This window comes from Anguilla rostrata, chromosome 4 (genome assembly GCF_018555375.3).
Source record: "Anguilla rostrata isolate EN2019 chromosome 4, ASM1855537v3, whole genome shotgun sequence".
NCBI classification, from domain to species: Eukaryota; Metazoa; Chordata; class Actinopteri; order Anguilliformes; family Anguillidae; genus Anguilla; species Anguilla rostrata.
In genome coordinates, this window is record NC_057936.1 from 60426027 (window position 1) to 60547922 (window position 121896).

The window sequence follows — 121896 nt, forward strand, 5'->3', positions numbered from 1 at the left end:
CAGACGCACAAGTTCTGCGGCACGGACTCGCACGTCCCCGACTTCTACAGCTACGGGCGCACCATGCACCTCACCTTCAAATCCGACAGCTTCGCCCCCGGCAACGGCTTCAGCCTGACCTATCAGATCGCAGGTACACTGTGACACACTTCAGCCTGACCTATCAGATCGCAGGTACACTGTGACACGCTTCTGCCTGAACAATCAGATCGCAGGTACACTGTGACACGCTTCTGCCTGAACAATCAGATCGCTGGTACACTGTGGCACGTGTGTGTGTGTTTGTGTGTCTGTGTGTGTGTGTGTGTGTGTGTGTGCGTCTGTGTGTCTGTGTGTGTGTGTGTGTATGTGTGTGTGTGTGCTTGTGTGTCTGTGTGTGTGCGTGCGTCTGTGTGTGCGTGCCAGTAGCCAGAGAAGATCAGAAAAAGAAATGCATTTGGGTCGTGCTTGTTGCAGGCTGCAGCAGGGTGTATGAACAGGCCTATGGGTTCCTGAAGAGCCCGGGATGGCCCGAAGTGTACCCCCACAACATGGACTGCACCACCGTCCTGCGCGCCCCCCAAAACAGCTCCATCTCCCTCTTCTTCCACAGCTTCAGTGTGGAGAACCACCCCTCCTGTAACTACGACTTCCTGGAGGTAGGGTACACCCCCCCCCCAACCCTGCCCTGGATCCTCCCCTCCTCCCCCTTTTTTTCCAAAGCCCCCATTTCTCCCCTCAGCAGACACCCCCATCGACTGAGCCACTCGAGCTTACATTTCTGAACACTGTCGATTTCACTGACGTCTATCGACTGACGTCAGACTGACATCTCTCACTCGTGGGTACCATGGGGTACAGTGCCCTGACCTGGAACCTCAGACCTCCTGATCAAAAATATTAGAGTTTTATTTTTACATTTGTGTTTTCTTACATAATTACTTTTCATGTAGTTGGTTACTCTCGTAAGTGCTTTGTTTTATTAATGGTAAAATGTGGTATGGCGTCCAGACACTAGGCATAAATTACCAGACATGGCCGTCCACATCTCAGGACACACCGTAAAATTTCAGTGTGGGCAGAGTCCATGAATTAATCGGGAGTCCAGAAAACCCCGATCACAGACGCGGTCCGGGAGTGTGCGGAAGTTTCTGGAAATATGCGTGTTGACGCGATAAAACTTTCGCTCAAGACTGTCGCACCGAATCAGATATCTGGATAAAACTGGAACCCTCCAGTTTTTTTTCTGCATTGGGAATGGATGGAAAACACATAAATTCTGTGAATCGGTCTGGATTAAAGGGTCTGTTTATTTCCCAGGTGGAAAATTCCCTTACCTACAGTAACGCGCACCTGCTGTTTGAGTCAGGCAGTTTTGTGGACGGCCTTTTTGCCCAGCGCAGGTCCCCTAACCCTGTGTGTGTGTGTGTGTGGCAGGTGCGGAATGGCAGCACAAGCTCCGCCCCTCTGTTGGGGAAGTTCTGTGGGAGCACGCTGCCCGACCCCATCTTCCCCCGAGCCAATGAGCTCTTCCTGCGCTTCAAGACCGACTACTCTGGCGTCCGCGATGGCTTCGAGATCACCTGGGCCTCCTCTCCGCAGGGTACGAGCAGGCGGGGTTACTGTCAGTCAGGACAGTGCTCCAGGCTGTGGGGGATGCAGTAGTGTGTGTGTGTGTGTGTCTGTGGCCATGTGTGTGTTCATATGTGTGTATGTGTGTGTGTGTGTGTGTGTGTGTGTGTGTGAGTGCATGTGTTCATACCTGTGTCTGTATGTGCTCCAGGCTGTGGGGGAAAACTGTAATGTGTGTGTGTATTCATGTGTGTGTGTGTGTGTGTTTGTGTGTGTGCTCCAGGCTGTGTGGGGATACTGTAATGTGTGTGTGTATTCATGTGTGTGTGTGTGTGTGTGTGTGCGCTCCAGGCTGTGGGGGGATACTGTAATGTGTGTGTGTATTCATGTGTGTGTGTGTGTGTGTGTGTGTGCTCAGGCTGTGGGGATACGTAGCTGTGTGTGGTATTACATGTGTGTGTGTGTGTGTGTTCGTATGTGTGTGTGTGTGCTCCAGGCTATGCAGGATACAGTAATGTGTGTGTGTGTATTCATATGTGTCTGTGTGTGTGCTCCAGGCTGTGGAGGATACTGTAATGTGTGTGTGTGTATTCATATGTGTTTGTGTGTGTGCTCCAGGCTGTGGGGGGATACTGTATGGAGAACACGGTTCCTTCACCAGTCCCAGTTTCCCCGGCACCTACGCTAACGGCTCCCGCTGTGAGTGGAGCATCCGAGCGCCTGTGGGACGTGTGGTGACCGTCACCTTCGCCCAGTTCAGCATCGACGACGCCGGGGACTGCCAGAGCAACTACCTGAAGCTCTACGACGGGCCGGACGCCACTGGCCCACCTGTGGGACCCTACTGTGGTGCTGTACGTACCCCCGACTGCTTTGGTCCTTCCCCCAGAATCACGCCAGTACAATCATTATTATCATTTTTTTTGTTTGATTAAGTTCAGCTGCAGTTTTCAACAGGAATGTATTCACATTCAGGTATACTGCCCCCAAGCTGAATTTAGTACCTTAGTTACTGTAGCTCAGCTGAATTTAGTACCTGGACGCACCTAGTACCTAGAGTTAGCTCTCCAGATTTTTGTCCCTTAGTTCGGATGAATTTAATTCCTGAATTAGCTCTGCTAAATTTAGTACCTGAATTAGCTCAGTTGAATTTAGTACCTGAGTTAGCTTGGCTGAATTTAGCACCTTAGTTAGCTCAGCTGAATTTAGTCCTTGAGTTAGTCCCTTTAACAACTAGAGCCATATTGGTTTGTATTGGAAAGCAGAATTTAATAATTACATTCCCAAACTACACAAGTATACATGGGCCTGGAATGGGTTTGCGTGTTCCCATAGCTTTAATGTTAAAGAAATACTTATGTTTGGAATGTTAAATTTAACTTGAAATTTAACGTTATTTCTAAACTTACCAAATTGCGTTTATGAAAAAATAGCTAAATGCATTGAATTGTAAGTCACACGTAAAGAAAGCAGGTGGCTGAAAGGAGGCCAGAGACTGTGGATAATGTGAGGAGTGGATTTGAGCTGTGCAGGTCCCCAGACACTTCGCAGAGTGTTATTGCTGCGGTTTTACTCTAGGGGGCGCCAGCCTCACTGTTTTCTGAGGTTGTTCTCTCTGCGACTTTCCTACAGGAGACCAACATCGCTCCGTTCACCGCCTCCTCCAACCAAGTCTTTATCCAGTTCCAGGGGCAGTACTCCACCCTGCCCTCTGGATTCAGACTCACCTGGAGCAGCTGAGGAGATCACACACACACATATACACGCATATACACATACACACACACTCACACACATATGCACACACTCATACTCACTCACACACACTCACGCAACACACACTCATTCTCACCAATCAGATTTAAACATGTAAATTGTCAAAAATGTGATTTAAAAATATTTTTGATGAAAGCATTTGTCTATAAATGATTGTTTATAAATTTAAAAATATATTTTACTTATGTTTTTTATTAAAATAAAATGCAGTGTGTTGTGTTGAGTTTGCGTATAATTTGTGAAGCTTTTTTGCCAGTGACATTCTCTTATAATGAAGAAACCAGCAGACTTTATGGAAGAATTTAGAGCTGACTGGCTCTTGTTGTTGAGGCCATGGTTGATCGCCAGTGCAGAATGCATTTAAAAATATATACATTTCCTTAATGTTATCTATTCAAAGCATTCATATTTATTCATATTTATCTGACCTATGGGCACAGTTAACAGAAACTGATGGAAATCCTGCTTAATTCAGATCTGGAATCTGAATCTGAATCTGAAAATAAAGAATTTGGAATAAAAAGAAGTATCCGTCATACAATATTGTTTACCTTGTGCAAATACCTGTTTAAATTAGAGGAACTGCAGGGTCTTTTGAACATTTTTAACAGCATCTTTGTTTAGTCACATGGAGGTTTGAACCAACCTTATTTATTCTAGCATCACAAGACAAGACAATTAACAGTTGAAAAAATAGGAGAGTATTCAATATGCATACCCCACCAAAATATTACCCTAAAATTTATGACGTTTGCCCATTTATTGATTTATTTATTTTTTTGCATGTCATTGTACATGTAACACTATGCAGTCATTATACATGAATTAAAACAAGAGACACTTCCCATTACATTTTCAATAGAAAATTTGAAAATAATTATCACTGTGGTGACCTGGAGCTGGTGGTTTTTTTTTTTTTTCAAAATTTTTCAATGTTCTGGAACTCCATTGCTTTCTGTTCCCAGTAGTAATTGTGACATAAGTATTGGAATGTTTCTTAAATAACATTCTAAACACATAATTGTGATCTTGCCTTAACCCTTTCAAGGGTAGGTTTTTCCATCCATCCATTATCTACACCCGCTTGAGCCTATCCCAGTGTGCATTGGGCGAGAGGCAGGAATACACCCTGGACAGTTTGCCAGTCCATCACAGGGCAAACACACCATTGACTCACACACTCATACCTATGGGAAATTTAGACTCCAGTTAACCAAACCTGCATGTCTTTAGACTGTGGGCGGAAACTGGGCAACCCGGATGAAACCCACGCAGACACGGGGAGAGCATGCAAACTCCTCGCAGTAAGGCCCTGGCCAGGATTCGAACCATGCACCTTCTTGTTGTGAGATAGGTTTTAAGTCAGTTTTCATATTTTAGTGGACTGTTTAAGTAGAATATGATAGAGTTTGAAAAAACATTGAGCCGAATCCAATCTAGTCAATCAGGTGCTGAGTGTTCCATCGTATTTAAAAATTAAAGTGACGAATTTGTGGGTGGCAACAAATTTTCGACTGGATATCTTGATTGACATCTACATGTAGTAGTATCTCCAAAGAGGTACTCAGACATGATTGGGAGTGGAAGGCTTACATTTTTCTAACATTTGAGGGCAGCACCAAGACTTTTTTTTAAACCTATTTTTACAGATTAAAAGATATTATGTCAGAAATACTGAAATAATGGCATGTATTAAAATATTTAATTATGAAGTAGGTGTACAAACATGTTTTTTTAAATGTATTTTACATATAGACTTGCCAATGTGTGGCACAACTTGCCAGGTTATAGAAACTGGTAGTAGCAGCAGAGACCCTCAGATAGTTTAAATCCAGGCTTGACAAAGAGCTGGACACCGTCAGCAAATGAGGAGCCTAGATGTGCCGAATGGCCTGTTCTCCTCATCATATAGTCATATGTTCTTATGTTCTAGATGGAATGCATGGCCTGTTCTGCTCATTATCTGTTATTATGTTCTTGTGTTCTAGATGGAATGCATGGCCTGTTCTGCTCATTATCTGTTATTATGTTCTTATGTTCTAGATGGAATGCATGGCCTGTTCTGCTCATTATCTGTTATTATGTTCTTATGTTCTAGATGGAATGCATGGCCTGTTCTGCTCATTGTGTATTATTATGTTCTTATGTTCCCAGCCAGGCCAGGTCCAGCTCCTCCAGCATCCCAGTCGAGGATTGCTTTCTTTTCCAGTGCTCTAAATGGAACTAAACGAAAATCATAATTGCGCTCTCGGTGTTAGCTCCCGGTCTCGGCCCCGAACTTTGGAGAGCAGCACAGCTTTAAGCACCTGGGCTGATTAGCTAACGCAGCCCAGGTGCGTGCGCTCTCTCCACCAGCCAGGGCGCAACCGAGACTAATCCGCCTCGCCGATGGACCAACTACCACACACCTTCCACGTGAGAATTCAGCCAAAGGCTAATTCGGCTTACGCCAAGACCGCTCCCTCCCTGGTTTCGGCACCAACTGTCGCACGCCAATGTGACACCTTGGGCAGGGAGAATGCGGCAGTGCTGGGAAACACCATTGTATTCACATGTTCTTATGTTCCAAATTAAATGCATGGCCTGTTCTCCTCATTATGTATTCATATGTTCTTATGTTCTAGATGGGCTGAATGGCTTGTACTCATTCTGTATTTGTGGCTGGGGGAAGCAGAGGGAGGGGGAATTGTCATAATCTGGGGCACGCAGCTAAAATAAGATGTGCTTTATTGAACCCTGTGGGGTAATTTGTCCTCTGCATTTGACCCATCCTAGCTACTGGTTAAGTAGGCGTATATACCTGGGTTGCATTTGGCGAGAAGGCTTTGTCGGTTTATTTAGCGAATGAGCTCTCTGTCTGCATGAAAAATGCGGTACATACCATTAAAACCGGAATTACCGCATCTCCCTGTGTCTCGGCATCCCCCCCCCCCCCCCCAAGGTGTGTCACATGCCCTGTGACAAAGTTCATATGTATTCATGTTATAGATGGGCAGAGTGGTAAAGAGTTTTGTCATTTCTGCATGCTGAAACCAAAATGTACGTAAAGGCCTTTCATAAAAGCCATTTGAACTGTATGTGACTAGTTTGAAAAAGAAAAAAAAATTGTGGAGTGCAGAGTCAAATCGAGACAAAATATGTCTTTGTCCCAAAGAATATGGAGGACACTGTACATTCTTATGCTATACGTTCTTAAGCTATAGATGTACTGAATGGACTGTCCTCCTCATTATCATATGTTCTTAAGCTATAGATGTACTGAATGGACTGTCTTCCTCATTATCATATGTTCTTATGCCATAGATGTACTGAATGGACTGTCCTCCTCATTATCATATGTTCTTAAGCTATAGATGTACTGAATGGACTGTCCTCCTCATTATCATATGTTCTTATGCCATAGATGTACTGAATGGACTGTCCTCCTCATTATCATATGTTCTTAAGCTATAGATGTACTGTACTGTACTGTATGTTCTAGATGGGCTGAATGGCCTGTTCTCCTTATGTTCTTGTGTTTCTTTGCATGCCAAAACAGCAAAGAAACATGAATTGGTCTAGATTCCTTTTTTAATAATAGCATACACTTATGATCAGACACAGGTAAAGCTTGTCAGTTCAGTCCTCAGCTCCAGCCATGAAAATTTAATAAATTATTTTTAAAATTCTATAAATTTCTTGGTTTTACATTTTTCACACCTAATAATTGGAAAGTACTGTTCTGGTAAACAAATTTCCATATTCTCATATTCTCTAGATAAGGGAAGGGCAAGAAGTCCTGTATTCATTTTCTGTATTTCCTACTTCTCATCACAATTAAATAATGAGCCCCATGTACAATCTGACACGTTTTAGCACTTTTATAAACTCATGGGGGGAATCGAAAGACTTGTGCTTGTTTCCCAACGAGTGAACAGGCACTGGTGGATACAGCTAATTAGCCAACTGAGCCAAACTCAAATATGCTACCCGGATCCCTACCAGGATCTGGGCCATAGTGCGTACGTAGGATCTGGAGAGGGTAGGAGTGGCTAGTCAGTGAAGCCTAGGAAGTATCGGGAAATGGCCTCTACTTCGCATTTCTGTATGTGCAGCAGTTTCTGAAACAATGGTTGTTTTGGTCCAGAGGTCTTGGGAAAATATTTATCAAAATGTGCATATTTTATTACATAATGCCTATTTTTCAATCTGCTTTTCATATGAAATGTAACGGTCGTCAGTAGAGTTTCAAAATACCGTCGGGGAAGTTTTATGTTACCTTCAAAAGTCTGATATTCCCCATTAACTTTAATGGGGAGCTTAATGTTTTGCCCTCAACAACGAAGACGTGAACAGTACAAGCTTACTACTAGGGTTTCACAGCTTAGGTTGGCTGAGGGCATGCTTTCCTGTCTAGATAAATATGCATGTCTATGGTCTGGGCTGCATCACTGAAAGAAACTTGAAGGTCCCCCAAGGTGATTGGCAGGCACTGTAACCAATAGAGGGCCGGAGGAAAAGTGAATCATCTTGCTGCACGTTGAGTGCATTCAGCTGTAGCCATTGTTGCCTGTGTTTTGTATGTTTGTAGAGAACATTACTTGCACAAATAATAACAAATATAAGGAGGAGTTTGTGAGTGATTGCAGACTCCGTGCTGGTACAGTCGTCATTGATTTTTATACTCTGGCTTGATTCCATCAACCAAGCCTCCCGTCAGAAACAGGTACGACCAAACAGATCACACCTTTCTCTCAACAAGCTCTGCTGTGCTCAGCCTGGCCTCAGTCCACCATCACACCTGCAACTGTGGGCAGAACCAGGAAGTCATTCCCACTCTCTTTGTCACAGTTACAGAGAAACAAAACTTAACTCTGTCAGTGTGTGCAGTAAAATAGCAGAGGCCAGTTTATAGGCGGGTCTACTCAGAAGCTGATTATTTTTCACAGATTCAGGGAAACAACACCCACTCCTGCTCCGTCTGACTCACAGTTTCTGAGAAATTAAACTAAACTCTATCTCTGTCAGTGTGAGCAGCAAAATGGCTGAAGCTGGAGTTTTACTAGATCAGGACCAGTTGCGCTGTGCGATCTGTCTGGATCTGCTGAAGGATCCGGTGACTATTTCCTGTGGACACAGTTACTGTATGGGCTGTATTAAAGGATACTGGGATCATGATGATCATACTGGAGTCTACAGCTGTCCCCAGTGCAGAGAGACCTATGCCCCAAGGCCCATTTTAAGAAAAAACACCATGCTGGCTGAAGTGGTGGAGAAATTGAAGAAGACAGGACTCCAAGCTGCTCCTCCTGCTCACTGTTATGCTGGACCTGGAGACGTGGCGTGTGATGTCTGCACTGGGAGAAAGTGCAAAGCTGTCAGGTCCTGTCTGGTGTGTCTGGCCTCTTATTGTGAAACTCACCTCCAGTCTCATTATGAATCTCCTGCTCTTAAGAAACATAAACTGGTCAAAGCTACTGGAAACCTGCCGGAGAAGATCTGCTCTCATCATGACAAACTGCTGGAGATTTACTGTCAAACTGATCAGCAGTGTATCTGTTATCTGTGTACGATGGATAAACACAGAGGTCATGAATCAGTCTCAGCTGCAACAGAAAGGACTGAGAAACAGGTAAGGACTGAAATTCTTACACATAACACTTATTTTTTCCTGTGATGACAGAGATCATCTTGGCTTAAAGGTGGGAATTCGGCCTTACCTAACCTCCAGGTCAGGCTGTTTGATGAGTCATTTAAAATCACCACTTCTGCTATAGGTCAACTGTCAATTTAAATCTGCTTTTTACATGATCCTGGAAAAGCTGTTCCTATTCTTAGCATAAGGATAACTTCCAAGAAATTGCATAATTTAACACTGGATAAATTATATTTGTGATCAACAGAAGCAGTTGGGGGTGAACAGAGTGAATTCCAGCAGGGAATCCAGGAGAGAGAGGAGGGGCTACAGGATCTGAGACAGGCTGTGCAGTCACTCAAGGTGGGTACTGACCAGAGGAGAAGACAGCAGCTGGCTGCTGGACTAGCCATTTCAGAGCTCAGCCAGAGCTCGCCTCCAGTCAGCCAGTGTGGAGCCCAGTGTTGTGTCACTTTCCAGCCCCGTGGGGCTCAATCCCACTGAGCCACACTGTGGGGAACAGGCTGCCTGGGGTCCCAGTAAGAGCTGAGTGAAAGGCCTAGTTAAAATGTACATCCCTCTTCTCTCTAACAGAGCTCTGCACAGGCAGCAGTGGAGGACAGCAAGAGACTCTTTGCTGAGTTGATCCACTCTATTGAAAGAAGGCGCTCTGAGGTGATAGCTCTGATCAGAGATCAGGAGAAAGCTGCAGTGAGTCGGGCTGAAGGACTCCTGGAGCAACTGGAGCAGGAGATTGCTGAGTTTAGGAGGATATACACTGAGGTGGAGCAGCTTTCACACACAGAGGATCAGATCTATTTCCTACAGGTAACATTACTGGCTGTCTCACGGACTGCACTATGCACATTGTACAGTACATACAAGGTGAGGCGTGTTCCTCATTTACAAAGATCTGCTCCTGGTATCTGGACAGAATCTGATTTGAGACTGTTGTCTGTCTGTTTATCTGTCTGTAGAACTGCCCGTCTCTTTGTGCCCATCCTGGACCTGGAGACATACCCACTATCATTCCTCAAGTTTCCTTTGAAGCTGCAGTCAAATCTGTTTCTGAACTGAAAAAGCAACTGAAGGACGTCTGCAAAAGGGGATTTCTTAAGATCACTGAATCAGGTAGAGGGAAAAGGAATTGCAAAATTTTATTCAGTTAAATATATATGTAAAAGTAAAGTTCAATCAATATGTGAAAATTTCGAAATATGAAGATGTAGTTAATTTATTTTAAATCATTTGGAAATGTAAGGCCATTTTCTGTGACCTGTGTGTCTCAAGTGTTGCTTCTGTCTCTTTCTGTACCACAGTGAAAGAGGCTGATGTTATACAAATTCCAAAACCGACAGTTAGAGATGAGTTCTTACAATGTAAGTCTATTTTCATTCAAGAGCAGAACATTTAAATGAAACACCCATACCCTGTATTTCCCTCTTCCCAGTACCAATAACTTCATCTATAATCTGTTCTATTGCCTCTTAATATAGTGAGCTCACTATCGAACATTAATAAATTAATTATCTAACTGCCTAGTTATCATCTCTGTAGGCATACGAATATATTGTGGATAATTTTGTACAAGTGTGTGTGTGTATGTGTGTATGCGGGTACAGTATATGTAAATAATTCATGTTTATTTTAGTTTTAAATAAATGCCCTGTGTGGAGGTTATTAGTTTAGTGCTTCTTATCTATCAGCTCATCTGGGAGTCTAGTTCACTTGCAGCAGAGGCCATTCAAATAATCAGAATAAGAGCCTCAGCTGTCTTTTAGAAAACAAGGTCCCTTTGTCTTGTAAAATACAATATCTGAATTGGTAATACTGCATATTCTAAGAACATAATTGCTTGTTTAGGTCAACATAACAAGCTTGCTCATAGCCACCTAGCTAACTAGCTGGCAATATTAATTGTCCAGATGGATAAACAACCTGTGATCGCTGAAGTTAGGTTGCAAGCACATTAGCAAGTTTGTTGTAGTTAATGAAAGCTCTATTTTTAAGTTGGAAAAAAAAATAGATTTCTCTATATTTTCTCATTGTCACTTTCAGTTTAGGCCACACCTACTTCCAGTTTATTTCCAAATACGCATACAGACACAGATAATTTTGGCATCTGAATAGATACGGAGAGTGACTTTGTTGCACACACTTAATAGGTATACATACACACACATGAACACAGACACACATTTGTACTTCAAAATATTGAAGGTGGAGCCATATAAATTAAATTAAAATGAATGGGACATTTTTAATATCCATTAAATATAAATGCCTGACATTTTTAATTCCATGAAATTATTGTAAATACTAGAAACACATTGTGTGTGAATCCTTTATTAAATATTTTTGTCAATAATAAAATAAAACATAATTTTGGTGCATTTTGAATTAAAAAAAACAGTTAAATTGTAAATTTAATTGTTATTTAGAGATTTGAACTATCATGTTTAGTACTATCTGGATTGAAATATTTATCTCCACTTCTTTCAGATTACTGTCATCTCACACTGGACCCCAACACAGCCTATTCACAACTGTCCCTGTCCAAGGGGAACAAAGAGGTGACCCGTGTCAAAGAGAGCCAGTCATATCCTGATCACCCAGCCAGATTTGACTACTGGGAGCAAGTGCTGTGCAGAGAGGGTCTGTCTGGACGCCATTACTGGGAGGTTGAGTGGAGTGGGAAAGGGGATGTTTATATAGCAGTGTCATATGAAGGGATAATGAGGAAAGGGTGGGGTCACAATACTCTCCTTGGATATAATGACAAGTCCTGGAGCCTGTGGTGCACTCCTTCCAAATGTTATTTTTATCACAACAAAATATATATAACACTCCCTGTGGCTCCCTCCTCCAGAATAGGAGTGTACCTGGATCACAGGGCAGGAACTCTGTCCTTCTACAGTGTCTCTGACACAATGGCCCTGCTGCACAGAGTCCAGACCACATTCACTCAGCCCCTCTATCCTGGGTTCTATGCTAACACTGCAGGGTCTACCATTAAACTGTGCACAGTGGGATCGCACTGAGATGACATTCATCTTTAACATTAATGACAGGCACACTGCAACCTCTAAAGTGGACACGCAAGAGCAATTGAAGGCAAATCTGAATGCCATGCATGCAATCACATTCTTGACTTTTCTGAGCTTCCCCAAAAGTTTGGGGAAGGCCCTTTCACATTTCAGCATGACAATGCTCCCGGGCACACAGCAAGGTCCATATAGAAATGGACCTTTACAGAGCCCTGACCTCAACCCCATCCAACACCTTTGGGTTCAATTGCAAAGCCAATTGCGAGCCAGGCCTAATGGCCTAATCAGTGCCTGACCTCACTGATGTTCTTCTGGCTGAACAGAAGAAAATTCCTGCAGCAATATTAATGCCCATAATTTGGATGAGATGTTAGATCTCAGGTGTCCTCATACTTCTGGCCATGTAGTGTATGTGTAAGGGATCAATTATGTGCAATGTGTGGGGTTTGCAGAGCACTTTTTTATTTTCTTCCGAGCATTACGTACTTCATACCTCTCTGCAAATGTGATTTCACTGTTCATTTTGGGAAGCATCTACACTTGATTTCCATATGATTTATAAAATGTATACATGCTCTTAAACATATGATAGAGTAACGGTTATAGTACTGATGGTCTTTTCTGTAACCTGCCTTCCAAATGGGAAGATATAAATGCTGGTGCTGAAAGTTAGGGACTCAGTGGAATCCTCTTCACTTCAAGAGCAATCAGAGCGAGAATTTATTTCTAATTATATTATGTTTATTCTATCATAATTTACTTTTAAATATTATGTTAACCTATTCAATTTAACGTTTTTAACTCAATTGATGAGAAATGTCTGTTGATTACAAAAGTGATTACATGACCCTATTTCCCAGTGAGAATAAGTGATATGATTTTTATGTTTATAGAATTAGCTATGTTACCGCTCAATGTATGGGAGAAAATAAATATATAATCTTAAAAGAAAGAAAGACAAGACATTAAAAATACTGGTTTATTTTTTGTTTATATGAATCACTACATCATCTGCATGTAAAACTTTTTTTGTTTGAATGAACTGGGCAACAATTGACTGGGTGCTGATTACTTTATTATTGAAGAGTTCAATAAATCAATAAATAATGCAAATGCTTTATTATGAACTGTGGCCTGTTTTGTGTCTGGTTAGAAACAGAACCTGAGTGGTGAAGGGTATCAGATACTATCCTGGACCTCACCTACCCCAGCCATATAGCCCTGCTTTACCTGGGAAGGCGGGTTCTGGCTGCTTGAGATTCACCTCTGATAGATGCTGACAGAATTTCTCAATGTGAGAGATGATTGGCAGAGTCTCGCTGCAAGTAAAGCATATTATTTAACCCCTTCCCCAGATTACAAAAGGTGAACACCCATTTTTTAGTTAAAAGATTTTTATGACATTACTCTGCAGAAAAAACAGGTGAGATTCCCAGTAGAGCCCAGCAGGGAGGGGCTGTTAGGTCTGTTTCCGGAAGGATTCTGTCTCCCACAGTTTGTAGTTCTTGTGCTGCTGCTCCACACTTCCTGAAATTTCTTCTTCTTTTGACTTTTTCCTCATCAATGTTTGTGAGTGTACCTTCTTCCCATTGAGGAAAAATATTTTTTAACCTAACTTGCTGCTTTTTTTCAAGCTCAGTCTTATATGTTTCTGCATTTGCTGTATATTGCTGCCCTCTGCTGGTGAAAAAAAATGAGTGAAGCACATAAAATGCACAGAGCAAGTTCAGCCTGGAAACTCTTGCTGCAGCCAAACTCTGGTCGGCCTCTGCAACCTCATGTTCTTGTTCTCAACCAATCACATGCTCACATCATTACATGTTCTCATACTCAACCAATCACATGCATACATCAGTAATGGAGTGTTATTCTTTTTCCTGCTGATTACATCACAGATCCTCCAGACCTAAAAAGAATATATCTCCCCATTGGACATTTTGGTACGTCAGCCAATAAAATCATCAGATACTCACACAAAATGGACATATATAGAAGTGCACTCATTTAAAAGAACAAAACTTCTCATTTGACTGTTTGTGGAGTGCATTAGGTGTGTGAAAATAAAATACATAAGTTTACAGTTTGTGAGTGACTGCATGCTCTGTGCTGGTACTGTCCCCACTATTCACCTACTCTGGCTTGACCCCACTAACCAAGCCTCCGGTCAGAAACAGGTACGACCAAACAGATCACAGCTTTCTCTCAACAAGCTCTGCTGTGCTCAGCCTGGCCTCAGTCCACCATCACACCTGCAACTGTGGGCAGAACCAGGAAGTTACTCCCACTCTCTTTATCACAGTTTCAAAGAAACAAATCTTATCTCTGTCAGTGTGTGCTGTAAAATAGCAAAGGTCAGTTAATAGGTGGGTCTACTCAGAAGCAAGGAAATATCTCCTGCTCTTTCTCACGCAGATTAAGAGAAACAACACCCACTCCTGCTCCGTCTGACTCACAGTTTCTGAGAAATTAAACTAAACTCTATCTCTGTCAGTGTGAGCAGCAAAATGGCTGAAGCTGGAGTTTTACTAGATCAGGACCAGTTGCGCTGTGCGATCTGTCTGGATCTGCTGAAGGATCCGGTGACAATTTCCTGTGGACACAGTCACTGTATGGGATGTATTAAGGGCTACTGGGACCAGCATGATCATACTGGAGTCTACAGCTGTCCCCAGTGCAGAGAGACATTCACTCCAAGGCCTGTTTTAAGAAAAAATACCACGCTAGCTGAAGTGGTGGCAAAACTGAAGAAGACAGGACTCCAAGCTGCTCATCCTGCTCACTGTTACGCTGGACCTGGAGACGTGGCGTGTGATGTCTGCACTGGGAGAAAGGGCAAAGCCGTCAAGTTCTGTCTGGTGTGTCTAGCCTCTTATTGTGAAACTCACCTCCAGTCTCACTATGAATCTCCTCCTCTTAAGAAGCATAAGCTGGTCAAAGCTGCTGGAAACCTGCAGGAAAAGATCTGCCCTCATCATGACAAACTGCTGGAGATTTACTGCCGTACCGATCAGCAGTGTATCTGTTATCTGTGTACGATGGATAAACACAAAGGCCATGATACAGTCTCAGCTGCAACAGAAAGGACTGAGAAACAGGTAAGGACTGAAATTATTACGCATAATATTCCATTCTCTTTTTTTTTACTGTGATGACAGATAGTATATTTGCTGGGAATTCAGTCTTACCTAACCTCCAGGTCAGGCTGTTTGATGAGTCATTTAAAATCACCACTTCTGCTATAGGTCAACTGTCAGTTTAAATCTGCTTTTTACATGATCCTGGAAAAGCTGTTCCTATCCTTAGCATAAGGATAACTTCCAAGAAATTGCATAATTTAACACTGGATAAATTATATTTGTGATCAACAGAAGCAGTTGGGGGTGACACAGAGTAAATTTCAGCAGAGAATCCAGGAGAGAGAGAAGGAGCTGCAGGATCTGAGACAGGCTGTACAGTCGCTCAAGGTGGGTACTGACCAGAGGAGAAGACAATAGCTGGCTCCTGGAAGAACCATTTCAGGGCTCAGTCAGAGCTCTCCTCCAGTCAACCAGTGAGGAGCCCAGTGTTAGGCCACTTTCCCCCCCTGTGGAGCGCAATCCCACTGAGGCACACTTTTTGGAACAAGCTGCCTGGGGTCCCTGTAAGAGCTGAGTGAAAAGTCTTGTTAAAATGTCCTCCTCTCTCTGTGTCTCCTAACAGTGTTCTGCACAGACAGCAGTGGAGGACAATGAGAGACTCTTTACTGAGCTGATGTGCTCTATTGAGAGAAGGTGCTCTGAGGTGATAGCGCTGATCAGAGATCAGGAGAAGGCTGCAGTGAGTAGGACTGAAAAACTCCTCAAGCAACTGGAGCATGAGCTTGCTGAGCTGAAGAGGAGAAATGCTGAGCTGGAGCAGCTTTCACACATAGAGGATCACATTAATTTCCTCCAGGTACCATCACTGGCTCTCTGACAGTCTGCACTATGTACATTGTACGTACATGGTGAGGCATGTTCTTCATTTTCAAAGATCTGCTCCAGGCATCTGCACAGGAATATAGATTGAGACCATTCACCTGTCTGTCTGTTTGGCTGTCTGCCTGTCTGTCTGCAGAACTGTCAGCCTCTCTGTGCCCCTGATGTACCTGGAAACTTATCCACTTTCAGTCCACACGTCTCCTTTGAAGCTGCAGTCAAATCGATTTCTGAACTGAAAGAGCAACTGGAGGATTTTTGCAAAAGGGGATTACTGAAGATCACTGAATCAGGTAGAGGAAAAAAGATTTGCTACATTTCATCCAGTTAAACGTACATGTAAAATTGAAGTTTAATTAATATGTGAAAATAAGAAACTATTAAGATGAAGTTTTTTATTAAATCTTTTGGAAATGTAAGGGAATTTTCTGTGTCATGGGCATATCTCAAGTGTTGCTTCTGTCTCTTTGTGTACCGCAGTGAAAGAGGTTGATATTCTGCAAATTCCGCAACCCGCAGTTAGAGAGGAGTTCTTACAGTGTAAGTCCATTTCCATTCAAGAGCAGAACATTTAAATGAAACACCCATACCCTGTAGTTCCCTCTTCCCAGTACCAGTAACTTCATCTATAATCTGTTCTATTGCATCTTTGTAAAGTCAAATGTTACCATATCTATGGGCTTGTGTGGGCACGTGTGTGTGCGCGTGCACGCGTGTGCGTGTATGTGTGTGCATGTGTGTGTGGGGTGTGTGTGTGTGTGTGTGTGTACAGGTATATGTGGGTGGAGTTTATTGGTTTAGTGCTCCTTATCTATCAGCTCATTTGGGAGTCTAGTTCACTTGCAGTAGAGGCCATTCAGATCATCAGAATAAAAGCCTCAGCTGTTTTTTTGAAAACAAGGTCCCTTTTTGTCTTGTAAAATACAGTATCTAAACTGATAACAATAGCACATATTGTAAGAAAAAAAAAGTAAATTTTCAATGTTTAAATTTGACTTTCTTTGGAGACCCTTGTTAGATACATGCACATTTTTTTTCCAGTGGTGGAAAACATGTAGGAATTGAACCGTGTACTATAATTTTGCCACTAGCTGATATGGATTTTGTCCGATAAACAATAGACCAAGTAAATTTTAAAGGGCTTTTTATTTTATAGAAATTAATGTACATTATGTGTGTACCATTTATACTTTCTCACATATTTTCATAGGTTTTCCTACTGGCAAAAATGACCTTTTTAAATGCATAGGAATAGAAGGTCAACATAATAAGCTTTCTCATAGCCACCTAGCTAACTAGCCAGCGATATTAATTGTCCAGATGGCTAAAGCACCTGTGATCACAAATGTTAGGTTGCAAGTACATCATCATTTGTTGTAGTTAATAAATGCTCTATTTTAAGTTGAGAAAATTTCTATATATTTTCTTTTGTCACTTCTGGTGTAGGCCACACCTACTTCCAGTTTATTTCCAAATATACATACAGACAGATAATTTTAGCAGCTAAATAGATACAGAGAGTGACGTTGTTGCACACACTTAATTGGTACACATACACACACAAACACACACAGACACATTTGTACTTCAGTATGTATATTGGAAGTGGAGTCATACAAATGGAATTAATATGAATGGAACATTTTTTTTATCTATTAAATATAAAATAACTGTGAATACTGGAAACATTTTGTAAATGTGTGAATCATTTATTAAATATTTAATCAATAATAAAATAAAACATAATTTAGGTGAATTGTGAATTTAAAAAAATATATTTTAAATTTGTATTTTGTTTGAACTACCATGTTTAGTACTATCTGGATTAAAATATTGATCTCTTCTTTCAGACTACTGTCATCTCACACTGGACCCCAACACAGCATGTTCAAAACTGTCTCTGCCCGAAGGGGACAGAGAGGTGACCCGTGTCAAAGAGAGCCAGTCATATCCTGATCACCCAGCCAGATTTGACTACTGGGAGCAAGTGCTGTGCAGAGAGGGTCTGTCTGGACGCCATTACTGGGAGGTTGAGTGGAGTGGGAAAGGGGATGTTTATATAGCAGTGTCATATGAAGGGATAATGAGGAATGGGTGGGGTCACAATGCTCTCCTTGGATATAATGACAAGTCCTGGAGCCTGTGGTGCACTCCTTCCAAATGTTATTTTTATCACAACAAAATATGTATAACACTCCCTGTGGCTCCCTCCTCCAGAATAGGAGTGTACCTGGAACACAGGGCAGGAACTCTGTCCTTCTACAGCGTCTCTCGCACAATGACCCCCCTGCACAGAGTCCAGACCACATTCACTCAGCCCCTCTATCCTGGGTTCTATGCTAACACTGCAGGGTCTACCATTAAACTGTGCACAGTGGGATCGCACTGAGATGACATTCATCTTTAACATTAATGACAGGCACACTGCAACCTCTAAAGTGGACACGCAAGAGCAATTGAAGGCAGATCTGAATGCCATGCATGCAATCACATTCTTGACTTTTCTGAGCTTCCCCAAAAGTTTGGGGAAGGCCCTTTCACGTTTCAGCATGACAATGCTCCCGGGCACACAGCAAGGTCCATATAGAAATGGACCTTTACAGAGCCCTGACCTCAACCCCATCCAACACCTTTGGGTTCAATTGCACAGCCAATTGCGAGCCAGGCCTAGTCGCCTAATCAGTGCCTGACCTCACTGATGCTCTTCTGGCTGAACAGAAGAAAATTCCTGCAGCAATATTAATGCCCATAATTTGGATGAGATGTTAGATCTCAGGTGTCCTCATACCTTTGGCCATGTAGTGTATGTGTAAGGGATCAATTATGTGCAATGTGTGGGGTTTGCAGAGCACTTTTTTATTTTCTTCCGAGCATTACGTACTTCATACCTCCCTGCAAATGTGATTTCACTGTTCATTTTGGGAAGCATCTACACTTGATTTCCATATGATTTATAAAATGTATACATGCTCTTAAACATATGATAGAGTAACGGTTATAGTACTGATGGTCTTTTCTGTAACCTGCCTTCCAAATGGGAAGATATAAATGCTGGTGCTGAAAGTTAGGGACTCAGTGGAATCCTCTTCACTTCAAGAGCAATCAGAGCGAGAATTTATTTATAATTATATTATGTTTATTCTATCATAATTTACTTTTAAATATTATGTTAACCTATTAAATTTAACGTTTTTAACTCAATTGATGAGAAATGTCTGTTGATTACAAAAGTGATTACATGACCCTATTTCCCAGTGAGAATAAGTGATATGATTTTTATGTTTATAGAATTAGCTATGTTACCGCTCAATGTATAGGAGAAAATAAATATATAATCTTAAAAGAAAGAAAGACAAGACATTAAAAATACTGGTTTATTTTTTGTTTATATGAATCACTACATCATCTGCATGTAAAACTTTTTTTATTTGAATGAACTGGGCAACAATTGTCTGGGTGCTGATTACTTTATTATTGAAGAGTTCAATAAATCAATAAATCATGCAAATGCTTTATTATGAACTGTGGCCTGTTTTTGAGTCTGGTTAGAAAGAGAACCTGATTGGGGAATGATATCCGGTAATTGTGTGTCTGTGTGTGTGTGTGTGTATTCATATGTGTTTGTGTGTGCTCCAGGCTGTGGGGGGATACTGTATGGAGAACAGAGTTCCTTCACCAGTCCCAGTTTCCCCGGCACCTACGCTAACGTCCAAGTGCCTGTGGGACGCGTGGTAACCGTCACCTTCGCCCAGTTCAGCATTGACGACCCCGGGGACTGTCAGAACAAACTCCTGAAGCTCTACGACGGGCCGGACGCCACTGGCCCACCTGTGGGACCCTACTGTGGTGCTGTACGTACCCCCGACTGCTTTGGTCCTTCCCCCAGAATCATGCCAGTACAATCATTATTGTCATTTTTTTTGTTTGATGAAGTTCGGTTGCAGTTTTCAACAGGAATGTATTTGCATTCAGGTATACTGCCCCTAAGCTCAATTTAGTACCTTAGTTACTGTAGCTCAGCTGAATTTAGAACCTGAGTTAGCTCTCCTGATTTTTGTCCCTTAGTTCAGATGAATTTAGTTCCTGAATTAGCTCAGCTGAATTTAGTACCTGAATTGGCTTAGTTGAATTTAGTACCTGAGTTAGCTTGACTGAATTTAGTCCTTGAGTTAGTCCCCTTAACGGCTAGAGCCTTATTGGTTTGTACTGGAAAGCAGAATTTAATAATTACATTCCCACACTGCACAAGTATACATGGGCCTGGAATGTTTGGAATGTTAAATTTAACTTTGGTGATTTTTAAACTTGCCAAACTGCATGTATGAAAAAAGCAAAATGCATTGAATTGTAAGTCACACATAAAGAAAGCAGGTGGCTGAAAGGAGACCAGAGACTGTGGATAATGTGAGGAGTGGATTAGAGCTGTACAGATCACCAGACACTTCGCAGTGTTATTGCTGCGGTTTTACTCTAGGGGGCGCCAGCCTCGCTGTTTTCTGAGGTCGTTCTGTCTGTGACTTTCCTACAGGAGACCAACATCGCTCTGTTCACCGCCTCCTCCTACCAAGTCTTTATCCAGTTCCAGGGACAGTACACCACCATGCCCTCTGGATTCAGACTCACCTGGAGCAGCTGAGGAGATCACACACACACGTACACGCACACACACACTCACACACATATGCACAAACTCACGCACACAAACACATACACACACACGCCCGCTCACACACACTCACGCAACACACATTCATTCTCACCAATCAGATTTAAACATGTAAATTGTCAAAAATGTGATTTAAAAATATTGTTGATGAAAGCATTTGTCTATAAATAATTGTTTATAAATTTAAAAATATGTTTTATTTATGTTTTTATTAAAATAAAATACAGGGTGTTGTGTTGAGTTTGTGTACAATTTGTGAAGATTTTCTGAAAATTACTTTCTCTTATAATGAAGAGAAGAAAGGAATTTATGGAATATTTTCGAGCTGGCTGACTCTTATTGTTGAGGCCATGGTTGATCGCCAGTGCAGAATGCATTTAAAAATATATACATTTCCTTAATGTTATCTATTCAAAGCATTCATATTTATTCATATCTATCTGACCTATGGGCACAGTTAACAGAAACTGTGACGAAAATCCTGCTTAATTCTGATCTGGAATTCTGTAAAGAATCTGAAAATACAGAAAATGGAATAAAAAGAAGCATCAGTCAAACAATATTGTTTACCTTGTACAAATACCTGTTTAACATTTTTTTTAGAAAGACTAATTTGAACAGAATTTTGAAAAGAACAGAGGGTCTTTGCAAAGCAAAATTTGAGAGAAGATATAACTTCAGCTCAGACTTACCTTGCTAGCAACACTTGAGCATTTACTAGTATATGAATGTGTTGTAACCATTTAAAAACCCGCCTGTAACCGTTTCCCTATACGAGACACGATGAAACTTTACAACGTGAGAAATATCTAATAATATGCTCCTTTAAATGTGTTCATGTGCCTCGCGAAGTTGGAATAGCGTTATTGTTCTAACATTTTTTCAAGCCTGTAGGCAACACAGCCAACATTGTGGAAAATAGAGCCTGGAGCGCTGTTTCACTGCGGAGCGCCTTTCAGTTGCAACTTCCTCCCATTCCCAAACAAACGTCGGCCAATCATCTTAAATAGACAATCCTTATTGGTCAGAACAGAATAATTTTAAAGTAATACCCAGAGGAATGCCTTAATTTGATTGGATACAACGGGAGAACTACCCGACTGAATTCCTGACCTGCATAAATCTGAAGGAAGTGTCCTTTTATGGAATGCAGAGAATTTAAGGAACAAACACACCGACTTCCGGTTGACCAGGGTGTGTGCGATTTTTTTTGTACAGCAGTTTTCGGATTGGGAGCCCGTTATCCTTGTGCAAAACAATTTAGCAAATTGGTTCGAGAGAGTTTCAACGGGTTAGAATCGCATTTGGGTTGTTTGTCATTCGTCCAACCAACATGTAAGGAATCTAAACGTGTTATCCGTTTGCAAAGAAAGCTGGTTAACTAGCCACGTTAGCCAGCCGGCTAACTTCCTGACTGCCCAGCGTCTCATAATGTACTATTTACAACTGTGTTGCTAACAGACTGGTCAGCGATTGCTATCTCGCGAGCAACCAAACTTTCTTCGGTTTTTTTCATCTACGAGGCATGCTTATGTCGCTTAGTCTGAGCTGATTGTCTTTTCCCTTTTATGCTTCTGTTGTAGAAAATGTCAAAGTCTTTGAAGAAGATCGTGGAGGAGAGTCGGGAGAAGAACTTGCCCGAAGTGGATATGTGTGACAGAGGCATATCTAACATGCTAGATGTTCCTGGGCTTTGTAAGTAATTATCTTCTTTAATCGTTTCCTATTTTCAGCCCCCAATCCTTTGTGTTATCGGGTCAATATCTCATCTAGTCACAACAGAGATTTAGATCTTATTTGACTAATACCTTTGGGGATTTACGAGGGCTCTAACGGCACCGGGCATTCCAGTTGCTACCTGACCCATAGGGTCACGGCGTGATTTTACGATGTTACTATGTGCAGCAACTCGTAACTTGGATGACAGTTTCTGATGAGACTTAAAAGTAGAATACGTAGTTTCAGTCTGTATACTGTGGAGTTTAGTTCCGACGGCTGGGGGCTGTTATTGTTTTTGCACTTGTTTAAACACTTCGCGACAACTTTTTGCAATTTACTCGGATTTGCCTGTGACTTAATCGATTTCTGGGTCTTGCACCCTTTTAGTCCGTTGGATGCAGTTGGAAAGTCACTCCGCATTAGAGCGACTGCTAGATGTCTATTCGAAAATGTAAGGAATGCAGCTGGTGTGAATATAGCGCTTACTGACTGGTTGTAGACTGTTTGAACGGGAACGAGTTAGTGAAAATCTCATCTTTGTGTTTTTGTTTCAGTCACTCTGTCCAACATCACCCAGTTAGTCCTGAGCCACAACAAACTAACGAGTAAGTTTGACTAATTTTTCTTGTTCTTTCCCTTTCTGATCTGACAGCGTTTGTGCAGTGTAATCACGTGACCAGATTCTCTTTCCACAAGCCGGTGTGAGTTCACTTGTATGCGACTTTGTCCCCGTTATTCATTTCTAATGGGGGAAGGTAGATTATACTTATGCGCCCGCTGTGAATGGTGGCATTTGAGTTTGTGCTTGCTTATTGAACTTGAAGTATGTTAGAATCTAATATGAAACATTTCTACAGCAAACCGTAATTGCAAAACATTTATCACACGTATATAAATGTTCATATGTGTTATTGTAAGTTTGCACCAAGTATGCACGGGTAAACTTGCATGTTTTTTCCCCGTCTGTTCTGACCCCTGACCTGAAGGGGTGTCAATGCTGCATTTGAACACTAGAGGGAGACACTGTCACAGAAAATGAGCTCTACCATGTTGGATGGTGTGGGTCTGTTTTGGAGCGTTTCTGATCATCAAACGAACATAGCAGCACAGTTTATAGACAAACGTACGCCCTTCGGAAGTTAACGTTAACGACGAATACAACTGGGCTTTGCGGGAGGAGGAAGAAAACAGCTTGGGGATTAAAATAGATTTTGTTAAGGAATTACTTTCCCTTAGATATTATGCCACGATACAGATTCAGTTTACAAGACTTGGCCATAGATTCTTTAGTCTCACCAGATGCTCAGATTAAGCATTTCTTCCATCCCCTCTACGGGATGTTTGGGTTGGTAACAATACTGTCTGTTGCTATGTTACAGTACATAATTATCGTTACCGTGGCGTCGTGCCTGGTCTTTGACCGAATTTTCAGCAGATGCCTGCGACATGAGTGTTTGTTTGTGATTCGGCAACAGGGAGATGGAACATCCTGCGTTGAGACTATGCGTTTGAGCGTCTGATATGTCTGCAGAAGCTTGAGATGCGCTGTGGGAACTGATGTCTCCATGACGACTGTCTGGGTCCCTGTCACTCAACCGGTGGTCAGGCTCGGAGGGTTTGCAGCTTTGCTGATTTTTTAGCGTAGCGGTTAGCGTCCTGAGTCGATAGCTTTGAGGTTGCCGGTTTGCTAACCTGGTATTTCCGAAGGCGATGCGCGGTCCAGCCGTTTACACAAATACCGTTAACATTACACCCGTGTGTATGCGATGAGGTCAGGATGAGATTAGTATACCGCGGCTGGCTCTTCGTGCAAAACTCTAGCCGTTTTAATAGCTCGCTTACCAGCACTGTTCACACGTACACTTTCCATTTAAAATTCCCGGCAGAAAATATCCAGATTCCCAATTGACGTTGATAATGTCGACCCACGCTGTTGACGTGTGATCAGCGCATGATTTAGGATCCGGGTTCTCTGCTATGTTGGCTAAATGAAATACTGATGGACGGTAGAACTTGCTTTGTGGTGCACACACTGCTCGCTCTCTGTAACATTACTCGTGATGTTGTCACTAAAACCTCTGTTTTTTCCCCCCATCTTTTTCTTGAGCATTAAATCAGATGTGAGGATTTATTAATATCAATATTTTTTTGGAAGCACAATGTGTTATTTCTGTGGTTTGAGTGAGACTGTTGGCCTGCCTAAAAGTAAAAATGGAAATAATGCTCCCAATCTGTGGAATTTCTGCCATTCTGGCTCTTACTTATAGCATTGGGTGTCGGCCTCTAAACCAGTGGTCTCCAACCCTGGTCCTTGAGAGCTACAGGGTCTGCTGGTTGTCATAGTGACTCTGCACTTCATGAATCAATTAGAGCGGTTGATTACACAGTTATCTCACCTCACCTGGTGTCTTGGGTCTCAATTGGGTGCTGATTTTAAGGTGAAAACAAAAACCAGCAGACCATGTAGCTCTCCAGGACCAGGGTTGGACACCACTGCTCTAAACAATCCCAGTGTTTATTAGTGTCAGTACTCGAGCCAGGGCTTCAGCTATAATTGTATGATGGGACCCCCCCCCCCCTTTTGCTTAATTATGTGCTTTTCATGTTTTAGAGCTGGGGTCCCCAGTCTTATCTAAGAAAGGGCCAGTGCGGGTGCACACACCTGATTTTGCTGTTCACGGTGCTTAGCAAAGACTCTAGTGGTTGATTGCTGCCACACTGGCCCTTTCTGGATGAGACTGGCCCTTCCCGTATGTGGCCCCCTCCCACCGGAGGGAAGAGCGCTCCCTTGTGGAAAATCTTCTGTACCTGCTGAACTGAGGGGGGGAGCCGGGGGGGAGCTGGGGGCGGGGGGGTAATTGAGCAGGCTGTCAGGCTCGTGTCCCTTCATCATGCTGTGAGAAAATAAAAGGATGGGTTTTTCTCTCCGCTCCTGACCCTCTTGGTTATGAGAGTGTTTGAAAGAGTGTTTTGGGCAGGAGCTGGGGGGGGGGGTGTAAGGGGGAGCGGGGGGCAGGTCGGACGCTCTGCGGAGGCTGACCGTTCCAATCACGGGGGGCACAGAGAGGATTTGGGGGTGTGATTACCGAACGCATTCAGGCAGGCTCAGCTCTGATAACTCACTGCACACGCCAGCTCTCTCCTCTCCTGCGGCTTCTCTCTCTCGCTCTCTCTCTCTCTCTCTCCTCCTCCTCTGTTCTTCCCTTCTTCCTTCAGTTTGCTCTCTGCCCTTTTAAAGGAAGCAGAGTCCTCCGCGTGTTTCATTTGTGTGGTTTTCTCGCTGACATAGTGCTGAAACACACAGCGAAGGTGGTTCGATCGTGCTGTTAATTTGTAACTGAGAAAGAAAATGTTTGTGTGGTCCTCCCTGTTGCTTTTTCAAAATTATGAGTCAGTGTTCTAGAACTTCTTTGCTTTCCATTACCAGTAGTGAATGTTACATCAGCGTTAGAATGTTGAGTTAAGAACAATCCAATCACATATTTGTGACCTCACACCTTAAAGGGTTAAACGATCAGGTGTATTCTGTGCAGGATTATTCCCGAAGGGGCGTGGCATAATGACAGGGTCATTGGCCACGCCACTGTCACTGGTGTCATTGTTTCGGGAGTCCCTTCATGTACGATAATACGATTGGGCAAATCTGCGCTGTTTCTGCTTCATCGTTAGCGAGGTGAAGCTCTCCGTATCCGAGCGGATCTGACCGTCTGGTTGTCCTATAGGACAGCGGTTCCCAAACCCCCTCCTCGCTGACCCCCAGCTGTACCCAGGTATTTGACGCGTTTCTCCTCAGGCACACCTGATTGAAGTAATCAAGGCTGGATTAGTGTCAGGTGTGCTTGAGGTGGAACGCGTCTAATACCTGGATACAGCTGGCGGTCAGCGAGGAGAGGCTTGGGAATCACTCTCCTACAGGATCAAGCGCCCTGTCTGGCTGTGAGGTTGAGTTAAAGCCATGAGGAATGTTCATAGTTAACCCTTTAAGGCGTAAGATCACAAATATGTGGTTATAATATTCTTAACTGAACGTTCTAATGCTGATGTCACAATCACCACCGGTGACTGAAAGCAGATGGAGCTCTAGAACACTCACTTGGAACTTTGGGGTGGGGGGGGGAAACATTCTGAAAAACCTGCTCTTCAGAGGGTGAAAATGGCTTCTCTTGCCCCCGCAGCTGTCCCTCCCAACGTCGCCGACATGAAGAACCTGGAGGTGCTGAACGTCTTCAACAACCAGATCGAGGAGCTGCCCACCCAGATCAGCAGCCTGCAGAAACTCAAACACCTGAACCTGGGGTACACCTCCTCCCTCACCCCTTTAATCTCTGTGTCTTCTACCTGTCCCTGTGTATCCTACCTGCCTTTCTCTTTCTGTCCTCAACTCTCTGTCCTTTGCCCCTCTCTCTCTCTCTTTCTTTCTTTCTGTCCTCTGCTCTCTGTGTCCTCTACCTCTCTCTCTCTCTCTCTCTCTCTCTTTCTTTCTTTCTTTCTTTCTGTCCTCTGCTCTGTGTCCTCTACCTCTCTCTCTGTCTCCCTTTCTGTCCTCTACTGACCCCTTGCAGTCAGGATAAGATTTGTCCCCCTCTTTCACCCGCTGCAGTGTGTAAATGAGCTAAGCCTCTTCCCAATCGTCTTCCTGGAATTAAGCCCTGCCCATAAAAGGAACGCAGATCTCACCAATCAGCCGGCTGGAATTCAGCCCTGTCCCTTAAATGGAACACGTAACTCGCCAATCGGCTGGCTGGAATTCAGCCCTGCCCTTAAATGGAACACGTAACTCGCCAATCGGCTGGCTGGAATTCAGCCCTGCCCTTAAATGGAACGCGTAACTCGCCAATCGGCTGGCTGGAATTCAGCCCTGCCCCTGACGGAAGACGTGGCTCACTGGGGAAGCCGCTGGAGTTGAACGCTGCTGCATTGGCCTGCTTCGGTGTGGCTACTGGTGTTTAATAAAGAGAAGCAGCAGACCGTTCGGTCCTCCAGGCCCAGCGCTGGGGTCCTTTGCCCAAAAGGGACACAGTTCTGTGCTTTTCCAGAAGTGCCTGGGCTGAGAGAGAGTGAGGAAGGAGTGAGAGTGGAGGGAGGGAAGGAAGGCTTCTTTCCTTTTTCCCTTTTGGTTTCTCAGTTTTTTTTTTTTTTTGTTTGTCTTTTCCCCCCCCTAAATTAGCATTTACAGTTTGGGAGGAGAAATCCCCCGGAGTTCTGCTTAAGATGGAGAGATCAGCAGAGATAGCGGATTTGACTCAATGTCATGTGGAATTAGGGAGCATTCCAATCTCGCGCGCGTCCGACGTGGCGGGGTGTATTGATTGGCGGGCAGACGTGCGTTGAGGTGGTGTAATCTGAGGCGAGTAAGCCGGCCTGCTGCATTCTGGGACACTCGCCGACGCTCTGATTGGGTTTGCCCCGCCGCGCCCGGCCCTTTGTAATTGCTTTGTACACAAACCTCAAAATCAATTTGAAGCTCCTTCTCCAACCCCCCCCCCCCCCCCCCCACTCCGGGAGAAATAAACACGGTCTGCGTGACTTTGTCCCAGAGTCCTGTCCCTGCTGCAGCGGGACGGAAAGTCATAAGCATTCAAACGCATGCCCAGAGGCATCCGTGCCTGCTCCCGCTCGCATGCACACACACTCGCACACACAACCACACACGCACACACACACACTCGCACACACACATGTGCATACACACACATACTCACTCACATGCACACACACGCATGCACATACACTCTGTCACGCACGCACATGCACTTGCACACACACACACTCGCAAATGCACACACATGCACACACACTCGCGCACACACAATCACACTCACGCACACGAGCACACACAACCACACTCACACGCACACACACTCTCACACGCACACACTCGCACACACAATCACACTCTCGCACACGCACACACACACACGCAATCACACACACACTCACTCGCACACACAATCACATGCACACACACTCGCAGACACACGCACATACACACACACGCTCACATGTACACGTACACACACACACACACGCACTCACTTTGTGGGCATAGGACCTCTGGAGATGGAGGAGTGACATGTAAAATCTCTGTTTGTCTTCCTCTCCCCTCCCTCGGTCTCTCCCCTGCTTCTCTCTCTCTCCCTCCAGGATGAACAGGATGAGTTCTCTCCCCCGTGGTTTTGGCTCCCTTCCCGCTCTGGAGGTTCTGGACCTGACCTACAACAACCTGAACGAGTCGTCCCTGCCCGGAAACTTCTTCTACCTCAGTGAGTCCCTGCCCCGCCCCCCCTCCCTACTTCTGCTGCCTCCCCTACTCCTGCCCCCTACCGCCTCCCCTAGCCCCACCCCCACTGCCTCTCCTAGCCATGCCCTCTACACCGCCCCCTACTCTACCACCTCCCAAAGTCCCCACTCCTACCCCTACCACCTCCCTTAACCTCTCCTCCTACCCTCTACTGCCTCCCCCTAGCCCTCCTCCTACCCCTACTGCCTCCCCCTACCCTGCCTCCTACCCCTACCTAGCCCTCCCCCTGCCCCTATGCCTCCTACCCCCTACTGCCTCCCCCTAGCCCTGCCTCCTACCCCTCTACTGCCTCCCCCTAGCCCTGCCTCCTACCCTCTACTGCCTCCCCTAGCCCTGCCTCCTACCCCTACTGCCTCCCCTAGCCCTGCCTCCTACCCCTACTGCCTCCCCTAGCCCTGCCTCCTACCCCCTACTGCCTCCCCTACCTCCCCTACCCCCACTGCCTCCCAACCCTGCCTCCTGCCCCTACCCCTCCCTACCCCCCACTATCCCACCCCTCCGCCTCCCTAACCTGCCCCTACCCCTCCCTTAGCCCCCCCTCCTACCCCTCCTAGCCTGCCTCACCCTCCACTGCCTCCCCCAAGCCCCGCCCCTACCACCTACTGCCTCCCTAGCTCCGCCCCCTGCCCCTACTGCCTCGCCCACAACTTCCCTGACCGCCCCCTCTCTGTTTGTCTCCCTGATATCTGCTCCTGATTGGTCGACTAGATAAATGATCTGATTGGTAAACAGGGATCCCATGGTGGCAGGGTTATTGTGTGTGTGTTAACCGTGTGTGTGTTCATATTTTGTGTTTGTGTGTTCATAGTGTGCCTGTGTATATACGTGTGTGTTCAGTGTGTGCGCGCGCGCGTGTGTGTGTGTGTGTGTGTGTGTGTTCATAGTGTGTATATGTGTTTGTTCATAGTGTGTGTATGAGTTTGTTTATTGTGTGTGTGTGTGTGTGAAAATCCATAGTGTGTGTCTGTTTGTTTAATGTGTGTTTGTGTGTGTGGTTGTTTGTTCATAGTGTGTATGTATTTGTTTATTGTGTGATTGTGTGTGTGTGTGTGTGTGTGTGTGTGTGTGTGTGTGTGTGTGTTTGTTCATAGTGTGTGTGTTTGTTCATAGTGTGTGTGTGTTTGTTCATTGTGTGTGTGTCTGTGTGTGTGTGTGTGTGTGTGTGTGTGTGTGTGTGTGTGTGTGTGTGTGTTTGTTCATTGTGTATGTGTCTGTGTGTGTGTGTGTGTGTTCGTTCATAGTGTGTGTGCGCTTGCCTATTAGCCGCTGCTCTGTGTGGTTATTAATGGGGTGTGGCTGCTGGTATTGATCAGGCTGTGGCCTGTAGCTCACACCTCGTTCATTTGCAGCCACTCTGCGCGCACTCTATCTCAGCGACAACGACTTCGAGGTCCTCCCGCCTGACATCGGCAAGCTGACCAAGCTGCAGATAGTGAGTCATTTATCTAAATTCCCGCCTAAATCAATCCTCACTTCTGTGTGTTTTTTTTTTTTTTTTTTTGTGTATCTTATTGTTTGCCTGCTGTACGGGTCTGGTGGCCCAGATCTGTTTGAGAATGGATTTAAGGTTTTTAGCTTTGCCCAGATCAGAACTAAGTGTTAGTACTGAAACCTCCTCTACTGCGACGTAAAGAAGGATGGTTAATTGTGTTGGATGAGAAATTGAAATGGTTATTTATTTGTGTTATTTGTACGTATGTCCGTGTCTGCTTCTGTGTTCATGCGTGTATGCCGGTCAGGTTTATTTAACAGGCAGGTTGTTAGGCTGGCTTCTTGCTTCTCGCTGTCTTTTCACAGTTTTACTTTTTGTCTGTTTGTCTTTTCACCCCCCTTTACAGGGGTTTGAACCCTTAGCTGCTAGGTCGTTACCACGTAGTCAAGTGCTAACAGTCAGGTGCTTCCTTCTCTCTCACTCTCCCTCCCCCTTTCCTCTCCCCCTTTCCTCTCCCTCTCTCTCTCATGCTCACTCTCCTCACGCCTCTCTCTCTCATCTCCTCTCATCTCTTTCCTCACTCTCTCTCTCTCAGCTGAGTCTGCCAGCAACTGCATCTGACCCTCTCTCTGCCCACACTGAGTCTGGAGATGGCCACTATGATCTGCACATCCATCTACCCCAATGACTGATTGCAATCCCAGCTAAGTACTACACATCAAAACACAATATAACTATATCCATCTATACACACATATACACAATATAATACATATACACAACACACAATATATACTATATACACTATACACAATATACACAATATATACAACATACACAATATATACTATATCCACTATACACAATATACACAATATATACTATATACACAACATACACACACATATATACACAACATACACAATATATACTATATACACAACATACACAATACATACTATATCCACTATACACAACATACACAATATATACTATATCCACTATACACAATATACACAATATATACTATATACACAACATACACAATATATACTATATCCACTATACACAATATATACTATATACACAACATACACAATATATACTATATCCACTATACAAAATATACACCATATACTATTATATCGCGTGCGCGTGCGTGTGTGTGCTTGCGCGCGTGCGCGTGTGTACGCAGCGACGGTTTTGGGATGGGCCTCGCTTGGTCGAGCGCTGCGATGCAGATTCTCCCGATGTTTCCCTGGTCTTTGCATGGATTATATTTGGAGATGCGGGTGCATCTGGCTTTGACAGCCGTTCTGTCGCCTGAGGGGAGATGCTGTGCATGTAATTGACACCCCAAACTCCCCGCCCCTACCCCTCATTAAACTTTGATTTGAATTTCTACCTTTTTCAGATTCACATCACACTACATAATGGTGTGTTAATTTTCTTTTAGCGGTGAAGAACCAGGCCAGATAGCATGAGGATATAGAACTTAGTAAGGTCTCTCTTCTAGTTCCTTGTAGGTGTAGCATGAGGATATAGAACTTAGTAAGGTCTCTCTTCTGGTTCCTTGTAGGTGTAGCATGAGGATATAGAACTTAGTAAGGTCTCTCTTCTAGTTCCTTGTAGGTGTAATTAGCAACACGCGGTTATTTTGGCTGTTATTACCGTGTTATGTGACTGTTATTGCTGTTTATGTGTACGTATATATGTATTTGTACGCGTATATGTATCTATACACAACTATAACATTATTCTGTTGATGTTCTTTGTTGTCTGAAATTTTGAATGCTCTTTGCCATGCTTCTGGCAATACGAACGGATATTTTGTCATGCCAATAAAGCACTTTCAGTTTGAATTTGCGATAAACGGCTGTGATTGGCCCGCTGGCGCGGTCGCTCTCGGTACGCGGCTCGTGTTAATGGGGATGAAGAGGTCGGTGGGCGTAAGTGAAAGAGGGAAGGGGAGTTCATCGGCAGCTTTGCTGTCGGAGGAGCGCACTGCGGACTGAAGCGGAGGGCTGTGGGCTAAATAGCTTTAATGGAGCTGTCTGCTGGCTGATCCAGGGCTGTGCAGCGTGTCTGCTGGCTGATCCAGGGCTGTGCGGCGTGTCTGCTGGCTGATCCAGGGCCGTGCAGCGTGTCTGCTGGCTGATCCAGGGCCGTGCAGCGTGTCTGCTGGCTGATCCAGGGCCTGGCGGCGTGTCTGCTGGCTGATCCAGGGCCTGGCGGTGTGTCTGCTGGCTGATCCAGGGCCTGGCGGCGTGTCTGCTGGCTGATCCAGGGCCTGGCGGCGTGTCTGCTGGCTGATCCAGGGCCTGGCGGCGTGTCTGCTGGCTGATCCAGGGCTGTGCGGCGTGTCTGCTGGCTAAATCGCAGGGCGTGGGCGTGTCTGCTGGCTGAATCCAGGCTGCTGCGGGGGTCGCATGCGCTGATCGAGGGCTGTGGGCTGTTTTGGTCTGCTTGGCTGATCCAGGGCTGTGCGGCGTGTCTGCTGGCTGATCCAGGGCTGTGCGGCGTGTCTGCTGGCTGATCCAGGGCTGTGCGGCGTGTCTGCTGGCTGATCCAGGGCTGTGCGGCGTGTCTGCTGGCTGATCCAGGGCTGTGCGGCGTGTCTGCTGGCTGATCCAGGGCTGTGCGCGTGTCTGCTGGCTGATCCAGGGCTGTGCAGCGTGTCTGCTGGCTGATCCAGGGCTGTGCAGTGTGTCGGCTGGCTGATCCAGGGCTGTGCGGCGTGTCTGCTGGCTGATCCAGGGCTGTGCGGCGTGTCTGCTGGCTGATCCAGGGCTGTGCGGCGTGTCTGCTGGCTGATCCAGGGCTGTGCGGCGTGTCGGCTGGCTGATCCAGGGCCTGGCGGCGTGTCTCCTGGCTGATCCAGGGCCTGGCGTGCAGCCTGTGCTTAATTGGTCGGCTCTTTGACGGGGATTCTCATTAATGAATTTATTTTGGCCAGACTGGCGCTAATGGCGAGCGCTGTTAATGAGCCCCCCTGTGTGCTCGGACCCGTCACGTTAGCACCCCGACCCGCCCCTGCGTCAGAAACATCGCCAAAAACCCTGTCCTAATTTCACACACCTTCTTTTCTACCTTTCTTTTTTTTTCTGTCCTTTCTGCCTGCACCTCCCACTCCCTCTCCCTCTTTCTCCACCTCTCTCTCTGTCTGTCTCCTTCTCCTTTTTTCTCTGTCTCTCTATTTCAGTTTGCTTTATTGGCAACCAAAAGCAATACACGGGAACACGGGAAGCACATACAACATGTATGACCCACAACACGACAAACATTTAAATAAATGTCTCTCTCTCTCCCTCTTCCCCTGTCCCCCTCTCTCTCTCTCCTCTCTCCCCTCTTCCCCTGTCCCTCTCTCTCTCTCTCCCTCTCCCCTTTCCCCTGTCCCCCTCTCTCTCTCCCTCTCTCTTCTCTCCCCTCTCCCTCTCTCTCTCCTCTCCCCTGTCCTCATCCTCTCTCGCCCTCTTCTCTCACCTTGTCCCCGTCCCTCCCTCTGCCCCTCTCTCTCTCTCTCTCTCTCTCTCTCCCTCTTCCCCTGTCCCCCCTCCTCTCTTCTCTCCCTCTCTGTCTCTCCCCTGTCTCTCTCTCTCTCTCTCTCTCCCCCTCTCCCCCTGTCTCTCTCTCTCTCTCTCTCCCCCTGTCCCCCTGTCTCTCTCTCCCCGTCTCTCTCTCTCTCTCTCCCTCTCTCCCTCCCTCTCCCCCTGTCCTCAGGTAACCTGGACCTTACGGGGCCCAAGCAGGTCTTCAAAGCGGAGAACAACCCTTGGGTGACCCCGATAGCGGACCAGTTCCAGCTGGGCGTGTCCCACGTCTTCGAATACGTCCGCTCCGAGACCTACAAGTAGTAAGTGAGCGCGTCAGCGCATCAGCGGAGCGGATTTATCCATCCGGTGCGTTTCCCAGGACGTCCAAGACTCCCGCACAGAAGCCGCGCGCGACAGCAACTAGTGGGGAAAAGCTTGAGAAGAGAGAGGGGAAAGTGTGTGTGTGAGGCCGGTCGTTCTGTCCGTCGGTACGTTTCCATAAGAATCCTGATTGGACCCGCCGGCTAAAAAAAAAAAAGACTCTCCAGTGGGGGGAGAACCCTCAAACGGTGAAGAAATCTCAAGAGGATCCGGGCTGTAGAGGGAGAGCCCATCCTCCACTGGGGCAGCCTGGTGTAGAGCAGAATGGATGGAATGCAGGAGAAAGGCTACAGGGGGTGTGTCACAGGTCAGGACCAGGTCTCTGGGCCCCTGTCCCGCGTGCATGGATCGTCTCATCTTTCACGTTTCAGATATTTAGCGCTGCGGGTTTACGATGAGGGACCCAGGGCGTATTAGTGTACGTCGAGCCAGCGTGCTGCGCTCCTGTCCGTCGGCTCAGGTTAAGCCGCTCAGAGTGACGCGGCGTCCAGCGCGAAGGAGAGAGAAAGCGATGATGAGTGCCTGTCGATGCGTTTTTTTGCAGCGCGTCATTGAGATGGATCGTGCTCCCGATGCATCCTGTAGCGAGTGACAGGATCAATGCTGGTGTATGAAGGCTAACGTACACACACTCGCACGCCCTTTCACTCGTGCACACACACACACACACACACTCTCATACACACACACACACTCATACACAGACACACACACTCTCATACACACACACACACACACACACTCTCATACACACACACACACACACACGACACACACTCTCCCTACACACACACACACACGCTCTCATACGCACACACACACACACACACACACACACTCTCATACGCACACACACACACACACACACACACACTCTCTCATACCACGCACACACACACACACACACACACACGCTCTCATACGCACACACACGTACATACACGCACACGCACACACACACACTCTCACACACACACACAACACACACACACACTCTCACACACAACACACACACACACCTACCACCACACACACACACACACACACTCTATACACACACACACTCTCATACGCACACACACACACACACACACACCACACACACACACTCATCCACACACACACACACACTCTCACACCAACACACACTCTACACGCACGCGCAACACACTCTCACCACACACACTCCATCAACACGGCGCACACACACACACACTCTCATACGCACACACACACACACACACACACACACTCCGGAAAGTGCTGCTGCCGCCAGGTTTCACGGAGGCTGAAGTGGAAATGAGGAAATGTGAGAGATTGTCTCTTCCCGGCGCGGGAGGACGTGTTCTCCCTGGGGAGGGAGGAGAGATCAGTTCCGGCGAGGGGTTAGCGGTGCGCTACACAAACGCGCTCGGGCGGGCAGCCGAACAATAAAAGAGGGATTTTCTCTCTTCCCTCTGCTCCCTGGGTTCGAGCCGCATGGCTCTGGGTTGTCATTAGCACAGTCTGTGAGAAGTGGGGGGGTGGGGGGGGACATAGATCCATACCCTGAAGCTTGGTTTTTAATATGACCACAGGTCCCAGTGACTCAAGAGTAAGGCTTAGTTTAGCGTACCCAAAACTGAGAATCGTACACACGCGTGGGCCCACATAATCACACACACAAATGCGCACGCATGCACACACACACACACGCACACACGCACACACACACACGCACGCACGCACACACACACGCGCACACACACACACACACTCACACCCTTTCAGGTTTTCCCGTGATTCTCGGCTCTGAGCTCACTTGCGACATGAGCAGAAAAGCGCATTCTCAACGTGAAATGTAGCACCCGCACCCCCCTGCCCCGTCCATCCCCCTGCCCCTCCCTGCCCCCCTGCCCCCCCCGCCCCCCCCGCCCCCCCGCACGTGTTTGACACTCGCTCGCTGATGCAGCGCTGCTCTCTGACGAATGGAAGCTCCTGCGACGGTTTGTCGATGGCGTCTGCGCCTGCGATCGTTCGACGGCGGACGGCCTTCGGAAAAGGCGCGCCGTGTGATGAATCGGGGCGGCGTACGCGGGAGTCTTGGCGGCTCTGACGTCGCCGCTGTTTTTACCGCCGGAGTCATCATCCGTCATCCGGCTGGGGTTCGATGTGTCGCCCATCGCTGCCTATCGCTAGTCCGCCCTGCCGATTGGTGGGTTCCGCCCCTTTGGAACCACGCCTCTTTTGATTGGTTTAGAGATCGTTTTAGCGGAGTTTGTGCCATTGTGACCAGTCCCAACATTTGTCAATCAACTGTTACAAGCCTCCCCCCCCCCCCACCTTTTCCATCAGTGAGCGTGTTTTTCCAGTTTTTCGAAATGAATTTACCAACATATGAGCATAAAAAAGAGCGCCTGATGTTCATGTGCAAAGGTCAACAGCTTCACAGCTGAAATGGTCTGAGTCTGTTGGCGTAAATCTGCTCAGCAACGGGCACCGCCCCCTTCTGGAGCAACTAGGAAGCGTCAACAAGAGCAGGGATTGATGTATTGGCTTCTTTCAGTCCTCAGCGTTTGCTTAAACACAAGAACTGACTTCCACTTCCCAGCTTTCTTTTCCGTGGAGTATGTGAACAGTGAGCACGTCCTAGCCTGAGGATTAGTGCTTTCCTGACAGGGACTGGTCTTCCTCCAAAACGCTACTGTAGTCTTCCTCCAGAAATCTACTCTAGTCTTTCTTCAGAACTCTAGTCTAGTCTTCCTTCAGAACTCTACTCTAGTCTTTCTTCAAAACTGTAGAACTCTCCTTCTCTGCAATGTTTGGACCTGCAGACAGCGGAGGAAGTGCTTCCTAAATCAACCTTCTCCTCTTTTTATCAGTCCCCCCCCCTCCTTCAGAGGGTAGAGGGTCTGTGTGATCCTGCCCCCCCCCACTCCCCCCGATACATATTTAATGTGACAGCTTGTTACGCTGACAGGGGCTCCACAGCTGGGCAAACACAAGGATCCATGGTGCGTTCCACATTAACATACCCTAAACCCTGCTCCTCTCTTCTTCTCTCCCATCTTTTATTCATTTTTTCCTTCTGTCTCCATCTCTCCACGAGCACACATCGACATCATCCTCTTCTGATACTGCATGAGGCTCTCTCTCTCTCTCTCTCTCTCTCTCACTCTCCTTCTCCCTCTCTCCCTCTCCCCCTCTCTTTCCCTCTCTTTCCTTCTCCTTTCTCTCCCTCTCTCTGTCTTTCAACCGTCCCCTTTTCTTCTCTCTACCTTCATCTCTACTTCTGTCTGCGTCTAGCTCTCTTGAGCTCAGCCTCTCCCTCAACATGGCTGCAGTACATTTCCCTGTCCACTAGATGGCAGAAAGAAAAACACAGATTACATTACATTAAAGGCATTTAGCAGACGCTCTTATCCAGAGCGACTTACACAACTTTTACATAGCATTTTACATTGTATCCATTTATACAGCTGGATATATACTGAAGCAATTTCGGTTAAGTACCTTGCTCAAGGGTACAACGGAAGTGTCCTACCCGGGAATCGAACCTGCGACCTTTCGGTTACAAGCCCAGTTCCCTACCCACTGTGCTACACTCCGTCCTCAGATTAGCGAGCACAACAAGGCTACACAGCCCTTTTTACGTGTGTGTATGTATGTATGTGTGTTTTTATTATTTATTTTTATTTTTTGATGGGCCCCTTTCACATGCTGGCTATGCTTCTCTCAGCACAACACCACCACCCCCCCCCCCACCCTTCTCTATCCTCCACATTTAAATAACGAATACAAAGTTTTTACACCTCTGAGCTTTGGGCTCTAAGAGTCAGGAACGATAATTAGCCTGCGATTTGCTTCTGATTATGCTAATTGCCAGAGCGTGCCCTCTCAGCATTTCACTGAGTTTACAGCAGGAGTTGCTTGAAGTTCCCCCGGCTGAGACTGGTGACTGCAGGGTCTCACACGTGTATATCAAGCTGTTATGTATAAGTCAGGTTCTTGTATATATGAAAATAGGCTTAGAGTGCTATATCCACAAACCTGTAATATTCGTTACTGTGAGAGTGCCCTATTCAGGAAGCTGTAATATCCGTTACTGTGAGAGTGCCCTATTCAGGAAGCTGTAATATCCGCTACAGTGAGAGTGCCCTATTCAGGAAGCTGTAATGTCCGTTACTGTGAGAGTGCCCTATTCAGGAAGCTGTAATATCCGTTACAGTGAGAGTGCCCTATTCAGGAAGCTGTAATATCCGTTACTGTGAGAGTGCCCTATGCTGGATCCCCAGCTCCCCACCTCCAACCTCTTAAGCAGAAACCAGCATCACATATCGCTGCATGTTAATTCTTAGGTATTGTTAGGTTAATTCCCATGAATTAAAGATAAGTCCGATATTTATTCCATTGTTTGTGTCTAGCGGTGCAGATTCCGGCTCTTTGGCCCTTGTGTTTGCTGAGTGTGTGGTCGTGGCTGAGCGAGAGAGTCTGTAGTTAATCATGTACTTAATCCCCGTCGTTTGAGGCGCTAATGACTCGCCCAGCCTGGTATTTGGGGGGGTGGGGGGCGGGGGGCAGGGGTGGCTCATCCATTTATGCCCGGCCAGTGCTGGCAGACAGGCTGTGATTGGCTGAACTGGGCATCTGGGTTTCCGTGGCGCTAAGGCAGTGTTTACACCTCTTTAAAAAAATTTTTTTTTTTTAAATCAATAAATAAATAAAAAAAGTCAGGGAGGTGAAATGTGGAGTTTAGCTGCTGACTGAGGTTCACAGCATGTTACATATTCAGTAGTCAGAGCTTAAACAGCAATACAGAGCCACAGCCTGCCTGGGGGGGGAAATGATGGTTTCTGGAGACTGTTCCAGGCTCAGTGTGACGTACCCAAGCCCCTCTACCTCTGGACGGAGTGTAGCACAGTGGGTAAGGAACTGGGCTTGTAACCGAAAGGTCGCAGGTTCGATTCCCGGGTAGGACACTGCCGTTGTACCCTGGAGCAAGGTACTTAACCGAAATTGCTTCAGTATATATCCAGCTGTATAAATGGATACAATGTAAAATGCTATGTGAAAGTTGTGTAAGTCGCTCTGGATAAGAGCGTCTGCTAAATGCCTGTAATGTAAAATGTAATGGTTCTGACATGTAGGGTCTGAAGTTCAAGATAAGCATTGGGCGGGGTTGCTGATTGGAGCAGTTATAAGCATTAGGGCGGGGCTGTAGGCTGTTTCTCAGACAGTCGGCCTATCTGGTGGGATTTGGCGTGGCGTGGGTGGGGTCAAACTGGGATCAGTCAGTCCTCGTTATCTCAGGGTGGTGGACAGCTGGCCGGCTCCTGCATCTGGAACATCGTGACAGGCTTGGGGGCGGGGGGGGTCGGGTCGGGGTGCGGGATAATGAATCAGACCCCCCCCCCCGAAGACACGGGCCGAGGAAGAACAGGAATGAGAGACACACAAAACAATGCGACTCCCTCCTCCTCTATATCCCAGAATGCCATTGGAGAGTAGAACAGGAAATGCTTTATGTACAGGCCAGTAGCGCACTGCACATCCTTTATGACTGTCGAAAAGTTGCAGTTAGCAAACTCTCAGTATTTGCCTGTTTGTGCAGCATTTCTTGATTTTGCTGTATTGTGTCCATTAGGTAATTTTATAGTTGTTTATGGATGTTAAATATATCGTCGTATTGGTTGTGATTTAATTATAAGACATGTCTTGTCCTGTCCACCGCACTGAGCATGGGAATAGTGGTGATCTAATAAAATGTTATGACATATGACTTATTTACACGATACGTTTGTGTAAGCATGTTTATGTGTTATTAGCACTGTTACTGCCCACCGTCTGCCGATGGCTAATGCAAACAGAAAGGAAGGTAGAGCACATCAGTCATCTGATTGGCTGCCTGCTCCGTATGGCCATTTGTCGTGTGTCTTAATTATTGTCGTTCGGTCTCATTGACCTCGCGCTCAAACCCCCTCCTCCCCCCGCCACTATGGATCTAGTTCTGCTCTCTCGGAGGAGCGCAGGTTGTAGGTTTTATGATTTTGTGGAATTCCTCTCCCTGGGGATTGTGGGTAAGTGAGCGGTGGAGCGTGTGGGGCCCGGCCGGGGATCACGGTTGATCAGAATTGTCGTGTGAGCGAAAGAAAGAAAGAAAGAAACACACCATCGGACATTAGAAATAATCAAATTAACACCTATTAGGCTGGTCACAGAATTGGTAGCGGCTGCCTCACACACAGGCATGCATACGCACACACACACACACACACACACACACACACACACACACACACACAGCTGGAGTTAAGGTTAACTGATACAGGCTCACTCAGATTGCCTGGAGCGTGTGCAGTTGGATTCCTAAGTCACTAAGTGCGAGGAAATGGAGAGATTGTTGTTGAGTTTTAATTTGAGTGATAGTTTGAGTGATTGACGGATCGAGTGATGGTTAGAGTGGTAGTTAGTGATAGTTCTAGAGTGGCAGTTTGAGCGGTAGTTAGTGATAGTTCTAGAGTGGCAGTTTTAGAGTGATGGTTAGTGATAGTTCTAGAGTGGCAGTTTGAGCGGTAGTTAGTGATAGTTCTAGAGTGGCGGTTTGAGTGGTAGTTAGTGATAGTTCTAGAGTGGCAGTTTGAGTGGTAGTTAGTGATAGTTCTAGAGTGGCAGTTTGAGCGGTAGTTAGTGATAGTTCTAGAGTGGCAGTTTGAGTGATAGTGATAGTTCTAGAGTGGCGGTTTGTGTGGTAGTTAATGATAGTTCTAGAGTGGCAGTTTTAGAGTGATGGTTAGTGATAGTTCTAGAGTGGCAGTTTGAGCGGTAGTTAGTGATAGTTCTAGAGTGGCGGTTTTAGAGTGATGGTTAGTGATAGTTTTAGAGTGGCAGTTTGAGTGGTAGTTAGTGATAGTTTTAGAGTGGTGGTTCTGCTCTTGTTTAGTTTAAGGCCGAGCGGAGCCTCTGAAGGTACGGTCTCTCAGAAGCAGGTCCCCAGGGTTTGGCTTTCTCTGCTTCAGGAGGTTGTCCTGCTGGAGCCAGTGAGGCACAGCAAACCCCCATCCCCCCCCTCACGGGACAGAGGGGCCCCTGCGCCTCCCACAGGGGCCCCCACAGCACCTGTGTGGGGTGACTGACACTCCCTTCCAAAAATACTGCAGGATTTAACCATAACTGTACCCGGCCCAATCAGATACATTACTGCAGGATTTAGCCTTACCTGTAACTACCTGAGCCTATCAGATACTTGTTTTGTTTTTTGTCAGTGCAGTTATGAAGTAGTTTAATGTTACCTGACAGCTGTTATCACTCAGGCTTCAAGGGGGAGCCCATGTTACCAGGTGCTTTGTTTTTAGATTTCTCTCTTTTTTTGTACTCTCTCTCTCTTTCAGTCTGTCTCATTTGCCCCCTCTCTGTTTTTTACCTTCTTCCTCCTCTTTTCTCTCTCCCTCTGCTCTCCCCCCTCTCTCCCTCTCTCTCTCTCTCTCTCTCTCTGCTCTCCCCTCTCTCTCTCTCTCTCTCTACCCCCCGCGGTGTGCGAGTCTGCCGCTCTCTCCTCCTTTTTTAAGCGGGGAGGTGTGGTGCGCAGGTCCCCCCAGCGTGCGCAGATGCTGCCGTGCTGTCTGCCGCACGCCGGAGGTGTGAGGAGGTCTGCAAGCCGGGGAAGTGCAACATTAACTACATTATTAATGAGGCGTCATTAACACCTGCAGTGGGAGATTGCCACTGTGTCTGTCTGTCTGCTGGCGTGTGTGCGTGTGTGTGTTTGTGTGTGTGTGTGTGTGTGTGTGTGTGTGTGTGTGTTGTGTGTTGTGTGTGTGTGTGTGTGTGTGTGTGTGTGTGTGTGTGTGTGTGGTGTGGTGTGCGCATGTGGTGTGGCGTGGTGTGTGTGTGTTTTGTGTTGTGTGTGTGGTGTGTTGTGTGCGTGTGTGTGTGTGTTAGGGAGATGGAGTCCTGTACACACACAGTACATGGTAGCTTCCTCTTCCTCTTTGGGGTTCTGCTGAATTTTTTTAAATTGCACTGAAAACCAGGGGCCCCTCAGGGCCACGCACTGGACCCCTTTTTCAACTGCTGACATCACTGTATAGAGGTGGATTCTGGGTAATGTGTGTAAATGGCTGATGGGTAATTTACAGAGGTGGATTCTGGGTAAAGTGTACGGGTGGCTGATAGGTAATGTACTGAGGTGTATTCTAGGTTGTGTATGGGTGGCTGATGGGTAATGTGTGCAGGTGGCTGATGGTTAATGTTCACAGGTGGATTCTGGGTAATGTGTGCAGGTGGCTGATGGGTAATGTCCACAGGTGGATTCTGGGTAATGTGTGCAGGTGGCTGATGGGTAATGTGTGCAGGTGGCTAATGCGTAACATGCATTTTGGTCTCTTCCTACAGTCTCTATGGGAGGCACATGCAGGCCAACCCTGACCCTCCCAAGAAGAGCAACGACAAGTCCAAAAAGATCAGCCGCAAGCCACTGGCATCCAAAAACAAGTGAGGAGGAGGATGAGGAAGAGGAGCACCGCCATATCGGGAACCTCGCTGCACGTGCCTTTCCCCACATTTTTCTATTTATTTACTAAGTCTTTTTTTATTTAAATATGCATTTTATACTGCAAAAAAGCCACAGTTACGCTGTGCTGGCGTTGTCAGAGCGGAGTTGGGCGGTGGGGAGGGGTGACACAGAGCACGCCTTTACTGCTACTATTAAAAAAATGTTTATTGCTGAGGTGGGCAACCAGGGCCATGCCTGTTACTGGTTTCCATGCCAACTCCTGGCCTTCGTTATTTAATTAGCCCTACCATTCGACGTTTCAGCTACGTTTCTTTTGTAAGTGCACGAAAGACAGCTGAAGACTGTTCTTATGTCCCCGTGTGAAACGTTTTACTGCGATATACTCCACCAGTGAAACAGTGTTAGTGTCTACGGCCAGTTAGCGCTCTTAGCCACGGTGACTGGTGGAAACGAAAGCCCGCTCACACACACCGGTCCTCCAGGACCGGAAATTGCCCCCCCCCCCCCCCCCGGTTTATTATATCAGGTGGTCCGGTTTCTGAGTCAGCAATGCAGGGGTTGAGAAGGGGAGGTGTTCAGCGTCTGGAGGAGTTTAGTGACAGACTCCTGCTCCATTATCTATTCAGTGCAAGAATTTTATTATTTTTTTGATCAGATGTGCTGGAAGTTCTACAGTTGCTCACCGCGCAGTGCGCCGTTGGTGTCCAGCGTAAGAGTAAATGGTAAATGGACTGCATTTATATAGCGCTTTTATCCAAAGCGCTTTACAATTGTAAAGAGTAGAATTTACAAATTTATAGGAGTAAAGCACCGCCGGTCTGTGCAGTTGTTTAGAGTAACTGCATGGAGTATAAACCAGGGCACAAGGACCCGGCCGGACTGTGGCTGTACTCCCCTCTGCATTTCTACAGGAAGCCAAATGAAAAATCATATTTAAAATAACCTAACCACAGCAGCGGAGAATGGCGCACAACCCTAGCCTGTTGCTGTTTCCTGGCTGGCTTCGCGTGGGGTTTTCCACATGGATGTATTTGACCCGATGGATGCGTGTTTGGCTGAACAGCTTGCCGTTTAATGAGCGGTTGGACTGTTCTGCTGTGTTAATTAAGCAAAGGTCAGTGTGCCAGGTCCGGAACCTTACTGTGTGTTATGGTGCTACTCGCTGAAGGTGTGCACTCTCCCATCCCAAACAGTATTGTCGCCCCCGTGACAGTGCCTGCCCACTGTAGGGAATGGAGCACAGAGAACGTTCCGGAACCCAGCGGACCCAGTTCTTCCCCAGTTGGTATCCTGGGACATTTAAAAAAAAAAAAAAAAAAAAAAAAGACGACACATTTTGAAAGTCATCTTCTCCTGCTGTGGTTGCTGGAGGCTGTGCCCCCGCCCCCTCCCCCAGCCGGTCTCTGAGCCAATCAAAAGGCTTTGTCCAGTTGTGCTGAAGCACCGTGATTGGTGGAAGTTTGTCCAATCAGTCCCCGAATGATTTTGGACTCCATTTTGGCTCTACCTACTGTGGGTCCCTTGCCTTTCAATAAAGTCAAAACCCCAGAAAACAGGTCACCAGTTACAGTTAGCAAAGGCCTTTTAAAAACTCGTAAAAACAGTTACCTCGGTACCTACAAAACGGGAGCGTGGCCTTAAATGTCTGAACAAACCTTCCGCACATTTAATTTCCATCAGCGTCGTGCCAACAGTCCAAAACATTTCATCGAGATGAATGAGTGAATGTCGACTTCATTCAGCCGGTAGCTTTTATAACTATTTTATATCACTGCATTATAGCCGAATGTGTACTGCCTATATTTTAAATAAAGTTATCTCTTTGTTTGAACCACATGGTTTCTGCATTGCCTCGTTGCTGGGTTGTTTGTTTTTGGGGGTTAGTGTGCATCACTGGAAAGTCACGCTGTTGGCTGTGAAGAGATGCAAGGTTGTTGGGTTGAGTTTGTGGTGCTGGAATAATTCACACACACACACACTCACTCACAAGCACACCCTCGCTCACACGCACACACACACACACACACACGCACGCTCTCTTTATCGCGGAGGATAATTGGATCTCGGCGGGCTGACCTTTCTGTGTGCGGAGTTGGTAATGAGCGGTATTGACCTGACGGGCTCCATATCGCCGCCGATCCCGCGCTTCCCTCGCCAGCCTGACCTGCCTCTTTATTAAACCCCGGGGTGATGGGGGGGGCAATGGCCAAACGCGGCGGTGAAAGGGGTGGGGGGGGGCATGGCCAAACACGGCGGTAAAAGGGGTGGGGCATGGCGGTAAATGGGGTGGGGTGGGGGGGGGTTCCTGCTTCCGTTGGTGAGTGCGACAGGTTTGTCTGTCATTCAGTAACCCAAACCCACTGTACATAAGCTACGGCTCTTTAGCCTCCAAATTAGCATCCGACAAAACTAACACCGACCCCCTACCCAACACCCCAGCTCCCCTCCCCTCCAGCAACAGCACCCTTACACTTGCGCGGACACACAGTTTGAAAAGGCTAAAATAAATACACACATATATATGATACATGTCTTATTGGAGCGTAAATTTGTGTTCCTGCCCCCCCAGCCCCCCCCGCCATTTAAAATGTATTTTCTTGACCAGGCCACAGCTTGGCACTGTCAAAACCAGCCCAGAGGACTTCATTCCCCTTTCTGAACCTAGAAAGTACTTTTTTTTTTTTTTTTTTTTAAGATTAAAACATTTCCATCATCTGTATCTTTATTTCCCACCAGCTTTATCTTGTTTAGTCCTAAAAAAAGAAATTGAGTGTGTGTTATTCTTATCGTCATTTAAAAAAAAAAAAAAAAAAAAACTCTCCTTTGTTTGTGTCTGGTTATTTTTAAGGTTCGCGCCTCCACAAAATGTCATCACGCAAACAGCAGAAATTGTGTTTGCTAACCTCTGAGCTCTTCGCTCTTCGTGCCCGCGCACCCGCGCGGCCGACGGCAGTACAGCGGCAGCGAGGCGGGGGAAAACCGAATCGGAGCTCGCGAGAGGGAAATGAAGGTGGTGTAATTTAACGTTTAACGTTGTACCGTGTGATTAGTGATTGGCAGTGACCGGCGGAGGTCTGTGTGCAGGAGTCACAGCCGGGGGTCCAACCCTTTTCCCGGAGATCTACCGTCCCGTGGGTTTTCATTTCAACCCTAACGAAGCACACCTCGTTCTACTAATTAGCAGCTCAAAGAGATCGCTGGTTGTTTAATGAGGAGTGGTTTCTTAGGGTTGGAGTGAAAACCTGCAGGACAGTAGATCTTCAAGAACAGCCCAGCTGTAAAGTTGTTGTATTTAAATGTCCCTCACGTAGTCTGGTCCTGTCCCACCCTTCCTGTAGCTGTCCTCCGTCCTAGTCTCCTCGTAGGGGTCCCGTCCCTATCCTCCCCCTCCGTAGCTGTCCCATCATCCCACCTCCCTCTCTCTATGCTGGTCCGCCGTCCTACCTGCCTCCCTTAGCTGTCCCTCCGTCCTATCCCATCCCTCTCGTAGGCTGATCCCGTCCCGTCCCTATCCTGTCCCGTCCCTCTTGTAGGCTGAAAGCTGAGGCCAAATTCTGACACGCCCATCAGGTAACGTGTCCGAGACACTGAACACAATTAATCTTTGGCCTTTAAAAACGATCGATGTGTTCAAACTTTCCTTCATTCAAATACAACCGGTACACGAGAAGGGCTATCCTGCCCCCCTCTGAATGAATTACCATAAGTTTTGCTTTGCTTTGAATCTCTTTTTTTGTTTTCCCATTGTATTTGTTTGTGTTCTATCTTCTTGTTGTCTGAGGCTCGCAGTTTCAAGGACGCATTGGCTCCAATTGATTTTCACCGCTTTGATTTATGAGGTTTAGGGAGCCACAGAGCACGCTCCCTGGCGCTTAAGGGGGCCTGATTTGGCAGGGCCGCCTCAGGCCACAGTGATGATGTTTGCATGAAGTCTGTGAGTCCTGGTGGCCTTATTTGGCAAGGGGGTCACCAAGCTACGGTGTTTATTTGGTTACTGTACAAGATAAGAGCCATTACATCGGAGAGGACAGCACAGTGGCCGATTGCTAATGTGCAACATATTGTCGACTGTTAGGAGAACATACGTTATTTTTACTCACAGAGGTGGACGGTAGATATGAGCATATGCATAACATATAGGCCAATATGGCCGCCGCAGGCCCCTGTGGATAAGAGCGTCAGCAAAATTTAACAAATGAATAGAAGTGTCAGCTGTGATTCGAGAACAGCCATCTGGAAGGACTGACAGCGGAGGGGACGATTTATTGAAACGGTGAGCTATGGCCCTTGTGCTGCTTTTTAAGTTCGCCGTAGAACGCCGCGATTTTGGGCACGGTGCTGTAGGTAGCTGCGCTGATTGCACCCGCTGCGGCATTGGGTCCTGGCGGCCCAGGTAAGCCAGGACGCCCGGGCTCTCCTTTCTCCTCCGGGGGGGAATTTTGACGTCGCTCCGGAAGACGGTGTTGCTGTGTTTGGGTTCGCGTTCTGAGCCGTGGCGGTTCCTCCCACGATCCTCCTGGTCTCTCGTCGTGCACTGCCCTCCATTTTTTTTGTATCCTCCATCATCCCCTGTTCACTGCTGTACATGCTTTGTACAGAAGGGGTGTCAGACTGAATCCCAAGGGGGGCCGCAGTGTCTGCAGGGTTCTGTGCTTTCCTTTCAATCGGGGGCCTCGGAAACAGGGCGTGTGAATGCCTCGGACGATCAATGACTTCCAGGAACACTTGCGCCGAGAACACGCCAAAAACCAGCAGACACCGTGGCCCTCCAGGACTGCAGTTTGTCACCTGTGTTGTACAGTATGTGTGTTCGTGCGTACGTGTTTTCTTATTTTATCTCTGTTTTTATCAATCTCTAAAGTGCTTTTTTCTGTTTTACTGCATGGTCCTATTATTATTATTATTATTATTTTATTAGTAGTAGTAGTAGTAGTATTAGTATCTGAGCAAGACACCTAACCCCTAACTGCTCTGGCGAATGAGAGGCATCAATTGTAAAGCGCTTTGGATAAAAGCGCTATATAAATGCAGTCCATTAGTATTATTATTATTATTATTATCATCATCATCATCATCATGTACAGAAGCATGGAAAACCGTTAAGAAAAGAATACATATCACCGGTACATTGTAACCCCTGGCGCACGAGGAAATGCCTAGACGGAAAAGAAGCCCTTGACCAGAGTCATGTTGATTCAGATCGTAACAGAGAAGACAGGCGAGGAACAGACGGGCGTGATCAAGGACTCATAAAGGCAGACGCCTATCGGAAGCCGCGGTGCTTTTGGGGGGAGGGGGCACCGTTAGCGCAGGGGGAACCGCTGTCGCCGCTGGCGTCTTCCGTCTCCACGCGGGCTTGCCTGTGACGGATAACAACGGGATTCGAGCAGCCGTGCTTGATAGCGCGCGGGGCGACAAAGCGCGACAGTCAGAGTCAGAGGAGACGCAACTGTTGCGGGATATACACCCCAGGGCAAGCACAACACGCTGTACTGACGCAAGCAAACAGTGCATCCCCCAAAAACACACACAGAGACAGACACACACACACACCTGTTCCATTTCAGAGCAATGCAAAACTGAATGTGTGAAGTCCAAGCCAAAACAACCCTGTGGCTTGTTTAACGGATGACGCTTCGAACGTACGTGATATGGGGCTCTTTGATTGATTGATCGCTGAAGTCATTCGCTTCAGTATTCATGGTTTCTTGTATTTATTTATCGCGGCCGTAAATCTCTTGTCTCAAATAAATGCATTAATTGGCAGAAATGCCATTTTCATGATCGCTCTAGCCTCTATTGTATATCCAAATACGATTTCAAGGCTCGTGCAGCGCCTGGGATTAAATTAGTCAACTCGTTTCAATGCAGTTTTCGCTTCGTGCTGGTTCAGAGCGGAGTACATACGTTAAGTAAACCCACATTTTACCAGAAATATCAGTGGAATTGGCTTAATGTCTTTTGTAATAGTGTCGATATATTAAACAAGTCACAACTTATTTTATTTATTTAATTTTTGTTATTATTATTATCATTATTTTATTTGTTTTGCAACAGTTGGCAATCCCGTATTAACTACATCACGAAGTGCTATTTCTCGCCAAATGATTGCGAGGCTAAGATGAGAAATCACGGGGTGTCCCAAAGAACACAGCCGTTTTCTTTTTGTTTTTTTTTGGGTGCAGCTAGTTCAAATGCCCAGTTTATTTTATTTATTTATTTGGGGGGGGGGGGGGTTGGGGTTCCACTCTTCGCTGAGCAGTGAGCCAGGAGACATGTAAAAACAGCCTTAGAAGTGACAGCGGGTTTGCTCAATTCCATCCTCTATAAGAAGGTGGATCAATCCCTCCACCCCTTCCCCCTACTGCCCCCCCCCCCTTACTCTCGCTCCATCTAGTGCCATGCACACAATTCACAACTCGTGCACAGGCGCGCTCCAGTCCCCGCATTTTAAAGACGTCTACAACCAGCGGCTGGTGGAATTGACGCGCCTCTCTCCGTCATCCCCCCTCCTGATGTCTGATCTCGTTTCGGCACACAACAGGAAAAAAGTGGACGTTAAATCCCGCTGAACCACTGCTGGGTTTAAAAACGCCGCCAGTGGACAGGAGGATAAAGGAAACCGATTTCTCATTCCCCGCCGCGGGACCGCGGTTTTGTGTCGCTTGACCACACGTGGATATCCAGGGGCTTTGAGGCGCAGACTGTGAGATGCTGAAGACAGACTTTTTTTAAAGTGCCCTCGTGCCTCTGTGACCACAGCGTGAGACGCCTGTGGAAAAAAAGGCTGAAGTTTTAGATTTGTGAGACTTCAATAAAGCACGGATCAGCATTAAAAAAGTGAAGAGAAAGAGGAGGAGAAAAGTGAAGGGCTTGGCCCGGAAAGTTAATTAACATTACCTGAGAACCAAAAATAGATACAGGCGGTGGTTTTTTTTTCTGGTTAAAGGTGTTCCATCAACCAGCAAAATTTCGCCCAAAAGCAGACAAGAGGACCGTCCTGCGCTGACGAGACTTGTCGGCAGGAAGCGGCTGATTGCGGCAGGGGTGGTCGGAGTCATCATGGTGTTGGTGCTGGTGGTTCTGATACCGGTTTTGGTAAACTCTGCTGGGACCGCCGCGCACTACGAGATGCTCGGCACCTGCCGGATGGTGTGCGATCCATACGGGACTAAATCGCCCACCAGCACCGCCACGGCGGACACCGTGCGGGATAGCAGCCTCATCCAGTCTTTACCGACTTTCATTCAGGGTCCGAAAGGGGAACCCGGGCGTCCCGGGAAGGCTGGCCCGAGGGGTCCTGCGGGTGAGCCAGGGCCGCCCGGTCCTGCGGGTCCGCCTGGGGAGAAAGGAGAGCCCGGGCGACCTGGATTACCTGGGCCGCCAGGACCCAATGCCGCAGCGGGTGCAATCAGCGCAGCTACCTACAGCACCGTGCCAAAAATCGCGTTCTACGCCGGACTTAAAAAGCAGCACGAGGGCTATGAGCTTTTGAAATTCGACGATGTGGTCACAAACCTGGGCAATCACTACGACCCAACGACGGGGAAATTCACATGCTCCATTCCCGGGATTTACTACTTCACGTACCACGTCCTGATGCGTGGAGGGGACGGCACCAGCATGTGGGCTGACCTTTGTAAAAACAACCAGGTGAGAAAGGTGGGGGGAAAAAGTTGCAGTGCGCTTACAACACCGACGTACTTTCCTGTGTGTCCTGTGTGGATAAAGCGGGGAAAAACGCAATTCCTGATTTACAGTAGTCTTCTCGAATTGTTATTTCAAGCATCCAGGTTGTACGAAGCTATTGGCAATACAAAGATTCATTCCTTTTTAATAAGGCGACCGTTTGAGGAGGGCGTGGACGATGGGTTTAGGTAAAATGAATTGGGAATACAGAAAAGGAGGTGGTTTGTTGGCTCCACTTAATATATCAGTAGGCTATTCTCAGACACAGCTAGTCAGTGAAATGTAGGCACACGGTAGACTGAATTGTCGTGCATTCTCCACGCCGGGTCCACACGTATACATACCGTATACTGGTGGCTGTGGACGGACGAATGATCGAACGTTTTCCCGGCATCTCGGAGTCAGCGATACGCGCTGGCACGTGGTAGGTACAGATAACGCGCTGAACAGTGTCGCGAGTTATTTTATTGGTAATCCTTGTTATTTGTTCTTTCTTTCTCTTAATTTTAAATGTTTTTTTTAAGGGGCAGTGTTTAAGAATGTTCAACATAATATATGTTGTAAATATGTCATATTTTTAATTACGCAGGCTACTAATAATCACCGTGTTAACGGGTTCATCTGTAAAAACTCCGTTAAAGTGAACATAATTTTATTTCAGCTTGTACAATGGCCTAAAGCAGTGGTTCAATGGCCTTCCAGTGGGTTATTTTGGTCGCCCAATGAAGACACAGTTGCCCTTTGTCACCCTGGTCGCTCTACTTTGATGGTATAATTTTAATAGCAGTTTATTACTCTGAGTCCCTAAAAGAAAAAACTGTTGCCTGCAAATAAATAAATACATGAATAAATAAGCGAGGAATAATTTACAATTTTCCGGTAATAACTGAAGCACATAATCATAATTATGCAGCATTAAACAGTATTGGTATTACTACTATTGCTAGTAATATCACTAATTACATGAATAAGTGCGACTGGTTCTTATTGACCCGGAGGAGATAATAAATTATTCATAAATATGACGTGAACATGTTAAACTTAAATTTGAAATATTTCCCTTACGAAAAATATATTCACAATAGCGATTCATCACATGTTTACTGGTTACTATGTCCAGGATTGTCATTGGATATGAACGCAGCAACTGGAACAGACGGGCCACGGTATTTTGGCAAACCCTCAGGTGACCAGTTGTCTGAGTAGTCCGAGACTTGGCTGCTTGATTTAGCGTTTAATTCATGCAAGATACAGTTCATTATAAGATTATTTTAACAATGTGGTCACGACCTGCCCCGTTGCGTCCAAATTGGATTATCGACGGCCGTGTATGGCCTTGTTTCGTTTTGTTAAGAGCAGACCGCCCTCTTATCGGAACATTACAAAAGACACGGTTGCTCTAACAATTTAATAACATAAGAAAATTGGCTATTAAAGCCTAAGGGTGGGTTTTAAAAAAGACTGTCATTTAAGACAATAGCCTACCTTTTTTTTCCAGCTAAGCGCTATTTTAGATTAATTCAAGTTATTTTAATTCGTCGTTCGAAATGAATCCCCACGAATCCGGCACGACAAGTGAGACAGTCACTATCCAATCTCCCGCAGTGTTCTGAAAACGCGCACATCTCAACTGTACCCTGGCTGACCCACTGCTTATCGTTTTGCATGAGTTTTACTGGCCGTATACCTTACGCTAAATCTAAAACTGTATCCCGAACCCATTTGCTTCCTAATAACATTGCATTCTGAAGTTCCCTCTGGCACTCAATATGGCATCTAGCGTTATGTTGTAAGATTGTCGGAATGACTATTGCTATCGATTGCGACCCTGGTGACTTAGGATCAGCACTGGTCGTTGCCTAAAGTCGTATGCGTACGCGTATGTGGGAAGATAACAATGCAATACTTTAAATGTACAAATCAATGAATACAACAGGCCAGTACTCGTTTGTCTAAGTTTGGTCTAAGCTACTGTAAGCTACTCCATCGGAAGCGTTATGCCACGCATCAAAAGAGAGGATCACGTTTGTTCAGATTGTTAAAATTCATGCTCACATTAAAGTTAACGTCGTTATTTTCAAAAGCACTTTTATCTTAATAGATTTATTCGTAATGCTCTGGCAAACAGAATAGCGTAAAAAAAGTAGCCTAAGCACAATTCTATAAACGGTGTGCAATGTAGACAAGGTGTACAAGTGTATAACGTGAATTTAAATTGCGCATTTTTTTTGAAAATTATTTTCTGATGCACGGGCCTACTGTTTATCTGTAAAACGAACAAATACGCAAATTATTTGAACTAATAAAATGATTTGCCACGCATATATATTTAAAGCAATTAAACTTTCAGAGGAAAAAGACAGGACAAAAGTTAATAAAGTTAATCTTCTTGGCTTGGTAAGACGAACATGCGCGCGCTTATGTTAGTAGTCCTGACCTGAGCATAGCCTTTTATTTATTTATTCATTTATTTATTTTCACAGATGGATTAATGCGTGATCCAAGTATTATGCATTTCCATCATGTAAACTAAACAAATTGGTTAAATAATCATTTGTAGCTATTTCTTTAACGAAGGAAGTTCATTCGTTTAATCTTTTTATGTGTGTTACCTCTGTTTCGAAGGAAATGCTCCATAGGCGTTAAATTGTAAAAATAAACAAATAAATAAAATAAAAATAAAAATTCCCTTATGACACGTAGCAATTTCCGGTCCGTAAGGAACTTCGATGGACTCGTCATAAATGAGAATGAGTGAATTATGACATCGAAATTATTAAATTATAACACTGAAATCAATCAGTGGACGCATTTTAGGAATTCAACCACTAAGTATAATTTAGATGTTTGAACAACTGTCTTATTATTCATGTGTCGTGTTATTGTTGGAGAAACGAGGTATGGTTCTTAAAATTGATTTTTTAAAACTGCAAATTGCAGGTTATAAAGATATTCATTTTTAAAAAAGCAATGACGAGATGAAAATGGTAAGTTTGCCAAGCGGAACATTGTGAAACGGCATATGCTACTGTAAGGCAGCCGTTAGAGGCACAAGTGTTAACGACACAAAATGTTTATCATTTATACAAAAATACATAGAATCAAACCTATCCAGTCTGGCCGAAGTTCTTTTTTTGACAGCAATTAATATTATTATTATTATTATTATTGTGTCAGTGTAATTACTATGTTGGTTTAATTCAGAAAATGCAGCTCTACAAACATTGAATTAGGCCCAATTTTATGAGAGACAGGATATAATCATTTCACTATTGACTTCAAATATCACAACTGTGCACTGCATTAATATCCAGATTCAGACCTTTATTTTGTATATGAGTATAACAGAAACTGCGGGAATCAATGTGTGTTTAAACTCCTGAAAAGACTTGAATGTTCATTAAACACAGTCAGGGCATGCTCGCTATCCATAAATGTTTACACACGCCTGTAACATTTATGTTCCAGCAGATAGGGGGCATTTGTAATCGCCTGCTAAACTATTTAACACTGGGAATACTTTAAATGAATTATCGGTGTTAAATGTTAATAAGTGATTTAACACAAAGGCTTGAGCCATGACAACACTTCAAAGATCAGCAACGCTTTCTTTTGTCACTGTTCTGAATTATCCATCTAGAATTCTTCTTCTTCTTCTTTTCTTCTTATTGACCTGTGTACTTCTAAGTTTCTGAGTGACCAGCCACCTCTCTAGGGGCTGGGTATGAACAGAAGAGGCAGTTGGACCGAGGGGGCGGGGTTTCCAGTGATTAACTCCGCCCCTCTCCTTCTCCTCGGCTACGTGGGTTTCAGGTGCGAGCCAGTGCCATCGCGCAGGACGCGGACCAGAACTACGACTACGCCAGCAACAGCGCCGTGCTGCACCTGGAGCCCGGCGACGAGGTCTACATCAAGCTGGACGGGGGCAAGGCCCACGGGGGCAACAACAACAAGTACAGCACCTTCTCCGGCTTCATCATCTACGCCGACTAGGACACACCTCTGACCTTTCACCCCTGACCCCTGACCCCTGATCTGTCCGATCCCCGCACTCCTCACCCTCTCACCCTTCCAGAGGAAACAACAAGTACAGCACCTTCTCCAGGTTCATCATCTACGCCGACGAGGACACACCTCTGACGCCTGACCCCTGGGCCCTGACCTCTCTGATCCCCACACCCCTCACCCTCCCGGAGGAAATGACAACAAGTGCAGCACCTTCTCCGGGTTCATCATCTACGCCGACTAGGACACTCCTCTGACCTCTGACCCCTGGGCCCTGACTGGTCCGATCCCCACACCCCTCACCCAGCCCCTACCTGTCCTGTCCCGGCCCCCTTCCTTGAACGCTTCCCATCGATTTTCGGTTAATTAAATAATAAATTTACTGAATTATTTATTGGCACCATCTTCCTGTGGTATATAGGGTCCTGCCCTAGCGCCCCCTTTCCCACATCCTAATCTGAACGTGAACCCTAATCCCCCCACTCCATGTTTTTGGCAGTGTAGGATGAATAATTGAGCAGGGGGTGGGGCACCAATCGATTGAAAAACAAACAACACGAAAAGGGAACCAAGTGCACCTGGGGGACACCTGTAAGCCCTGTACTCAGACGGCTCCAATGTATGCTGTGTGTCGGGCTGCTGAGTGAGAGAAATCTGAAAGTGTCTCATCAAAGCAGCAAAGTCATTCAACAGGAGCTGAGTGCACGATACAGAGAGAGAGAGAGAGAGAGAGAGAGAGAGAGAGAGGGAGAGAGAGAGCAAAAGGGAGAGAGAGAGAATGTGAGAAAAAGAAAAGAAAAGCAAACAAACAAACAGAAAAAATGAAGAAATGTGAATCAAACAAATAGTGTTGGCCACGAGTACATGTTCGCTGTGCCAAACCGACTATTTATGATATGTAAGACTCCTGTTTTTTATTTCACAAGACCGGGGACGATATGTGCAATAATATTTACTGTTTTTAGAAATCATACCGCCCTCCACCCCATTTCCTTCTGTTTGCTGAATAAACATGCATTCTGTGAGTTGCCTGGCAACCGTGAAGCATGTTTTTCCTGTGTGTGTGTGTGTGCATCCCCCAAGTGCGGTGTTCTTTTGACAGGACCACAGTTCTGTATCAGTGGGGTTCATCGCCCTGGTAAAATTGGCTGAACATAAGACTACATTGCTTTTTCCTTTAGGGGGTTTTGATGTGCACACACACACACACACGCACACAAATCTATATGCACACTCACACACGCACTCAGACACACACAAACTCATATGCATATGAGCACATGCACTCAGACACACACACACACACAGGCACTTAAACACACACACCATACACACATACACTCTCACACACACACACACACCCACACACACACACGCACGCACAGATGCACAAACCCATATGCATACAAGCCGGACGCAGACATACACACATGAGCATGGCCATACACACGTGTGTGTGCACACACAAACACACAAGCAAACACACACGCACGCTTACGCACACACAAACTCATATGCCCATGAGTGGACACATACACACGCACACGCATGCTGACATGGGCGGACACACACAAACAGTTCCTCAGGCCGTGTGTGGATGATACAGTTTGTGAAGCAGGTGTAGGGATATGCATTTTTCTTATCAAATTTGATCACATGTTTGGCACACCTGGGAATTCAGGCAGCTGAATCACAGCTAGCCTTTACAAATTTGGTTTGGACTTTTTCTGGGGGGGGGGTGGGGAGGGAATTATGAGTGGTGCTCACGTAGAGAATCCCAGCTTGCAAACTCAGCACTAGAAAACAAAACAACAACCAAACAAAATGGAAATCATCTAGGGCTCTGAGTGGTTTACCCTTTTTTTTGCCTGTGGTAGATTGTGTTCTCTGAACGTAATTTCATCTCTTGCCTCCTCTAGGAAGAGAGGCCGAGTTATTGTATAAAATGCATTTTCTTTAATCTTTGGAGATTTCAGATTTCATTCTCAGTCCCTTAACTTGGGGGTCATTGATTGGACGGGAAATCAGATTACCGGTTACACCGGTAACCAGGGAAACGGGATTAGGTTCCAGCTTTGCAGAGCTGGCAATCTGTAATGCAGCCATCCCTGAGCAACAATGTAGAGCTCTAATACCATATATAGAACACTATGCAGAAACTTTGGGTTTAATATGCATATGTACCTTTCATAATAATAGTAATAATAGTAATGTAAGGATTAACATTTACACTGGGTATTTATGTACATAGTTTGCTGGTGTGTGTAAATGTTTCACTCCCCTTAATATGCAAACGTCTGAAAAATCAGAGGATGACAGTCATTACTAGAAGCGTGAACTGCTGAATAGTCCGTGTAGCATAAACGGCTGTGGAAATAGTCGTGTTCCATAGTCCTCCAGGCGAGGCACAGCCTTCAGTATCCCAGTGCTGGTATAGTAAATGGCAAATAATCGAGGACTTGGAGATATGCTTTTAAAAATTTCCGTTAGTCTTCCCAGAATGCACTTCTCCTGTACTCCTGTTTACGTACGCTAATTTCCATTAAATGGATACATCTGATTGGTCAGACGAGTCTATTTTTTTTATTTTCGTCTTATTTTTTTTTTAGATATGTGTTGGTTCTACTTTATGCATATTGACATTAAACAGTGGACTTGGCAGGACATTTCCAGTTGTGTTAATGTGCTTTTCTTAATGTGCTTTTCTTCCCATTATCACTTGTTCAGCAGTGATTGAGTGTGTGTTTTGGTTGGGATGGGGGGAGGGGGGTAACCATCCCCTCCACTGATATCACGAGAATGAAAGGTGAGTTTAAACCTTCCTGTTTTCAGCCATGACTTAAAATATTTCTGTTTTCAACCGTGAGTTTAAACATTCTTGCTTTTAAATGTGAGTTTTAACGTTCCTAATTTTAACTGCGAGTTTAAACATTCTTGCTTTTAACTGTGAGTTTTAACGTTGTGTAGTTCTGGACTTTAGGGGACTACCTGCTCGACAGAGAAGAAGCGGATGTATGCGACACACCTGCACTTTATGCTGTTGTATTTCACTTCGGAGTTTGTAGCATTATGAATTAGCGCCTATAACGCGGCAACGCGAACTTGGGGCGATCAGCGCAAAACCATGCTGACAACGACCGTCTGTCTGAGACGAAACCCGCCCCCCCCCCATCTTCCCACCGCTGCCATGAGGCTGATAGCCTAGCACTTCTGCTCAGTGACCTTTAAGTGGGATCAATACTGTGTGATCTCTCCCCGCTCCCCCCCCCCTCCTCAATTTAGTAATCATCTCTAAATGACCCCTTTGAATGGAGGAATGAAGACATCAAAGGTTTTTTCAGGTGGGGGGGGGGGGGGGTTGGTTGTGGAGGTATACTACTGTATTTCAAACCCTGAAATGAAATAAATGTAATAAGTGGTTGGTTGAAAGAGTTAGTTGTTCGAAGGGTGAGGTTAGGATTGGGGGGAAGGGGGGGGGGGGGGTCTCAAGGTTTGGTGACCCAGTGAAGGGCGTTTCTAGCCCCGCCCCTTCCCCTCTCTCCACAGTCCAGACACTCAAGGCTCCTTGTGTATTTGAGACAGAGACAAGAAAACCAAGGACAAAAAGAAACCCTCACACTCGCACACACACACACACGCACACTCACCCTCGCACACTCTTACTCGCACACACACTCACACACACACTCTCACGCGCTCACACACTCGTATTCACACTCGTGCACACACACACACACTCGCACACACACTCTCACGCGCTCACACACTCGTATTCACACTCGTGCACACACACACACACTCGCACACACACTCACACACTTTCACTCACGCACACATGCATGCACACGCACTCAGAGAAAATCACACGCACACACATTTTGAGGATCTTTATCGATAATATCTAATAATAATAATAAAGGCTGTTCTCTGATTGCTCTTGTGGGGCCCCCATTCATCACACAAGAGTTCACTCTGTGAGGCCACCTGTTCACCAACCCCCCCCCCTCCCCCCACCCTCCAATAACACCCCTCCTGTTGCCACAGAAACACACCTTCATTCCACTTTATTGGACTGCAGCCTGCAGGAGCGGCCGCTCTGTCGTCTCCTCACTGAAGGCCAATCAGACAAAACGCGCCGGCGATTTTGGGGAGAACGAGTGACTGCCCCGCTGCTGGCTCTCTGTCTTTTCGACGGAACTATCTATTTCCGGGGAACATCTATTTCGTTTCTGCGGTGATGATTAAAATCAATTAAAACAGACTACACAGGGGCGGGGCATGCCGATTTGTGGGTGTGGCTTCACAGGCTGATTTTTAAAAAAAATTCACCACGTTCGTGCTGAACAGCTCCTTGTGAAGTACTGCATAGGAAAAGAGTCTGTAAGAAGCACTGTAGCACCAGACCTTTCGCATTGACCAGACTCGGGTCAAATATGCATTTGACTTTATATACTGTAGCAGTGAAAGAGTAAATGACTCCTGTATATGAAGGAGATGACCCGTGTGACGTGAACCAAACCTTACGAATTTGGTGCTCATGTGACACCCCCCCCTCCCCCCCAATTTTATATTGCTGTTTCAGCTGCACCAAAATGGATGTGTTATCAAAAAAAAAAAAGCCTGTACATTTAACCTCATTGATTTCTTTGTCTGTTTTTCGTGCGATATTGATGTGGCAGTCCACGCCTGTATAACCTGGGCCAGAAAATCCTTTCTTATTGTCTGGATCCTGACCCATTAGGAGCAGGGGCCTCACATTCCTACACCCCGCCCCGCCCCTTCCCCCCCACCCCATCTATTAATATCTGCTCGGCTCCTCATTATTAATGGCCTTTATTCAATAACACTTTGGTTTTATTGCACAAATTACTTAGGAAGGGCGAAAGCGTTTCATCGGAAAAGGGCAGCGGGGCCCTGTGATTGCGTCCCATTAATCTGGCGTCCGCGCCTCGCTTGATCTCTTAATGTGACGGATTAGCCTGGATCATGGCCCCCCGCGGCGCGTCTTTAACGAGCCTCCCCCAAATCGGCACGAGTGGCACCTGCCCGTCATCTGGAGGCGTAAAAAAAACAGGAAAGAAGAAGGAGAAGAATGCAACAAGAGGAAGAACATTCCGGCTTAATTCTGAGGGAGAGAAAAATGCATTTAAAACGGACTGAGCCAACAGGTCGGTGTCTCACGAGTCCTTTTAATGCGTTTTTTTTTTTTTTTTTAAATGAGTGCTTGTGTGTATGAAAGAAGGTGTGCCAAAAATAAAAAAAAGAGAAAAATGACTTGTGAGAAGTGGAAAAAGCTGAATGGCAGCAGAGGGCAGTCACAGCCACAAAAGAGTTCTCTCCTGCATGAGATTAGGTTAAAACATTACCATCTCAAATCATATCACTGAGAAATTCACGCTCAGAAATCTCCACAGAAACATTGCTAACCTGCTGAAGAGAAATAGGGAAATTTAAATTCTTGGGCAGCGAGGGGATGGTGGGGTGGGGGGGTGGGGTCAACAGAGTGTGAAGATGCATAACCTGAGAGAGAAATTGCAAAACGGAGAGAGAGAGAGAGAGAGAGGGAGAGTGAGAGAGTGGAGGATATTAATCAGACCCGCTCAATCAATGGCCGAGCGTGGGCCCACCGAGCGGGAGATATCCATGAGTGTCTCGTCAATGCAGAAGAGTCATTCAACAAGAGCCGAGCGCAAGATACATAGCGAAAAAAAGAGAGAGAGAGAGAGAGAGAGAGAGCGAGGTGGCACCTCACCCCCCCCCCTTTCCACACACCCCCTATTCTTTTTAATCACGAAAGGTCAAGGAGAGATGGGGAGGGGAATCAAGGCGTTTAAAACAGAACTCGAATTTAACGACATGGGTTTGGCATATATTATCTGTGCTGAATGAAATGGGCCGGGCACGAAATGTCACCGGCCCTTCCGTTTCTTCCGTGTGCAGAAAATGCGAATGAGTCCTCAGCCCTACGCTTGCCCCCCCCCTCCCCCCCCCGACTGGTCGAGGCCCATACTGGAACAGTTTCGAGATTGAATCCCCATCAGTGTCTCCTGTCACAATAGTGTAACTCCTGTCACGCCAGAGCATACCTTCTGTCACAATAGTGTAACTCCTGTCACGCCAGAGCATACCTTCTGTCACAACAGTGTAACTCCTGTCACACCAGAGCATATATTCTGTCACCATAGTGTAACTCCTGTCACACCAGAGCATACCTTCTGTCACCATAGTGTAACTCCTGTCACACCAGAGCATACCTTCTGTCACAACAGTGTAACTCCTGTCACACCAGAGCATATATTCTGTCACAATAGTGTAACTCCTGTCACACCAGAGCATACCTTCTGTCACAATAGTGTAACTCCTGTCACACCAGAGCATACCTTCTGTCACAATAGTGTAACTCCTGTCACACCAGAGCAAACCTTCTGTCACAATCTATACCTCTTTCTCTCAGAAGGGAGGAAGAAGGGCGAGGAATCAAGAGATGTCTCAGGGACACTTTCAGAACGCGCCCCGGTGGTGACGTCACACTGACATCATCACTGTCCCTGTCAAATCTTCGAGGACGATAATTAGATCTGACGCAAAAAAAAAAAAAAAAAGATCTCAATTCCCCTTTGACTAGATTGATCCGGGGTATTAAAACAAAATAGGACAAAAAAGTCCAATTACCTTGCCTCCCTCCAACTGCCATTAGGTGGGTCAAGAGAGAGGGAGAGAGAGAGAGAGAGAGAGAGAGAGGGAGGGAGCACCTTGGGATTGCCCCTTATTGGAGGAAAATAAATTGTACAAGCCACACTAAAAACGATGGTTGCAGGCAACACAGCGACGCGCCGGCTGCGGTTTTAATTTGCCGCCGCCGCGCCACACCGCTAACTCAGGAAGTGCAGCGCTGCCTTTGCCACCGCGTTGATGGAAAACATACACACAAGGTTATAGACACCCTTCCCTCATTCCAGGGCCGACTCCCCTCCTGGCCCTGCTGTGATCTTGAAAATGGGAATTTGGAATGCAACAGCTGCCGACATTCTATTTTTTCTTTCTTTTTTTTCTAAAACTCTATTTACTCAGTAAATAAATATATAAACAAATAATCCAGCTTGCCGGGGAAACGTGGATGGATGCAATTAGAAGTGACAGCTCCTGTTCTGGACTGGGATGTGACTCACTTGTCCCCACACTTATCAAATCTCCCGGAGAAGGGACTATTAATTCAAAGCGAATTGTGCCAGCTGCCTAAAAAAAAAAGAGGCTTTCTGTCTGTTTTAATATCATTGATGCTGGGCGTGAAAGAGTGCATTGAGCTCTGCTAAGAGGGATCTGATGAACAAAAAAAAACATTTGCTATGGACTCCCGCTATCACAGGGCTTTTAGAGAGAGAGAGAGAGAGAGAGAGAGAGAGAGAGAGAGATTTCCCCACAAAGAGTACCCTTTGAAACGTGAGAATCAGTCTCTACTGCTCTACACAATGCTGTCTTTAGACTTATGTGTGCAGATGGTCAACAGTAGAGTGATGTCTGAAACTGTTGTTTCTAATTGTTTGAGAAAGGATTTCCCTAAAAAGCCAGGGATCTCCACATCATGACCAGATTCCTCTGAAAGATATAAAGATGCCCGCACGGCATTTAGCAAACAATTAATAGACAACTTGAACACGTAAGTAGGCTGTCTGTGACAAAGCGAAGATAATGAGTGTCTGTACGCAGAGAATGACACCACGTAGCGCAATATGTTAGAACATATCACATCAAAATAGAAAAATATGCAAAACCCGCAATGACATCAAATATTATACCAGCAGGTGTGGCAATGTGACAAATTATTTGATAATAGGCACCCCCCACCCATGATGTTTACGTTCCTGACATTGTTGGCAACGCGTTAGCGGTAATATATAGCATAGCTGAGTGTGTGCAAAGCCAACCGAACTTAACTACCTTTCTTACTCCAGGGAAGAGACACATCGTGAACACTATACAAGCTATACTGAGCATAGTGGATACACATGCGCACACAAACACAAACACACACACACACTCACACACAATCACGCTCACACACACACGCACACACACAAACACACACACACACAAACACACGCACACTAAAACACACAGTCACGCTCACTAACACACACACACACACACACACACACACACACACACACACACACACACACACACACACACACACACTCCTGTGGCTGGGCTAAATTGGTCTCAGTCAGGCGCTGAGACGGAGGCAGGGGTTTGAGCCCAGCTGTACTTATCGTGAGCACCGTCATCCAGCTTAGCCAATCAGGTGCTTTCTCACTGTTTTTATACAGCCATATGAAAACATATTAATGAAATTTAATAAACCTGAATTTAGCCTATGTTTGTGGATACTTAATATCTGGTTGTAAGGTCGACCAACTGAGAGCGTGACTCTATATAGCGCTGATATTTACACAAGAGTTTAAAGTAATATTTCTCCCTGTGTATCACAAACACTATCTAATGAGCATAAATTACAGGGAAGAGATAATATTTAATGTCAAAGTGAACTTCTGCCCAGCGCCAGGCATTACTGAGGAGCTCAGAGCAGAGTCTATCACAGAGTCAGCGGAATCATAACCGTTAGGCTTGAGTAGACTTAACTCACATTAATTTCCAAGGCAGTGACCAGGGGTGCGGCCCAATTCTCGAAAAATGTGTCCTCCTTTCCTCCACTACCACCTCATCTCCTCCATGATCCAGAAACTGATCTTTGTGTGCTCACTACCTCCGACGTCCCAATATCGGAGGAGACGTGCGAAGAGGCTTCAAACTCGGCTCCTCGAGTCCCCCCGGCGAAGGATGCATCGGTGTATCCTATTTCTGTGACGTCATCGTGCTCACGCCCACAGAGATTGAAAGACCGTCCCGCAGAATCTGATCCTTTCCGAACTTTGGAAAGCAGGGGCAGCGGAGAGCTTACCATGAATTTCTCCAATTTTGCAACATATTTAGCCAGAATTGCGTGTGCTTCACTAGGTTATTATTGCACATAACACCCTACCCAAAGGCCTATAACAGATAACAAAAGCAAGGGGCACCTACCATTATTACAGTATGTGAATATGCATGAATGAATTCATTCATGCGACAAACCATTTTCAAAGGACATATTTATTACCAGCAGATGTTACAGTGGGAAATAATTGTTCCACAGTGTGAACACTGCCATAATATGAACACTGGGAAACAATAACTCAGTTAATATGAAGTAAAAAAAATTCATTTCACTAATCTACGGAAAAATGTTTCTGAATTAGCATTGGCTATGTGACACGCAACAAACCGGCAATAGAATGCTCTCAAAGCTACGGAACATGAAGTTCAGTAAATTCATGCTCTGCGTGCTCAGACATCGGGTATTACAGTAAAGAGTCTTCTGCGTATAGCCATATGAAAAAAAACCCCCATAAAATCATATTTAAAAAAACATAAAAACCTAGTAATGTTTTTCTTTGATCAAACGTTGCTGTCTTAACGTGAACCGCAGTGTCAGGTTTATGTTTGCATAGCCTACTGTGGCTGCATGCGACGGCTTGTACACGAAACCCACAAGCTACTTGCAGCTTTACATAGGCTGACTATGTGTAAGATCTGCGATTGGCTCAACATCAGTCAAAGTCACGACAGCGCTGCTTCATCAGGAGTCAACACTGACTTTAATGACGGAGATAAAGCTGATAGGCCGTCCCAATTTTCTTCAGGCCTCCTCGTTCTCTTCTTTCTTCCACTCCCCTCCCCTCCTCCCCTCCTTTCTTCCTTTCCCCTCCTTTCTTCCACTCCCCTCCTCCCCTCCTTTCTTCCACTCCCCTCCTGCCCTCCTTTCCTCCCCTCCCCTCCTCCCCTCCTTTCCTCCACATACTTTCTTCCACTCCCCTCCTCCCCTCCTTTCTTCCACTCCCCTCCTGCCCTCCTTTCCTCCCCTCCCCTCCTCCCCTCCTTTCCTCCACATACTTCCGGGTAGGAGACGAGTGGTAGCGGGGGAGGGGAGGAAAGGAGGTGAGGAGTAAAAAGTAATGGAATGCATCCCTCTGATTATCTTCAGTCATGATTCTGCTCCCTGACATCACAGAGGGCAAAGGTCAACAACTTGGTGTCTAATGTCTGTCTGTCTTGTGCCCATCTTGGTATCCATGCAATGAGGTGTGTTTCTGGGTGTTTCTCTTCTGGTACATTTGGTGGTGCTGTACTGAGGATCTGACGTCTCTGTTCATCCAATCATTGAATGCCTTTGGCTCTGAGTGCTGCCTTCACTTTTTGTAAGAAGCCAGGCTGTCCGCATTCAAACCTGTGGAAGAAAGAAACAAACACTGAACACTCTAGCTGTCACTCGTGCATTTATACTTCATGATTAATAGAGCTTTTCTGGTAGCTGTGACACACCTGGTTTATACTGCAGACAGGGCTAAAGACCCTGGTCCCTCACCATGGAAACCAATTAAACTCTTCTCCTGACTCTAGGGGATGCATAAAAGGGTGTGCATACCACACAGGGATAGTATCTCCAGAGACCGTGGTGCCCAACGGATTCTTGCCCTTGCACAAACAGGACCTGACCCTTGACCCAGAGAGTGGGAGGATGGGCCACATCCTACAGGACAACGCATTTAGTGATAATGGGGGACTCCGTTATCAGAGGTGGAGACAGAATAGTCTGTTTGCATGACCAGGTATCTCGTATGGTGTGTCGCCTGCCTGGTGCCCAGGCAGGGGACCTCCTGGAGCACGCGGACAAGCTCCTGGCCAGAGTGGGGAAGGATCCAGTGGCCATGGTTCGCGTAGGAACCAATGACATACAGTAGGTAAGAGTGGGTTTTAGGTTCTGCAGGGTATATACTTAGGGCAGCACGAGACTGACACAAGACTATTTAAACTAGTGTAGCACAAGACTATTTAATCTGTTCTTGTATGAAGCAGCCAATAACAGCCCAGTGAATAAAGACACAGAAGCATAAGGATTCAACAGCTGAAGCTGAAGCACAGACATGAGGAAACAACAGTCACACTGACACTGCTGGGCACTGTGAGGTGATCACATATCCAGTGATTCATATTTGCGACACATGCACACATACGCAAAATCCTGCGACTTGGGAGGCAATTTGGGAATAACACTAAAAAAAAAAAAACATACCAGCCCTCTGCATTGGGGATGCCATTGAAGACGACTCTGTCTTCCTCTTCATCAGTTGCAGCCACAGTGAAAACCAGCTTCTGGTCAAAGGCTCTTACCAGCAGGTTCAGCACTTCCTCACCCTCTGGGGTGATTGGTAAAATGGTCAAACTTTGGGTTCCAATAAAAGGCTTCCCTGGGTTGGGATGGGTCTCCTGGAAACAGATATAACACACATTGAAAAGGAGAAAAGTATGGAAGTAGATTGTATGGATGTATAAATACACGTGTGCATGTCCAGTTTTCTGATCAATTGTATTTGTCTGCCAGTTTTTACAGAGACACTGTCTGAAAAGAAAACAGTTAACACTTTACAAGAAGTGGCCAAGGGCTTCACTAAGAATATTAATACGGCAACATATCGTTCATCAGTTCATACCCAACTCAGCCACCAGGTGGCGCTACACAGCTTCTAATCACTGCACACAGGGGATGGATGCACGAGTATTTGTATTACAGTTATGAATTTAACTGCCTTCAAAATAACTGTGATCTCGTCTTTCTATTTTGATTTTTACTTGTCATAAAGACGCACGATGCAAAACGTAAATAACTCAGCTTTTAATTATGCCACAAGCCTCAGAGCTATCACAGAACCATCATTGCTTCCATCTCGCTACCACAGTCAGCATGCAGCCTGTAGATATTGTGTAAAATATCTGTACTTGGATGCACAGGGATGAAATTGATATCAATCTTATCGTCTAACTATGGGTGAAAAAAGTGACCCAAAATGTCAGACTATTCCTCAAATACATTTGTAACTGACAAGGATGCACGTTGAGAGAGATTAAGCCAAAATTATAATTTTAAAAAATGAAGAGTTGGACCACTGCATTCTATTGCTGGACTAAGTGTAATGAAATGTATTTTTTCTTTGGTAACAAAGTGATGTGATAGACTCTATAATCACGCTCCAAATCTACTGAATTTTTAAGCATTCTTGAATGGTAATCAATTTCTTACCATCTGAATTCCCCTGGGAATATTGTATGTGATATGAAAATATGTATGTCCGGCAAAGTTACGGCACCATCCCTGCATCATCTCTCCCTCTGGCTGGTCTCCCAGCACTCTGAGTGCTTTTAGACACACTGGGCACTGGAGACCCAGTCTTTCCACAAATCTCTCCAGACAGGCTGCGCAGAAGGCATGAGCACATTTCAGCCTCTGCTTCTTCTGCAAGGGCTCCATGCAGAGGGGACAGGCCTCCACTTCTCCAGTCTCAGTGAAGCAGCCATAAATGCCCACTGCTCTGCCTGCCTTGGAGATCATAGACGTTTCCTCCTTGCAGGCATCCTCTAGTCGCTCATTCAGCTCAGAGACATATTTCCTCACGGTCTCAAAGGAGATGTGTGGGTTGATGGTGATGCTGGGCAAGTCTCCAGGTCCAGGAGGGACACAGAGAGACTTAAAGCTCTAATAGGAGTGAGGGAGGGAGAGAAATAGAAAAAAACAGTCCAGTCAGAAGTGGTAGGGGATAGACCAACACTAACCACAAGACAAAGGACAACAGGAAGTGAACATGTCCACAGCAGCCACGCTTACGTGCAGAATATTTTATCATTCCGAATACATTCATTCCGAATGAAGATTCCAACTAAACTGATCGTTGATCTGATTAAGGCTATGGATGGCTATTAATGCTTATGGAATTGTTTAAGAATATGGAAACATTTTTGATATGCGCAGAACTCCAAACTCAGCTAACTTGATCCCGCTTTTGTGTACGCAATACACATTTCTATAAATATCCCCAAATATGTGTCATCAATATCTGTATGTGTCATATGGTGTGTATAATAGTTACATTGATAGCGTTCTTACATAGGCTATCTGGCAGCTGTGTCAATGGAATATAATGCTCCTAACAGTCAATAGTCCTGTAGATTCTGCTTTCCTTTTTCAAACACTTGAACAACTCATTATTTTACGCTTTTCGGCCATCCAGGCGTTCCATCGCCCCAACCATCCATTATCTACACCTGCTTATCCCTGGACAGGCCGCCAATCTATCGCAGGGCACATACGCCATTCGCTCACACGCTCCTACCTATGGGCAATTTAGAGCCTCCAATCGGCCTACCGGCATGTCTTTGGACTGTGGGAGGAAACTGGAGTAACTGGAGGAAACCCATGTGGACATGGGGAGAACATGCAAACTTCACACAGAAAGGCCCAGGCCGGATTCCAGCCCATGTCCTTGTGAGGCGACAGTGCTACCCACTGCACCACCCACAGATCAGTTGTGTATTCGTTGATGTGACTTACACTGTGAACGAACATGCACATGGAGATATTCAATTCAAATAAAGTAATCAGTTCAAGTGTTTACGTGGGTAACATTCTACTATCGATCGGATTAACAAAAGTTTTACACCACTACTTTCCAACCAAATATAATTTCAATCGGAATAAGATGGAAGTGGATACGTGATACATTTTTATTCCAATTAGATATGGAATATGAAGCTCCATGTAAATGTAGCTAGTGTGGGTCAGAAATTCAAGTCAGTTAAAAAATCAGGAGCAGCTTTATCAGACAGCTCTGTGAGTTATGTTACCTGGAGGAAATGGATGTGATCCTCTGTGTGTGAAAGCTGCTCCAGCTCAGCATCTCTCCTCCTCAGCTCAGCAATCTCCTGCTCCAGTCGCTCCAGGAGCCCTTCAGCCCGACTCACTGCAGCCTTCTCCTGATCTCTGATCAGCTCTTTCACCTCAGAGTGCCTTCTCTTAATGGAGCAGATCAGCTCAGTGAAGATCCTCTCACTGTCCTCCACTGCTGCCTGTGCAGAGCGCTGTTAGGAGACATAGAGAGAGGAACACATTGGCCTTTCACTCAGCTCTTACTGGGACCCCAAGCAGCCCAAGTGGCCCAACACTGGACTCCTCACTGGCTGACTGGAGGAGATCTCTGAAATGGCTCTGGTCAGTACCCACCTTGAGTGACTGCACAGCCTGTCTCAGATCCTGAAGCTCCTTTTCTCTCTCTTGTATCCTCTGCTGGAATTTACCCTGTGTCCCCACCAGCTGCGTCTGTGGGCAGACATCAATCATTCATTATCCTGTATCCTGATCGTAGTGTGTACTACTGTAACCATTCACAAAGGTTTTCTATGCAATGGACAAAGTATTTTTATTTCAATTAATTTGTATTGCACCCCCGGGCTTAGGATTCTGTTGGCCCTAAACAAGTTGGCCTTTTTTCATCGTTTTCTTCCATGTTTTCTTTTACTACTTTTTCCAAATACCTTAATGATTAAATGTATGGCTTAACATATTTTTTTATTTATTACTTATTTATCTATTTCATTTATTATTTACATTTATTTAAAAATGTTTTAGTCCTCTGTAGTCCGTGTCTTATTGTGATTTCCCTGTGACCTTGGGTGTCCTGGCACTTTTTAAATAAGAGGTATTATTATTATTATTATTATTATTATTATTATTATTATTATTATTATTATTATTCATACTGTTGTAGCTGACCATTATCTACAGACAGCACAACAACAGAGTCTCTGTTTCTTGAAATGACCAATTTAAATTTTTTTTAAAAAGTCACGCTCATGTACTTATTTTATTACAGGATGTATCAGATGTATAATTCTCTGGGCAGAATTTCACCGTTCAAATCATTCCACCCATCTTTATAATCACCATCACACCATCAAAACTGAAAAGGAAAAGTATTCCTGTGTTTTTTTTCTCTTTGACCTCTGACAGAACTTACATTGAACAACGTCCATCAAATAACAAACATTTGCAGCTTAACAGGTCAGGTATCCCCAAATACCTTTCTCCATTATTTACATGTGACAGGCCAAATATGGTCAGAAATTCAATTTTTTCATGCATCATTTTATGGACATGAAAAACTAAATAGGGCTAAGAATCCTGCGCTTCTTTCTTTAACACCAAATATCAAAATGGTCAGAAAGCCTCCCAGTTTACTACTTTAATACATCAGTAAACAACAGCACCTGCATTCTCATGAGCTGTAGCATTATGATAATTTTTTCACCACTGATGCCACTGATGCCACAAAACAGAGAAAGGTGAATCTTCTTTTGTTAATCTCTGCATGTTCTAAGCCATGGCTGCTTTTCTAACAGTACTAATATGCAAACTCAGTTAAACATAAATTAAATTCCCATATTGTCTACTGAATGACTAAAACAAAAATCTGTGCATTTTGGTACGATGAAAGATATTTTGAAATGTATTGTACATTAAAGTTCAGCTCATGAATAGAAAGCGTTAGAGATTATATTTTTAGTATCTTTTTTAATGTCACAATAAATGAGTAATAGTCCTGTATTTTCCAGTGTAAATATAAAAAAACTGGACAAAACATTTTGTTTGTGACAACTTCCAGTCCTTACCTGTTTCTCAGTTATTTCTGTTGCAAGTGAGACAGCATCATGGCCTCTGTGTTCCTCAACTGTACACAGATAACAGATACACTGCTCATCGGTTCGACAGTAAATCTCCAGCAGTTTGTCATGATGAGAGCAGATCTTCTCCTGAAGGTTTCCAATGGCTTTGACCAGTTTGTGTTTCTTTAGAGGAGGAGATTCATAGTGAGGCTGGAGGTGAGTTTCACAGTAAGAGGCCAGACAAACCAAACAGGACTTGATGGCTTTGCACTTTCTCTCAGTGCAGACATCACACTCCACGTCTCCAGATCCAGCGTAACATTGAGCAGGAGGAGCAGCTTGGAGTCCTGTCTTTTTCAGTTTCTCCACCACTTCAGCCAGCATGGTGTTTTTGTTCAGGATGGGCCTTGGCCAGAAGATCTGTCTGCACTGGGGACAGCTGTAGACACCAGTATGATCATCCTGATTCCAGCAGCCCTTAATACAACCCAGACAGTAACTGTGTCCACAGGGAATAGCCACCGGATCCTTCAGTAGATCCAGACAGATCGAGCAACTGAACTGGTCCTGATCCAGAAGACCTACAGCTTGTGCCATTTTACTGCTCAAAGTGACAGATTAGTTTTAGCCCAGAATGTAGTGTAGTTTCTCTGAATCTGTATGAGAATGAGCAGGAGATATTTCCTGGTTCTGAGCAGACCCACCCCGAGACTGGTCTCTGCTATTTTATCGCTCACACTGATAAAGACAGAGTTAAGTTTCGTTTCTCTGAAACTGCTCGACAGAGAACGTGGGAGTGACTTCCTAGTTCTACCCTCTGCTGCAGGAGGTGTGGTGTTGGACTGAGGCCAGGCTCAGAACAGACGATCAGAAAGTGGACTTTGTGCTCCCCCCCCGCTTTCCTCAGTCTTTTTAATAGTTCACCCCCCCCCCGGCTGTGCTTCTGTAAGATGAGAAGGAGACACAGTGTGGCTCAGTCTGCAGGGCAGGTGACTGTCAACCCATGTGCGTATCCATCCAGTCGCATGAGGGTTTGGCTCTGTCTCTAACCCTCTCTCATTTCCCCCATTTTTCCCATATGGGAAAATACAGAACAGTTCTTATATGGTCAACAGGTTTCAAGTTTTCATGCCTTCCTTATGTAATTATAAAAAAAACCAAAATGAGCTGTTCCCTATATTTTGTTCACAAGACGTTATGCTGTATTTAAGATGCATATGGCCCATTGAGGGAATAACTCTGCATATGTGAACATAGGGCCTCATTCACAAAATGTTTCTTAAATTATTCTTACTTTTGTTCTCAAAAATGTTCCTACGAAAATACAAAATGAAATTCATGACATGTGTATACCTATGTTTGTGTGCACATCCCAGGTGTATGAGATGATGAATGCTGGCTGTTTGTAAATTTTATGTGCAATCCTGTTCATGTGATTTGCGTAAGGAAACAGCCATGTACAATTACAGAAGAAAAAAATTATGAATGCTGAAATGTCCTTGGAAACTATTTTTACACACAGTTTACGATCAAATATTTGTGGGTACAATCAATCAATCAAACTTTATTTATATAGTGCCTTTTGTGCAAAATTGCAATACAAGGTGCTTAATAACACAATAAAAATACAACAATACAAATGAAAATACAACAATACAATGAAAATTCAACAATACATTGAAAATAAGAAAATGGTAATATAGAGGGTAGATTAAAATAAAATTAAAATTGTATTTTAATCTACAAGATTTAAAATAAAAAATTTAATTAAAAAATTTAAATAAAATAAAATGAACGCTAAGCTAAAAAGGCATGTCGTAAGATTTCTTTTAAAGGTGTTTACAGATTGGGATGCCCTCAGCTTCTCAGGCAGGCTGTTCCAGAGGCTACGTTTTTCTATTGAACATAGCATGTAGAAAATAGCTTAGGCAATATGTGTGTATGATGCATAGTTTTATATATATATATATATATATATATATATATTGTGTGTGTGTGTGTGTGCGTGTGTGCACGTGTGCCTGTGTGAGTGAGTGTGCGCGCGTGTTTGTGTGAGTGTGCGTGTGCGCGCGCACGTGTGTGTGTCAGTGTGTGTGTGTGTGTGTGCATGTGTGACCGTGCACAGTGTGTGATGTCCTGGGAAAGTGCACTGACCAGCATGCTCAGTAGAATCCTAATTAATCTGTACAGGGGAAAATAACCAACAACATATTCACAGAGAATGCATTACTATGAACAAGCCATACTCTGAGCCATAGCTCCATGATACGGACCAAACGTTGAGAACTGATGTTATATACTATTGCCGTGGGATTTGGAGGGTCTATGGGTGGATTCTGACCATTTATTTGGATTCCACACATCTTAATAATCACCAGGAAACAAATGTTGGTACAAATTGAATGTTGCGTTCTTTATTTACAGAATATTATGTGAACCATGTAAAAAAAAAAAAAAAAAAAGGCCTAATTTGAGTGCCTCAATTAGCACACAGGTCAATTTATATGACTACAAAATAAGGTTACATGAATGCTTATTTTATCTGTTTCTAACGACAGGAAACACCTGAGATTGTGGGCGTTAAAATTCACTTTCTGTGAGAAATGACATGGAATGCCCCTGAATATTAAATACAATAATTAATTTGCCTGTTAGTATTAAAGTTTCAGTAACTGATTTTTTAATTCATTTTTGCTGAATTTTGAACATTTTTTATTCCTAATTTTTACAACCAATTGGTCACTGGTATGTTGAAGATATGTTCTAAATGTAGTTTTTCTATATTCATACATTTTGAAATGTATAAGTTCCAAAACAATGTTGGATGGTCTGACCATACCATAATCTTACATATCTTACATGGAGAACATATTTAACATACTTTATAAAAATAGGACAAATAAGAGTCATGTGATTTTACAAAAAAAATTCCGTAAAGCCAGAGAGGACAAAAGGCAACAGACTGGTTCATATTTGGTTTTAAATGTCTGTCCATATTGGTCTCTTTGTAAATGTGGTGTTTTTCTGAGTGTTTCTCTTCTCGTCCATTTGGTGGTGCTGTACTGAGTGGGTGGGTCTGATGTCTCTATTCATCCAATCATTCAATGCCTCTGACATTGAGTGCCGCCTTTACTGTGGCCAGAAAATGAACATCTCTGCACTCATACCTGTGGAACAAAGAAACACGCACAAGGAGCATCAGGACTGAGCTCTACGCAGGAGTCATGGAGAAACTCACAGGTTTGGTGCTGGAATGTGCAGGCATGTCACTGTAAATGAGTAAAAGAGAAGCAAAGACACTGAACACACTCCAGCTTCCACTCATGTGCTTTTATACTTCATGATTAATAGAGATTTTTTGGTAGCTGTGACACACCTGTGTTACTACACAACTGCTGCAGAGGTCAGGTTTATACTGCAGACAGAGCTAAAGACCTTGGTCCATCACCATGGAAACCAATCATGCACTTCTCCTGACTCTATGGGATGATGTCACCTTCTGCAGCAGACTCACGTGCCTCCATGAGCTCTGTTGCTACTGTATATCATTAGCAGTGTACAAAGCATCATGGGAAAATCCTCATTTCCATGTTGACATTTATGCATTAATATGCTGCTTTTGTATAAATGTTGTTATTGGTTAATGGATGTTCTGGTATAAGACAACCAATAGCAGCTCAGTGAATAAACACACAGAAACATAGAGATTCAACAGCTGAAGCTGAAGCACAGGAGGCTGAGGAAACAACAGTCACATTGATACCGCTTGTCTCTGGGAGATGATCACAAATCCCATACCTGCATCTGAACCAACATATACTGTATCTTTTCCTTGCCATATTACATAATTATTCATACTTGCGTCGAAAAATTTTAAATACTCCAAATGCTGGAAATGGGAAAAGTTGGAAATGACTTTAAAAGGCCTTACAAGTTTCTTGCATGGGGGATGTTAGTGAAGACGACTCTGTCTGCAGCTCCACCAGTTGCAACCACAGTAAAAACCAGCTTCTGGTCAAAGGCTCTTTCCAGCAGCTTCAGCACATCCTTGTCATACAGGTAAAATGTGCCTGATGCATAATCTCGGTCTGATAACCAGGCCTGTGTTTGGATTCCAGTAAAGGGCTTCCCTGGGTTGGGATGGGCCTCCTGGACACAGAATATAACACAGGGAAAAGGGAAATGATCTTATGTATGCATTTACATGTGTGCATGCTCAGTTTTCAATTCAATTCAGTTTGACTTGTTTGCCAGTTTTCATAGACAGTCACAAAGAAAGACTCAAAGGAAAACAGTTCACTTTGGGTAGTGCATGTACCAATAAAGTGATTTCTGGCTCATTTTTATAGTTAAAAATCCCTTGCTTTGAAATGCACGCATGATGATATGAAATAATGTTATTTTAAATGCAAATTTATAAAGGTGATTAGCATGCATGACTGTTTTCATTGTAATGTGTTTAGTTGGGGTGCACTGAAGTTCTAAAGCCTTTGTGTATATTTTATTGTATATTGAGACACTTTAGGCCAGTATTCTAAAACAAAACAGCAGTATGTTGAGGCACTGCACTCTATTACTGGAATAATAAAAAGCAATGAAAAGTTTTTTTTAAGAAAATGCCGAAACAGCGTTGCAGTGAATTGCATTTATGTTGTTTTTGCAAAATAATATATATTTCCAAATCACATGAATCAAAGAGTTTATTTCTTGAATAAACATCAGTATCTTACCGTCTGTATTCCACTGGGAATATTGTAGGTAATACAGATACATTCTCTTCCAAAGAACTCTTTCATATGTTTCACGGTCATCTGTCCCTCTGGCTGGTCTCCCACCACTGTGAGTGCTGTTAGACACACTGGACACTGACGACCCACTCTAGATATAGAGCTACGCAGACAGGCTTCACAGAAGGCATGAGTACATATCAGCCTCAGCTTGTTCTGCCAGGGCCTCATGCAGATGAGACAGGTCTTCACTTCAGCTGCTGAGGCTCTGGCTTCTGAAGGCTCTCCGGTCTCAGTAGAGCAGCCATAAATGCCCACTGCTCTGCCTGCCATGGAGATCTTAGACATTTCACCCTTGCAGACGTCCTCCAGTCGCTCTTTCAGCTCAGAGACACGTTTCCTCACAACCTCAAAGGAGATGTGTGGACTGATAGTGATGCTGGGTAAGTCTCCAAGTCCAGGAGGGACATAGAGAGACTTTGAGATCTAATGAGAGAGAGAGAGACAGAAAGCAAGACGGACAGACAGAGAGAGGTACTTGTTGAACAGCAGCAACCAAAAACAATGCATTAGTGACACAAAAGACACACAGCATGAAGAGAAAAATGGTAAAATGTACTGCATACAGACACAGACAGACAGATCGCAACAGAGTCTGTCACTCTCAGGTCAGTACTGTCAGAAATGGTCACTGACAGTCCATCTGGACAAGATTAGGGACAGAAAGTGAACATTTCCACAGTGTGGGTCTGTAAATTCCACTCAGATAGCCAGAGTCACGAGCAGCTCCAATAGGCTGCTTTCTCAGGAAGCCTTAAAATAAAAAAATAAAAAAATAAAGACTGTTCCCAAAGTGTATTTGTTCAAGGTCAGAAGTCTAGCTATTGAGTGTACAATGGGATACCTTAAGGATCCATTCATGGTCGATTTCAGTTGAAATTATAAACAGGGCTTGACATTAACCTTTTGGCTCACAAGTCTCTGTGGCTAGTGGTTTTCCAAAGTACTTAACCACTCAGCATTTTCACCTGCCAAACACACCCTCAAAATGGATATTAATCTCAATAGCACTCTCCTGGATAAAATAAAGATAAATAAAAATATATAATTTTTACCTGGAGGAAATGGATGTGATCTTCCGTGTGTGAAAGCTGCTCCAGCTCACCATCTTTCTTCTTCAGCTCAGCAATCTCCTGCTCCAGTCGCTCCAGGAGTCCTTCAGCCCGACTCACTTCAACCATTTCCTGATCTCTGATCAGCTCTTTCACCTCTGAGCGCCTTCTTTCAATGGAGCGGATCAGCTCAGTAAAGATCCGCTCACTGTCCTCCACTGCTGCCTGTGCAGAGCGCTGTTAGGAGACACAGAGGGAGGAGGGCTGTACATTTTAACTAGACCTTTCACTCAGCTCTTACTGAGACCCCAGACAGCCTGTTCCCCACAGTGTGACTCAGTGGGATTGAGCCCCACAGGGCTGGAAAGTGGCCCAACACTGGCCTCCTCACTGGCTGACTGGAGGAGAGCCCTGACTGAGCTCTGAAATGGTTCTTCCAGCAGCCAGCTGCTGTCTTCTCCTCTGGTCAGTACCCACCTTGAGTGACTGCACAGCCCTTCTCAGTTCCCTCAGCTCCTTCTCTCTCTCCTGGATTCTCTGCTGGAATTTACTCTGTGTCGCCCCCAGCTGCTTCTGTGGACATACATCAATCGTTCCACTGAATCATGAATATTATGTCATTTAATTTTATTTATTTATTTATTGATTCATTTATTTATTTATTTATTTTTAATTTTTTTTTGTTTTATCTCTGTAAACATACTGTTATCAACTTGGTTTTTTTAAGTAATGTTTGTATGTTTTGATTGACGCATGTTTTCTTGGCCAGGTCAGTGCAGTCTAGACATGTCAATTTCACATATCTTTCACCCGTTTAGCCTTCCATACTAGGTAAGGAGGCAATGAAAAGAAGAAAGAAGGTAAGAAAATAAACAGTTGGCACGTACGCCAAGGGAACTCCTGACACAATCACCTTCACGGCCAACAGTTGGCTGAAACCTAATATGCGAGGTAGGTTACGCCCACAGAACACAGCCACCTATGATCACCACCTACGTCGACAATCATTCCACTCCCTGGGCGTGATATTTATTTTGTCAGTATTAGCTTTTGTGTGACTTTGCAAAAAAAAAAAAAAATCCCTATTCTGTTTTTCATGCTGTTATCGTGGTGATTAAATAGATTGGTGGAGTGATTTGAAGGCTGAAATTTTGTCCATAGCTGTACTGATGCAGGAGGAGCATTCCCAAGAGCTGCAGATGTCATACATTTCACCGCCGACATAGGCGTAGATCTCGGGGGGGACGCAGGGGATACGTCCCCCTCAATATTTAGAACACTTGCATTTGTCCCCCCCCCCCCCCCAATAAAAACATGAAAGAAGCAGAGGATTTTTAAATGGATGCAGAAAAGGCACAAATTGGTGCATAAAAAATCACCAGAAGGCAGGAAATGAAGTGTTTGACGCTGAAAATTTCCTGGGGGGGGGGGGACCACCAGATCCTCTGCTTAATGTGTCCCCCTCCCAATGTTCAAACGAAACCTACGCCACTGACCGCGGATGCCACTGTCTTTAATAAAGCTGAGAAAGGTGAACATGTTCCTCTCTGCATGCTCTAAGCCATGGCTGCTGTTCCAACAATACTAATATGTCAATTCAGTAAAACCGCTCAGTTCATTCCTTGGTTTATGTGCTTCATCACTGGATTTGAAACTTCAAGCCTACTTTACGTTATAGACAAAAAATAGCATTTCTTAGCAACACATTTTAGTTCTTACCTGTTTCTCAGTCCTTTCTGTTGCAACGGAGACTGTTTCATGGCCTCTGTGATCTTCAATTGTACACAGATAACAGATAAACTGCTGATCGGTACGACAGTAAATCTCCAGCAGTTTGTCATGATGAGAGCAAATATTCTCCAGCAGATTTCCAGTGGCTTTGACTAAATTATGCTTCTTGAGAGCAGGAGATTCATAGTGAGGCTGGAGGTGAGTTTCACAGTAAGAGGCCAGACACATCAGACAGGACTTGACAGCTTTGTGCTTTCTCTCAGTGCAGACATCACACGCCACGTCTCCAGATCCAGCATAACAGTGATCAGGAGGAGCAGCTTGGAGTCCTGTCTTTTTCAGTTTCTCCACCACTTCATCCAGCAAGGTGTTTTTCTTCAGAACAGGCCTTGGAGTGAAAGTTTCTCTGCACTGGGGACAGCTGTAGACACCGGTATGATCATCTTGATCCCAGCAGCCCTTAATACAGCTCATACAGTAACTGTGTCCACAGGGAATAGCCACCGGATCCTTCAGCAGATCCAGACAGATCGTGCAGCTGAACTGCTCCTGATCCAGAATACATGCAGCCTGTGCCATTTTACTGCTCAAATTGAGACAGATTAGTTTTAGCCCAGAATGCAGTGTAGTTTCTCTGAATCTGTATGAGAATGAGCAGGAGATATTTCCTGGTTCTGCGCAGACCCACCCAAATAATGGCCGCTGCTATTTTACCGCTCACACTGGTAAAGACAGAGTTAAGTTTCGTTTCTCTGAAACTGCTCGACAGAGAATGTGGGAGTGACTTCCTGGTTCTACCCACTGCTGCAGGAGGCATGGTGTTGGACTGAGGCCAGGCTCAGAGCAGACGATCAGAAAGTGGACTTTGTGCCGACATTGTGCTGTTTGTAAATTTTATGTGCAATCCTGTTCATGTGATTTGCGTAAGGAAACAGCCATGTACAATTACAGATAAGAAAAAAATTATGAATGCTGAAATGTCCTTGGAAACGATTTTTACATGCAGTTTAAGATCAAATATTTGTGGGTACAACCAATCAATCAATCAACCAATCAATCAATAAATCAATCAATCAATCAATCAATCAAACTTTATTTATATAGCGCCTTTTGTGCAAAATTGCAATACATGCTACTTAATAACACAATAAAAATACAACAATACAAATGAAAGTACAACAACACAATGAAAATTCAACAATACAGTGAACATAAGAAAATGGTAGTATAGAGGGTAGATTAAAATAAAATTAAAATTGTATTTTAATCTACAAGATTTAAAATAAAAAATTAAATTAAAAGATTAAAATAAAATAAAATGAATGCTAAGCTAAAAAGGCATGTCTTAAGATTTCTTTTAAAGGTGTTTACAGATTGGGATGCCCTCAGCTTCTCAGGCAAGCTGTTCCAGAGGCTACGTTTTTCTATTGAGCATGTAGAAAATAGCTTAGGCAATATATGTGTATGATGCATAGCTATATATATATATATATATATATATAATATATATATATATTGTGTGTGTGTGTGTGTGTGTGCGTGTGTACACGAGTGCCTGTGTGTGTGAGTGTGCGTGTGCACGCGCACGTGTGTGTGTGTGTGTGTACACGTGTGCCTGTGTGTGTGAGTGTGTGTGTGTGTGTGCGTGTGTGACCGTGCACAGTGTGTGATGTCCTGGGAAAGTGCACTGGCCAACATGCTCAGTAGAATCCTCTTTAATCTGTACAGGGGAAAATAACCAACAACATATTCACTGAGAATGCATTATTATGAACAAGCCGTACTCCGAGCCATAGCTCCATGTTACTGACCAAACACTGAGAAGTGATGTTATATACTATTGCTGTGGGGGTTGGAGGGTCTGTGGGTGGATTCTGACCATTTGTTTGGATTCCACACGTCTTAATAATCACCAGGAAACAAATGTTGGTACAAATTGAATGTTGCGTTCTTTATTTACAGAATATTATGTGAACCATGCAAAAAAAAGAAAAAAAAAAAGCCCAATTTGAGTGCCTCAATTAGCACACAGGTCAATTTATATGACTACAAAATAATATTACATGAATGCTTATTTTATCTGTTCCTAATGACAGGAAATACCTGAGATTGTGGGTGTTAAAACTCACTTTCTGTGAGAAATGACATGGAATGCCCCTCAATATTAAATAATAATTAACAAGTAATGATTAATTTGCCTGTTAGTATTAAAGTTTCAGTAACAGATTTTTAAATTTTATTTTTGCTTGATTTTGAACATTTTTTATTCCTACTTTTTACAACCTATTGGTCACTGGTATGTTGAAGATATGTTCTAAATGTAGTTTTTCTATATTCATACGTTTTGAAATGTATAAGTTCCAAAACAATGTTGGATGGTCTGACCATACTAGAATCTTACATATCTTACATGGATAACATATTTAACATACTTGATAAAAATAGGACAAATAAGAGTCATGTGATTTTACAAAAAAAATTCCATAAAGCCAGAGAGGACAAAAGGCAACAGACTGGTTCATATTTGGTTTTAAATGTCTGTCCATACTGGTCTCTTTGTAAATGTGGTGTTCTTCTGAGTGTTTCTCTTCTTGTCCATTTGGTGGTGCTGTACTGAGTGGGTGGGTCTGATGTCTCTATTCCTTCAATAAGTGAATGCCTCTGAAGTTGAGTGCATCCTGTACATTGGACAGAAAACGATCAGCTCTACACTCATATCTGTGGAAGAAAGAAACACACACTGATCAAGAAGCATCAGGACTGAGCTCTACGCAGGAGTCATGGAGAAACTCACAGGTTTGGTGCTGAAATGAGCAGGCATGTAACTGTAAATGTGTCAAGTAAAGCAAAGACACTGAAAACACTCCAGCTTCCACTCATGTGCTTTTATACTTCATGATTAATAGAGCTTTTCTGGTAGCTGTGACACACCTGTGTTACTACACAACTGCAGCAGAGGTCAGGTTTATACTGCAGACAGAGCTAAAGACCCTGGTCTTTCACCATGGAAACCAATCATGCACTTATCCTAACTCTAGGGGATGATGTCACCTTCTGCAGCAGACTCACATGCCTCTATGAGCTCTGTTGCTACTATATATCATTAGCAGTGTACAAAGCATCCTGGGAAAATCCTCATTTCCATGTTGACATTTATGCGTTAATATGCTGCTTTTGTATAAATGTTGTTATTGGTTAATGGATGTTCTGGTATAAGGAAACCAATAGCAGCTCAGTGAATAAACACACAGAAACATAGAGATTCAACAGCTGAAGCTGAAGCACAGGAGGCTGAGGAAACAACAGTCACATTGATACTGCTTGTCTCTGGGAGATGATCACAAATCCCATACCTGCATCTGAACCAACATATACTGTATCTTTTCCTTGCCATATTACATAATTATTCATAATAATTTAAAATACTCCAAATGCTAGAAATGAGAAAAGTTGGAAATGACTTTAAAAGGCCTTACAAGTTTCTTGCATGGGGGATGTTAGTGAAGACGACTCTGTCTTCAGCTCCATCGGTTACATCCACAGTAAAAACCAACTTCTGGTCAAAGGCTCTTTCCAGCAGCTTCAGCACAGCCTTGACATCCTGGAACCATGACTCGTCTGGTAACCAGGCCTGTGTTTGGATTCCAGAAAAGGGCTTCCCTGGGTTGGGATGGGCCTCCTGGACACAGAATATAACACAGGGAAAAGGGGAATGATCTTATGTATGTATTTACAAGTGTGTGCATGTTCAGTTTCCAATTCAATTCAGTTTGACTTGTTTGCCAGTCACAAAAAAAGACTCAAAGGAAAACAGTTCACTTTGGGTGGTGCATGTACCAATAAAGTGATTTCTGGCTCATTTTTATAGTTTAAAGAAATCCCTTGCTTTGAAATGCACGCATAGTGATATGGTGATATGAAATTGTGTTATTTTAAATGCAAATTTATAAAGGTGATTAGCATGCATGACTGTTTTCATTGTAATGTGTTTAGTTGGAGCGCACTGAAGTTCTAAGGCTTTTGTATATATTTTATTGTATATTGAGACAGTTTAGGCCAGTATTCTAAACCAATACAGCAGTATGTTGAGGCACTGCACTCTATTACTGAAATAATAAAAAGCAATGAAAAGTTGTTTTTTTAAAGGAAAATGACAAAACAGCTTTGCAGTGAATTGCATTCATGTTGTTTCTGCAAAATCATATATATTTCCAAATCACATTAATCCAAGAGTAGGGAATTATGAATAATTCTTGAATAAACCTCAGTTTCTTACTGTCTGTATTCCACTGGGAATATTGTAGGTAATACAGAAACATTCTTTTCCAAAGAAGTCTTTCATATGTTCCACGGTCATCTGTCCCTCTGGCTGGTCTCCCACCACTGTGAGTGCTGTTAGACACACTGGACACTGACGACCCACTCTAGATACAGAGTCACGCAGACAGGCTTCACAGAAGGCATGAGTACACATCAGCCTCAGCTTGTTCTGCCAGGGCTTCATGCAGAGGGGACAGACCTCCTCTTCTCCAGTCTCAGTAGAGCAGCCATAAATGCCCACTGCTCTGCCTGCCTTGCAGATCTTAGACATTTCACCCTTGCAGACGTCCTCCAGTCGCTCTTTCAGCTCAGACACATGTTTCCTCACAGCCGCAAAGGAGATGTGTGGACTGATAGTGATGCTGGGCAAGTCTCCAAGTCCAGGAGGGACATAGAGAGACTTTGAGATCTAATGAGAGAGAGAGAGAGAGAGAGAGACAGACAGACAGACAGACAGAGGTACTTGTTGAACAGTAGCAACCAAAAACAATGCATTAGTGACACAAAAGACACACAGCATTAAGAGCAAAATGGCAAAATGTACTGTATACAGACACAACACCCAAGAGAGATGTGTCTCAACAAAGTCTGTCACTCTCAGGTCAGTACTGTCAGAAATGGTCACTGACAGTCAATCTGGACAAGATTAGGGACAGAAAGTGAACATTTCCACAGTGTGGGACTATAAATTCCACTCAGATAAAGAGTCAGGAGCAGCTCCAATAGGCCGCTCTCTCAGGGAGCCTTTAAAAAAAAAAAAAACTGTTCCCAAGGTGTATTTGTTCAAGGTCAGAAGTCCAGCTATTTAGTTTACAATGGGATACCTTAAGGATCCATTCATGGTCCAATTTCAGTTGAAATTACTTATAAACAGGGCTTGACATTAACCTTTTGGCTCACAAGCCTCTGTGGCTAGTTGTTTTCCAAAGTACTTAACCACTCAGCATTTTCACCTGCCAAACATACCCTCAAAATGGATATTAATCTCAATAGGACTCTCCTGGATAAACAAAGATAAATAAAATAATATAAATTTTACCTGGAGGAAATTGATGTGATCTTCCGTGTGTGAAAGCTGCTCCAGCTCACCATCTTTCTTCTTCAGCTCAGCAATCTCCTGCTCCAGTCGCTCCAGGAGTCCTTCAGCCCGACTCACTTCAACCATTTCCTGATCTCTGATCAGCTCTTTCACCTCAGAGCACCTTCTTTCGATGGAGCGGATCAGCTCAGTGAAGATCCGCTCGCTGTTCTCAACTGCTGCCTGTGCAGAGCACTGTTAGGAGACACAGAGAGAGGAGGGCTGTATATTTTAAATGGGCCTTTCACTCAGATCTTACTGGAACCCCAGACAGCCTGTGCCCCACAGGGTGGCTCAGTGGGATTAAGACCCACAGGGCTGGAAAGTGGCCCAACACTGGGCTCCTGTCTGGCTGACTGGAGAAGCCTACCTGAGCCCTTAAATGGCTCTTCCAGCAGCCAGCTGTTGTCTTCTCCTCAGGTCAGTACCCACCTTGAGTGACTGCACAGCCCTTCTCAGATCCCTCAGCTCCTTCTCTCTCTCCTGGATTCTCTGCTGGAATTTACTCTGTGTTGCCCCCAGCTGCTTCTATGGACAGACATCAATCGTTCCACTGAATCATGATTGTACTATGTACTACTGTAATCATTCAGAGAGATTTCAGACAAAGTATTTTTCCATTTTCTTTTTTTTTTAAACTTTCAAATAATTTACAAGGCATATTCCCATTTTCATGAGATGCTGTATGTCATTGAGTCCAAATTCATTAAAATACAGTGTCAGGCCTAACTACCTCTGACCACAGTGATCAAAGCTGAACCAGTGGCCAATTCTCTACATTGGCTTCAATTCATGCAACAAACTTTGGAGCCATTGCTCCTAAAGCTACATCATAAACTGAAAACTGCTTGCAACCTTTTCTGCTTGAGTGACCGAGCAGCTCTGCAGTCAAGACTGTTGCAACTGCCCATTATCCGTACACAACACAGTAAAAGTATCTCTGTTCATTGGTAATTTTAATATTATGTTTAAGTGGCCAATTGTATTTTAAAAAGTACATCACCTGACACATGTAACATGTACTTATTTTACAAGATGTATCAGATATTTCCTCTTTGAAGAGGTGAAAATACCCCAGGAACAAACTTCAGGGACTTCAAAAATGAGATGACAACATCCAGTCCAAGAAGAAGAAATTTATTTACCAATGTGCTCAGGGATGGCATCGTAAGGACAGGCCAAGTGTGCATTCCAACCACTTATTTTCTTACCTCCTTGCTTCCTTTCCTTTCCTAGTATGGAAGGCCAAACAGGTCGAAAATACATTAAATCTACATCTGAATTCACGCGTTGTCAATGTGGATGCATTCTAATTGCTTATTTCATTTGTCCTTTGTCTCAGAGGCCCTTGACTGACATGGAAATTGATCCAGGTGCGCCATCTTTAAGGACAGGCAAACCCATTAAATGTTCCTTTAAGGAGCTAGGAGCAGGGAGGCTCCCGAATAATCATTGAGGAAGAAACACGAATGCATTCTTTGCGGAAGCATTTTTTTTGGAACGGTGGACCTGTGGACCCACCTCTCGCCATCTGCCACGTCTGTAATTGGCGTGGCTTCAAACTGACGCTTGAAAGAGCAAGGACGTTCCAATTGCCTTATACGCATTTCCTCGATACCTCCGTCCTTGCGTCCTCCGACGGGGCGAGCAAGGAGATTAAATAATGGAATAGAATGAGGTGACATTGATTCTAGACATGTCAATTTCACGTATCTTTCACCCGTTCGGCCTTCTATACTAGATAAGGAGGCAATGATAAGAAGAAAGAAGGTAAGAAAATAAAAATAGCTGGAACATACGCCAAGGGAACTCCTGACACATTCACCTTCACAGCCAACAGTTGGCTGAAACCTAATATGCGAGGTAGGTTACGCCCACAGAACACAGCCACCAATGATCACCGCCTACGTCGACAATCATTCCACTCCGTGGGCGTGACATTTATTTTGTCAGTATTAGCTTTTGTGTGACTTTCCAAAAAAAAAAAAAAAAATCCCTATTCTGTTTTTCATGCTGTTATCATGGTGATTAAATAGATTGGTGGAGTGATTTGAAGGCTGAAATTTTGTCCATAGCTGTACTGATACAGGAGGAGCATTCCCACGAGCTGCAGATATCATACATTTCACCGCCAACATAGGTGTAGATCTCGGGGGGGGGCGCAGGGGATACGTCCCCCTCAATATTTAGAATATTAATTTGCAAATAAAAACATGAAAGAAGTAGAGGATTTTTAAATGGATGCAGAAAAGGCACAAATTGGTGCATAAAAAATCACCAGAATGCAGGAAATGAAGTGTTTGACGCTCAAAATTTCCTGGGGGGAGGACCACCAGATCCTCCGCTTAATATGTCACCCCCCCAATGTTCAAACGAAACCTACATCACTGACCACCGATGCCACTGTCTTTAATAAAGCTGAGAAAGGTGAACATGTTCATCTCTACATGCTCTAAGCCATGGCTGCTGTTCTAACAATACTAATATGTCGATTCAGTAAAACCGCTCAGTTCATTCCTTGGTTTATTTGCTTTATCACTGGATTTGAAACTTCAAGCCTACTTGTTATAGACAAAAAATAGCATTTCTTAGCAACACATTTTAGTTCTTACCTGTTTCTCAGTCCTTTCTGTTGCAAGTGAGACTGTTTCATGGCCTTTGTGATCTTCAATTGTACACAGATAACAGATAAACTGCTGATCGGTACGACAGTAAATTTCCAGCAGTTTGTCATGATGAGAGCAAATCTTCTCCAGCAGATTTCCAGTGGCTTTGACTAAATTATGCTTCTTGAGAGCAGGAGATTCATAGTGAAGCTGGAGGTGAGTTTCGCAGTAAGAGGCCAGACACATCAGACAGGACTTGACAGCTTTGCACTTTCTACCAGTGCAGACATCACATGCCACGTCTCCAGGTCCAGCGTAACATTGAGCAGGAGGAGCAGCTTGGAGTCCTGTCTTTTTCAGTTTCTCCACCACTTCAGCCAGCATGGTGTTTTTGTTCAGGACAGGCCTTGGAGAGAAGGTCTGTCTGCACTGAGGACAGCTGTAGATACCAGTATGATCATCCTGATCCCAGCAGCCCTTAATACAGCCCAGACAGTAACTGTGTCCACAGGGAATAGCCACCGGATCCTTCAGTAGATCCAGACAGATCGAGCAACTGAACTGATCCTGATCCAGAAGACCTACAGCTTGTGCCATTTTACTGCTCAAAGTGACAGATTAGTTTTAGCCCTGAATGTAGTGTAGTTTCTCTGAATCTGTATGAGAATGAGCAGGAGATATTTCCTGGTTCTGAGCAGACCCACCCCGAGGCTGGACTCTGCTATTTTATCGCTCACACTGATAAAGACAGAGTTAAGTTTCGTTTCTCTGAAACTGCTCGACAGAGAATGTGGGAGTGACTTCCTGGTTCTACCCACAGCTGCAGGAGGTGTGGTGTTGGACTGAGGCCAGGCTCAGAACAGACGATCAGAAAGTGGACTTTGTGCCCCCCCCCCGCCCCTGCTTCCCTCAGTCTTTTTTAACAGTTTATAGCTCCCCACTCCCCAGAATTGTAACACATAGATTTCCACCATAATAATCTGTCATGCTTTTGTAACAACCCCACTCCCCCCCTGTGGAATACAAAAAAATGTATTCCACAGTAATACACAGAGCTCCACCAAAACAATCTGAGTGACATGCTTCTATAACATTAAACTCTTCTCATCCTAAAACCATCTTTACCAGGAGACACAGTGTGGCACGGTCTGCAAGGCCGGTGACTCTCAACCCATGTGTGAATCCACCCATACGCCTGAGGGTTTGGCTCTGTCTCTAACCCTCTCTGCTCTACCCCATTTACATAAACGGCAAATATACACATGGAGGGTGGTTTATGTCAGGCAGCCTCCCCTTTCTCTATGTTACTGTGCACCACTTCACTCTTCTTTGTGCACCCTAACCCCCAAAACTCCAACTCACATTACATTAATTTGGCAGACACTTTTATCCAAAGCAACGTACAAAAAGTGCATTTCATGATCATAGACAACTACTAAACACGGGTTCAGCAAGATACAATACTTACTTTGTACAGCTATTTCTAGCCAAGAACACAGTTTAGTTCACACAGTGAACACTATTCAGACCTAACCTCTGCAAAGCCAACTAGGCAGAAGAATAAGCTACAGTATTAGAAAAAATGCAAATTACCAAAAAGTGCTGGGATGGGGCAACTTGTAACAAGCGTCATGAAAAAAAGGGGGGGGGATTTAGAGTGAAATATACAGCGTGGTGGTGGTTAGTCTAGGTATAGTCTGAAGAGATGAGTCTTCAGGCCACGGCGGAAGATGGGTAGTGAGGGGGAGGTTCGGAGAGGGACGAGGAGTTCGTTCCACCACTGGGGAGCTAGGTGGGAAGCTCTGTGATCCCTTGGTCGGAGTGGGGAGGGGTGCTACAAGACGCCCCTGCTGCCGCAGCAGAGCGGAGTGCTGTCGCAAAGCAGGGACATAGGATCGAATCATGTCCTGCAAGTAGACGGGGGCTGTCCTGTTGGCTGCAGGGTAGGCAAGGGTCAGGGCTTTGAACCGGATCCTGGCAGCAACTCACGTCTCTCCATACTGTTTACAGGCTGCAACGCAGACTTAACAAAAAGTGGTAGAGCGAAGCCTCATTAAAACTGAACAACAGGCGGCGTTGATGTGTGCTTTCAGTGACACTGCTTTGAATCAAATCGCTGTGTTTCAGTTTTGCTTGCTGTGGAGGACAAAGTCCAGTGATTGGTTCAAATAGGCCAATGATTGTATGACATCATTAATGAAGACCCAACACAGCTACTGCAAACAAAGGCACAGGGGAGCACACGGCATAAGAGTCTATGAGAGAGTCAGCAGAATTAGATCCATCAGGATTGAGTAGATTTATCACATATGTGTTTCTAAAGCAGTGACCTGCCACTATCTTCAGTTATCATTCTGCTTTCTGACTTCATAAACGGCAAGGGTCAACTGGCTGGTTCCTCTCCGTTTCTAATGTCTATCTATTGCGTGTCCATCTTTGAAATGTGGTGATCTTCAGAGTGTTTCCCTTCTTGTCCATTTGGTGGTGCTGTGCTGAGGATCTGACGTCTCTGTTCATCCAATCATTCAATGAATTTGGCTCTGAGCGCCGCCTTCACTTCCTGCAGGAAACCAGGCTTTCTGCACTCACTCCTGTGGAAGAAAGAAAGCACACTGATCAAAGAGCAGTGGGACTGAGCTCCACACAGGAAACATGGAGAAACTCACAGGTTTGGTGTTGAAATGTGCAGGCATGTAAACTGTAAATGTGTAAAGAGAAGCAAAGACAATGAATGTAAAAATTAAAAAATGTAAAAAATACACAAAATCCTGAAAATTTGAGAATCACACTAAAAGGCCCTACGAGTTTCTTGCACGGGGGATGTCAGTGAAGGCGACTCTGTCTTCAGCGCCATCGGTTGCAGCCACAGTAAAAACCATCTTCTGGTCAAAGGCTCTTTCCAGCAGCTTCAGCACCTCCTGACCCTGTTGGCTTTTTGGTAACCAGGCCTGTGTATTGATTCCAGTAAAGGGCTTTCCTGGGTTGGGATGGGCCTCCTGAACACAGAATGTAACACACAGGGAAAAGAGAAACTGTGTATGTATATATACATATGTGTGGATGTTCAATTTAAGTTTCAATTTAATTTAATTTGCCGGTTTTTACTGAGGGAAACAGGGAAACAGGAAATAGCAAATTTGGGAAAGACTGAGCCTAATCTCGGTTGTGCTCAGAAATATATAAGTTCACTTTTGAAGATGCATGTATCGATACAGTGGTTTCTGTCTTGTTTATAGTTTCTATACATTCCATTTCATGAAATTCATGCATTCGCACTACCAAATGACTATTCAATTAAATATTAAAATTCTCATTTGTATCAAGATATGATTTTATAATGACCCCTGCATCGGGATATTTATTGCATACTGACCTCTGTATCGTTAGGGCTGATCAATTTAATTTCCTGTCTTTTGAGGGTTTCGGCAAATGCAAACATTAAAGTGAAAACATAGCTTTTTGTGATTAATTTCCTTAGGTTTTGCACTGGGAGGTTTAGTTAGTAAAACTTGGTATTATTATGACTAAACCATCCGTGGAAATTATTACCATATAAAATTCAAAACATGATCCTAAAACACGTATTAGATTGTATGGTAGTTTATCAAATGCTTACATTATATATTTTTCAAAAACATACGCAGTCTAGCACCATGGTGGTTTCACCCTTGCTTTACTGGATCCACGTCTGACAGAGTCAGTGTGTGACTGAGTGACTGGCTCCTGCTGTCACTATTAGCGATTAGCTAAATTGCACGCCCCTGAAGATGGAGTGCAACTCAGAATAGACCAACCCGGATTGCACTAGCTAAGTTTTCGGTGTTTTCCCCCGACCTAGCTGGTCTCTTTTGGCTGCCCTCACTTTACTCGATCCGACACTTTATCACAAATTAAGTGATTGTCACTTAGGCAAGTCAGTGCGAATGGCTACTGTCGATGTGAGTATCTGCTGCTGCCTGCCTGCCTGCCTGTGACAACATCTCTGGACATAACGCTCTCCTGGTGTTCTCATCTACAGTAATGCTCGTTTAGAACTTTAGAACGACTGAATTATACACACTTGGAGAAGCTAGCCGGAGTTTGTAAGTTAGCATTGTGTCTCCCCATGTTAAGTCTATGGACATTTTGTCTCATTCAAATTTAATCCACAACATAGTAATGGTGTGTATCTATTACCAGAATCAGTAGTTGGCAAGTTCATGGTGATTGTAGTCAACCTGCAATTAGCATTGAGATCGGTTTTGAAATGGAGGAGATATAAAGGTTTAAAAAAATCTGAGTTTTTACATGGGAGAGCTGACCAACACAAACATACTACTGCGCTGTGATGTTCTAAGGACCCACGCGCAGACCAGGGAAATCCAAAAAACGTTGTCTTTATTCAGTCCGAGGTTCGAAGCCAGGTAATCAGAGAGAGTACGGTGCCGAATCGAGTTTCCAAAAGAATAGTGAAAAAACAGGCGAAAAGTCAAAAACCAGGAGATCAGAGTGGCGAAGGTACAAAGGGACAGGCAAAAGAGAAGTCAAGGCAAAGCAAAGGTCAAACCAGAAGCAAACAAAACCAAAAGGGGCAGGCAAACTCGAAGTCATACAAAGGGGTGTCGCAGGAATCTCGATAGACAAAGGTTTACTAACAATCGGCACAATGAATTCGATCAACGTTCTGACGCTGAACTGGTGGAAAAGACTGACATTTATACACTGGGGAAGGTAACAATCAAGGAGGGGTCAAGTGAGTGAGGGAGGAGTAACAAACAACATCCAGGTGAAGAACATTAGGATAACTAATAAAATGACAGGGGACTGACAAAACGTGGACTGGAATCACATAGACAACAATGATAATAGACGGCCTGGGTTAAGCAGGTAAAACGCGTGCAGAGAGAGAGAGGTGCAGTCAGAGCAAGAGACAGGTGCAGGCAATTGCAGAACTCAGTGTTAGAGCAGGCTAGAAAGAAAAGGGGCGGAGCTACAGCGCAGCATGGAAAAAGGGGAGACTGGTTAATGTATTAGTATAGTGATCTAAACTATCAAAAACCCAAAACTAGTGTGTGTTAGTCCATTAGTAATATTCACATGTTAGTATATTAATGAGGTTAGTACTTTACAATCTATAAGTTAGTAAGGATTAGTAGAAATTAGTAAACTAGAAATAAGTAGGAAGTACTTTAAAAAACGAGACTGGAAGGAAGGGGGGGAAACCACGAAAACCCGGAACCACCTGAATAGTGAAATCACACAAGTACAGGGGAGTGAAGCAGCTCAGGGAACACAGACACAGAGACAGTACTGGGGAGACAAGTGACCGGGACTTACAGACTACAACAGCGCTCAGAATAATAATAGACAAGATGCTGAGACACATTAGGCCAATATAATGAAACAAATAAGTAGCGTATGGGAGACCTTCATTCTATTACTCAAACAGTAGAATGCAATGAAATGTGTTTTTTCTTCAGAAACAAATTGATGAAATAGAATTGCAGTGAACTCCATTCATGTAACTTCTGCAAAATTGAATTTTTCCCAGTCACATCACATCAACATTATTTAATAATGAAGAATAATTTAATAAACATCAATTTCTTACCGTCTGTATTCCATTGGGAATAATGTATGTAATGCAGCATGATGTATAGTCATGTGTAAAGCTATACCTATGTACCCATGGCTGGTCTCCCAGCACTCTGAGTGCTTTTAGACACACTGGACACTGAAGACCAAGGCTTTCCACAGATTTTTTCAAGCAGGCTGCGCAGAAGGCATGAGTACATGTCAGCCTCTGTTTCTTCTGCAAGGGCTCCATGCAGAGGGGACAGGCCTCCACTTCAGCTGCTGAGGCACTGGCTACTGAGGGCTCCCTGGTCTCAGTAAAGCAGCCATAAATGCCCACTGCTCTGTCTGCCTTGGAGATCTTAGATATTTCCCTTCTGCAGACATCCTCCAGTTGCTCTTTCAGCTCAGAGACACATTTCCTCACAGTCTCAAAGGAGAAATATGGGTTGCTTGTTCTGATTGGTAGGTTTCCAAGTCCAGGAGGGACACAGAGAGGCTTAGATCTCTAATGAGAGAGAGAGGGAGAGAGAGAGAGAGAGAGAGAGAGAGAGAGAGAGAGAGAGAGAGAGAGAGAGAGAGAGAGAGAGAGAGAGAGAGAGAGAGAGAGAGAGATCAAAATTAATTAGCAAAGTGATCACAGTACTGTCTGACCAGTACCGAAAGAAACTGGTCCACAGCGTGATTCAGAAATTCCAGTTCAATAAGGAATCAGAAACAGCTCCATTGGACAGCTTTGTCAGAGCCAGTGATGTTACCTGGAGAAAGTGGATGTGATCCTCTGTGGTTGAAAGCTGCTCCAGCTCAGCATCTCTCCTCTTCAGCTCAGCAATCTCCTGCTCCAGTCGCTCCAGGAGTCCTTCAGCCCGACTCACTGCAGACTTCTCCTGATCTCTGATCATCTCTTTCACCTCAGAGCACCTTCTTTCAATGGAGCGGATAAGCTCAGTAAAGATCCTCTCACTGTCTTCCACTGCTGCATGTGCAGAGCGCTGTTAGGAGACGCAGAGAGAGGAGGACATTTTAACTAGGCATTTCACTCAGCTCTTACTGGGACCCCAGGCAGCCTGTTCCCCAAAGTGTGGCTCAGTGGGATTGAGCCCCACAGGGGTAAGAAGTGGCCCAACACTGAGCTCCTGACTGGCTGACTGGAGGAGAGCCCTGACTGAGCCCTTAAATGGCTCTTCCAGCAGCCAGCTGTCTTTTCCTCTGGTCAGTACCCACCTTGAGTGACTGCACAGCCTGTCTCAGATCCTGCAGATCCTTTTCTCTCTCCTGGATTCTCTGCTGGAATTTACTCTGTGTCGCTGCCAGCTGCATCTGTGGACATACATCCATGAGTACACAGTATTATGTACTACTATCGTCGTTCACAAAGGTTTTATTTGCCATGATGATTGTAATTTTTGTTGTTGTTGCAGTTCTGCACTTAATTTGTGGTGAGGTGACAGTACCATTCACTTTGCCACCGTGCCCTGCAGAACAACCAGTTTCTCTGTTATCTATAGCTTTTTAAAATAACATAAAAAAGTGCAGTTTTTCCATGTGTTACTATTAAAGCCAGAACTACTGTAAGCATTTATTAATTTGTAAATATTAAAAACTGGACAAAACAAACAGAAAGTCCACTTTCTGTCTGTACTTCTGATCTGAAAGCTGGCCACAGTCCAACACCACGCCTCCTACAGGAAGTCACTCCCACTTTTTCTCTCTCAAGTGCGCAGTTTCAGAGAAACGAAACTTATCTCTTTGGCTTAGTCAGTGTTACAGTAAAATAGCAGAGGTCTTCTCAGAACCAGGAAATATCTCCTGCTCTTTCTCAAACAGATTCAGAGAAACTACACTGCATTCTGGACTACAACTAATCTCTGTCAATTTGAGCAGTAAAATGGCACAGGCTGCAGGCCTTCTGGTTCAGGACCAGTTGAGCTGCTCGATCTGTCTGGATATACTCAAGGATCCAGCGACTATTCCCTGTGGACATAATTACTGTATGGGCTGTATTAAGGGCTGCTGGGATCAGGATGATAATACTGGTGTCTACAGCTGTCCCCAGTGCAGAGAAACTTTCACCTCAAGGCCTGTCCTGAAGAAAAACACCTTACTGGATGAAGTGGTGGAACAATTGAAGAAGACAGGACTCCAAGCTGCTCCTCCTGCTCACTGTTACGCTGGACCTGGAGACGTGGAGTGTGATTTCTGCACTGGGAGAAAGGGCAAAGCCGTCAAGTCCTGTTTGGTGTGTCTGGCCTCTTACTGCGAAACTCATCTCCAGCCTCACTATGAATCTCCTGCTCTTAAGAAGCATAATCTGGTTAAAGCCACTGGAAACCTTCAGGAGAAGATCTGCTCTTGTCATGACAAAGCGCTCGAGATTTACTGTCGTACCGATCAGCAGTTTATCTGTTATCTCTGTACAATTGAAGATCACAGAGGCCATGATACAGTTTCAGTTGCAACAGAAAGGACTGAGAAACAGGTAAGGACTGGAACTTATCACTTTATGCTTAGTGCTGGCTTTAATAGGAACCTTGGAAAACGCTGCACTATGGAAAGTCCTCTCAATCACTCATTCATTATGACATGGACTTGGAAAAATGTAATCAGCAAGCCTCTACACGAGAATAACTTGCTCCCTCTATTCTACTATGAAAGATATATTCTACAGTGGAAACATCTTTCAAAATACTCCCTGTATCCAAACGCATATATTCTTTTTCAGTCATCCGGAATACAATGTGACAATTTAATTTCATTTATATTTTGCGTTACTAGGTATTATGAATGTACTTCAGAGTATGAATGCACTATTTCTCTGAGCTGTGTAGCTTTAAGTCTGATCCATGAAGTAGGCTTGAAGTTTGAAGTCCAGACAGTTCAAGACAGTGATTAAGCACATAAAACAGGAAGTGAACTGAACTGTTTAAATGAGTTGGCATATTTAGCATTTTTATTACAGAAGCCATGGCTTAGAGCATGCAGAGATCAACAGAAAAGATTCACCTTTCTCAGCTTTGTAAAAGACAGAGGCATCAGTGGTGAAAAGATTAGCATTATGCTGCAGCTCATGGGAATGTATGTGCTGTTGTTTAGTGATGCATTAAATTGTAAACAGAGGACTGCTAACGTTCAAGATTTTCTGTCAAGGAAATATCCCTATTCATGTTTTTCTTGTCATTATTGGGGTGATTAAGCAAACGGGCGTATTGTGAAATGGGTGGAGGTGACATCCTGCCCATAGATGTACTGATGCAGGGAAAGGATCGAGAAAGATGGAGTATCTGATACATTGTGAAAAAGAAAAACGTGTGATTTAATGTACTGTTAAAAATGTAAGTGGTCATTTGAAGTAACAGCTTATTAAAGTTATAACAAATAAACAGACACTGTTTTTCTGCTGCTATAGATAGTGGCTAGCTGCAACAAAGTGAAGTACTTTGTGAGCTACTCTGGCAGAAACGTTTGCAGTTTTGTGTTTGATGATACAGCTTTCAAAGCCATGGCTCCAAAGTTTGTTGTAAGAATTGAAGCTGATACAGGGAATTGGCCAAAAGGTACACCTTTTGTTGTTGTGGTCTGAGGTAGCTAGACCTGACACTGTATTTGAATGAACTGGAACACAGTGACATATTTCATGAAAATGCCAATATGCCTTGTAAATTTTACAATCGTGCAACTAAAATAAAAAGAGCAAATATACTTTGTCCACATTCGGAAATTTGACAATAGTACAGACCAGAATAATGATACTGTGGAATGATTGATATATGTCCACAGAAGCAGCTGGGGGTGACACAGAGTAAATTCCAGCAGAGAATCCAGGAGAGAGAGAAGGAGCTGCAGGATCTGAGACAGGCTGTGCAGTCACTCAAGGTGGGTACTGACCAGAGGAGAAGACAGCAGCTGGCTGCTGGAAGAGCCATTTCAGAGCTCAGTCAGGGCTCTCCTCCAGTCAGCCAGTGTTAGGCCCAGTGTTGGACCACTTTCCAGCCCTGTGGGGCTCAATCCCACTGAGCCACACTGTGAGGCTGTCTGGGGTTCCAGTAAGACCTGAGTGAAAGGCCTAGTTAAAATGTTCAGCCCTCCTCTCTCTGTGTCTCCTAACAGCGCTCTGCACAGGCAGCAGTGGAGGACAGTGAAAGGATCTTTACTGAGCTGATCTGCTCTATTAAAAGAAGGTGCTCTGAGGTGAAAGAGCTGATCAGAAATCAGGAGAAGGCTGAAGTGAGTCGGGCTGAGGGACATTTGGAGCGACTGGAGCAGGAGATTGCTGAGCTGAGGAGGAGAGACACTGAGCTGGAGCAGCTTTCACACACAGAGGATCACATCCATTTCCTCCAGGTAACATCACTGGCTTTGACAGAGCTGTCTAATGGAGCTGTTCCTGATTCTTTATCTGACTGGAATTTCTGACTTATGCTTTGGACATGAGGACACAGTTTTTATTATCCTCTTATCTTGTGTTAAGTGTTGTCCAGACGGACTGTACAAACTTGACAGTACTACTCCCAATTTTTCTCCATTGATGCTTAATCATCACCCTGTTTGACACTGATGCTCTCTCTCTCTCTCTCTCTCTCTCTCTCTCTCTCTCTCTCTCTCTCTCTCCCTCTCACTCTCTCACTAGAGCACTCAGTCTCTCTGTGTCCCTCCTGGACCTGTAGACTTATCCAGCATCACTATCAACCCACACATCTCCTTTGAGGCTGTGAGGAAATGTGTCTCTGAGCTGAAAGAGCATTTGGAGGACGTCTGCAAGGGTGAAATGTCTAAGATCTCCAAGGCAGGCAGAGCAATGGGCATTTATGGCTGCTTCACTGAGACCAGAGAGCCTTCAGAAGCCAGAGTCACAGCAGCTGAAGTGGAGACCTGTCCCACCTGCTTGAAGCCCTGGCAGAACAAGCAGAGGCTGATATGTACTCATGCCTTCTGTGCAGCCTGTCTGCGTGACTCTGTATCTAGAGTGGGTCGTCAGTGTCCAGTGTGTCTAAAAGCACTCACAGTAGTGGGAGACCAGCCAAAGGGACAGATGACAGAGCAAAATGACTTTTACCTTTTTTTATGTATTACCTACAATATTCCCAATGGAATACAGACGGTAAGAAACTGATGATTATTAAAGAATTCTTCATAATTCAGTACTCTTGGATTCATGTGATTTGGAAAGATGTAATTTTGCAGCAGCATCATGGATGCAGAGGCACTGCAAAGCTGTTTCATCGTTCTGTTTCCAAAGAAAACATATATTTCATTGCTTTCTATTATCCCAGTATTAGAGTGCAGCGCTTCAACATGCTACTGTTTAATTTCATTATACTGGTCTGCTGTGTCTCAATATGCACCTTTGGGGTTATAAATAACACCCAAGGTGCTTTATGACACTTAGTTTTTTCTTTCTTCTTTTCTTCTTCTTTCGGCTGTTCCCGTTCGGGGTAGCCACAGCGGATCATCCTGATCCCCATATTTGATTTGGCATACGCTTTACGCCGAATGCCCTTCCTGACGAACGCACTGACTTGCACATCTCCTGTGGCCGGGTTTTTGGGATACGAACCCCTGCCGCCGGCGTGGCAGGGTGGAGCTCTACCACTGGGCCACCATTGCCCCTCACTTTATAACACTTAGTAACACTTTACAATTAGGTCATGTGAATTGGCATTGAATAATGCAGTTTTTAACATGATGATTAATGATGTACAAATACATTAATTAAGCATGAAATTTAGTAAGTAGTGAACAAATACATTAACTAATGTATTGGTTGCATGATTATTTGTACATGAGCAAATCATAGGATAAACTTATAATTAGTTAACCATTAAGAAAATACATGAACCGCTTTTTAAAATGCCGGTATGAATTGGCATCAACTAATGTAGTTGTTAGTATGAATTAATGATGTACAAATACCTTAACAAACCAGATGAACTTTCCAGTAGTTATTAGTTAACAACTACATTAGTTAATGCCAGTTCATGAGACCTTATTGTAAAGTGTTACCAATATTTTAGGTATTCATAGTACTAGTGCTCCCCCCCCATAGCCGGGTTTCTCCTGAGATCACTTCCCATTGAGTACTTCTTCCCACCGCTGTTTCAGTGTTTTCTTTCTGTCGTGGAGTTTTTAAATATTTTTTGTAACCTAATTTGTTTGGTTTTCGGCAGTTCAGCCTTAAGCTGGTTATTGTCAGGTATCTTAGAGTACAACACATGCCCCGAAGCAGGGGTCACTGTACAATACATATCCAGATACGGGGGTCACTGTACAGTACACACCCAGATACAGGGGTTACTGTACAGTTCATACCCCGATACAGGGGTCACTGTACAATACATACCCAGAAACAGGGGTCACTGTACAATACATACCCCGATACAGGGGTCCCTTTCAGATAAATATCCCAATACAGGAGTCACTATTAAATAACGGTCCTGATCCACATTGAAATTTGTTTTTTTTTTTTTTTGGTCAGAAAACCAAATTATAGGAAATTGAGGAAAACATCACTGATCACAACAACTGTTTATTGTGATTCGTAAAATGATTTTAAAGAAATCATGTAATGCCAGCCAAGAACAAACAAATATACGCTTGTGCGCTCCCACAAAACAAATGAAAAAGAAAACAGTCATGCATGCTTATCACCTTTAGAAATGAGCATTTAAAAAAACACCTCATTTGTAATACAAATGTACACATTTAATTTTTTTAAAACTATAAACATAAAACAGCAATCACTGTATTAATCCAAAATTCACTTATAATATGTTGTGGTATGAATATGTTGAGCACAGCCCCAGCCTCAGTCATTCACAAATTTCATATTTCTTGTTTTCATGTGAAGTGTACACTTTTTAGTCTTTTATTGTGCATATATAAAACTGGCAGACAAATGAAACTGAATTGCGGTGAAAACATGTGCCCTTAGACCTACAGTACATAAGATCTACTTCTTTACAGTTCCCCTTTGCCTTGTGTGTTAAATTCTGTGTCCAGGAGGCCCATCCCAACCCAGGAAAGCCCTTTAAGGGAAAGGAGATAGAGGCCCGGTTACGAGGCGGCCCAGAGGGTCAGGAGGTGCTGAAGCTGCTGCAAAGAGCCTTTGACCAGAAGCTGGTTTTTACTGTGGCTGCAACCGATGGAGCTGAAGACAGAGTCGTCTACGCTGACATCCCCCATGCAGAAAACTGGTATGGCCTTTTAGTGTGATTTTCTGATTTGCTGGATTTAGTGTATTTTCAGTTATTTGGTGAAAATATGAATCACTGGATATGTGATCATTTCTCAGTGCCCAGCAGTGTCAATGTGACTGTTCCTCATGTCTGTGCTTCAGCTACTGCTGTTCAATCTTTATGTGTCTGTTTCTTTATTCACTGAGAATAAAACATTACACCAGAACATTTAATAACCAATCACCACATCCATACGAAAGCTACAAATTAATGCATATATGTCAGAATACAATTAAGAATTTTCCCAAAATGTTTTGCATACTATTGTGTATATATTGCTAATAATGTACAAGCAGAGCTCATAGAAGCATGTGAGTCTGCTGCAGAGGATGACATCATCCCCTAGATTCAGGAGAAGAGTGTGATTGGTTTCCATGGTGAAGGACCAGGGTCTTTAGCTCTGTCTGCAGTATAAACCTGATCTCTGTTGCAGTTGTGTAGTAACACAGGTGTGTCACAGCTACCAGAAAATCTCTATTAATCATGAAGTATAAATGTGCATGAGTGGAAGCTGGAGTGTGTTCAGTGTCTTTGCTTCTCTTTACACATTTACAGTTAGATGTCAGTTTTCAGCACCAAACCTGTGAGTTTCTCCATGTCTCCTGTGTTGAGCTCAGTCCTGCTGGTCCTTGATTAGTGTGTGCTTCTTTCTTCCACAGGTATGAGTGCATGCATCCTGGCTTCCTGCAGAAGGTGAAGGCGGTACTCAGAGCCAAATTCATTGAATGATTGGATGAACAGAGACATCAGATCCTCAGCACAGCACCACCAAATGGACCAGAAGAGAAAATCACCACATTACAAAGATGGGCACACGATAGACAGACATTAGAGACCGAGAGGAACCAGCCAGTTGACCTTTGCACTCTATGAGGTCAGGAAGCAGAATCATAACTGAAGGTAGCAGGTCACTGCTTTAGAAACACATATGTGATAAATCTACTCAGTCCTGATGGATCTGATTCTGCTGACTCTGTGATAGACTCTATTACGCTGTGTGCTCCTCTGTTCCTGTCTATGCAGTAACTGGATTGGTCCATCATTAACGATGACATACATCAATCAAGTGCAGAACACACCCCACCTTGGTACATAGGTCATTAATAACATTAACTTCTGTTTATCCTCCATGTTCTATTTGGGGTACTGGGGTAACTGGGATAACTGCTTATAAACGTATGATTTTGACTTGCTGACATGTTTCAGATGTCCACTACACAAAATTACGCATTAATTCTGTTTGAAATGCAACAGATTTTCATATGTTTTGAATCCCTGTTTATTTTTGAGGGTACAGTTCGCTCAATATTACTCCTCCAAATAAACCAGTACATGCACTTGCTCATAAGTGCACAGATAAATGTGCACACACGTACATACATATACACAACCCCACACTTCCAGTGGTCTGCCTCTCTTTCTCTCTCTCTCACACACACACACACTCACAGAGACACACACTCTCTCTCTCACACACAGACACTCTCTCACATACACACACATGCAAACACACACACTCACACACACATACACACACCACTTCATCAAAAGTGCTTGACACATTTTCCTCACTCAAAGAAATTGCAATGAACAGACGCACACACAAATACACACATGCATGTGTATCCACACGTACATGCACACACACGCATAGCAGAATAGCAGGCAGTTGGGATGCATTGGTCAGCTATGTTGGTCTTTAATTTGACCCCCCATTTCAACACTGATCTTATTTATTTCAGTCACTCCGTTAATCCATGAGCATTAACGGCCTTGTACATCTCACCTGCAAGGGGTTGGGGGAGAGGGGGATGGGCGCATTGATCTATGCTCCCACCCCCACCCCACCTCAGCCACACCCACTGGCCCAACAGACAGAATTTAAAAAGCTCCTCATCAGACCATACCAAATGAGTCCTGACAGTAAGATATAATTCCTTCATTTTCCAGCCCCCCCCACCAAACCCAAACACCAACCCCAGCCCCAACTCATGCTCACCTTGATGGCCTCCTTGGGACACCCTCCCCTCTGTCCCCCCCCCCATGTTTTGATTCCAATGAGACTATTGCTCACCCCACCACTAAAAAAGAGCCCCCCCCTTCCCCCTTCTCCACACTTTTATGATCTCATTTACCTTGAGTGGACCAAGAGCCAGCAGCCGTGGGCCATGATGTAATGTCACCTCGTTTAAATAAAGCTGTGAGACGTATTCACAGGGAATGTGTGTGTGGTTGGGGTACGGTCTGTCTGGTGTGTGTGGGGTCGGGGTACAGTCTGCCCGGTGTGTGTGTCATTAAGCTACAGTCTGCCTGGTGTGTGTGTGTGTGTGTGTGTGGTCGGTTGTGGTCGGTCATTGCAGAAGGTGTCTAGACCTTGTTGGAGATCTCATGATTATGCAAAACTCTGTTCAATTATGCAACACACGGCAGAAGACAGGTGACGTGAAGCCTGCAGATACTTCAAAAAAAACTTTTTTTTTGGAACTGTTTGTTGCCTCATGTTGCTTTGGAAACGAACATAGCACAATGTTGACTGTCACACCTCTTCGGTAGCTGATGCATTTCCATTTTTGATAGGTTAGTCATATTAAGTTTGCATCAAACTTAATATGATTCACCTGTGTAGCTGCCCAAGGTTGAAATCCTCTTTCACATGGTTTCTGTTATTTTGTTCAACTGCTGTGCGTACGTACAATCAATGACTTATTTGAACCAACCAATGGGTTTTACCATCTAAGGCACAGCACAGCGATTGGTTCAAAGCCATATCACTGAAAGAACACACTAATGCTGCCTGTTGTTCAGTCTTAATGAAGCCTCTCTCTACCACCTGTGCAGGTGATTAAAAAAAAAATTGTTTTCATCTTCCACGTGTAATTTTGCAGTTTATGTAGATGAGGAAAAGCATGGAGGGTTAGAGACAGAGCCATAGTGTGGGAATCAAATCCTCGGGCGCATGGGTGGATTCACACATGGGTTGACAGTCACCCGCCCTGCAGACTGAGCCACACCGTGTCTCCCGGTAAAGATGGTTTTAGGATGAGAAGCATGACAATCAGATTCTACTGGAGGACATCTATGGGTAATTCTTTGCGGCTTCAAGCGACGACTGAAGACTCACCTCTTCAGCTTGCACCTCTCCCCACCCCTCCCGAACTCCCTGTAGTCTCTAATTGGTCATGTAAGCTTAGGTATATAACTAGGTAAGCTGTTTATTTTAGTTTATTTTAGTTATTGCACTCGTGCCTACTTGTTTAATTATTGCCTGTATTATTTGCAAATACTGTTTTGCTGCTGCTTTTGTTTGTGTTCAGATTAACCTAGAGGGTCCAAGTTACACTACGCGGCCGCTCCCTGCACTTGGAACTGTACTTCCCTCTAGGGCTTTCAACACACTTGTCCCTGGTTACGGTTATACACTTTGTTGTACGTTGTTCTGGATTAAGAGCGTCTTCCAAATGCCTGTAATGTAACGTAATGGCTGAATAATATTTAATTTGACTTTTTCACCTAAGAAATTTCTTAAAAGACCGGGGGGGCAGTGAGGAAATAGGAGAGGGGGGGAGGGACTCTAAACAAATGAGTTTGAAAAAAAAGTCCACTTTCTGATCTGAGTCTGGCTTTTGTTGTGCGGCAAACTTCCTGTCAGAAATGGGTAAAGACGAACAGATCATATCTTTCTCTCTTCACTCCATGCTCTGCTCAGCATGGCCTCAGTCCAGCGCCACACCTCCTGCAGCTGTGGGCAGAACCAGGAAGTCACTCCCACATTCTCTGTCACGTGATTTCAGAGGAACGAAACTGAACTCTGTTTCTGTCAGCGTGAGCGGTATAATAGCAGAGACCAGCCTCAGGGTGGGTCTGCTCAACACCAGGAAATATCTCCTGCTCTTTCTCAAACAGATTCAGAGAAAACAACACAACATTCTGAACTGAAACTAATCTCTGTCAATTTGAGCGGTAAAATGGCACAGGCTGCAGGCCTTCTGGATCAGGACCAGTTCAGTTGCTCGATCTGTCTGGATATACTCAAGGTTCCAGTGACTATTCCCTGTGGACATAGTTACTGTATGGGCTGTATTAAGGGCTGCTGGGATCAGGATGATCATACTGGTGTCTACAGCTGTCCCCAGTGCAGAGAGACCTTCACCTCGAGGCCTGTCCTGAAGAAAAACACTTTACTGGATGAAGTGGTGGAACAACTGAAGAAGACAGGACTCCAAGCTGCTCCTCCTGCTCACTGTTACGCTGGACCTGGAGACGTGGAGTGTGATTTCTGCACTGGGAGAAAGCTCAAAGCTGTCGAGTCCTGTCTGGTATGTTTGGCCTCTTACTGCGAAACTCATCTCCAGCCTCACTATGAATCTCCTGCTTTTAAGAAGCATAATCTGGTCAAAGCCACTGAAAACCTGCAGGAGAAGATCTGCTCTTGTCATGACAAAGCGCTCAAGATTTACTGTCGCACCGATCAGCAGTTTATTTGTTATCTCTGTACAATTGAAGATCACAGAGGCCATGATACAGTTTCAATTGAAAAAGAAAGGACTGAGAAACAGGTAAGGACTGGAACTTATCACTTTATGCTTAGTTCTGGCTTTAATGAGAACCCAGGGAAACACTGCACTATGGAAAAGTTCTCTCAATCACTCATTCATTACGACATTTTACAAAGCAATGGAAAATGTAATCAGCAAGCCTCTACACGAGAATAACTTTATTCTGCTATGAAAGATATATTCGACAGTGGAAACATCTTTCAATCTTGTCAATGTCGAGATTACAATGTGACAATTAAATTTATTTATATTTTGCATTACTAGTATTATGAATTTACTTCACAGTATGAATGCACTATTTCTCTGAGCTGTGTAGCTTTAAGTCTGATCCATGAAGTAGGCTTGAAGTTTGAAGTCCAGACAGTGATTAAGCACATAAAACAGGAAGTGAACTGAGTTGTTTAAATGAGTTGGCATATTTAGCATTTTTATTACAGAAGCCATGGCTTAGCGCATGCAGAGATCAACAGAAAAGATTCACCTTTCTCAGCTTTGTATAAGACAGAGGCATCAGTGGTGAAAAGATTAGCATTATGCTGCAGCTCATGGGAATGCATGTGCTGTTGTTTAGTGATGCATTAAACTGTAAACAGAGGACTGCTAACGTTCAACGATTTTCTGCCAAGGAAATATCCCTATTCATGTTTTTCTTGTCATTATTGGGGTGATTAAGCAAACGGGCGTATTGTGAAATGGGTGGAGGTGACATCCTGCCCATAGATGTACTGATGCAGGGAAAGGATCGAGAAAGATGGAGTATCTGATACATTGTGAAAAAGAAAAACGTGTGATTTAATGTACTGTTAAAAATGTAAGTTGTCATTTGAAGTAACAGCTTATTAAAGTTATAACAAATAAACAGACATTGCTGTTCTGCTGCTATAGATAGTGGCTAGCTGCAACAAAGCGAAGTACTCTGAGAGGTACTCTGGCAGAAACATTTGCAGTTTTGTGTTTGATGATACAGCTTTCAAAGCCATGGCTCTAAAGTTTGTTGTAAGAATTGAAGCTGATGCAGGGAATTGGCCAAAAGGTACACCTTCCATTGTTGTGGTCAGAGGAAGCCAGACCTGAAACTGTATTTGAATGAATTGGAACACGGTGACATATCTCATGAAAATGTTAATATGCCTAGTAAATTATGAAAAAGTGAAACTTAAAGAAAAAAAGCAAATTTTCTTTGTCCACTACGTTTAAAGCCTCTCTGAAATTATGACAATAGTACAGACCAGAATAATGATACTGTGGAATGATTGATGTATGTCCACAGAAGCAGCTGGGGGTGACACAGAGTAAATTCCAGCAAAGAATCCAGGAGAGAGAGAAGGAGCTGCAAGATCTGAGACAGGCTGTGCAGTCACTCGAGGTGGGTACTGACCAGAGGAGAAGACAGCAGCTGACTGCTGGAAGAGCCATTTCAGAGCTCAGTCAGGGCTCTCCTCCAGTCAGCCAGTGTTGGGCCCAGTGTTGGACCACTTTCCAGCCCTGTGGGGCTCAATCCCACTGAGCCACACTGTGAGGCTGTCTGGGGTTCCAGTAAGACCTGAGTGAAAGGCCTAGTTAAAATGTTCAGCCCTCCTCTCTCTGTGTCTCCTAACAGCGCTCTGCACAGGCAGCAGTGGAGGACAGTGAAAGGATCTTTACTGAGCTGATCCGCTCCATTGAGAGGAGGCGCTCTGAGGTGAAAGAGCTGATCAGAGATCAGGGGAAGGCTGAAGTGAGTCGGGCTGAAGGATTCCTGGAGCAACTGGAGCAGGAGATTGCTGAGCTGAGGAGGAGAGACACTGAGCTGGAGCAGCTTTCACACACAGAGGATCACATCCATTTCCTCCAGGTGACATCACTGGCTTTGACAGAGCTGTCTAATGGAGCTGTTCCTGATTCTTTATCTGACTGGAATTTCTGACTTATGCTTTGGACATGAGGACACAGTTTTTGTTGTCCTCTTATCTTGTGCTAAGCGTTGTATTACTCCCAATTCTGCTCCACTGATGCTTAATCCTCTCTCTCTCTCTCTCTCTCTCTCTCTCTCTCTCTCTCTCTCTCACTTTCTAATTAGAGCTCTCAGTCTCTCTGTGTCCCTGCTAGACCTGGAGACTTACCCAGCATCACTATCAACCCACACATCTCCTTTGAGGCTGTGAGGAAATGTGTCTCTAAGCTGAAGGAGCGACTGCAGGACATCTGCAAGGGTGAAATGTCTAAGATTTCCAAGGCATGCGGAGCAATAGGTATTTATGGCTGCTCTACTGAGACTAGGGAACCTTCAGAAGCCAGAGGCACAGCAGCTGAAGTGAAGACCTGTCTTATCTGCATGAAGCCCTGGCAGAACAAGCTGAGGCTGATGTGTACTCATGCCTTCTGTGAAGCCTGTCTGCGTGACTCTGTATCTAGAGTGGGTCGTCAGTGTCCAGTGTGTCTAAAAGCACTCACAGTAGTGGGAAACCAGCCAGAGGGACAGATGACATGAACATGGGAATAAGAGGAACATTTATGGAACATAGATCATGATTATTATACTCAATATTCTCAGTGTGAAATACAGAGCCAGGTAAGAAACTGATGATTATTCAAAGAATTCCTCACTAATTCAGTACTCTTGTTATTCATGGTTTAATAGGTGCTTATGACACTAGTTTTTTTTTTCATTCTATCTTTGCAAGGTGCCTACCTGCTGAGAGCTGCATTTGCATGCTATTCGTTCAACAGAATAAATACTTCATGCTTTTATATTCCAGAAGCAGCTAGTGCACTGAACATGCTAGCGTTCATTGTCATATACTGCGACGGCCGGCCATGGCGGCTGGAGCTCTACCACTGGCACCATTGCTCTCACTTTATAACACTTTACAATTAGTCAGGTTCGCATTGAATAATTCAGTTGTTAAAATGAATTAATGATGTACAAATACATTAATTAACCATGGAATTTAGTCAGTAGTCAACAAATACACTAACTAGTTGCATGATTATTTGTACATGTGCAAAACATAGGATAAACTTATAATTAGTTAACCATTAACAAGTACATGAATTGCTTTTTTAAAATTCCAATATGAATTGGCATCAACTAACATAGTTGTTAGTATGAATTAATGATGTACAAATACCTTAACAAACCTGTACAGATGAACTTTTTTGTACCTTATTGTGAAGTGTTACCAATATTTTAGGTATTCATAGTACTAGTGCTCCTCCCCCTCTATAGCCGGGTTTCTCCTGAGATCACTTCCCATTGAGGACTTCTTCCCACTACTATTTCAGTGTTTTTTCTTTCTGTCGTGGAGTTTTTAAAATATTTTTTGTAACCTAATTTGTTTGGTTTTTGGCAGTTCAGCCTCATGCTGGTTATTGTCAGGTATCTCAGAGTAAAATACATGCTCCGATGCAGGGGTCACTGTACAATACATACCCCGGTACAGGGGTCACTGTACTGTACATACCCAGATACAGGGGTCACTGTACAATACATACCCCGATACAGGGGTCACTGTACAATACATACCCCGATACAGGAGACACTGTACAGTACATACCCAGATACAAGGGTCACTGTACAATACATATCCCGATACAGGGGTCACTGTACAGTTCATACCCCGATACAGGGGTCACTGTACAATACATACCCAGATACAGGGGTCACTGTACAGTACATACCCAGATACAGGGGTCACTGTACAATACATATCCCAATACAGGGGTCTTTTTGAGATACATATCCCAATACAGGGGTCCCTTTCAGATACATATCCCAATACAGGGGTCCCTTTCAGATACATATCCCAATACTGGGGTCCCTTTCAGATACATATCCCAGTACAGGAGTCACTATTAAACAAGGATACTGATCCACGTGGAAATTGTTTTTTTTTGTTTTTTTTTGTTCAGAAAACGAAATTAGAGGAAATAGAGGAAAAATAACTGATCACAACAACTGTTCATTGTGATTCATAATATTATTTTAAAGAAATCCTGTAATGCCAGCCAAGAACAAACAAATAAACTCAAAAGCCTTTGAAGTTCAGTGCGCTCCCACAAAACACATTAAAAAGAAAACAGTCATGCATGCTTATCACCTATAGAAATGAACATTTCAAACAACACCTCATTTGTAATACAAATGCACACATTTATTTTTTTTTTTTAATTTATAAACATAAGACAGCAATCACTGTATTCATACATGCATCATCCAAAATGAACTTCTTGTTGTATGAATAAGTTGAGCACAGCCCCAGGCTCAATCATTCACAAATTTCATATTTCTTGTTTTCATGTGAAGTATATACTTTTTAGTCTTTTTTTGTGTATATATAAAACTGGCAGACAAATGAAACTGAATTGAAAACATGTGCCCTTAGACCTACAGTACATAAGATCTACTTCCATACAGTTTCCCTTTGCCTTGTGTGTTATATTTTTTGTCCAGGAGGCCCATCCCAACCCAGGGAAGCCCTTTATTGGAATCCAAACAGCAGCCGTTTTAACAAACACCCCAGAGGGCCGGGGGGTGCTGAAGCTGCTGCGAAGAGCCTTTAACCAGAAGCTGGTTTTTACTGTGGCTGCAACCGATGGAGCTGCAGACAGAGTCGTCTACGCTGACATCCCCCATACAAGACGCCCGTAGGGCTTTTTAGTGTGATTTTCTGATTTGCTGGATTTAGTGTATTTTCAGTTATTTGGTGAAAATATGAATCACTGGATATGTGATCATTTCTCAGTGCCCAGCAGTGTCAATGTGACTGTTGTTTCCTCATGTCTGTGCTTCAGCTACTGCTGTTCAATCTTTATGTGTCTGTTTCTTTATTCACTGAGAATAAAACTTTACACCAGAACATTTAATAACCAATCACCACATCCATACGAAAGCTACAAATTAATGCATATATGTCAGAATACAATTAAGAATTTTCCCAAAATGCTTTGCATACTATTTTGTATATATTGCTAATAATGTACAAGCAGAGCTCATAGAAGCATGTGAGTCTGCTGCAGAGGGTGACATCATCCCCTAGAGTCAGGAGAAGAGTGTGATTGGTTTCCATGGTGAAGGACCAGGGTCTTTAGCTCTGTCTGCAGTATAAACCTGACCTCTGTTGCAGTTGTGTAGTAACACAGGTGTGTCACAGCTACCAGAAAAGCTCTATTAATCATGAACTATAAATGCACATGAGTGGAAGCTGGAGTGTGTTCAGCGTCTTTGCTTCTCTTTACACAGTTACAGTTACATGGCAACACTTTTCAGCACCAAACCTGTGAGTTTCTCCATGTCACCTGTGCAGAGCTCAGTCCTGCTGCTCTTTGATCAGTGTGTGTTTCTTTCTTCCACAGGATTGTGCTCAGAAATCCTGACTTCCTGCAGAAGGTGAAGGCAGCACTCAGTGCCAAATTCATTGAATGATTGGATGAACAGAGACATCAGATCCTCAGCACAGCACCACCAAATGGACAAGAAGAGAAAATCACCACATTACAAAGATGGGCACATGATAGACAGAGAGGTCAGAAAGAAGAATCGTAACTGAAGGTAGTAGGTCACTGCTTTAGAAACACATATGTGATAAATCTACTCAATCCTGATGGATCTGATTCTAATAACTCTCTGATAGACTCTATTACGCTGTGTGCTCCTCTGTTCCTGTGTATGCAGTAACTGGATTGGATCTTCAATAATGATGTCATACATCAATCAAGTGTAGCTCCTCCCCACGTTACTGTATCATTTCCTCTCTGGATTGTCTCCCAGAGAACAATGTACACTAATTTCTTAATATCTATATATAATCATTTCTTCTCAGTATAAAAACACTTAATGACAGAGGCTCACCTTAAAAATAATGTGTTTCTCTTGAGGGTGATAAAAACATGCCAAATACACAGTATAATATGACAGTGTAAGGATGCATTATACAAACAGTATCATTTTGGATGCATTCATATTTAGCTTTATTAGTAAAAAAATATACCCAGTACATGTACTGTTTTTAACAGAGAATGTCTGTGTTAAAAATAAATAATAAATAAATAAATACTATATATATATATATATATATGTATACTGTTGTTGTGATTTTGTGTTTTAGGCATATGTATTGATGTTTATTGATTTAAAGAATGGACTTTTCTTTGTTTTGATGTTGAAATTTTGTTTACAATTTTTGTCTTAGATTATTTTTCTTGATGAGTTTTTGACTTTTAGAAGAATGTATTTTGGTTGTTTTGGGAATTTTAAACCAATAAAAACACTACATGTCTCTGGACTGTGGGAGGAAACCGGACCACCCGAAAAAGGCCCAAGGCGGGATTCGAACCCAAGACCTTCTTGCTGTGAAGCAGCAGTGCTACCCACTGCACCACCGTGCCACCCATAGTTATAATGTAACTCAACCAAATTTCCCGTGCTTGAGGCCTATAGGGGTATAGCAGGGCTGCCACATGAATGGAGTTGGTAGCGTCGCACATCATTGGTCTGTGAAATCACCAACCAACTGTGATTGGTGGATGCATCTCAGACCTCTAAAGCCTGAAAAATGTATTTCATCTACATATTTTATACGTATATATATATTTTATATATATTTATATATATATATATATATATATACACTCATCGGCCACTTCATTAGGTACACCTGTTCACCTGCACGTGGCAGCAACTCAATGCATTTAGGCATGTAGACATGGTCAAGACGATCTGCTGAAGTTCAAACCAAGCATCAGAATTGGGAAGAAATGTGATTTAAGTGACTTTGAATGTGGCATGGTTGTTGGTGCCAGACGGGCTGGTTTGAGTATTTCAGAAACTGCTGATCTACTGGGATTTTCACACACAACCACCTCTAGGGTTTACAGAGAATGGTCTGAAAATATCCAGTGAGCGGCAGTTCTCCGGGCGAAAATGCCTTGTTGATGGCGGAGGTCCGAGGAGAATGGCCAGACTGGTTCGAGCTGATAGAAAGGCAACAGTAACTCAAATAACCACTCATTACAACCGAGGTATGCAGAAGAGCATATCTGAACGCACAACACTTCAACCTTAGCAGATGGCTACAGCAGCAGAAGACACACGGTGCCCTTCAGCCTATGACTAAGTGCAAATGTACGTTAGCTTAAAGCCGCTGAAGACCTAGGCATGCAGGGACCCTCTCAGGCCAGTGACGAAAGTGGATTTAAGCCTGCTGAACACCTGGAGGCACTGCAGCCCTCCCGGCCTAAAATTGGATGAATGAGATCCTTGCTTTCAAAACTGGAGGGAGGAGTCCGTCTCCAGGCCGGACAAGCAATCCTAAATCATTGACGGCCCCAGCCCCTGGCCCCGGAACCTCGCAGTCTTCCAGCTGATCTCAACTCCCCTGATCTGCCGGTTCCGGCTTCTGAGAGTTTGCAGTGAAGCGGACGGCTTTGCCACCGGCCTGCGCGCCACGCCCTGAAACAACAGCGACGCGTTCCGGAGCACACACACACACACACACACACACACACAAAAAAAGTTAACACATTAACGTTTTAAAACAGAAACGGGACCGGGGAAAATAACAATGACCCTCGTGCTACGACCAATTAACATTCTTTGCACTCGCTGCAATTCGTTGCCATGCCGACGACCTGGTGGAGCCAACATTCCAGGCGCGGCACACATGAAACTGCCCCCGATGAGGGTTTCCTGGCCAGCAGATGACCATGGCAACCAACCATGCAGGCTGGTAACTCAAGGAATTTCAATGCTTTCAAACTCCAAAAGAGACTTGTTTATTCAAATCTCTTATCGATAACCCCCGCCTGTCAAAAATATTAATGTGTTTTTGCAACATTCTATCATAAGGGAGCGAATCTTGCTCATAGTGATCCATTTACTCGAAACACAATAATACGGGAATAATAATAATAATAATAATAATAATAATAATAATAAAAACACTATACTTTCATTTTTATAATGTATCTCATAGCCAAGAGCACTTAAACACAATAAAGGCAAAACCAGCACAATGGCGATGCAATTCTGCCAAATTGATCAAAATGATAAAGAGCCAAAGCGGCTGACGGTGTCAGGCAGAACGGTGAGGGGGACAGACAGGAGGACAGCTTCCGGACACACAGCACCCAGGTGAGGTCCACACACAGCACACAGGTGAGTCTCACACACAGCACACAGGTGAGTTCCGCACACAGCACACAGGTACGGTACAGCACACAGGTAAGGTGAGACCCACACACAGCACACAGGTAAGCTAAGGCCCACACACAGCACACAGGTGACACCCACACACAGCACACAGGTGAGGCCCACACACAGCACACAGGTGAGCCCCAGCACACAGTGAACACACACGCACACGGTGAGGCCCAACACAGCACACAGGTGAGACCCACACACAACACACAGGTGAGACCCACACACAGCACACAGGTGAGGCCCACACACAGCACACAGGTGAGACCCACACACAGCACACAGGTGAGGCCCACACACAGCACACAGGTGAGGCCCACACACAGCACACAGGTGAGACCCACACACAGCACACAGGTGAGGCCCACACACAGCACACAGGTGAGGCCCACACACAGCACACAGGTGAGGCCCACACACAGCACACAGGTGAGGCTCGCGAGACGCAAGCGTGACTCAAGCTGGTTTGCCGAGGTTAGCAGTTCCAGGGAAGGGAGTGTCTCGAAATTCTTGTTCAGGTTCCTGGGCGTGAAACCCTCCCATAGAGCATGCAGTGACATACCACCAGGTAGTCTTTTGGTGTGACTGCCCCCCCCCCACCCTTTCCCCTCCCCCACTAGTTTCTGGTATTCAGTCCCCTGCGGAATCCGCAAATTCCTCCGCACTTCCTTCACTTCAGCTCTCGCGTTTCCTCAACAGAATGCGCCACACCGCCGCCGGAGAATTCACACTTGCAACTTCGAAGCTCTGGAAGCTGGAAGCGGCTGGAAGCTCTCTGCGTGACCAGCCGCAAAGAGCAGGAGGGCCGCAGTCTCTGTGGAGCACAACCTGGGACCTACCCGGAGAGGGGAGAGGAGCGAGGGGCAAGGAGGGGGTAGAAAAGTACAAGGCCAGTGCGACGCATCCCAGGTGAGCACCTGCTGCGAAAAAAGGTTTATGACTGTGTGTGCGTGTGTGAGTGTGCGTGCGTTGCATTTTTTTAATGACTCAATACAAGTGCAAAAAAAAAGGAGATATGATTCGACAAGACACATTTGTCCGCAGAAACAGCCGAGGAAGGTGCGTAAGAGAGCGCGGGACAGAGAAATCAGAGCTGCAGGATCTGAGACGGGCTGTGCAGTACACTCAAGGTGGGCACTGACCAGAGGAGAAGAGCACGGCTGGCTGCTGCAGGAGTCGCTGTTCGGCCTTAGCCAGTTTCGTTCTTGTGAGGTGAAGGGTGTGCAGATTTTGCTTCCGTCTCAAACTTAGAAAGCAAACATGCCTGTAATCTGTTAACATTATTTATTTGTCAGTCCTTAACTTTGGCTGGCAAATAAATTCAAAAAGCACTTTTTCCAACTGAAACCTACTTTGGCAAGTTAGTTTTAGGGATTACTGAATTCACCAAACTGTGCTTGTGAAGAAAAAACGAAACAATTATTGCTATTAATTGTTGGCCAGTGTTGACAAATTAAACTATTTGAATCTCAGCATCAAAAAAAGAAGAAAAAAAATCAGGTGAAGTGAGTTACTTGTGCAAACAACAGCTTCACTTTATTTACTGAGAGCTGAGTTATAAAACAAAAGGGACTTCAGACCCACAAAACCAGGTGAGGTAAGTTACCTGTGCAATCAACTGCTTTAGATGATCAATTAAGCGTGATAAAATTAAGTGTGTGCGTAACAACAATTATGACCTTTCAGGCCCTGCGTTTCTTCACGGGCAAGAGGGAAAATGACCGGTGAGGTGTGATTAATAATTTATTTCTTTTTTTTAATGTAAGAGTTTTAAGAAGGGGCCATGGGGACCATTCACCACAAAGAGAAGTGGGAGTGCAATCAGTACCTGAACGGGGCGGGTCCACCTGCTAACCAGGGTATGCGTCCGCTCCCTCTTTAATGTTTTTTTTTGTGTGCGCGCGTGTGTGTTTACTTTCGCAAAATGGTGGCGTCACCGACACCTGCCTGGAGAGAAAGCCACAGGCTAGAGTTACCTTATGTAAGCAGATCATTTCCAGCCAAGACACTCTTAACCTTGCGATCAGCTGTTCGGACCAATCGAATGTTTTCCGTGATACTGTGGCCAAAGTGAAAACCAGCAAGCCCTGTCGCCCTGCATGCCTGGGCTTTCAGGTCGTTGGGTTAGATCCACCACAGGGTGGCTAATTATTTCCCCAGTTCAGCCTCGAGAAACCAGGTGAGCAGCATTCATTACGTTGCAAGCTCTCACACAGGGTGGCTTGCAGAACTTTCTATGTGTTTCTTACATGATATCCATTTGTCCAGTTGAAGCAGTTTGTTTATTGGGTGGAAATGCAGCTGCCAATAACACGGCTAACCTGCGGCCGGGGTGTGTGTCGTTCGCAGAGAGGCCCAATGGAGGTAGAGCGGGAGTGGCCCTTAAAAACGAGCAGAGCATTGTGGGAGACCAGCCGGACGGAGATATGAAGTGGATCTCCCTTCCCAGGAGCCTTCCCTGCTATCCTCACTGTGGGACCATCGAGATTGAATACAACTTTAATGATGGGATACAGACGGTGAGGTTTGCAGTGGGTGGGTGGGGGGGGGGGGGGGGGTGGGGACGTTTATTTTGAAAGGGCCAGAATCTTCCTCTTTCTTTCCACAAACCAGAAAAGTCACTTGTGGAGGTGGGTGTGGCTTGGTTGCCAGAATTTTGTGTGTGTGTGTGTGTGTGTGTCTGTGTGTGAGAGTCATCTGAGCCTTTCCCATTAGATCAATGCTCAAATAATTAAAAAGATATTAAGCCAGTTTGTATGAAGTTTTGTCCAATTACAGTTGCTTTTTAACTGTTGTTATAAGGTGTCTGCTGTGTATTTGAACCTGATAATGAGTCAACCATACATTTGTTTAAATAAAGGGGGGGGGGGAAGAATTAATGAATTTGAAATATTACCCCTTCTGGAATGGTTGGTGGCATGCCCTTAACATAGTTTTCTGCAAGCAATGTTTCCTGCAATACTATGTACATTGGAGCACAGTTTTTTTTTGGGATGTAGAAGAAAAAAAACATAGCTTTGGCATTTTTATTCACCACAACCTTCCTACGTTTAGTGGCAGTGAGCGGCGGCGCTGCGTCGCAGTGGCGCTCCGCGCTCGCCTCTCGGATGCGTGACTCTCCCTGCTTGCAGGAGAAGCACCCGAAGCCGGGGAAGCCCTTCGCGGGATTCCGCACGGTCGCCTACCTGCCCGACGACCGGGAGGGCAACGAGCTGCTGAGGCTGCTGAAGCAGGCCTTCGACCAGGGGCTGACGTTCACGGTGGCCAGCGGCAGCAACGGCTCGGAGGCGGTCACGTGGAGCGACATTCCCCACTGCACCGGGTGTGTATTGGGAGTGGTTTTCCCTGTTGTCAGTCATGTGACAGTCCGTTGGGGCCTCCCCAGCCCTGCATTGGCCGGGGTGTCCTGACCGCCAGGACGTCGCCAAGAAGGCCTGTGTCCCTTCTGTGATGTCACACTTTGGAATTCCAGAGACGAAGGCTGATGTTTTCCCCTGGAGAAGATCATCTAAGTGACTGCAATTGAATGTAGAAAAGTGTGTGTGTGTGTGTGTGTGTGTGTGTGTGTGTGGGTTTATGAAAATAAAATACTGTGACTATTGTGTTAAAAATGTATACCAAGAGCTGAATGAAAGTGAATATGACTTTAGTGCGTGTGTGGGTGTGGGCGTGTGCATGTGGGTGTGTGCATGTGCGTGTGTGCTTGCATGTGGGTGTGTGTGGGTGTGTGCGTGTGCGTGCGTGTGCGTGTGCGTGTGCGTGTGTGTGTGTGTGTGACACTTACACATTGTGTTCTCTTCTGCAGTTTTACTAACCCGGAACCATACTTCCTGATGACGGTGAAGCAGGTCCTGAAATCCAAAGGCATTGAGTGAAGTCAGACAGACCAAACCGACGGACAGACAGAAGGACTTCCGCTTAAAAAGCCTTGGACGAACGACTTGGCGAAAAAAAAGAGAGCTTTTTTCCTTTAAAAGTTCAGCTGAAGAACACAGCTGGGAGGGGAAGGGGGGGGGGGGGGACGGGCACCCTTACACTTCTAGCTAACATTCTGACAACAGAAAATTGTATTTTATTTCTTAAATGCGGGGAGCACGTGTCTATACGCAGTCGATTGATTTTGCTGCTGACCGTTTGGTTGTGATGAACAAGTCTGTGCAATAATCCGCAGTGTGAGCATTATCTTTTCACGAGAAGCTGGCAGTACCGTGGACAATGTCGGTTGTCAACTGTGCAAAAATTGCACCTAAATGTACGATGTATATTTCTGGATGTCGGAGAAATATAGCAGACCTGCACTGTGCAAGACAGAATGTTGTAGCTTACCTGCGATGTCACTGAGATCGTGGATAATAGATTTTGATAAAATCATTCCCACCTAGCTTTAGCCTTTGCAACATGTTATTTCTTATGTGTCTGTTCATGAGTACCTTGTGTAAAAAAAATTAAGAAATAAATAAAAACTTTTGAAAACCATTAAAGGAACCTGAGTTTCATCTGTGCTCTCAATGTTTTTGTGTTTGCTGCTCATCTGAGCTGTGTCTGAATTTCAGACCACTTCCTGTAAGTATCCCACAATCACTTAGAAACGATTAAATCTGTAAAAACTAAGGCACAAAATATGACTGGGGGGGTGGATGGGGTGGATGAGTGGGAGTATCAGCCATCCCAGAATTGTGTTCTGCACCCTTGGGCTAACAAGGTGTTCTGATTGGAGGAGCCACCTGAGGACCCTTAATCACAACCAATCAGCAGTTTGTATTCCAGCTACCCCTTATGATCTTCTGTAAAAGCAATGGCAGGGAAGACGCCACAGTGATACAATGATAAATATTGTGAGAATCATAATTAAGCCTGTCGGTATTGGTAATAACAAGGCAGTCCTCCATCTCAACCCATAAGATTCTGAATATTAAGTGAAACTTTGTCCACTGGATATTGAACTGCTTTACTTACGGTTGTTAAATCGATGAGCAATCATGGTCTCTGTTCACATGGCCAGGATGGTCACCAGTCAATATTAGGGCCATTGTTTATAAATAGAACTGGAGCTGATAATTATTTTGAAACTTTAAAGCCTTTAAACATCTGTAAAATTACCATTTTTATTTATTATATCATTTTTTGTTTGACAATGTTTTGGTCATTGTTTTTATTTATCTTTATTCCCCCCCCCCGCCCCCCAGATTTCTCTTAAGGTATATTAAATGCATCTTTGATCCTGGTTGGTTTGCTGCGCCAGCTTATTCCTGATGTGAGAGTGAATCGAAGAGGAACGCCCTCCCCGGAATGGGAACATTCCGTCTGTGAGGCTGACGTAGGTGTGTTCCTGTGGTTTAATCGCCTTGTTGTGATGTCGCAGTTACACAAACGGGCGTGTTCCTGTGGTTTGATCGCCTCGTTGTGATGTCGCAGTTACACAAACGGGCGTGTTCTCGCGGTTTGATTGGCCGGTTGTTATGTCACAGGTCCACGGTCAGGTCGGGCGAGCTCCTGCTTGAAGGCCGTCTGCTTTTCCACAGCCCCGTGGACAGTTTGCCCCCTAAATACTTCCCGCACACCACCAGCCTGCAGTTAATGTCATGCTCAGGAAGGTGGCCGTCCCCCCTTGTCCAAATTTGGAGCACAAGCCTGGGTCACCTGCGATGACCTCGCCCTTTTACAGCGGCCTCACTGCTCTACCCCAGCAGCTGGCATTGTGCGGAGGAAATCTTGTGCCTGTTCGGGACAATGCTGCCCTCGCCGCCAGAGTCAACCGCACCGTTTTCACATTCTCAACCTCTGTTTGCCCAAGAAGCCACAACTGTTACTTTTTGTGACCAAAAATTAAAGCAGGGAAAGTTCAAAGGGGCACAGTGCATTCTGGGACATGACACAAAAGACGCAGTAGTTCTTTGTTAAGCGCAAAAGCGGCGGTGATTCATCCCGCGCGGTGATTCTGACGTACGTTTGGCTCATTATATGGGAGGGAAGTGTGTTTATAAAGAGGAGACTTCTCCGGCACTGGCGGCAAGAACACCAGTCGCTCCGTCTCGCTTCTGCGCCAGTTGCCACGGAGATTACCTGTCGCGCCACGCCCTCATCTGAAACAAACCGCTCACAGGTAAGGCAGATTTTACTCTGGTTTGGGGGGCTTTGAGGCGGCTCAGCCCGGGGTCGGGAGAGTCTATGTCTGCTGGTTCCCTTCTGCATTTCAGCAGACGATTGACGAGCCGATTGCTCGGCCTTTTCACCTCAGGTCTCTTGGTTCTAGGCCTGTTTTTGATTTTAACGAACAAGGACCAGCTCACCCTGTGTCTCCGTAACCAGAATGGGTGACCTCTGCTATTTAAAAAAAAGAAAAAAAAGAATTTTCATTCAAAATGAATAAATACATTTTAGATTCGTTTTTAATAGCGTGGGGCTGCCGATGGACTCCTGGAAATGCCAGGTGATTTAAACGCGTTCAAACTTTAATGTCGATAATTACTGATTGAACACAAAAAAATAAAAAAATAAAACATAAAAAGATTTGCTATCTCAAAGTGAAATATGGGGGAAGTTAACCACAACCCCAACTGAGTAGCTCCCACCTGAGTGTTTCACAGCAGCCATTTTGGACCCCCACAACTGGAGCTGAAGATGACGAGGGAGTGAATTATTGAGCCATTTTAATTGGGGGGGGGGGGGGGGGTGATTAATATAATGAAATCGCTTACTGCAAATAAGGTATTCAACTCTCCACTCTGGTTTCTCTGAGGCCAATTTAGAACCCTTATCAAATACGTTTTATCCTCCTCTTTAACTGAATAACTTGTGTTCTCACGAGAAAAAAAAATGTGTTGTGTATTTATGAAATTGTTTCATTGGTGCTGAAATCAGGACTCCCTTGCGGACGACACCCTGCTCTCAGTGGGATCCACCCTCTATAGATAAAGGTTATCAATCAATCAACTGATAAATCATTCAATCTGGATGGGGGCACAGCACAACTGTATAGCAGCTTTTTTTTCTTGTCTTTGCTGGCAGGTTCGTAAGGGAGGAGTAGCAAAGAGAGGAAGGATTCCAGGAAAGATTCCGAGACAGACGAGGTAAGTGTAGCCAGAGAGGCTTGCCAAACCGGTGCGGCAGGTTTGCTGCAGCAGTAAGGGGGGTGTGAATGTACTGTCCGTGTGAAACTCACACACAACGCGAAGACATGCAGTCGGCAGGGGCGTGGCCAGAAAAAACACTGACGTCAAGAGACATCGTAGGGGTGCGTGTGGGGTGGGGGGGGGGGGGGTGTGAGGAGACTCGCTAGGGGTGGGGTGTGGAGGGAGGGGATTCAGAAGGGGTGGGGGGGGTTGTGGTGATGGGGACTTAGTAGGGGTGGGGGGGTTGTGGTCGAGGGGACTCAATAGGGTTGGAGGGGTGAGATTGTGGCGGGAGGGGACTCAGTAGGAGTAGGGGGTAGGGGATTATGTGTTTGGGGGACTAAGTGGGAGTAGCAGGAGGGGACTCAGAAGGGGTGGGGGGGGGGTTTTGTGGTGAGAGGGGACTCGGTAGGGGTGGGGTGTGGTGGGGGGGACTCAGTAGGGGTGGGAAGGGGTGAGGCCAGAGCTGAACACACCACAGCTCAGATAGCAAGCAATTTAGGGCCAGATCTGTGCCAAGTCCGAACTGGCAGTGCCAACTTCGGGCTAGAATCGCTTGCTAACTGAGAACACTGATTCCATAGTTGCACCCGAGTCTTCTGTGTATTTAACAGCACTGTGAGCTCTACGGTTAGCTAGTGCTAACTGTGTTTATCGGACACAATGCTGCTCTGTTTGTCCGAATGCATTTTTTTATTTTTTTTATTTTTTTATTCAAGGATCATGGGGACAACTCACGGCAAGCACACTTTTGTACAGAATGAGAGGATTGTGGGAAACCAGCCAGAGGGACATATGACATGGGTCTACACAAAAAAGCACCTCCCAGGTTATCCACGCTATGGCACCATTGAGATGTTTTTCGAATTTGAGGACGGGATACAGACGGTGAGGTCTAAAGACTTTTATTTTGACACTACTTAAATTTCTTTTTGTTCAATTGAGAAAGATTTATGGAAATTTTTGTTCATGTAAATTTGTTTTGTCCGTTGTTTGCATTAATTTGTCACACCACTAGCTGTGAACATACAGCAATAGATTCTTCTCCTGTGAAATAACCAATGTGGCTGGCAGTTTTGGATGGAAAAAAAAAAAATTCTACAGCGATTTCTGTTCTGTTGTAGCATCTGTTGTAGCATATATTTAGGTTCAAAATCACAACGTTTCAGCTACTTGTATGTATGTGTGCTGCACAAATTTGCCATTCCATAGGAAACAGGCACATTTTTAAAATAATGGTCTCCCTTGATGTTTTGTACCCTTCAGGAGAAACACCCCAATCCAGGGGAGAAGTATTATGGACAGAACATTAAAGCTTACCTGCCCGACAACGGACATGGGAGAAAGGTGGTGACGCAATTGAAGAAGGCTTTCGACCAGAAGTTGGTGTTCACCGTGGCCACCAACAACAGTGGCGAAGACGCGGTCGCCCTGAGCGACATCCCCCTCAAAACCCGGGACGACACTTCTGGACCCAGTAGGTGGGTATCTGATATGTGGTGCGAGAGGGGGGTCAAAGGGATAGGTCACTTTTTTGGGATGATACTTCTGGACCCAGTAGGTGGGTATGTGTGCGAGAGGGGTTGAAGTAATAGTTCACTTTTTTGGGACGATACTTCTGGACCCAGTAGGTGGGTATGTGATGTGTGTGTGAGGGTCGAAGGGATAGTTCACTTTCTGGAGTTTTTTTATATATGAGTTCAAGTGTATGCCTCATCCATTAGTGTATGTCATTGATTGGCCAGTTTTAGTGTGAATGAAATTTAAAGAGAAATATTCTTTTAAAACTCCTGAAAGTGGACTATCCCTTCAAGGCTTTAAGGCTGTTTCTACCCATAGTTTGTTTGCTAAGGTCCGCACCGTAATAATAATAATTATTATTATTATTATTATTATTATTATTGTTGTTGTTGTTGTTGTTATTATTGTTATTATTATTATCATCATATTGTGTTCTACTGCTCTGTGCTACACAGCTTGTGCTACCCGGACACTCTGTACCTGAAGAAAGTAAACCAGATCCTCATATCCAAACACATTGAATGAAGTGGCAGATGGACACCTGTTTAAAACCCTTTGATGAATGGACAGCAAAACACGTGGACTAATTTTTTTTTTTTTACAGAATTTTTTGTATTTTTATACACTGCTTTGTTTACCAATTGATACAGTTCTCTTCTTTATTTTTTTCCCTCTGAATCTTTGATATTTGATATGTTTTAGGATTGACAAATTTAAAGATTCGTTAGGACTCAACAAACTGAGGCTGCACAGAAAAAGGCTTGCATTGGTTTAGCCGTTAGCGGTTAGCCACCGTTAGCGGTTAGCCACTGTTAGCCGTTAGCGGTTAGCTACCGTTAGCGGTTAGCCACTGTTAGCCGGTAGCGGGTTAGCTACCGCTAGCTGTTAGCGGTTAGCCACCGTTAGCGGTTAGCCACTGTTAGCCGTTAGCGGTTAGCCACCGTTAGCGGTTAGCCACTGTTAGCCGGTAGCGGTTAGCTACCGCTAGCTGTTAGCCGGAACACAACTGCCCACAGTTGTCCCACAGGCGTGCAGTCACCTTGTCCACACTGTTTGCTCCGGTGGCAGATGGTACCACTGACTGGAACTGGCTCACAGTCATGTAGGCTAGGGCTGGGGAAAGAGGGACACGCCTGTCTCTGAACTAAGTACTGCTTTCTGCACAACTGGTCCGATCATTTACACTAACTGACGTTCATGTGTTATGTGCATTAGTATATGGCAGGACTATGACGGCGATGTTCTCATGCAATAAATACGAAATGTTTACTGTAATATAATCCATGTAGGGAATTAATGGGTAATGAATTAATGGGTAGGGAATGCTCATGAGAGCTCATTTAGAGAGACAGGTCTGTAGGTTTAAAGTGCTACACTTTCCAAAAGAAAAGAGATCGGAGAATTCCATGTCCAACAACAGTGAAATCCCAAGTGAGATTCACACAACATCAACGACGTGAGATTCTGTGATGTTGCAGTCACAGTTTCTGTTCAGCCTCAATATGCTTCAGAGACCGACAGCCTACGTTTTGCATGACATAGTGGGTTGCCTGAGACAGAACTTCGAAAAGACTTTTGTGACCCAAGTTGTCTTAGTATTTTCTGTTGACATAAATGCTCATTTTAGTGCACTGTTAACAGCTGTTTGCCGGTTCCCCCTTGTGGTCCAGTTTGGCACTACACCCACATTTCATAACTTGTATTTATTGCTTTTGTACACAAATGCGGGCCTATTTCATTTTATGCTTATATCTAGTACGCACATTTGTAAAGCTTTGAAAGGCTTTGACCTAAAAAGGCCATGATAGTAATTTATATGGAAACAAAAAAGCTTCATTACTCTTTTTTTTACAGAAGGCTTCAGTTTATTTTTGATTGAATAAATAATGACAAAGTAAAATCTGTCATGTGTTATTTGTCACACGAGGTTTGATTCATCTACAGTTAGGACTTGATGTGGACTAGATAAGGGTTAGTTATGTCCTAATACGTAAAACCACAGAATTGAATAGAATTGAAAGAGGGTGCACTGTCGTTTTAACATCACCGTTGATGCAAATTATCAACACACAACAGCATTACACAAAACAAATTTTATAAAAACAGAAAAAAACAAGAACATTTCCCAGAACAAATTTACAACACAGTAGGAATGGACTTTAATTACATTTGAAACCAATAGTTCAAGAACCAAATTGGAATTTTACCAAAATAGAGGATCATTCTGTTTTGGATTGGATTTTCAATTGGATTTCAATTAATCTCCTCAATTCACTCAATAGAAACAGAATTGACTTTTTTTTGGTGGTGATAGTTAGTTAGTCCAGGTATAGTCTGAAGAGATGAGTCTTCAGACCACGGCGGAAGAAGCGCACCGTGCCAATTAAACATCTAGCGTTTCCACTGTCGCCTTAAAGTTGGTT

General features: G+C 44.4%; 14 protein-coding genes across 19 annotated transcripts in view; 10 read left to right on the top strand and 4 right to left on the bottom strand.

The window, feature by feature from the left end:
* cubn (cubilin (intrinsic factor-cobalamin receptor)) overlaps positions 1-3550 on the top strand; it is a 69237-nt gene extending 65687 nt beyond the window's left edge. The window contains exons 63-67 of the mRNA XM_064334135.1: positions 1-133; positions 457-638; positions 1417-1582; positions 2170-2405; positions 3184-3550. The exon at positions 1-133 is cut by the window's left edge and continues 12 nt beyond it. Coding sequence (XP_064190205.1) covers positions 1-133; positions 457-638; positions 1417-1582; positions 2170-2405; positions 3184-3291 — 825 coding nt within the window. The 3' untranslated portion in view covers positions 3292-3550. The remainder of the gene's footprint in view (positions 134-456; positions 639-1416; positions 1583-2169; positions 2406-3183) is intronic.
* Positions 3551-7908: 4358 nt separating this feature from the next.
* On the top strand, positions 7909-9042 carry LOC135253876 (E3 ubiquitin/ISG15 ligase TRIM25-like). The gene has a single exon (XM_064333700.1). It carries the CDS (start codon positions 8348-8350, stop codon positions 8981-8983), a length of 636 nt encoding a protein of 211 aa, XP_064189770.1. The 5' UTR covers positions 7909-8347; the 3' UTR covers positions 8984-9042.
* An 8-nt stretch (positions 9043-9050) lies between these two features.
* LOC135254157 (tripartite motif-containing protein 16-like) lies at positions 9051-13115 on the top strand. Its single transcript, XM_064334136.1, has 6 exons — positions 9051-9054; positions 9210-9304; positions 9536-9769; positions 9919-10072; positions 10261-10320; positions 11444-13115. The coding sequence occupies exons 1-6, from the start codon at positions 9051-9053 to the stop codon at positions 11980-11982; spliced, it is 1086 nt and encodes a 361-aa protein (XP_064190206.1). The 3' UTR covers positions 11983-13115.
* Positions 13116-14454: 1339 nt separating this feature from the next.
* On the top strand, positions 14455-16174 carry LOC135253878 (E3 ubiquitin/ISG15 ligase TRIM25-like). Its single transcript, XM_064333705.1, has 3 exons — positions 14455-15083; positions 15357-15452; positions 15688-16174. The coding sequence occupies exons 1-3, from the start codon at positions 14493-14495 to the stop codon at positions 15940-15942; spliced, it is 942 nt and encodes a 313-aa protein (XP_064189775.1). The 5' UTR covers positions 14455-14492; the 3' UTR covers positions 15943-16174.
* On the top strand, positions 15971-19521 carry LOC135254158 (tripartite motif-containing protein 16-like). The gene is made up of 4 exons (XM_064334137.1): positions 15971-15978; positions 16137-16237; positions 16425-16484; positions 17795-19521. Exons 1-4 carry the CDS (start codon positions 15971-15973, stop codon positions 18331-18333), a joined length of 708 nt encoding a protein of 235 aa, XP_064190207.1. The 3' UTR covers positions 18334-19521.
* A 2289-nt stretch (positions 19522-21810) lies between these two features.
* Positions 21811-44301, top strand: rsu1 (Ras suppressor protein 1). Its single transcript, XM_064334139.1, has 9 exons — positions 21811-21945; positions 22194-22305; positions 22884-22934; positions 26505-26625; positions 28474-28592; positions 29980-30232; positions 33081-33099; positions 33695-33915; positions 42347-44301. The coding sequence occupies exons 2-9, from the start codon at positions 22197-22199 to the stop codon at positions 42447-42449; spliced, it is 996 nt and encodes a 331-aa protein (XP_064190209.1). The 5' UTR covers positions 21811-21945; positions 22194-22196; the 3' UTR covers positions 42450-44301.
* A 5099-nt stretch (positions 44302-49400) lies between these two features.
* Positions 49401-55227, top strand: c1ql3a (complement component 1, q subcomponent-like 3a). Its single transcript, XM_064333708.1, has 2 exons — positions 49401-50120; positions 53970-55227. The coding sequence occupies exons 1-2, from the start codon at positions 49530-49532 to the stop codon at positions 54147-54149; spliced, it is 771 nt and encodes a 256-aa protein (XP_064189778.1). The 5' UTR covers positions 49401-49529; the 3' UTR covers positions 54150-55227.
* Positions 55228-64064: 8837 nt separating this feature from the next.
* LOC135253867 (E3 ubiquitin/ISG15 ligase TRIM25-like) lies at positions 64065-70620 on the bottom strand. Its single transcript, XM_064333687.1, has 6 exons — positions 69756-70620; positions 68311-68406; positions 67935-68168; positions 66337-66789; positions 65332-65525; positions 64065-64485 (listed from the first exon to the last, which is right to left on the bottom strand). Exons 1-6 carry the CDS (start codon positions 70344-70346, stop codon positions 64416-64418), a joined length of 1638 nt encoding a protein of 545 aa, XP_064189757.1. The 5' UTR covers positions 70347-70620; the 3' UTR covers positions 64065-64415.
* Positions 70621-71295: 675 nt separating this feature from the next.
* Positions 71296-78101, bottom strand: LOC135253863 (E3 ubiquitin-protein ligase TRIM47-like). Its single transcript, XM_064333683.1, has 6 exons — positions 77308-78101; positions 76066-76161; positions 75592-75825; positions 74480-74962; positions 73681-73898; positions 71296-72916 (listed from the first exon to the last, which is right to left on the bottom strand). The coding sequence occupies exons 1-6, from the start codon at positions 77896-77898 to the stop codon at positions 72847-72849; spliced, it is 1692 nt and encodes a 563-aa protein (XP_064189753.1). The 5' UTR covers positions 77899-78101; the 3' UTR covers positions 71296-72846.
* Positions 78102-79245: 1144 nt separating this feature from the next.
* LOC135253864 (E3 ubiquitin/ISG15 ligase TRIM25-like) lies at positions 79246-86197 on the bottom strand. 2 transcript variants are annotated; one of them, XM_064333685.1, is made up of 6 exons: positions 85330-86197; positions 83150-83245; positions 82679-82912; positions 81596-82048; positions 80796-80998; positions 79246-79997 (listed from the first exon to the last, which is right to left on the bottom strand). In XM_064333685.1, exons 1-6 carry the CDS (start codon positions 85918-85920, stop codon positions 79964-79966), a joined length of 1611 nt encoding a protein of 536 aa, XP_064189755.1. In that variant the 5' UTR covers positions 85921-86197; the 3' UTR covers positions 79246-79963. The 2 variants fall into 2 exon arrangements, with proteins under 2 accessions (XP_064189755.1, XP_064189754.1); XM_064333684.1 differs by having other exon boundaries at positions 79246-80037; positions 85330-86195.
* Positions 86198-87503: 1306 nt separating this feature from the next.
* LOC135253872 (E3 ubiquitin-protein ligase DTX1-like) lies at positions 87504-92460 on the bottom strand. The gene is made up of 5 exons (XM_064333697.1): positions 92101-92460; positions 91635-91868; positions 90914-91384; positions 88126-88319; positions 87504-87914 (listed from the first exon to the last, which is right to left on the bottom strand). The coding sequence occupies exons 1-5, from the start codon at positions 92212-92214 to the stop codon at positions 87845-87847; spliced, it is 1083 nt and encodes a 360-aa protein (XP_064189767.1). The 5' UTR covers positions 92215-92460; the 3' UTR covers positions 87504-87844.
* Positions 92461-92591: 131 nt separating this feature from the next.
* LOC135253865 (E3 ubiquitin/ISG15 ligase TRIM25-like) lies at positions 92592-108713 on the top strand. Of its 2 annotated transcripts, XR_010329701.1 has the most exons (7): positions 92592-93355; positions 94654-94749; positions 94984-95217; positions 95504-95974; positions 97873-98066; positions 98768-99015; positions 108199-108713. XR_010329701.1 is itself a non-coding variant. In XM_064333686.1 (6 exons), the coding sequence occupies exons 1-6, from the start codon at positions 92765-92767 to the stop codon at positions 98835-98837; spliced, it is 1656 nt and encodes a 551-aa protein (XP_064189756.1). In that variant the 5' UTR covers positions 92594-92764; the 3' UTR covers positions 98838-99364. The 2 variants fall into 2 exon arrangements, 1 of the variants encoding a protein (XP_064189756.1); XM_064333686.1 differs by lacking the exon at positions 108199-108713 and having other exon boundaries at positions 92594-93355; positions 98768-99364.
* On the top strand, positions 101694-108713 carry LOC135253871 (E3 ubiquitin/ISG15 ligase TRIM25-like). The gene is made up of 5 exons (XM_064333696.1): positions 101694-102664; positions 103935-104030; positions 104265-104498; positions 107097-107290; positions 107999-108713. Exons 1-5 carry the CDS (start codon positions 102074-102076, stop codon positions 108066-108068), a joined length of 1185 nt encoding a protein of 394 aa, XP_064189766.1. The 5' UTR covers positions 101694-102073; the 3' UTR covers positions 108069-108713.
* Positions 108714-111489: 2776 nt separating this feature from the next.
* Positions 111490-121373, top strand: dtx3la (deltex E3 ubiquitin ligase 3L a). Of its 4 annotated transcripts, XM_064333704.1 has the most exons (6): positions 111499-111749; positions 111885-111970; positions 112607-112699; positions 113190-113359; positions 113972-114162; positions 114646-115325. In XM_064333704.1, exons 3-6 carry the CDS (start codon positions 112624-112626, stop codon positions 114713-114715), a joined length of 507 nt encoding a protein of 168 aa, XP_064189774.1. In that variant the 5' UTR covers positions 111499-111749; positions 111885-111970; positions 112607-112623; the 3' UTR covers positions 114716-115325. The 4 variants fall into 4 exon arrangements, 3 of the variants coding, with proteins under 3 accessions (XP_064189771.1, XP_064189774.1, XP_064189773.1); XM_064333701.1 differs by lacking the exons at positions 111885-111970; positions 113972-114162; positions 114646-115325 and adding exons at positions 119219-119513; positions 119584-119920 and having other exon boundaries at positions 111490-111749; positions 112609-112699; XM_064333703.1 differs by lacking the exons at positions 111499-111749; positions 111885-111970; positions 113972-114162; positions 114646-115325 and adding exons at positions 112077-112437; positions 119219-119513; positions 119584-119920 and having other exon boundaries at positions 112609-112699.
* The last annotated feature ends 523 nt before the right edge of the window (positions 121374-121896 follow it).

Coding starts and splice junctions, on each gene's coding strand:
- LOC135253871 (XM_064333696.1), top strand. CDS start 102,074: ATGGCACAGGCTGCAGGCCTTCTGGATCAGGACCAGTTCAGTTGCTCG. Junction 104,499..107,096: donor ATCACATCCATTTCCTCCAG/GTGACATCACTG, acceptor TTTTTTGTCCAG/GAGGCCCATCCCAACCCAGG. Junction 107,291..107,998: donor ATCCCCCATACAAGACGCCC/GTAGGGCTTTTT, acceptor TTTCTTCCACAG/GATTGTGCTCAGAAATCCTG.
- LOC135253864 (XM_064333684.1), bottom strand. CDS start 85,920: ATGGCACAAGCTGTAGGTCTTCTGGATCAGGATCAGTTCAGTTGCTCG. Junction 82,049..82,678: donor ATCACATCAATTTCCTCCAG/GTAAAATTTATA, acceptor CTCTCTCATTAG/ATCTCAAAGTCTCTCTATGT. Junction 80,038..80,795: donor ATCCCCCATGCAAGAAACTT/GTAAGGCCTTTT, acceptor TTTCTTCCACAG/ATATGAGTGTAGAGCTGATC.
- LOC135254157 (XM_064334136.1), top strand. Junction 9,305..9,535: donor AGGCTGTGCAGTCACTCAAG/GTGGGTACTGAC, acceptor TCTCTCTAACAG/AGCTCTGCACAGGCAGCAGT. Junction 10,073..10,260: donor TCTTAAGATCACTGAATCAG/GTAGAGGGAAAA, acceptor TCTGTACCACAG/TGAAAGAGGCTGATGTTATA.
- LOC135253865 (XM_064333686.1), top strand. CDS start 92,765: ATGGCACAGGCTGCAGGCCTTCTGGTTCAGGACCAGTTGAGCTGCTCG. Junction 93,356..94,653: donor CAGAAAGGACTGAGAAACAG/GTAAGGACTGGA, acceptor ATATGTCCACAG/AAGCAGCTGGGGGTGACACA. Junction 95,218..95,503: donor ATCACATCCATTTCCTCCAG/GTAACATCACTG, acceptor CTCTCTCACTAG/AGCACTCAGTCTCTCTGTGT.
- dtx3la (XM_064333701.1), top strand. CDS start 112,624: ATGGGGACCATTCACCACAAAGAGAAGTGGGAGTGCAATCAGTACCTG. Junction 113,360..119,218: donor TTAATGATGGGATACAGACG/GTGAGGTTTGCA, acceptor TGTACCCTTCAG/GAGAAACACCCCAATCCAGG. Junction 119,514..119,583: donor GATACTTCTGGACCCAGTAG/GTGGGTATGTGT, acceptor TGGACCCAGTAG/GTGGGTATGTGATGTGTGTG.
- LOC135253867 (XM_064333687.1), bottom strand. CDS start 70,346: ATGGCACAAGCTGTAGGTCTTCTGGATCAGGACCAGTTCAGTTGCTCG. Junction 65,526..66,336: donor TTCCCAGGGGAATTCAGATG/GTAAGAAATTGA, acceptor ATCTGTTTCCAG/GAGACCCATCCCAACCCAGG. Junction 64,486..65,331: donor ATCCCCAATGCAGAGGGCTG/GTATGTTTTTTT, acceptor TTTCTTCCACAG/GTTTGAATGCGGACAGCCTG.
- LOC135253863 (XM_064333683.1), bottom strand. CDS start 77,898: ATGGCACAGGCTGCATGTATTCTGGATCAGGAGCAGTTCAGCTGCACG. Junction 75,826..76,065: donor GGGCTGTGCAGTCACTCAAG/GTGGGTACTGAC, acceptor GTCTCCTAACAG/CGCTCTGCACAGGCAGCAGT. Junction 73,899..74,479: donor TTCCCAGTGGAATACAGACG/GTAAGATACTGA, acceptor TTCTGTGTCCAG/GAGGCCCATCCCAACCCAGG.
- rsu1 (XM_064334139.1), top strand. CDS start 22,197: ATGTCAAAGTCTTTGAAGAAGATCGTGGAGGAGAGTCGGGAGAAGAAC. Junction 22,935..26,504: donor GAGCCACAACAAACTAACGA/GTAAGTTTGACT, acceptor TTGCCCCCGCAG/CTGTCCCTCCCAACGTCGCC. Junction 28,593..29,979: donor CGGAAACTTCTTCTACCTCA/GTGAGTCCCTGC, acceptor GTTCATTTGCAG/CCACTCTGCGCGCACTCTAT.
- LOC135253878 (XM_064333705.1), top strand. CDS start 14,493: ATGGCTGAAGCTGGAGTTTTACTAGATCAGGACCAGTTGCGCTGTGCG. Junction 15,084..15,356: donor CAGAAAGGACTGAGAAACAG/GTAAGGACTGAA, acceptor TGTGATCAACAG/AAGCAGTTGGGGGTGACACA. Junction 15,453..15,687: donor AGGCTGTACAGTCGCTCAAG/GTGGGTACTGAC, acceptor GTCTCCTAACAG/TGTTCTGCACAGACAGCAGT.
- LOC135253876 (XM_064333700.1), top strand. CDS start 8,348: ATGGCTGAAGCTGGAGTTTTACTAGATCAGGACCAGTTGCGCTGTGCG.
- LOC135253872 (XM_064333697.1), bottom strand. CDS start 92,214: ATGGATGTATGTCCACAGATGCAGCTGGCAGCGACACAGAGTAAATTC. Junction 91,869..92,100: donor AGGCTGTGCAGTCACTCAAG/GTGGGTACTGAC, acceptor GTCTCCTAACAG/CGCTCTGCACATGCAGCAGT. Junction 87,915..88,125: donor ATCCCCCGTGCAAGAAACTC/GTAGGGCCTTTT, acceptor TTTCTTCCACAG/GAGTGAGTGCAGAAAGCCTG.
- c1ql3a (XM_064333708.1), top strand. CDS start 49,530: ATGGTGTTGGTGCTGGTGGTTCTGATACCGGTTTTGGTAAACTCTGCT. Junction 50,121..53,969: donor ACCTTTGTAAAAACAACCAG/GTGAGAAAGGTG, acceptor CGTGGGTTTCAG/GTGCGAGCCAGTGCCATCGC.
- LOC135254158 (XM_064334137.1), top strand. Junction 16,238..16,424: donor ACTGAAGATCACTGAATCAG/GTAGAGGAAAAA, acceptor TGTGTACCGCAG/TGAAAGAGGTTGATATTCTG. Junction 16,485..17,794: donor TAGAGAGGAGTTCTTACAGT/GTAAGTCCATTT, acceptor CTCTTCTTTCAG/ACTACTGTCATCTCACACTG.